This window comes from Schistocerca nitens, chromosome 2 (genome assembly GCF_023898315.1).
Source record: "Schistocerca nitens isolate TAMUIC-IGC-003100 chromosome 2, iqSchNite1.1, whole genome shotgun sequence".
Classification (NCBI taxonomy): domain Eukaryota; kingdom Metazoa; phylum Arthropoda; class Insecta; order Orthoptera; family Acrididae; genus Schistocerca; species Schistocerca nitens.
Genome location: NC_064615.1, coordinates 785,449,048 through 785,593,226, shown reverse-complemented (window position 1 = coordinate 785,593,226; position 144,179 = coordinate 785,449,048). Strand labels below are relative to the sequence as shown.

At 40.3% G+C, this 144,179-nt stretch overlaps 1 protein-coding gene across 3 annotated transcripts; it reads right to left on the bottom strand.

The window, feature by feature from the left end:
* Positions 1-34,113: 34,113 nt before the first annotated feature.
* Positions 34,114-114,152, bottom strand: LOC126237045 (sorting nexin-6). 3 transcript variants are annotated; one of them, XM_049946807.1, is made up of 13 exons: positions 113,983-114,152; positions 113,852-113,899; positions 113,414-113,458; positions 109,211-109,315; positions 106,680-106,790; positions 106,476-106,597; positions 86,495-86,826; positions 70,623-70,738; positions 65,902-66,084; positions 64,823-64,840; positions 46,838-46,901; positions 36,145-36,230; positions 34,115-36,068 (listed from the first exon to the last, which is right to left on the bottom strand). In XM_049946807.1, the coding sequence occupies exons 1-13, from the start codon at positions 113,986-113,988 to the stop codon at positions 36,018-36,020; spliced, it is 1,287 nt and encodes a 428-aa protein (XP_049802764.1). In that variant the 5' UTR covers positions 113,989-114,152; the 3' UTR covers positions 34,115-36,017. The 3 variants fall into 3 exon arrangements, with proteins under 3 accessions (XP_049802766.1, XP_049802764.1, XP_049802765.1); XM_049946809.1 differs by lacking the exon at positions 113,414-113,458 and having other exon boundaries at positions 34,114-36,068; XM_049946808.1 differs by lacking the exon at positions 64,823-64,840 and having other exon boundaries at positions 34,118-36,068.
* Positions 114,153-144,179: the final 30,027 nt, after the last annotated feature.

The following is a 144,179-nucleotide window of genomic DNA, read 5'->3' as shown; positions in this document are numbered from 1 at the left end:
TGTCATTTCCGCTCGTGTGACTCGAATGATGATGGCCGCACGACGGGAATTAACAGACTTGGACCGCAGAATGGTAGTTGGATCCAGACGCATGGGACATTCCATTTCGGAAATCGTTAGGGAATTCAATATTCCGAGACCCATGTGCAAAAGAATACCACATTTCAGGCATTACTTCTCACCGCGGACACCGCAGTGGCCGATGGCATTCACTTAGCGATCGAGAGTAGCAGCATCTGCGTAGAGTTGTCTGTGATAAAGGCCAAGCAACACTGCGTGAAATAACCGCAGAAATCAACGTCGGGCATACATCGAACGTATCCGTTAGGGCAGTGCACAGAAATGACAGAGAGTATTTATTCTTTGCAACGCTATTCTTGCGGATGCCGCGCCCCAGCAGCCAAGCCACAGAAGGCAGCAGATGACTGACGCGAGTGCCTTTGCCAACAGCACGACATCGCCTGCATCACCCCTCATGGGCATGTGACCACATCGTTTGGACCAAACACGGCCGGTAAACCGTGGCCTGGTCAGATGAGTCTTCAGATGGTAAGAGCTCATGGTAACGTTAGAGTGCGGAGCAGAGCCCTCGATGCAGTACGCCTGCTTAGCTGGGTGTCAACGTGCTCGCCTCCCATCCAACCAGGTCCGGGTTCGATTCCCGGCCGGGTTGGAGATTTTCTCCGCTCGGGGACTGGGTGTTATTTTCATCCTCTTTACCGGCGCGCAAGTGGCCCAATGTGGTGTCGACTGAAATAAGACTTGCACTTGGCGGCCGAACCTCCCCGGATGGGGCCTCCCAGCCAACGACTCCATACGCTCATTTCCATTTTTCCCTCGATGCCATGGACTCCAGAGGCCAACAAGGCACTGTGTAAGCTGGTGGTGGTTCCATAATAGCGTGGGTTGTGTTCAAATGGAATGGACTGGGTCCTCTGGCCCAACTGAAACGATCATTGACTGGAAATGAGTAAGTTCGGCTACTTGTTCTGAAACAAAGATGGAATTTTGATGGATGACAGTGCACCATGTCACCAGGGCACAATTGTTTGTGAATGGTTTGAAGGACGTTCTGGACAATTCGAACTAACGATTTGGCGACTCTGATCGCCCGACATGAATTCCATCGAACATTTATGGGACATCGTCGATAGGTCTGTTCGTGCGCAACATCCTGCTGCACCAGCAACACTTTCGCAATTATGGACGGCTGTGGAGGCAGCATGGCTCGATATTTCTCCAGAGAACTTCAGACAAATTGTTGTGTCAATGCCACATCGAATAGCTGCACTACGCTGGGCAAAAGGAGATCCAAAGCGATATTAGGAGGTATCCCATAACTATTGTCATCTCAGTTTACTTACTTGTATTGTACTGTACTGTATGGAACCGGGGATCTAGAAACGACAGAGAGGCTTCGTCCCCGCCTTAGCCCACAGTGGTACACAAGCCCACAACAGGCTACAGCAGTCCACCGTCGCCCCACATCGAACCCACTGTTATTGTGCGGTTTGGCCACCAGTGCCCCCCCCCCCAACCTCCGCCCCCGCTCCCCCCCTCCCCGCCACCCCCCGACCAGCCCCTCTCACACCCGGGGAACGTCTCACAACACATGAGTGTAATACCAATGTTTGCTTGGTGGAGTAATTATGGTGTGCACGTACTTGCAGAAAGTGTTTGCGCATCAATCGCCGACATAGTGTAAATGAAGCCGTAAAAGGGGTTCAAATGCCTCTGAGCACTATGGGACTTAACTGCTCAGGTCATCAGTCCCCTAGAACTTAGAACTACTTAAACCTAACTAACATAAGGACATCACACACATCCATGCCCGAGGCAGGATTCGAACCTGCGACCGCAGTGGTCACGTGGTTCCAGACTGAAGCGCCTAGAACCGCTCGGCCGTACTTTGTAGGGAACGGCGTCTTGGAAAAGAATGTCTTTTATCTCCGTGCGTACCTCCAGAAACATTAAACACCACGGATGCTGTAGTTCTGATAGGAGCTGATACGAAACTATGCATATTAAAAATACAGGACACTTAACTGGTAATAGCAATCGTCAAAGATGGATGCAAGAGGTAATTAGTGGTACACATGCAAGGATATATAAAAATTAAAAAGGTTAAAATTGAAATAAAATTGGAGCATGAAGTAGTCGAGGCCTAAAACACTATCGATGTGTGATGCATAAAAATACGATTAATTTCACATCAGCTGTATACATGACTTGAAATAGCTGCCATGGTTTGCTATTTAACCAATGCCTATATTTGGCAATGAAATAATAGTTCGTTACTCATAGCTAACTGACGCTTCTGTATGTTCGCATGCCCAGTACTGTTTACATAGCCTGAATATAAGCAACTAAACCTCCAACATGTTTACATGCTGACAAGTCTATCTACACCTGATGTTGTTTTGTATTCATTGGTCTATGTTGCATGCCGCAACAAAGTAATCTGTTGCTTATCTTTTTTCTTTTTGTCATAGTGTGTAATACACATTCAAGAGTCAAATAAACTGGTACACCTGACTAATATTGTGTAGGGCCCACGCGAGAAAGCAGAACTGCCGAAGCACGACGTGGCATGGACTCGACTAATTTCTGAGGTAGTGCTGGAGGGAATTGACACTATGAATACTGCAAGGCTGTCCATAAATCCGTAAGAGTACGAGGGGGTGAAGATCTCTTCTGAACAGCACGTTGCAAGACAAGTAGTGGAACAACCTTCGTGTCACCCCACTGGCGTCATCCAAGATGGTGGCCGTAACGTCACTAAAAACGCCAGTACGTGCCGTCACGTGACGTCAGCTGATGACGCGATTGACGTCATCCAAGATGGGGGCCGTGACGTCGGCTGATGACGTGAGTACAATTATCCGGCTTTTGGCCGGGAAGTGCCACGTCCCCCTGGCGGGAATTTCGAATTTTGGAGGCAAGATAGGTCAATTGGGCTACCTCTACTAACCTAAGGAAAAGGACACTTGGGCTACCTCCACTAATCTAAGTCACCCGACCGCCACGTCTTCCCATGAACTGGCGGGAAAGGACTCGGCCTGTGCTGGACATAAGTCTTTATTTTCAGTCTTTATTTAAACAATTAGAGGCAGTACCACCATCAAGTATGTTCGCCATGGGGTCCTGCCGCATCATCCTCTTGGGAAATGGGCAGGATTTCGAATTTTGGAGGGAATTTTGCTCTAACTGCTTACTCCTGCAGCTGAGAGGAGTTGGTATGGTGTTGCCCCCACTAGAGGCTGCTCATGATGTCATTCAATTCGAATATAATTTGTTTAAATTTGTTTGAATTTCTTTAAATTTGCTTAAATTTGTATAAATTTATTTAATTTTTTAAAAATTTGTTGAAATTTCTTTAAATTTATTATCTACCTACAGCAGTAGCGGCTTAGTTCGGTGTTACCACCACAAGAGGCTGAGATGTGGTGTGCTTGTTGAGTTTTCGTTGTTCAATTAGCGATATGTTGGTGCCAGACAAGAGGAGTTTTAATAGCTGTATTACATGCACTCATTCAGCTGAGGAGTGCATCCACAGATCACTGCATGAAGAATGGAAACGAGCGTTAATGCTTGAACATATGAAGAGAAAAAATACGGTCCTGCTAATAAATACTTTTCATTAAAGATGCATTACACAATGCATGGAACATCTGTCTCTGCTGGAATTGTCTGTCATTTCTAAAACCTACGTATAAGCTCCCACCACACAAGAGACAACTGCCTCCGATCCACCAGACCAAAGAACTCATCTAGTTCGCGGATTCACCACTAGAGGGCATTACGATAGATCATGTGATCGTTCAGTTAAGTCCATAGGAGCACAGCACCATGATTACATCATGTGTTTTTCTCAGCTGCACATGTGCCCCAGCCTCCTTATCCCCCCCCTCCCCCCCCCCCGGCGGTCTAGAGGGGAAAATTGGTGGGAAAAAGAATCAGCCTGTTCTGGGCGACGGATTTCACGAAGTTTATTGATTACCTCATTCAGAGGTATTGTCGTACGTCGATTTATAAAACCAGTATAACTTTTAACATGGATACTTGTATGCACCGTAGAACCAAGACTGTTTGTGATGGTAATATGGTTGTGTTTTTAACATCTGACAGTTTTTAAGACACCTCTGTTTCTAAGAGACAGGCTCGCAAGAAAAACTTATGAGACATGCCCACCAATAGTTGATTTTCGGTCAGTATTATTTAGTATCGTCAGCAATCAGTTATTGACGTTGTATTATACTTAGTAGTAGGGGATGTGTGAGGCCCTGGGAGTAGGCAACATTCCATTGGAACTACTGACGGCCTTGGGAGAGCCAGTCCTGACAAAACTACCATCTGGTGAGCAAGACGTATGAGACAGGCGAAATACCCTCAGACTTCTAGAAGAATATAGTAATGCCAGTTCCAAAGAAATCAGGTACTGACAGGTGTGAAAATTACCGAACTATCAATTTAATAAGTCACAGCTGCAAAATACTAACACGAATCGTTTACAGAGGAATAGAAAAACTGGTAGAAGACGACCTGGTGGAAGATCAATTTGGATTCCGTAGAAATGAAGGAACACGTGAGGCAATACTGACCCTACGACTTCTCATGGAAGATAGGTTAAGAAAAGGTAAACCTACGTTTCTGGCATTTATAGACTTGGAGAAAGCTTTTGATGATGATGACTGGAATATTCTCTTTCAAATTCTGAAGGTGGCAGGGGTAAAATACAGGGAGCGAAAGGCTTTTTACAATTTATACAGAAACCAGATGGTAGCTACAAGAGTCGAGGGGCATGAAAGAAAAGTAGTGGTTGAGAAGGGAGTGAGACAGCTTGCAGCCTATCCCCGACGTTATTCAATCTGTGTATTGATCAAGCAGTGAAGCACCAAAAGAAAAATTTGGAGTAGGAAAAAAGTCCAGGGAGAAGAAATGAAAACTTAGAGGTTTGCCAATGACGTTGTAATATTGTCAGAGACAGCAAAGACTTGGAAGAGCAGTTGAGCGGAATGGACAGTGTCTTGAAAGGAGGGTATAAGATGAACATCAACAAAAGCAAAACGAGAATAATGGAATGTAGTCGAATTAAGTCGGGTGATGCTGAGGGAATTAGATTAGGAAATGAGACACTTAAAGTAGTAAAGGAATTTTGCTATTTGGGGAGCAAAATAACTGATGATGATCGAAGTAGAGAGGATATAAAATGTAGACCGGCAATGGCAAGGAAAGCGTTTCTGAAGAAGAGAAATTTGTTAACATCAAGTACAGATTGCAGTGTCAGGAAGTCGTTTCTGAAAGTATTTGTATGGAGTGTACCCATGTATGGAAGTGAAACATGGACGATAAATAGTTTCGACAAGAAGAGAATAGAAGCTTTCGAAATGTGGTGCTACAGAAGAATGCTGAAGATTAGATGGGTAGATCACATAACTAATGAGGAGGTATTGAATAGAATTGGGGAGAAGAGGAGTTTGTGGCACAACTTGACAAGAAGAAGGGACCAGTTGGTAGGACACGTTCTGAGGCATCAAGGGGTTCACAAATTTAGCATTGTAGGGCAGCGTGTGGGGTAAAAATCGTAGAGGAAGACCAAGAGATGAATACACTAAGCAGATTCAGAAGGATGTAGGTTGCAGTAAGTACTGGGAGATGAAGAAGTTTGCACAGGATGGGGTAGCATGGAGAGCTGCATCAAACCAGTCTCAGGACTGAAGACCACAACAACAACAACAGAAAATGGTAGTGGCTCTGAACTTCAAGTTTGATTATTTTGGAAGCTAATTAGTTTTAGGTAATTTAAAATACATTACCAGTACTGGAAAGTGGAAAGTTTGTCTATCAAATGGTGTAGGGCATTATATGGCATTATATTGATCACAGAGTAGTAGATGTATCAAACTATAGTGCTAGCTTTAATTAATTGTAACTTTTAATTGACAATCTCCATATCCAAACTAACATTATTCCTAGAATCAGCCTAGCCGAAAGGGATATATATCCAAACTGAATTTAAATGGAGGAAGAGCCCTTAACAGGGCATACATATGTCACATATTAGTTACATAATAATATTCAAAATATAGCAGAAAATTGGAGAACAGAAAATAAATTAGTTACTTTCTGGAGTGGAAACAACATACAGTATGGAAAGAATCCACCTCACTATGTCACAAGTATAGCCTCATACAGAGGTGAAATGTGGGTAACAAATAGTTCAGACAAGACGAGAGTAGAAGCTTTTGAGATGTGACACTACAGGAAAAATGCTTAAGATTAGATGGGTAGATCAAATAACCAATGTGGAGGTACTGAATCAAACTGGGAAGAAAGGACATTTGTCACAACTTGACTAAAGGAGGGGATCGATTAACAGCACACATACTAGAGCATCAATTTAGTAATGAACAGAACTGTGTGGGGTAAAAACTGAAGAGAGAGACTGAGGATAGAGAGAGTAATCAAGTTCAAGTACATGTATGTTGCACAAGTTACACAGAGATTGTAATATTTCTGGCATTGCAGCCAACATATTCATGTACAAGAAGCTCTTCTTAGAGCAGTTGAGAATACAGCTGGGGCAAGATGACATAATATGGTGTGAGGTACCAATGACAGATGGTTTGCTCAGTATGCGATTGGCTGCTGCATTCAGTAGTTACGCACCAAAATGACAATCTTCTTTTATTAATATTAGACAAACTAAACAGCATATTTACTTGAATTTCAAATTAATGCAACTCTCAATAGCGTACTGTCATTTCATTGTTTCACAAATATTAATAAACGCAGAATAATAAACAACTGCAGAATGAAAAGGCAGACGAAGCACTTCAGTGATCTTCGGATAGTGCCTAACTTGAATGGCTGGCGAAATGGTTCGGCTGTAAGACCAGAGCTCGTTCGGCAGTCTCGGAGTATGGTCATGTTGTCTGCCGCGGTATCAGTTGAAACTTACTTAGCAATATCCAGTGTGTAAGATCAGAGCTGGTTCGGCAGTGCCAGAAGACAGACATGTAATTGAGAACATCATCATCATCATCATCAGCCAATTCAATCATTAAATGATGTGGCCTCTCTCTTCTCCAAGTGGGACGGTCTTGGGCAGTTCTCTGCCAGGTGTTACCAGCGATCTTCTTGAAGTCTTTGTCCCATCTGTCTGGTGGTCTTCCTCTAGGCCTCCAGTGCTCTCTTGGACTCCACTCCAGTACTATCTTCGTCCATCTGTTGTCTTTTCTTCTTGCGACGTGGCCAGCCCACTGCCATTTCAAGGAACCTATTGTCTCTAAGATGTCGTTAACCTTCGTCACAGACCGGTTGTCATCTGCCCTTTTCCTATCCTTTCTTGTATAGCCTAGCATTGATCTCTCCATGGCTCTCTGTGCTGTCCTAAGTTTCCCTTTTGTAAATGAGTTCAGTGTCCATGTCTCGCAGCCATACGTCATCACAAGAAGAATGCATTGATCAAATACTGCTTTCTTCAGATTTACTGGCATTTTTGATCTGAATACTGTTGAATTCTTCCCAAATGCTTGCCAGCCAAGCTTGATGCGTCGATAGATTTCTGGCCTTATGTCTCCCTTCATATTTATAATCTGGCCAAGGTAGACATATTCACTGACCTCTTCTAATAGACTGTCCTTGACTTTCACATCTCCAGCTGGGACCCATTTGTTGGACATTGCTTTTGTTTTGGAAAGGTTCATGTTCAAGCCAACTAGCTGACATTCCGATGCAAGATCTGTAACTAAGTTTTGGAGCTCTGCGACGTCTTTGGCCAGTAAAGCAATATCATCAGCAAATCTCAAGTTGGTAAGCCTTCTTCCATTAATTCTAATTCCCTTACCTTCCCAGCTCAGCTTTGACATAGCCATTTCCAACACAGCAGAGAACAGTTTTTGGGAGATGGGATCGCCTTACTTGTCACCCCCCATGATGTGGAATTCTTGAGTTGATTCTCTAATGTTAACATAAGCTGAAGAATTCTCGTAGATTTTCCTGAGCATTTCAATGTACGGTATGCTGCTCCCACTCCTTGCTCACTCAAAGCTTGGAGGGCAGCTACATGGCTAACGGAGTCAAATACCTTTTCAAAGTCAACAAAGGCAATGCAGAGAGGCAGGTGGTATTCATTCGCTCTGCTTATCACTTCACTAACGGTCAGAATGTGGCCAATAGTGCTAAAATTGCTTCGGAATCCTGCTTGTTCTATAGGTTGGGCTGAGTCTAGGGTGGAACTAATTCGGTTTAACAAGATCTTTGTGAAAATTTTGTACAAAATTGAGAGCAAGCTGATAGGACGGTAGTTTTTAATATTGTGAATACTTCCTTTCTTGTGTATCAAAATAATCTTAGCCTTGTTCCACGATAGTGGGATTGAAGCATAGTGCAGGCAGGAAGTAAATACTTTTGCTAAGTGATTTATTGTTACCTCTCCTGCCAGTTTGAGGATGTCAACACTGAGCTGATCATCACCAGGCACTGTTCCCTTCTTCACGCTATCTAGAGCACACTTGACTTCCCTTCCGATGGGAATATATCTGGAACGCTAGGTACATCATTTAATTTAGATACACTCGAATTTTCCCTTTTATTGCTATACAAAATGCTATAAAAGTCTCCAATGCACTTCAAAACCACCTCCTTTCAGTGATTCGACTGTCATTTCCATCGAGTGCGATAATCTGCTTTTTACCGATTGTGAGTTTGCGTTTGGCTGACTTTAAACTTGTCTTGTTCTCCAAGCTTGCTCGTAAGGTGTCTTCAGTGAATTTCTGTATGTCAGTTTTCATTTCTCTTCGCACTGCCTTACATAGTTCGGACTACGCTACCATCTCACGATCGGTTTGGATTTTCATTTCTCTCCTCTGTTGTAAAAGGGTTTCAGTTTTGGCACTGAATTTCTTTGGTTGTTTATTTGTTTGGCATAGGCCACCGACTTCTTGTGCACTTGAAACAATCATTTCCGCCAAATCACCATCTTTAGTTACGTGGAACTTGCTTTGGAGGACTTCATGGAATTTCGAGGAATGTTCTTCCAGGTTATTGAGGTTGATTACCCTTCTCTTCCCTTTCATAAGTTTATTCCTTTCATTTCTTACATTGAGTTCGACTCTTGCTCTCACAAGATGGTGATCACTGCCAGTGTTGAACTGATTTAGCACTGATACATCTTTTACAATCTGCGGAATGTTTGACAGAATAAAGTCTATCTAAAGCAGAGGTAGGTGTAGACAGGACACAACAAACTTTCAATAGGAAATTGAAAAAGAATGTAGGAAAGTCATCGAAAAGGAAGAAAGTTTTGTTGTTAGGCAGTTCTCATGCCAGAGGTGTAGGCCAACTTCTGCAGGAGGAATTAGGACCAGAATACCAGGTCACAAATTTTTTCAAACCAAGTGCTAGTCTGGATCAGGTGACAGAGGATTTAGGTTCACTCTGTAAAGGATTTACCAGGGAAGACACCGTGGTTATTGTGGGAGGGCCAGGGAACAGCTTCGACAGAGATCCTGGGTACAGTATAGAGTGTGACCTGGTAAAGATTGTGTCGGCATCGAGACACACCAATGTTGAGTTTGTATCTGTCCTGAGACGCCATGACTGGCCTCATTTGAACTCTTCTGTTGGGAGAGTTAATTTGGAGTTGGAACGGCTGCTTGGGTCGGGTGCGGGGGCTCATATTGGTGTGGTTCCTGTTGATTATCTCAGTAGGTGGGACTATACCAGGCACGGCCTACATCTCAACAGGAAAGGGAAGGGGAAACTGGCTGGGGTAATAGCAGGAAATTTAAGGGGGGGAGGCACTGCCATGAATGGTAAAATACCAGTGGTTACAGGTGTTGGAGCAGCACCTTTTTTAGGATAGGTAAGACAGAAAGATGTCATGTTCTACGAGGGTCAGGATTGAAACAAATCTTCAGTTTAGGAAAGAAATTAAACAGCACAATTCTAGCACATTGGATCACCAATCACAGCTATCAATTATAAATTTTCACCAATCACCAGAAATTTTATCTCCACCAAGTTGTATCTCAGTCCTAGGTAATTGCATTGATGAATTAAAGTCACCCAACCCAGTTGACATAATCTGCCTCTCTGAACACCGTGTGACCACTGGTATAGGAACTAGGCCTAAGCACAATGAGAAACTCAGACAGGAGAGTACTGCAAATGTTAGAATAAGGAAAGGTTCTCATAAAAGTATAATTAAAAATAATGTAAGTATATTTCATCAAAATATTGGGAGTTTAAAGAATAAAGTAGATGAGCTTCTGGTTTGTTTAGAAGATTTAGAAGCTGAGAATGAAATAGATATATTATGCCTGTCTGAGCATCACATTGTTACTGATATGGATAAGGTAAATGTAAGTGGATATAAGCTCTCTGCACATGTAATGAGAGAAAATATGGAGAAAGGAGGAGTTGCCATATATGTCAAAAGTTATCATTGTGCAAAAAGTATAGAAACAAAAAAGTTTTGTGTAGAGAAACATATAGAAGCATGTGCCTGTGAGCTTAAATTAAATAAAGGCACATTTATAATTGTAACTGTATATAGGTCCCCATCAGGAAATTTTCATCTATTTCTGAAAAATGTGGACTCCTTGTTGTGCTATCTGTCAGACAGGGGGAAGCAAATTATTATTTGTGGGGACTTCAATGTAGATTCTCTGAAAGAGGGTAATAGGAAAAATGACCTTGAAGTATTACTCGGTTCTTTCAATTTGACACCCGTTATTGATTTTCCTACTCGGGTGGTAAAGAATAGCAGCTCACTGATAGATAACTTCTTTATAGACCAAGATAAGTTTAACCAGATAAATGCTCAGCCTGTTGAGAATGGTCTTTCTGATCATGGTGCACAGCTAGTTACAATATATGACATAGCTCCATTCAGCAATACTAAACAGTCCTCCAAAGTAGTACGTTCAGTCAACGATTTAACAATTGCAAATTTCAGGGAAAGCCTACAGCAGTTAGACTGGGATGAGGTGTACCGTGAACCTGATGCCAATTTAAAATATAATTTATTTCATGACATTTTTGTAAATGAATTTGAAAACTGCTTCCCCCAAGAAAATAGTTAAATATACTCGTAAGAAACCTTGTAACAAACCATGGCTTACTAAGGGTATAAAAATATCTTGTAACCGGAAAAGGGAAATGTATCTGACAGCAAGAAAGAGTAGTGACGCAGAAACTATCAAAAATTATAAAAACTACTGTGTTATATTAAGAAAAGTTATTAAAAAATCCAGGAGTATGTGTATCATGTCTGAAATCATCAACTCTGATAATAAAATTAAAACAATTTGGAATATTATTAAAAGAGAAACAGGTCAACCAAGAGCAGAGGAAGACAGTATTACCATCAAATTGAATGAAAACTTTACGAACAAAAGGTCAGAAGTTGAAAATATTTTTAATAATCATTTTCTAAATGTTGTGGATATAGTAGGATCCAGGTGTTCATTAGAAGATGCTAGGCTGTTAATGGAAGAGGCCATACCTATGCAATTTGATACAATTGAAATCTCATCCACTTCTCCCTCTGAAATTAGGAAAATAATAAACTTGCTTAAAAGCAAAAACTCACATGGAATTGATGGCATTTCCAGCAAAATACTAAAAGCTTGTTCTCAACAGATAAGTAAGATTCTCAGCCACCTGTGTAATAGCTCTCTGGAACAGGGCATTTTCCCTGATAGACTGAAATATGCTATTGTTACACCTTTGCATAAAAAGGGGGATAGATCTGACGTCAACAATTACCGTCCAATCTCCCTTCTAACAGCTTTATCCAAAATTTTTGAGAAAGTAATGTATTCAAGAGTAGCTTCACATATCTGTAAAAATGAAGTACTAACAAAATGTCAGTTTGGTTTCCAGAAAGGTTTTTCAACAGAAAATGCCATATATGCTTTCACCAGTCAAATTTTGAATGATCTGAATAACCGAACACCACCCATTGGGATTTTTTGTGATCTCTCAAAGGCTTTTGATTGTGTAAATCATGAAATTCTGCTAGACAAGCTCAAGTATTGTGGCATGAGTGGGACAGTGCACAAATGGTTTAATTCGTACCTAACTGGAAGAGTGCAGAAAGTAGAAATAAGTAGTTCTCGTAACATGCAAAGATCAGCACATTCCTCAAACTGGGGAACTATCAAGAATGCGGTTCCACAAGGGTCAGTCTTGGGTCCTTTGTTGTTCTTATTATATATTAATGACTTGCCATTCTATATTCATGAAGAAGCAAAGTTAGTTCTCTTTGCTGATGATACAAGTATAGTAATCACACCTGACAAACAAGAATTAACTGATGAAATTGTCAATACTGTCTTTCAGAAAATTACTAAGTGGTTCCTTGTAAACGGACTCTCACTGAATTTTGATAAGACACAGTACATACAGTTCCGTACAGTGACTGGTATGACGCCATTAATAAATATAGACCTTAATCAGAAGCATATAGCTAAGGTAGAATATTCCAAAATTTTAGGTGTGTCCATTGATGAGAGATTAAATTGGAAGAAACACATTGATGATCTGCTGAAACGTTTGAGTTCAGCTACTTATGCAATAAGGGTCATTGCAAATTTTGGTGATAAACATCTTAGTAAATTAGCTTACTACGCCTATTTTCACTCATTGCTTTCATATGGCATCATATTTTAGGGTAATTCATCACTGAGGAATAAAGTATTTATTGCACAAAAGCGTGTAATCAGAATAATAGCTGGAGTCCACCCAAGATCATCCTGCAGACATTTATTTAAGGATCTAGGGATATTCACAGTAGCTTCTCAGTATATATACTCTCTTATGAAATTTGTTATTAACAACCAAACCCAATTCAAAAGTAATAGCAGTGTGCATAACTACAATACTAGGAGAAAGGATGATCTTCACTATTCAAGATTAAATCTAACTTTGGCACAGAAAGGGGTGAATTATACTGGCACTAAAGTCTTTGGTCACTTACCAAATAGTATCAAAAGTCTGACAGATAACCAACAAGTATTTAAGAAGAAATTAAAATAATTTCTGAATGACAACTCCTTCTACTCCATAGAGGAATTTTTAGATATAAATTAAGAAAAAAAAAAATATTTAAAAAAATTAAAAAAATAAAAAAATAAAAAAAATAAAAAATAAAGAAAAACGAAAAAACACGATAAAATAAAGTTGTTATATTAACTTAAGTATGTTGTTAAATTAACCTAATTATGTCATGTATTGGAAAATTCGACTCGTTCCACATCATTACGAAATATCGTATTCATGATCCATGGAACTAGTATTAATCTAATCTAATCTAATCTAATCTCATTTTTGACACTGAAATGTGGGCTCCTCCAAGTCCATTTTCGGTCAGTGTTCTTCTTAAAGAACGTATTCATGATGGACATATTGGTATACTCAGCAAACTGGACTAATCTCTCACCTCTGTCGTTTCGGTCGTCAATCCCATAGTTGCCTACCACTGTGTCGCCTTGTCTCTTGGTGCCAACTTTTGCACTGAAATCGCCAATGACCATCTGGAAGTGACAATCGCTACCTTTTTTACAGGTGCTATCCAGACTTTCATAGAAGGATTCAATTACTTTGTCAGGGTGTCTTGAGGTGGGAGCGTACACCTGAACAATCTGTATTTTATACCTATTCGACACCTACAGGACCATTCGAGCTGTCCTGCTGGAAGCTCCTTCTAAGACAGGTACTCTATCAGCAATATTCTTGTTGATTAAGAACCCAACTCCATTGAGTTTTCCTTCTGGGTCGCCACAAAAGTAAAACAAGTTGCCAGAGTGCAAACGGAGACAGTCTTCCCCTTTTTGGCGTACTTCGCTTAAACCAACAATACTCCAGTTGATTTCTGTAAGCTCTTTCTCGATCTTTTCTAGTCTGTCGTTGCCTATTAGAGAGCGACAGTTATATGTACAGACTTGAAGAGTCTGTATCTTCTTCTCAGCACCTCTTGGTGTTTGGGACATCAAAGTTGCTCCCACACAGAGATCCAACTGTGGGGCTATTACTCTGAAAAATTTAACATTAATGTCACACAACATAACTTGAAGGTGATAAGCATAATCGCCATGCTCGATTCAGAACGGATTGGCGATATAATTTCCAGGCCGCCCCTGACATGGGGTACAGACGCCTTTGGTAGGCCGTTCCACTAGAGTACAGACGCCACCACATTGCTAGTTTTGGTCCACCCCGGGTATTTCATTTCCCCGGTGCCATGCATATCTGAGAGGCTTTCCCCTATCGGTCACCTGGGGATGAGCCCAATGGAGGACTAGCAACCCCACACGGGCAGTGTGATACAGTTGAGAACAGTGTGATACTAATTACGGAAATGTGCAGTTCATTAATTTATTCAAGAATAGAAATAATTTGTGACTCTAAAAAGAAATGGGATTGTGCAGTTTTTTGTGTTCTGCTAATAAAAAGCGAGTTGCATCTCGTATAAACAAACTGATCGGAAATTTAATCATTTCTAAAACAACAGTTCCTTGGTAAAAGTTTCTTACACTCTCAAGATTACGGATTCACGACCTACGTGCTGTTTTCTATGCAGGGGACAACTACTATAGAAGACTGCAGGTTGGTAAACTTTTATTAAAACTTACGCATTCTATTCAGGGCAGTGGAAGCAAATAGGCACCTCGTGTGTACTGCAGTCTTAGTTCAAATGAGATCAGTGACACCCGGCGCTTCCAACGCGCCGTACCCGGCCACTCCTTGCCGCCACCGCACCTGTTTTCTGTGGCTGCCTAGCGCTGCCCTGCATGCTGCGCTGTCTCGTAGCATGAAGAATCTTGAAATGCTGGTTTACAACGTAATCCCACGGACCGTGCACAAAACTTTAACTTTTATTCTTGCTGCGCTTCCGCACTACCCTTGCTGCTTTACACCGATAGTACTTTCATTGAAGGTAAAATTTGATTTTGCGCCTTCACTTATTACAGTTCAACTGAAGTTCAAAAACAGTTCCAACATAGTTCAAAGACACAGTTCTCATGCAGTTCTCTTGCCATTTACAGTTCACACGAATCACAGTCCTTGCACAGTTCACTGGTCAGTTACAGTTCACAGTTGTCGCCAATAAAATCCAGCCTCATTATTCCCAAGCACTTTGACTTCAAAGATTTTCCCCTCAAAAGATGCCATGTACGGCAAGTGGAAAAAGAGAGAGGGTAAGAGAAAGAGGGGGATACTTACGTGCGTATGATAAATCCCTTCCCACAAAAGTATTTCTCTTCTTCATACCTCCTCTGTGTTACCATAATGTGTCACTGAACTCATTTGTACTACAACTGCAGTACACACAAGGTGCCTATCTGCTTCCACCGCCCAGAGTGGGATGCGTAAGTTCTAATAAAAGTTCACCAATCTGTAGTCTTCTATATTAGTTGTCCCCTGCGCAGAAAACAGCACGTAGGTCATGAATCCATAATCTTGAGGCTGTAAGAAACTCTTAGTGAGGAACTGTTGCTTTAGAAATGATTAAATTTCTTATCAGTTTGTTTGTACGGGATGTCACTCACTTTTTATTGGCGGAACTCGAGAAACTGCACAATTAAATTCCTCTTTAGAGTCACAAATACTTCCCATTCTTCAACAAAATAATTAACTTCACATTTCTGTAATTACAATCACACTGCTCTCAACTAGACGTTGCAAATTAAGCCTTAACTGATACCGTGGCGGACAACATGTCCATCCCCTGAGACCTGCTGAACGAGCTCTGATCTTGCAGCTGAACCACTTCGCCCGCCATCCAAGTCAGGCGCGATCCGAAGGTCACCAACGTGCCTCGTCTGCCTTTTCGTTTTGTAGTTGTTTATTATTCTGCTGTTTATTAATACTTGTGAAATAATGGAATGATAGCACGCTATTGAGAGATGCTTTAATTTGAAATTCAAGTAAATACGCTGTTTAATTTTTCAAATATTAATAATAAGATTACCATTTTGGCACACAACTAGCAAATGCAGCAGCCAATCATGGAGAAGGACCACAATTTAGGTGATCTTTCTGACTATGCCCGTACCGAACAAACCATCTGCGTCGGTACCTCACACCAAATTACGCCATCTTACCACGTCTGCATTGTCAACTGCTCTAAGAGCTTCTTGTATCCAAATATGATGGCTGCAAAGCCAGAAATATTACAAGATGAAGTGGCTTGCACAGAACAGATTAGTGGGGAGTGCTACATCAAATCAGTCTTCAGATTAAAGATCATAGCAGCAGCAGCAACAACAACAGTACCTCTTAATCAATATTTATTCCTTTTTATCTGAACAAAATGTACTTTTTTTAAATTTATTAATGATTTTTGGACATGACCCACACAGCCAGCCGTGGAATTTTGTTTTAACATTGACATGTGCAACAGCCTGAATCATTAGAACAAACAATTATCTGTTACTTTTATTTCACTGGAAATTAAGTCAATCAGCTAAGAAAATTAAGATACATTCATTAATATGAAAGGAGGATTGATAACACAAATCATACAGGAGATGGACAAAAATTGGAAACATTATAATAAGTTCATGCTTAAAATGAAGGTGGACGTTGACAAAGCCTACAAATTGGACTGTTGTACCTGACAATGAACAGCACCTGTGCAATGTTCTCAATTTGTTGTAAATGTCAGTCATGCTCAGAACAGTGTTCTGTATAATTGTGAGTGCATTATGTTGGAGCTCAGTGTATTCAGAAGTGGTCATATTGTTGATGCTCACATCATGGGTGCTTCCTTAACCAAGATAGCAAAACTGTTTGGTGTTTCAAGAGATACCCTATCAAAGATTTATACTGCATACAGGAAAATCAGATAACATCATCTGCTAAGTCACAACACAGATGAAAGTGTGAGCCGACTGATCATGACACATGGTCATTGAACAGGGATATAGTAAAAAATAAGAACAACGGCTGCAAAAGTCACAGCAAAATTGAATGTCAACACACAAACCCTGTCAGCGAAACGTGAAGGGAGCTACAGAGGCTGGGAATTGCAGGGTGAGCTGGAGTTCCAGAACTACTCATCAGTGCAGCAAATGCCCGTCGAAGGAAAGCATGGTGCCGAAGCCATCAAACTTGGGGATGGAGCAATTGAAGAATTTAATTTGGCTGGATGAGTCTTGTTTCACACTGTTTCCAATTTCTGGCCGAGTTTACATCTCAAAATTGAAACATGTCAGCTGTATCATGGTATTCCAAGGGCCCCAACATTATTCTGCAAGGTTTCTCTACTGCCACAGATTATGTGACCACTTTTGCTGATACGGTCCATCCCACAGTAAAATGTTTATTCTATCAGTGATGCCATGTTGCAAGACAACAGAGTCACTGTCCATACAACTCGCATCATCCAGAGCTGGTTCTGTGAATACAAGGGTGAATTGTCACATATCAACAATATTATGAAAAGGAAAGATAAAGATGACATATTGAGTTTCAGACAGGCACAACAAAAAGAAAGTTATGCATTAAGCTTTCAGTCAAATCCTCCTCCACAAAAGAAAGAAAACACACACACACACAAATTCACACAAGCAGATGCATCTCACACTCAAATGACTATTATCTCCAATCACTGCAGCCAGTAGCAACTTTTGCATTGAATGAAATCAGCAATCCAGAATGGGGTGGGGAACAGGGAGGGATAGCAGGACATGGACGGAGGGAAAGAAGAGCACTGTTTGGCAGAGCATGCCGGGACTAGATGGCAGCAGGACAAGGCTGCCAGCTGCAGCATTGGGAGGCTGCAATGGAGGGAAAGGGGGGGAGGGGGGGCTGACCAGAAAAGGAGAGGAGCAGAGAAAGGGAAAAGATCAGTGGATGTGTTGTTAGAAAGCTGCGCACAATGACAATTAAGGAGACGTGAAATGGGAGGAGGTAATAGGACTGTTGGGTGGAGGGTGTAGGGATAGTGAGTTACCATAGTTTGAGGCTGGGATAGTTACTGAAGCAGAGAATGTGTGTTAAGGATAACTCCCATCCGTGCAGTTTGAAAAAGCTGGTGGTGGAGGGGAGGATCCATATGGCCTGGTTTTTGAAGCATCCAGTCCCTGCAAGCTTCCCCAGACAGTGCTCTTCTCTTCCCCCACCAGTACCCTACTGTCCCTCCCCCATCCTTGCCCAATTCCAGACAGCTGCTTTCATTCAACGCAAGATTTGCTTCTGGCTGCAGCAATTGGAGATAGCGGTCATGTAAGGGTGATCTGTGCCTATGTGTATGATCGTGTGTGTGTGTTTTCATTTCTGAAGAAGGCTTTGGCCAAAAGCTCTTTGTGTAACAGTCCTTTCATTGTGCATATCTGCAACTCAATGTGCCATCTCTACATCGAGTAACAGCTTCTCCTTTTCATAATGTTGCTGATACTCCAGTCTGTACTTCCCACTGTTTAAATCTTAAAAATTCCTTTGACTATTCCACCATAAAGACATATAGGTGTTTACATATTTTTTTGTCTTCTGTAGCTAAAAGAGTTTGAATGATAGTTGGTAGAGCATTCCCAGAGGACATCAGAAACTGTGATAACATTGTAGGTCACAAACACAAAATAAATTTTCTATAGTGTCTGATTGCCTCATTTACCATTTGTTCTTCCTTTTTTGATTAAAACATTTGATTTAGAATTTATGATTCTGTGAACTTGTTCTTCTCCCTCCTTAGTGTATAGGTGTTTGGGAGAACGGAGTAGGTGAATGTTGCCTGGTGGAGGTGGGTGGAGTTGTAAACAATGAAGGCAGCCAGGTGTTGTCGAAGTCCTTTATTGTCAACTGTAAACAAACATAGTGCAGCATGCCTACAGTAAGCAGATGACAGGTGACAGGTGCTGTTGAACCGTGGACCAAAGTGCACCAGTGTGGATGTGCCACTGTAAGCACCTCTCAGAGGTAGAAGTAGCTTTGGCTCTCACCACATTCCAATGGCCAGCTGTTGCTATTTCAGGATGGAATTACAACATATTGTCTTGGCTGGCAAAAGTGAAGCAGGCCACTGGCACCTCAAGTGCAAGACAGTAGTGACCTCTGGGTACCAAACGCTGGACTAATTTGTGGCGCTAAAACTGGCAGCATCAGACACCAGTGATGTGGAGTTGAGAGGACCTCACTTCATACCCCGGACCATTAGGCAGTGGTAGGATCCTCGGCAGGCAATCTCAGGAGACAGCAGCAGAGTGAAGCCAATGTGATGACTATGACATCAGGCAGAGGTCGTTTATTCACCATCTGGCTGTGATGATGATAGCTGCATCAGAAGAGTGTCGGTGATACCCTGGCACAGACCCAACACTCAGTGGCTGCCGAAACACCATGGCAGAGACCCAACACACAATGGGTGTCAGTGCATACCCCAGCCATGTTGATGACTTGCTTGGCTGGCCCAGAGGGTATACGTATGACAAGACGGGGGCTTGTTAATACAGAAGACAAGTACTATTACATACTTCTGTGCTGTTGAAACCTCCTAATCAGGCTGATCATTGCCTGGAGAACTGAGTCACTACTGAGAAAGCTACCGGTATGGCGAAATGCTGTATCAACTGGCTGCAGCTCAATTCCTGAATATGGCACTGGACTCTCATCTAGACCCACATTGTTACATTAGCTTCATCTGGTTGATGGGGATGCTTTATTGTTACTGTTTGACCATTGAAGTAAGATAAACCTTTTATTATATAGTATCTATTTTATACAATACAATTGATTTATAAATAAATTATTACTTGAAGTGTCTTTCCATTCCAATTGTAAATGTTACTATGGGATATGAACTGAAGCTGAATATCAGTAACTCTCTGCCTTTGATCAGTACTATCTATGGTATAACAAATCAATGCCGCACCATGGGCACCATAGTTGGCAATGGAATTGTAAGTTTCCATTAGATGCCAATAGTCGTCTTGTGTGATCAGTTGGACCCAATGGAGCATGCCCAATGAGAAACGCTTCCAGCAGCTCTGGATTACAAGTGCCCTCTGCCGCTGAAATAGAGGATGGCTGGTGGCTTCATCCTTATTGACACTGGGGGCTGGACTTTATTTCTTGCTCCACAGCTTGTAATGAGTCTTCATACACTTGAAGAAATATAAGTTAAGTAAATCTTCTGTTTACTGTGTTAACATGTTCAGTAATAATTTCTGCTCCTGTCCAGCTTTCCTATGATGAGAGTTGCCGCACCACTCTGTAGCCTACCTTTCCTTAACTTTGTGTGAAGTAGCACACAAAACTATCAAGAGCTGAGATCAATATTGATATCACAATAATGGTGTAGAATCATTTCCCAGTTATTTATATTATTTTTTGTTAGTACCCTCTCCTATTGCTTAATGAAGTTTAAAACATCTGCTATTTGAGGCCTGTACAATGTCAGAACTGCTATCTTGTATATTTCCTAGACTATCACTGAAGTGCAGCTTTCCAAGAGGTGATAAATGCTACTAATTTGTCTCTATGGTCTGGAACTTAATTGCACTTTTTGTGAATATTGCCACACCCCCTTACCTCATATCATACCTACAGTAATGTGAAGTAACATGTAGCCATCTAAATGCATCTGTTCAATTTTTGTGGCTTTTAAATGTTCTGTTATGTGTAACACCCTTGTTGAAATACTTCTAGATTTTTTAATTTCCTGCTGTGATATAAGGAGTTATCAAATTTTAGTTTGTTACTTTGATAGTATTCTGCACATGAAGGAGAGATTAATGTTACAAACTTTACTCCCTGGTTCCTATTGGTTATTATAATTGAAACAATGAAACCTGTGCGATGCACAGTAATAATTTTGAATAATTAATATAGAGATGAAATCATTAATTGCACTTGGGTTTCATTTAGGTCATCAGTGGCCCACATTTCACAGTCTTTATATTATTTTCGACATTCCCACCATCACAATATGCCAGTATTTCTGTATCTGTCACCAAGTTCACTCTTCTGATCTTTCATTTACAATTATTTCTTCTTTACTAGTTCTTCTCCATTGGAATGAAAACTTCAAAAAATCATTTATCTCATTTCAGTTTACTTTCATTGTTTCATCCTGTTATTCTGTTCATATCTTGGTAAGACAAATTCTCATTTCTTAAACATTTTGGCTTCATTTTCCCACAGTTTAAGAATCTGATACTTTTTTCCTTTCATCTGATATTCTTAATAAATGCTTTTTTTCCCAACATTGTTACTACTACTTCAGACGTCTGGTAAAGTTCATTGTTAGGTCCAAGCCTATTCTCTACACCTTTCATCTTCAGGCTCAATATTTTTCAAAACAAGCCAGTTTCTCCTTGTTTTCTCATTTTCTGCAGTGTGTATGGACTCATGTTTGGCAACCAAATGTTTTAAACTAGACCTGTTACGCAAGCAATTCAATTTTCTTTACTTGCTCTTCACTTGCAATCTTCTTTGATACATCATCTTGTGTTATTCTCTTATGTCCTTATCTTTCTTAACTTACCCTTTTCCTACATCCAAAGTCCTTGGGGCAGCTTTTGATTTTAGTCTTACATCAGAACTATGACCAGTAAAAAAAATCTATTTATGAGTTTAGTATTCTAATTGCACCATTTGAGTGCATCTACCAGTCCATTAAGCTCATCACGAAAATCATTAATAATTGTTACATGAACAGTTTTATACACAATCACAGAACAAGAGCCACACTTAACTAACTATTTACCCAAGAAAAATAAAAAAACTCAAAATTTCCTACCAGGAAATTGAACTAACCAACTTTGATATCACTTTCGTTATGGAATGATGCTGACTCAGGTTTTCAGACAAACGGTGAAAATGTGAAGAGAAGGGGTTTTGTCATGTTCCAGATGTCAAGTGAGAAGTGAGTGAGTGAGTGAGAGAGAGAGAGAGAGAGAGGAAAACATTGAGAGATAGAATTTCTGGCCATTACCTTAGGAGACACAGTATTTAGTACTGGCAGTAGGCATATTAAACAGTACACAACATTGTCCTAGCTTTCAGAACTATTAATTCCTTCCTTGGGGAAGATGCCAAGGTGAAAGAGACCCACCTCCTCTAAGAACGAGTGATGGAGGGACGGAGGAGGTCAGAGGGAGGGAGAGGAGGGAAGAGAGAGAGAAAAAAAGAAAATTCAGATTCAGATTCTTTATTCACCATTGACCACCTGAGGTGGAAAAGGCAATTTGCATGGATATCATATAACATTTTCCTTGAATAGTACATTAAAGCTAAATAAGCATTGCAAATAGTGCCCATAGATGATAACATACACCATAACATAAGATAAATACATTCAACAACATCACATAATGAAATCCTTAAAAATTAACATCAATTGATTTTATATTCATAAATTCTGTTATATTGTAAAAAGGATTGATTAGTAACCAGTTTAGTAGCTCGCTCCTGAAGCTATTTATGTGAGCCGACCAAGAAGAAAATGGAAGGTTATTAAATATTTTTAGACTATTGATTAGATGGGAATTCCCTGTTCTTGTCAGCCTGTGCCTAGGTATGTCTAATTTTGTTTTGCCTCTGGTATTATGGTGGTGTATGTTTTCCCTCATTTCAAAATCTGCTTTATTGCTTTTTGCATACAATGCTGAGGCGGCTGGGGCGTATATATAAAGATTAATAACTGTTAATATTTTCAGCTGAATGAACAGTGGCCGGCAGTGCTCTGATCTACCAGAACTGCTCATTGCCAGTATCACTTTCTTCTGAATTTTCAGAACTTCAGTGATGTGAAGAGAGTGTCCCCATATCAGCAGTCCACACTCTATATGTGACTGAAAGAGTCCAAAATAAATAACTCTTAAATATTCTTTTGTCACCAGGCTTCTCAGTTTCCACATTAAGTAAGTAACTCGAGACAATTTTGAGCAGGTATGGTTGATGTATGTTTCCCACATTAACTTAGAGTCTACATGAATTCCTAGAATTTTAACTGCTTTCACCTCTATCTCTTTTGACAAGCCTAGTATAATCTGTTGGTTTTTATCAGGATTTCAAAGCAGTGTACTTGATGAGAACCAATTTAGTGCTGCTTCCAGGCCATCTTGCATCATATCTTGCAGAACTGATATGTTCTCATACTGAGCAAGCAAAGTTGTGTCATCAGCATAACAATTAGCAGTATTGGGGATGCAATGGGGTAAACCATTGACTGCAATTATAAGAAAGAAGTGCCCAAGGACAGATCCTTGTGAAAATAGATGTGTAGGAAATTAAAAGGGGGTGAAAGCAGAGAAATTCATCTATAAATATTTAAATAATTCTTGTTTCTTTCTCAAATAACTTACATATCAGAGCCATTAGATACACTTCAGTAATTCACTGTTTCCTAAATATCCTCAGACAGGTTACAGTGAAAAATAACTCCCCCACTTCTCACTGTGCGACATTCTACTACTGTGGCATCTTGATCTTTGTTAGTTTTCAGTTCTTGAATAATTCGGAGTACTTCATGTTAATGATGTGGCTTTTTTTGTGGACTGTTTCAGTTCAGTAGTGTGGCAAAACATCTGGCGAAGTTTGGACAGTTTTTCTTACTGTTAATTCCTAATTCCCAACTTATCACTGGTACTTTTTCCAATATAACACTTTTACAACAGAGCCAGGGTCTCACTAAGGCATTGGCTATGGGTCAGTGCCTGAGCAAGACTCAAGCTCAGTTGTTGAACTGTTAAATGTTTAGTAGAAATTTCTTATATTATTTTCATGGAAATTCTTAGAATTTTTTTCAGCTGGTGTGTTTCATACTGCCTTTTTGCTCAGTTGAAAGCCTGTATTGTTTATTTACTTTTATTTCTGAAAGCAAACAAGCCAGTTTCTCCTTGTTTAACACAATTACCTCCATGCCTCTACTCCACACTCAAGTGTATCTTCACTTTTTACATATTTCAGCAAGAGGATAATTTTGTTTGCAGCATCTTTAATTTTGTCTCAAATAACATCCCACTTTCCTAATTTCATTCTTCATTTCTTGGTGTTGCTCCTGTATTCCTTAAGTATCAGTCTTGTTCCACTGTGTCTTAGTGCTTTATGCCCTCATCATCTCTTATTGGCTGAGAGAAAACTAGCTTTATTTTGGTCAGGTAATATCCAGAATCTACTTGAATCCCAACTGCATGTTTTCACTTCCTGTTGTCTTACAACTTTATCTTCTGGGACAATGAACTCAAAATAAGAACTACTCGTATTAATGGAATTTCCATGACTATTATACAGTATTAATTCGGTAAAATGAGTTAGTAACAAAACAGTAATTGCATAAAGTGGGCCATTGCACATCTTGTAGAGGAATCTTTAAGGGGAGATGTATGTAAAACTGGCCAAAAATGCTGAAATTTTTGTTCCCACCTGATAGTTATGTAGTATGTTAGAAATATTGTGTCCAATTTTCAGGATTTAATTCGTGCTAAAAATTATGTAAAAGCCATCTTGTTTCAACCAGTGCACAGTGCCACACCCACTTTTGTACATTAACTGTCCTTGTTTGCAATATTTCATTGATTCCTGCCATCAGAGAAGACACCTATAGAGTACAGAAGGCTTTTGAGTCCACATACAAAGCAGTTAATTATGATTTATTAAAGGAATGCAAACATGGTAGAACACAAAACTCAAATGAAAGATGCCCAAAGACAAAGATGATAATGATGATGATGATGAAGATGAAGATTACAATTTGCGCTGAGGGGCACTCAACATCACGTCATCAATACCCTGATGAAAAGTCAGCATTTCAATCTCATGGGTGGGAATGAAGGTTGTCCCCACATGCGGAACAGTTTATAATGCATTAAAGTCTGCCTCCCTTCCCGACCAATTTAGACGTGAGGCTTCTGACAGTTCACAAAATTTCACTACTCTTGTAAAACTGGAATCAGTATCAGCGAGGATGGTAGGCAGATCTCCATTGAGACTGAGGGCTGCCCTAGTATCATTATACAGGACACATATTGCCAAAATATGCTGAACTGAAAGTGGCACACCACAAACTTCACAGAGTGGTGGATCTCCCTGCTGGAGGAGGAAGCCATGTGTTAAAGCCTGGTAATCAGAAACTCCTTCCAGCAGTGAGGCTGACATGAAGTCCGCCATACCTGTGTGGTCAATTTCAGTGACCGCAGTTTGTTTTCTGTCTCCTGCAACCATTCAGTCTCCCACCGAGGCATAACGCACCTATCAGAAAATGAGATGATGGCATGCAATGGGACATTGATGAACATCATCATCCTGACATGCTTCCTTGGCTGCTTTGTTGGCCATGTAGTTTCCTTGTATCCCAATGTGGCCAGGTACCCAGCAAAAGAGTACCTCCTTGCCATGGTGTTGGAGCTGTTGTAAGGAATCACAGATGAACTGAATCAACTTGCCTACTGGATACATTTGGTGAAGTGCTTGTAGCACACTAAGCAAGTTGGAACAGACAAGAATCCTTGTACAGTGATGTCTGTTAATCCTCTCCAGTTCCATCATGATACTGTATAACTCCACATCATAATTTGTAAATTGCTCTGGAAGACACACTTTGAAACCCCTATTGGGGAAAACAGTGGAACAACCAACAATATTCTCTTGTTGGGATCCATCTGTATAAACATCAATAAAATTGTAATATGTACTTAAAATGAAAGAAAACAAAACTGTAAAAATGTAATCTTGAGTATAAGTTTTCTTGTACTGTGTCAAGCTTAAAATCACTTTGGGCCTCTGAAGACACCAAGGCAGTAACGCATTCCATCCCTGGCTGTCTATTTGGAGGTATGATAGCTCCTGATCCTGGAGGCAGTCAGTACCACGTATACAAAATGGCTTGATCGTATGGGGCCATTTCCTGAACAGCTGTTCAAAGTTGGGTTGGACCACTGCACTAAATGCCAATGACTGAGGTGACACAGAGCCAGAAGGATACATCACTGAATCCAGAGTGGTGGTTCACCATCCTCTGCACACAGACTCTGAACAGGTCTGATCCGAAAGGCTCCAGTTGACACCCGAATGTCCTCATGGTGGACAGCACCTAACATCTTGGGGTAGGAAACATAGGCTGATCCATAGAACAAGCTGCCATAATCTAAATGTGATCAAAAACAAACACCCTATAAAACTGCAGGAGGTAGGGCCTGTCCGCTTCCCATGCTTTCCGCTAAGGCATTTCAAAATATTCAATGACTGGAAACCTTTTTTTCATACGTCTTTCAAGTGTGGGAGCCAAGTTAATTTCGAGTCAAATAATAAACCCAAAAAGCACACAGTTCTTGAAAATGTAAAATATTCTCCCACATTCTGAGCACTGGTTAGTTATAACTTCAACGAGCATTGTTAAAATTGTCACATGTGGTCTTCTCTGGTGAGAACCAAAAACCAGTTGTCCTGACCCAGGTTTCAAGCCTCCTAATGGTCAGCTGTAGTTGCCTTGTTGTTACTGTAAGACCAAAGAAAGAGTAAAAGATTGCAAAGTCACCAGTAAACAAAGAGCATTTGACAGGGCTCCTGACTGTGGATCAAATGTCATTGGTAGCAATGGCAAACAGTACGACACTGAGTACACTTTCTTGGTGAATGGCAAACAGTACGACACTGAGTACACTGTCTTGGTGGGACCCATTATCTTGAACATAGCAGTCAGTCAAGGCATGGCTAATGCAATGTCGAAAACATCGGTCCTTGACAAAGAATTGGATAAGAAGTGGCAGATGTCCACATAGTCCCCATTCATGAAGTTGGTGAAGGATGATGTACCTCCAAGTAGTGTCACACTGAGGTCAAAAAATAGACAAACCAAATGTTTTCAGCATAAGAAGGACTCCTGTATCACTGTCTCCAGTAGAATTAAGCTGTCGAGGGTGGAACAGTAGCGCCTGAAACCTCACTCGGTGCGGCTCAGGTGACCTCGGGATTCAAGCAGCACACGAGGCGGCGCTTAACTTTGCATTCAATAATCTTACCCATACAACTGGTAAGGGCTACACTCCAGTAACTGTTAGGAGCACTAGAGTCCTTGCCTGGTTTCCAGAATGGAATTAATATTGCCTCCTTCCAAGTTGTGGGGTACTGTCCATAAAACCACATCTGATTGAAACAAGAGGAGAGCTGTCCTTTCACTCCAGGCACAGATGACGAAGCATGGCATAATGGATATCATCAGGTCCTGCAGCAGTGTCACTGGCTGTAGACAGAGCTGATTCCAGTTCCCATATGGGGAAAGGAAGGTTGTAGACATCGACATTATGCAATGAGAAATGGAGCTTCCTCATGTGTGCAGTCCTACAGAACACCTGAAAAGCAGGAGCTTGCCTGGATGATGCAGTGACAGTAAAAAAGTGTTCAGCTAAAACCTGAGCCATGTCTTCTGGCGCATCCACCAAGACCCCATTTCTTGAAAAGGCCATAAGGGAATGTGTACTGCCCTTGCCTGAAATCCGCCTTATTGATTCTCAACCTTGTGCAGTGAAGTAGGCCAATTAATGGAAGTTGTGAATTCCTTCCAGGAATCCCTCTTCCATTCTTTTATCACTCATCTCATATAAGCTCTCACAGAGCTGAAGGCATGAAGGGTTTCTGTAGTTGGATGGTGTTCCAAGTTCCACAGTTCGTCTGGCTCTGGTCGTCAAGCAACAGTTGTCACTCCACCAAGGTATAGGCTGTTGTCTGAGGTGGTTACTAGACTGGGGGATAGACTCTGCATCAGCCTGTTGGATGTCACAAGTGATATGGGCCACCATCTCCTGTGCATATTACTTTTGTTAAAAAATAGCATGTTGACTGTATTGTAATCACTTTGCCTTTTGAATTATCCATTTTCATGGTCTCCTGTCTGCCACTACCCAAGCTGGCAGAAGGATCCACACTGCGAAGTGGTCACCAGAATGTAAACTGTAGTGATTTCCCAGTGGAATGAGTCTGCAATAGCTAGGAACAAAAACTAAGGTCAATGGCTGAAAATCACTCTGTGGAAATGTGTGTCATCTGACCTGAGTTCAGAAGGCAGATATTCTCAGAATGGATGAGTTGCTTTATCATTTGAATCCTGGAGCAAGTGCTAGCTGAGACCCACAGCACATTGTGTGCATTGGAGTCCCCCCACAAGGAGGAAATGGTGTGGGAGTGCCCAGAAGAGTTCTGTCAGTGCATCTGAATTCAAAGCATCATGAGGTGGAAGATATACAGAACACTCTGTGATATTAAATGGTGCAAGAACTTCCATGGAAACTGCCTGTACGGCCATGGTAAGAGAGACAGGGGAGGAGTGGCACCTGTCATCAATGAAAACAGCCACTCCACCTTTAGCCCTGTCTTCAGTAATATTGTCGTTCCTGTACAGGCAGTAACCCCTTAATGCTGGTGTATCAATGACCTTCAAATGAGTTCTTGTAAGCAGATGCAGGACAGTTTCTCCTTGACCGGGAGCTGAAATTCTTCAAAAATGTGACTGGTGTCAATTTAAACTTCATCGCAACAAGGAAGTCCCCATGGAAGCCATTGATTAGAGATGGTTGGTCCTGCCTGTCTCCCTTGAGACTGTGATTTACTGGGGAGAGCAGGGGAAGTCAAATTGGAAGTCCATATCCTCAAGAGCATAGTCCCCATCTGAGAGGGAGAGAGCTCGCTGATCCAAAGGTGGAACTGCCACTTTCTTCTACTTTGAACTACTTTTTGAAGGACTTTTTTCTTACTTATGGGAGGATTTGGTTGTTTGGGTTGAGGGGATGGATTAGTAGGCTTCTGATGGTGCGCAGTGGTATGTGGCTTAGATGGCAAGCCCATCGACGATGGCTTCTGAATGATTTCTGGTTCGAGTGTAGCATTTCCCCTGCACGTACACCAACAAATGCATATGCTCATACTCGAGTCTGTGGTCCGAGTTTGTGTGAAGGCTCCACACTCGGTGACTGGCTTCTTAAGGGCTGATGCAAAAGAAGTAGCAAAAATTGTAGATTGCATAGTTTTGAAAGCCTTTTTAGCTTTACCACAGCATATGCGTCTGGTGACTTTCAACTCTTGAATTTTACTTTCCTTGTTGTAAACTTCACACTTTTGTTGCACACTGGGTGATCCCTGGAGGAGTTTATACATTTCAGATGAACTGTACAAGAATTATCCAATTCATGAACTTGGCCTTCACAATTTCCATGCATAGCCCTCCCTTTACATCCCACAGTGGTATGACCAAATCTTTTGACATCTCAAGCATCACATTGAGTTAGAAACAAACGGACAAACCTTAAGATGGATATAGATTGCAAGGAGTACTAAACATTAGACTAAATGTTGCAGATTTTTAAATTGTGTCATTGGTCCTCCTCATATAGATCTGCACTTCCATGACCCCCAGATTCTTCCATTCTTCATGTAACTCCACAGGGCCCGTCTCCAATATATCGGAGCAGGTAACGATGCCTTTACTAAAGTTAAGAGTGTTATGCAACTTAGTCTTGAGTGGGTAGTCACTTATGGCCTTCCATCCCAAAAGCTTATGTACTTGGTTCAAATTAGCAGTTTCAACTATAAGTGTTCCATTGCAAAGTCGTTTGACACTTTTTAGCGACCCAGCAACACCCTCCCTTGTCTTGCGAACCCAGAAAGGGGAGACCTTCTCAAAGGTACCACCTGCTTTCCTGATTACAATGAAAGTTTTATGGCACACTAATGCCCTGTTCTATGATTCTGAGACTACTTCTCAGGAGGACCAACCAACTGAGCTCTCTCTGATGAGTGTGTGTAGGTACTATCTGATGGTACACCCGTCCTGCCAGGAGTAATAGTTTGATGAGACCATTCCATAGGGATCCAAAGAGATGCTAGGGTAACACATAATGATCCAGACAGAGCCTTATACAACTGGGAGGGGGGGGGGGGGGCATATGACCCAGAGGTTGCCTGCTAGAGACTCTTAGCTCAGTCATTCACTTTATCAGCACTCAGCACACTGATGTTGAGGGTCTTTTTATATATATATATATATATATATATATATATATATATATATATATATATATATATATATATATACAGGTGTATACTTTCCTTGTAATCCAGGCAGTGAAGCCAAGCGGCCCATTCTCCAAAACACACAACATTCCACAGCCACGCTGCATGGTTGTCGCTGAAGCATGCCCAGAGCTTACAGTAACAGAGGACTGGTGGCACTAATCAGGCCCCAGCTCAGGAACCCAGGGTCGCCAAGCCCATATCTAACAACCGAATGCTGAGCCCCTGGGGGCCCAAAGACACATTTTGATCATGTACTATTGTTAAAATTTCCTCATGTGATGCCTGTCTGGTGTTCAGTCATGGTAACACTGGAATAATCAGGATCCTTATAAGACTAGGATTTGATGCAGGTTGCTTCATTGCAAATCAAACAATGGAGAATCCAGGATGGAACGTACAATATTATGAGAAGGGAAGTTGCTACTCACCATATAGTGGAGATGCTGAGTTGCATCTCTGATATATGATGAGTAGCAACTTTCCTTCTCATAATACTACTCCACTGAAAACCGATTTAAGATTGATGACGTGCATATTCCTAGTTCTGAGATCTCTGAAGTATAGTGCCAGCATTAGCGTGCTTGTTTCTGGCATAAATGCTAATAAAATATATTTCTTGCAACTTTCATTTTTCATTGTATATGGGACATTTTCTATTGAATCTAAGGTGAAATTTGCTACAGACTTTGAAAGTACTATGAGGTGTGATTGGAAAGTTTTAAGAATGGGCTTGTAATTGTACAATGGTGGTACTTCCGTGCTAGTGTGATGCATCTCCTTCAAAATAGTCCCCTTCTGACTGAACACACCAACTCAAATGGTGTTTCCACTTTTGGAAACATTCCTGGAAATTTTTTTCCTGAAGTGTGTTAAGGACACACTCCATATTTTCCTGGATGTCTTCAATCAAGTCAAATCGCTTCCCTTTCAGTGAAAATTTCAGCTTACATTTAGAATTCTGCAGGGGCCAAATCGGGGGAATATGGCGATTGTGGAAGCACAGGAATCTTGAATTTGGTTGAAATTCAACGATAGAGAAGGCACGATGACTTAGAGCATTGTCACAGCGCAGCACACAACTCCTGTTTTTCCAAAATGCAGGCCTTTTCTTCCACACATTTCACGTAAACGCTCAAGGACACATTTTTAGTATTCCTGGTTAATTGTATGTCCTCCAGGGATAAATTCATGATGCACAATACCAGCAGAATCAAAACAAATCAACATTGTCTTCACCTTCGACCGACTTTGCCGTGTTTTTTTCAGTCATAGAGAAGCTGGTGTCTTCCACTGCGAAGACTGCACTTTGGTTTGAGGATCATATCCATATACCTATGATTCGTCACCTGTAATTACCCTATTTACCAAATCTGGGTCATTTTTAGTCAGATTAACCAGTTCTTGGCACACTTCAAGTCGGTATTGTCTCTGGTCACTTGACAACACTTTTGGAATGAATTCTGCTGATCCTCAATTGAAATTGACTGAACTGCATAGAAACTTAAATTAAGTTCATCAGCCATCTCCCTAATTGCAAGTCTACGATCAGAGTGCACTAGGTCGCGCACTTTCACAACATTTTTGAGGTGGAAGGACGACAGGACAGTGGTTCATCTTCAAATGATTTGTGGCCATTTTAAATCTGTAGAACCAGACAAAAACCATTTGACTGGCTCACACAATTACCTCCAAAAGCTGTTTTTAATAGTTTGTAAGTCTCAGAAGCTGATTTCCCAGTTTTAAAACAAAATTCACACATACTCGTTTCTCCATTTTTATGTCCATTTTCACTCTGACAGAATCCAGCAACAAGCCCTAACTGACCCACACTCAACCAGTTGCCACAACAAACTTAACAAAGGAAATGCAGTCTCCTGTCAGAGGGCATTCAAGGCCAAGGCCCTCCGTGTACCTGCCCGCCAAACCAGTAAGCAGTAGCGGATCCGTTCTTAAAACTTTCCAATCACACCTCGTATAACACAACTTCCTATGGTACAAAATTTTAGAAAGTGTATTATCATCAAATTAAAATTTTTATGAAACAAAAAACTGCTGTGTATCATACACACACATTTGAAAAATTGTTGCAAGTGTTCCAAGACTGATATTAAAAACCTAGTACACATTTATTTAATTACTAGAATTAACCCATCACATTTTGAAAGTTGTAAGTACAGTAACCTTTGAGAAAATGTTCATGCGATAGTGTTTGTATCCAGCTACACCCTGATCAAATTATTTGACAAAAAACTAAAAAACCCAATTATAGCCAACAACACAATGACAATAAGTGGAAAATTTGGTTCAATTATCTCTCAAACAATAAAAGTTACATTAGCTTACATGTAATCTTGTATTTTCTGGTATGTCCACCCTTAAAGATCCTGGAAGTCTTTCACTCACTTCCCAGTACACTTACAGCTTAATGGCCAATAATAAAAAGTTTCAGCTTAATAGCAATTTAGAAAATCACATTACAAGATAAATAATTTTCACTCGGCCTTCGCCTCCTTGTCAAGGGTTCAGAGTGGAGTTGTGTACCACAGAGAAAAGTATTCAACAACCTCTCGACCAACATTAAGCAAGACACTGGTGACCCCAAAATGTGAAACAAAAATAAAAATCACAATTAACCATTTCTACAAATTACCTGATGCTGTAGATTCAATGACTGAAAATTCCTGCTGCCTATTGGCTAAGTGGCAGCGTCCACTGTAAAACTGCATGACAACTTATATTGTAAATATGCCTTTAACAGAGTAAGTAACAACTTCCTTTGGCAACTGTGTCCGTCGTGGTCTAGCAATCAGAGCACAAGACTCCAGCACTGGATGTCCCAGGATCAACTCCAGTCAGGACCAGGCATTTTTCCTCATTCTAGTCTTTCAGGATGGCCTATAGTCCTCTCAGCCAACCACTAAATGAGCACCAGGGATCTTTCTCAGAGGTGAAAGGTGGCTGAGAAGATGAGCCCATCACACTTTCCCTCATGCCACAGTGAAGAAGTGCTACAACTCTACCTCGGAGTCAGGCCAACAGCTCTGTGACAGGCTTGCACCATGGACTTTACCCTTGTCTAAACAAGCATCTACTCTAGCAAATATTTAGCTACAACTAGAATATAAACAGCACCTCTCTGCAGCATATCAGTATTAATCACTGACTAAGGGGGGCAGAGATGAGATGAACCACACACATGGATGACCTGTGACATACCACTGAATGAGAAAGTATCAGGTTGCTATATCTTGTCTGCTTCAGTGCGCCAATTTATATATTTTCAAATAGTACAGGAGAAGATCACCATTCAGTTCTCAAGCTGATAACTTCATTGGTTGCGGAGCTGTATGAACTTACTAAGAAGACAAAATTTTCAGTGTCTCAAAGCATTTACAATTTTTTACCTTTTTAATTTTAGCACCATGTCACAATGACTGATTTAAGTATGCTTCTCATGGGGATGGAGATAACATGCTCCAGAGTGACATATGGTCAGGCACAGGGTTCATTACCGTGGCAACAAGCATCTAGTTGAGACAGATCTTGTGATGAAGCATTAAAAATACACCATATGAAAATTGGTGGCATGTTGAATGAAGTTAAATCTTAAAAATTAATTAGTAAAACATTGATATCATGAGCTGATCTTGCTAGAAGCTATAGTTGTACCAACATTTCATCTTCCTAATAATTTTGATAAAACACTCTAGGTAATAACATAATATTATGAGTAAAAGTAATCTGACAAATGTCGGCAGTAATACCTGACCGCTGACTATAGAGTACATGGGCCTATGCCTTTTTTTTATTAACGTAACTTTGTGATTGACATTTCAGCAAATCAAGTGGTAACAGCCAGCTGCCAGATAATCTTAGTGTTTTCAAGAGTGCCATGTGCTTGCCGATTTACTTGTTTGGTAGGTACATGCAGAACCTTTTTAAGGATGGCTGACTGCATGTCGGCAACACTGCTTCAGTCACAAAGCTATTCTACTTCAGGATGCCTCAAACTTTTAATCTGAAGTAAGACTATGTGACAACTGGTTTTGATAATGGGTTTCAAGATTCAAAGAGAAACAATTATTTGACATGTATTTGTATTGAAAATATATTTACAATCATTTATGAGAAGAATGAAGTAACAAAAGACTATATTTCATGGTACAAAACAATATATGCTCTCAACTTCAGTACAGTATCGAGGCAATACTAACAGCTAAACAATGGAAAGCTTCACAATTATACTGACAATAATCTTGAAAATCTTTCAGGACATTATTACGAAAACTTTAACATAAATGCATAACATTAGAATAATTACTCTGTGACCGTATTACTTTATAGATATTCTGAACAGAATCAACAGCCTTCACAAGTGGATGAGATTTTTTCCAATAAAATGCAAAATGCAATGCTACATGTGATACATATCTTCTCTTATAATGTAAAGACACACTGTGAACAATATATACATTTCTGGAAAGTATACTTTGATAGGTTGCTTACATAAAATATTTAACAATTTACACGTAATATACTTTCATGCAGTTAAATTGACAATATGTTGTCAGAGTACTTTTACAAGGAAACATGATATCAAATTTCTTTCACTCTGAAAAACTGAAGACCACACTATTTCTAGCCTGCTCTACACTAAATGGAAATACGTATTCTGTGAAATACAAAACCAGTACAACTGAGATCTTTTCCTACACAGGACACATTCAATATACATTTTATTATATATATTATATGCAAAATAAATTGTTCAATCTGAGACAATATTTTCTTGAAATTATCCATTCAACTTGTATATCTGATATATCAAAACAATAAAAAATTAATTACCACATTAATACATACTTAGTATGTGAACATGGGAGGCAACCACAGAATAATGTGCAGTTTTCTCCACAATGGAACAGCATCTCTTAATCTTTTTCTTAGTAGCACTGTCCATCTGCATGCAAAATATTATGCCAATTTCTACAATTAACTTCTCATTTAGCCCAAATTTAGATGTTTACTGTATATTTTTACCATAATATATAATCTGCCTAAAACCTGGGAATTAATAAATTGCACTGATCATTTTAAGAATGTATCATTGAGCAATAGAATTCCAGAAACTACACACAAAATTTTTCTACCAATTCATAAATCAGTCATTATAAAAGGATTTGAGTTAACATGTCACAATTAAAGCACTGTAGCTTCAGCATAGAATACATTCAGTTATTTTTTTTTTACAGTTTACTACAACAGAAATTAACTCCATGCACTTGCATAAAATGCCTTATTCATCTTCATAACAGTAATATGGGTAATGCAGCTATGAAAGTGAATGAGGAAGAAACATCTGAAGTGTAGGTTCCATTATATAGCTGGTTCTGCTGTGAACAATAATTCCTGCTTTTCACAGGAACAAATGAACAAAATACTCTTGTACAGACATATTTCCTGTCACCCATTCACATTTTACCACCCTCACAAGCTGCGTATATGAAAGGAGGCGAAACATTCACTCTTGCATACCACCTAATACTACCAAATTACAGTTGTTACAAACACAGTAATCTTTGACATGTCAGATAAACAGAAGATCATGCAGTTTCTTAATCAAGCTATACACATTTGACATTCAAACTAAACACTTACTTTCATGAACACTGAAAGCCCAAAGTGACCTCTTCCATCAAAGTTTGAAGTAATAACCTGTCATTGAAAAACAGCAAGCTGAGCTACCAGTCCATTTATATACATACAATACCAACACTTTGCTAATACCTTCTTCCAAAGACAGTCATAAGGTTTAGTCCATGTAAAGCACTGGTACTGCTTTACATCATAATGCTTTCTCTGAATAACCTTTTCACAACAACCAAATTCGGAAAATATTTCACATTCTTTGCACCATTAAGCTCATGTATTCAATTTCCCCACTAAAGAACAAAAGAAGATATTTCCTCTGATGAAACAGGAATGAAATCTGCCCTTGGTCACTCTTCCTTCAGTGCTGCTAAACAGTTCTTGAACAGCTGAACCTGGGCCTGAAAACAAACACTATATTATTGAAGACTGTCTAGTTACACTTTGACAATACTTCATAATTTTAATTCATTTTACCTTGGCATGTTTCAATTCGAGCTCTGCCAGTTCCATTAGATTTTTCCGGAATGCAACAACTCTTCTCGTTTTAAAATCTAGTAGTTCTGGGAACATATGAGGAATACATATATGAATACGTAACAGTCTTCTTATAGGGTTATATTATAGGATCTACATCTCATTTTGAACAGTTTACTCAAGAGACAATATAGACTAGTGATAACAGAAGTGAGATTATTTTGACTTTACAGTAAAACTAATTTTGAATTGGCTGGCATTTACTAACTAGTGAAAGGAAAGTCCAATTTAAGAATTCATTTGAGAAGATCAAGCATTGATAGTGCTACATATAAAATAGCTAATGGTTAAACATTGTTCTCCAACTCATGGGTCTCAGAATGATAAAAGTTAAACATCAAGAAACAAACTAACATCTTGTTAAACTTCTGCTTGACAAAGCTGCCACTGAGAAACAGAGCAGCAGAAACAAATATTAAAAATAGTGTAAAAGATTAAAACAATGGGAAATGTGTGGAAGCATATTTAACAATTGCAATTAGTCAATAAGGTATCCAAAAGAAATTTTGTGCATTATTGTCTACTAACAGCTGCAGCAACTAATGTAATATTCATAAAGATACTTTAACAGTCAAAAAACATTGAACACTTGCAGCACTGGTAAAAAAAAAACAAAAATGATATGGTATTAATCACTTTTAGTACACCATCCCCCCACACAATGGGTGAAGAACTGTAGACATCCAACAGAATTACCTATGTTACACCTTCTTCCAACCATTCTGAAGTTTAACAATAAATCTACACACTGTCAAATTCCTTTTAGAAACTTCTGGAAGCACTGTGTAATCTTAGTGCTTCATTAAAACAAAAGTTTCTGCAAAACAAATGGTTGCATACCGGGGATCACTGCAAACACAACCCTTCCATACCTACACTTCAAAACACCACTTTAAAAAATTGGCACCACGATGAAACATTCTCTTACAGTACATAAATTAACAACAGGAAAATGCTCTTATTGAAGAAGAAAAAACAAAAAACAAAAAACAACAAAAAAAACAAAAAAATAAAAATAAAACAAAAACAAATAAGCTACTGTTTGAAAGATGGACTGAACAGTAGGGTACCAGATGACTCATTCTACTTTCCTCAGCACCTTTAAAAATTTTCCCAAAAAATTTTGTCATGCAAACATATTCATGCTTTTTTTTATGCTGAGAGGAGTCACTGGCAGTGGGAAAGGACAGAAAAGTAATAAATATTGAAAAATAGTAGATAATGGTTGTGGTTTAGGAAGAGCGGAAGCAGAACTACAGCACGAGGTAGAAAGAGGGACACATTAGCAGTGGAATGTAGTTGACAGTGGCAATAGAGTGCTTGGAAAAGAATGAAGGACACGGTACCACTGGGAGAGGAATAAAGATAAGGTTAGAGTGGAAGCAGGTTAGTTGGGCTGAATGAGAGCATGAGAACAGGAAAGTGAGAATGGATGGATATGAGTGACTTGCAGCAATGGACTAATGGGTGTGAATGGGTTATAGTTAGGGGAGCTTGTGGGAGTGAAGTGAGTTTCATGTTAAAATGAGCATGAATATGTTCACATGCCAAAATTTTTGAGAAAATTGTTTAAAGGTGCAGAGGAAGGTAGAATGTGGCAGCTGGTATCCCACTTTTCAGTCTTTTAAACATGATCATTTTCATTGTTGTGCTCTGACAGCAGCATTTTCCACTGGTTCCCTTCTCTGACACAGCATGATTATGTCACTCATATGGAATGAACTTCAATGAGACAGTAAAATTTTGATAGTTTACAAAACTGAAATAAAGAAAAACCCATTTTACATCTCAGATCAAATTTTATGCACACAAAAATTTTGCATGTACTTCAGTACTACAACGTGAGGTCCCCAGAACCCTTCTGATGATAACGAAGACACTTTTCTGTAAATTTCTCCACATTACATGACTTAGGGAGCTATATTTTCACCTCATACTGCATTTTACTTGCATATTCTATGTGCACAGGTAGGGTAACTTTAAACCTCTGTATCTTGGAAACGGATAAAGAAACTTTTCATGGTAGTTCAAGACAGAGATCTTACAAATGTACCGTAAAAATTACAACAATTTGCTGTGCATAGCTGTCTTTGAACCAATGCTCAGTTTTGGTACAAAAGAAATGGAAAAAACTTCTTTGGGGAATTCTAAGGAACCACCCATGAACAAATGGTGCCTCTGTATGTCCCATGAAGCCAGCTGTAGATCACAACCAATACAAAAGAACTAACTGATTTGCTCCATTGGTCTAAGCAGGAGGTGGTCTGTAATATTCATACATTGACCCTTCATTGTAAGATAGTGACTCTAAGATCCTTCTGTTGTGTATATCGATGGGCCCTAGCCCAATGGCTAGCCGAAACACTTGATCTTACCTTTCTATTACCGGGGTATGAGAACTGGCAAAACCCCATATCTTTATGTGGCATTTTGGACCATACTAGATAGTGCATGTGTAATGAGTTTATTTCTGTGAGATGACTAAAACAAGCATGAGGAAATACAGGCTTCATTAGCTTCAAAGCCAATGTTCTTTCACAGTGCACAGGACATGATGGGGGGAGATGGGGGAGAGAGGGGTTGGACATGGTCCTGCCTTTTATGGGAAAGGAAATTCTGGTTGGTTGGTTGTTTGGGGAAGGAGACCAGACAGTGTGGTCATCGGTCTCATCAGATTAGGGAAGGAAGTCGGCCGTGCCCTTTCAGAGGAACCATCCCGGCATTTGCCTGGAATGATTTAGGGAAATCACGGAAAACCTAAATCAGGATGGCGGGACGCGGGATTGAACTGTCGTCCTCCCGAATGCGAGTCCAGTGTCTAACCACTGCGCCACCTCGTTCGGTGGGGAAAATTCTGTAACAGGACTGCAACAGAAGGTAGTGGATGGGTGAAGGGGAAGTCTTGCAGCTGGATTGTCCACAGAGGGGAAACAAGCCATGTGTTGGCAAACTGGGAGCAGGGTTGAAAGAGACGACTAAGAATGGTGGAGGTGACAGTGTATTACCTTAGATAATGAAGGTAGGATTTTGGGTTTGACTTTCCTTATCTCAGAGCATAGCAAGAGACCGTATTGGCCCCAACAGAAGGTGACACTGGGTGATATTAGGCATACTGGTCCGGAGCACTTTCATAACAGGGTTATGTAACAGATGAAATGGCTCCATTTCATTAAACAAATTAGGATAACCCAACTAAATAATAATATTCAAAAATCGATCTTTCTGCTGGAAATACAATTTTATGTGGGAATTCATCCCTATATCTATGCTACATATCTGACAAATTCCACTAACTAAAATTCTGTTCACCAGTAGTTCAGCTAAACAGTATAAAAATTTCTGGGTTCAAATTGCAGTGTTAACATTTCACCATTACATACTATGGAAATGCTGCCACTGATGTGAGGAGTTCTGCAGAGAACAAATCAAAGCTAAATATCAGTCACTCTAGGTGCCACGGATCATTTCTGTCCGAGGCTAAATCTCCTCATACGACTTTCAGTTTTCAACTAAATTTTTTATCTCTTACCCTTATGTTGTGTATATCAATGGGCCTAGCAATACAACAGTCATGGGGACTGAACTATGTGCAATATTTTGACAAAGAATACAGAGAGAGTTTATACACGGAACATCCCCTAATGAAAAGTTCATACTAGAGTTTGAACCCAAGAATTATTCTATTGCATTAAGTTACACTCCTGACTCTAAATATCATCAAAAAGGGGGAGGGGCAACACCTCACTGTTTTTTACATTGTGGACTTTGTACAATATGTAGATAAGAGACAGGCCTTTCTGTGATAAACTGACATGCTTCAAATGGAATAGGATTGATTTATATGATGTTAGTGTATTTATCCCACTAATTTATTGACAGGTGTAAGGGTGAAACAACAATACATTCATGGAAATGCAGAAGGTAAAAATGTTAAATACACAACTACTGATCAACATGACATCATAATAAGGTTCTTTTTCACAAGTGATAGGAAAACTTATGACTGGCTCATAAACAAACATTCACTTCATCAGCATGACACCAAACTGAGTAATTTTTGAGTTCTTAAAATGAATTTTAAAATTCTTCAATCACCAAAAAATTTGCAGGTATTATAAGACTAATAGTTAGCTAACTTATTAGTCAAACGAGCCTAATAACAATACAACAATTGAAATTTCTCCAGAGACAAATTTTTTAAACTTGAAATGAATGGGTAGGTACACTTACCAACATAATTAGGACACTCCTAAGCTGGCCTTTGCTAAAAGAAAGTCCACAATATGAGGTGCATTCATCAAGGTCGACCCCTCTAAATCTCCCTTCCAAACTCGTCTTGTATACATGTTTCATCTACCTTCCATCATGCATCCTCTATACAGTACATCCAATCTTTGACATAGCTCTCTTCTACACCATAATCCCTAATATTAACTTGAAATTTACTTGAAGTTTTAAGTCTTAGTGTAACAATTGCTATGTTGAATAAAACTTTGTAATGTATTTAATAAATAAAAAATAAATTTTTTGAATAATTATATGGGTCAGGAATACAATTTCAGGTGTTAAAGATCAACATGTCTTTCTTCTTTAAGTATTTCAAAGCAAACCATTTGTGCTATGAACTAAGTTCACATTTGTTTTTCCCCAATATTTCTTTATCAGCACAAAGACATTCAAATTTCAAGCAATTCTTTTTTAAACTCAGAAACTGCATTTCAAAGTTGCCAATATTACAGCTGCAAAATTTAATTCGGACAGTTTTTTATTGAAAGCTTATGTCCCTTTGCTGTTTCTGAAATTCTGAAAATGTTGAGAAATGCTTCCCTTATATTTAAAAGTGCTGTCTTTGAATATCAAAAGTCAATATCAGAGTTATGCCATAGCATTGTTTCAACAAGCTTTGAAGTTTATAAGTGTTTTGCTTTCATGATCTATAACAGAAAGAGAGAATTTGCTTTCAAATATAAAAAAAATGTGTTTTCTTTTCCCAGTAGTTTACGATTAACTCACCTATTCTGGATAGTGAAGACACTTTCAAAGGAGAAAAACTTTGATTTCTATTAATGAGGAAGGCAACATTTTCAAAATTCTCTCTCCCGAAAACCAACATACCAAGTCACGTAGCAGAAGACATGCATAGCCACTTACTATTTTAATCAATTTTTTAACTGTTAATCATAAAGAGCTTTAGCTATAGTGGAGTTTATAAACTTAATCTCCAATTCCATGATTTCACAAGTTTCTTCCAGAAATGTCTGCCTGCAAAGTGCTTCTTGATGAATGGTGTAAAGCTAAGAGTATCATGGTTAATTTTTTTCCTTCAAAATTGTAACAAACCCGTTTCTTAAGGTGGTCATACTTTTTTTGCCTTCTCCATAGAAACTGACAATGAGAATTTCATAGAATGAAATGTACTCAGTCACAGGTTGTCCTACTTCCTCTCCATGTGTTTGACCTTTGAGTGGAAATAATCCTGAAAGTTGTTCTGTAATACCAGCAGACAACATAAACCTTACAAAAAATTAAACTTGCATTGTATAATTTATGTCACAAGGGTTGGCAACTGTTACTGATAAAGCTGAAATCATTTGATCTTCAACTTGTTGGCTGGTTATATTCGATGACATTTTGACTGTCCTATCACTGTTTTAGCAGACAATGGCAACTTCCTTTTTTAGAATGTCTCATTTGCTCTTAAAAACCCGAAGTTTCTCTTCAGATGCGTCAATAAAGTAACTTCTAATGTATTTGTGCGCACACACACACACACACACACACACACACACACACACACACACACACACAGCAAATACATTAGAAGTTACTTTACTGTGTGTGTGTGTGTGTGTGTGTGTGTGTGTGTGTGTGTGTGTGTGTGTGTGTGTTTTTCCTCTCTTAGAGCAGCCTCTTAACAAACCATGAAACTTTTAATATTAACTTTTTGGAAGATTGTATCTAGTAATTAAATGCATAACTATTTTCCTTCACTCTTCTGATGTTTTTCTCCTTCCTCTTTTTTCCCCACTGCGTTACTGATGTGATATTTAGTACTAAATGATACACGAGACTATGAAGTGACACTCAAAATTTGATTTCTTGTTATTAGCCAGATTTCCTTTTAAATAAGGCAGGTCACAGAGCCATTTGAGTCTTTAATACATAAATGTGAATGTTCGTTCAGCTTTAAATTCAGTTTTTTTCCCTTCCATTTTTCTTTGCTTGTTCTTTGTTGCCGTGTCTAACAGGGTACCTAAGAAAATGTTTCGTTCTATAGTAATCAGGCCACCAACAGAAAAACATTGCAAACATAGCTGTAGTATTTGTTGCTGGATGGAAAAATATAGGTAACTTTATGTTTCAAGCAGGTACTTTTATTGCTCAACTGTAAAATGTGGATGAGAAGCACAATGAGGCTGTTGACCAACTGACACACGAATCAACCACACCTATCCCACACATACTCACCGACAAACTTTGTGGCCACTGAACATACAGAATGGCAACAAATGGACAGGAAAATGTCACTGGTTGGGGAATCTTGCAGGGAATGCAGATCACTTCATAGAGGCAGGCAAAATTTCCAACTGCAGGGATCTGGATTTTTAACTACAAATTCTAGTCATTCACACATGAACAATGCAGTTATGTTCAAACCAGAGGAGCCGAAGAGCTATATGTGGCTCGTGAGCCTCGGTCTGCCAACTTCTCTCTTAGACCAGTCCAGAGTCTCATACCCAGCTTGAAAAATTAGACCACGTAAGAATGACAGCAAATAAGCTGGTTATGTTCATATCTATAAAGTAGGAGCCACACACCGTATCACTCCAGTACAAGTTTGGCATTCCAAATCAAAACTAGCAGCATTTTCCATACAAGTGAATCACTATATCTGTCATTCCTCTGGACTTTAATCTGATCCTTTTAATTTTTTAAATTCATGTTTATGACATCACTAGGCACAGAAGTCCCAACATATCTGCTCTATTTGCTGTTGATCATTTAGGACTAGTTTAAACTAGCTGGGAAAGTTTAAAGTCAACAGCCAAATCCTTTGTCAAAATTTTCAGAGTTTTGTTTTTGAACCAAATAAATAGTAAAGCCAAAAAACTAAGTGTCAACTATTTCCTCCATTTACTATTTGTCCTGCAAGATTACAAAGCAAAATGTTAGGAAATTTACATGTTTCAAACCTGCACTACAGATTCAGCACGACTAAAACAGAATGTATCCATAACTCAGGCCTACAAATTTTTTTTAAAATGCTTTTTTACTTTGATAGCTGATCTTTTTAGATTTTTACGAGCTGAATGCAAATCTAGCCTTAGTTTTTTGTATCACCCAAAGTTTTCGAGCAATATGCTTTTTATTATAAAGTATAAAAGCCCTATTCTGTATGGTAAATGGGGAAATTAATGAAATGCTTTGTTACAACACAAGCATCGTTTGTATTTACAGTAAGCTACTTAAAACAATGTGTTAATAGAGGTTTCACTTGTTAGCTGAAATTGGTTTGTATTTTCTCTCTCTCTTCTTTGAAGCTTCTGTGTAGCTTTTTCAAAGATGAGTCACTCACTGAACTCAGTGAAGTGACCAGTCACCCATCATGTTGGTGTTCCAGCAGCCTTTGTATCATTTTTGCATCACTTTAATGTCCTGGTGAAAATGCTCTCCTTGTTCCTCACTAACATCTCCCATATTGCCTGGGAAGTAATCAAGGTGACTAATAAAGTCAACTGTCAGGCTCATTAAACATCCTAAAGTTTTAAACTTCTTTAACATTGTAGCTATAATAGAAACATATTCTGGGTCTTTTTCATATCCTAAGAACTTTGTAACAACTTGCTTGAATGATACCCATGCTTCCTTCTCATTTAAGGTCGTTGTGGATTCAAAGTTAACATCAAACATCAATTTTTCTAATTTCATCTCCAACAAAGATGCCTTCTTTTAGTTTAGCTTCTGAAAGGTGTGGAAACGTTTGGCAGAGATACTTAAAACATGGTCCATCTTTTGGCAAAGCCTTTACAAACTGTTTCATTAGGCCTGACTTTATATGCAGAGGTTGCAGGAGTACGCTTTTTGGATCTACAAGGTTTTTGCCTAGAATGTGCTTCCACCCGGTTTTAAAGACTCCATCACAGGCTAGTCCTTTCTGCACCAGTGCTGATCTCTAGCCCTACTGTCCCATTCACACACGAAACATGGAAATTTAGTACCAAGGAGCATCCATGTTACTTTTAGATCACCACGTATCATCCAACCATGAGCAGAATAGCCTATTTTATTTAGCACCATTTTTAGGTTTTCATAGCTTTCTTTCACATTTATAGAATGTCTAACAGGTATAGATGCATATATGTTACCATTGTGTAATAAAACCGCCTTTAAATAGTTGTGGATGAATCAATAAACAGCCTCCAGTCTTCATTTTTGTATTCAATACCAAACTCATTCATCAGACCAGGAATATCTGAGCAATACATTAAAACACCTTGTTAAAAAAACTTGGAAACTTGCTGCTCTCTCTCCCTCTCCTCTCTCTCTCTCTCTCTCTCTCTCTCTCTCTCTCTCTCTCTCTCTCTCTCTCTCTATACATGTATATGCTGGTTCCAACTGATAATTTTTTTTAATTCAGTGCCAAGCAATTCAGCTTTTTCTTTCGTTAAGCCCAGATCCCTAACCAAATCGTTAAGCTCGGTCTGAGTAAACAATTTGGGCTTTAGACTTTCTGTATTATAATGGACCTGGACCACCACCACCACCACCACGTTCATCTAAATCAGATTATACATCAGAAAATACTTCTGTTTGAATAGAATTTAAATCATCTGGTGGTTCAAGAACGGGCAAATCTACTGGTCAGATGGCAGACAGAAAGTTAGGGTAGCTTATTACCTTCTTGTTTTTCGAATTATGACCAGTAATACCAACACTGCAAAAGAAGCAATCATTGGAATGATTTCTTGGCTACCTCCATATCATAGTTACAGCAAATCCAAAGACTTTTCTCCTTTTTGGACAATTTTCTCATATCTTCAACACACAAACATACCTTATAAGGCACCCAAGATTTATCTTTATCACCAAGTTTAGATCCAAAGTATGATAGATAAACTTTTGTCAAAGTCTGTCATGTTTCTTTGGTGTTCGTTTAATCACAAATTCACCACAAATAAAACAAAAACTGATAGCAGAGTTTTTACAACCACAATTAGACATTGTACTGAGCAAGTGCACAGGAAACAGGGCAGTGAGGTAATGTTGACAGTAAACAAAACATCTGTTAACACAAAAACATAATCCACCATTTTTTCCAGCAGTGCTACCAATGTCATCACATTCATTACACCTCTTTTCTAAATTATTTTAACTACATAAAAGCTGATAAATTCTTTTAAAAATTGTTTAATATAATAAATTTAACTGTAAAATGTTAAGAAATGGTGGGTGATACAGTTTTTTAAGTATCATATTTGGATTTCCCACCGTATCATATTTGGATTTCCCATCCAGAAAAACATAAGAATAAGGTATTTTTAGCAAAAAAGTTTTTCCATCTTTGACCTGTGTAATCTATAGAAATGGCTTTTCTTGATATTAAAATCTACAACATTTAAACAGTGATGTGAGCATACAATACTCTGAGTCACTATTTTGCTATGGAAACATTTTCTTGTAAAATGCTACTCCAGCATGAATATACTTTGGAATGTCTACTTTTATTTCGTATGTGAATACTATATTTTGACTGTAAAAGGGGCAACATCCAACATATATTTAAGACAGTGTACTTTTTCAACCATTTTCTGACAAGTGTCCACTTTCAAGAGCCACAAAAGCCGTACTGTAGTAATTAAATAGCTCTTTTTATGGTTTAAATCGAAAACCGTTCTCAGGTGGTTTTTCAGAGTTTTCTAGCTGTTTGTTTCATCCCAATAACATCAAATGCAAGATTGTGCAACTGAGCCTATTATCATAGCTATTGCAGTTGAGAAAACAGATGTATAGTTTGAGCTTCTGTTACTCACATCACATAGCACTTGGATAACTGTCATGGTTATCAAGTTTGTGAAACAATCAATAAAAATAGACATTTTCACAATTCTGGGAGCTCAAACCCAGAGATAAATCACCAAGAAATGGATATTAATTATACATGTCGACTCAAATTCAGAGAGGAAACTGTGCACTAAAGATAGACAAAAGTATCCGGAAGATGAAATCCCCATAACAAATTTGAAGTTACAAAGACTTAAGTTAACAACTCCATTTCATTTCATAAATGCTTTGTTGTTTTAGTTTACCTAAATTGCAGATATTTGTATACCAAGAGTAGATAAGTCGTCAATTCATCACAGATGATCAAGTGTTTTAAAAGTAAATGAAAGGCACAACAAATGACTAATTTAGTAATGCACACTGAAATTTAAGGCCCACAAGCCTAAAAAGATGAAATTTTACTCTACTGCTAAAGACAAAGATATAAGCAAATAAGGACAGGAAAAAAGACTGAACACAAAAAATTTAAAAATGGCAACCTACATAGGTAGGTGTAATGTTATTTTCTGTAACATGAAAGTACAAATGTAATGTTATTTTATGTAACATGAGAGCGTAAATTAAGAATTACCTTCTTTTGCCTTCTCAGACATCTGCTCAAATTTTTCACATGCACGCTGTTGCACCAGTTCTGCCTAAAAACAAATGTTTTTTTCTTGAATAACTTACAATTTTAAAATTTATTTTAACAAATACAAAGAAAAAACATTACTCATTGCCAGAGTCCAGGAAACACCAGCAAATTAATGGTGAAACATTACTCCAAACCAAGGATATCATCATTTGGCACTTTGAAATCACAACTAGTGTCACTTTACAATTAATTTAACATTTGTAATCCCATTAGCAGTTTTCAAGTTTGTCAGCAAGTCTTGTATTACTTAGAGGGCACAAATAATCAGTGTGAACTGACCTGGTAGGTTAACAGAAGAGAAGGCAAAGCATACACTGCCCCTGGATGGGCACCTCGGCATAAAAGCAGAGACTATAGGAAGGTACTATTCCACATGAACATAAACTGTCAATACTTATTTACAATTTATTAGTGTATACAACACACTCAACTGTTGGTTGGTTGATTGGGGTAAGGAATGAAACAGTGAGGTCATCAGTCCCTCAGACAACGGCTCATTCATCTGGAAGTAGTGATGTCCATCAGGAATGTTGAAAGAAATAGGTAGGAGCAATGTAAATGGGGAACTAAAGGCAATAATGATGCCAGACCTGAAAAAATTATTTTTGTGGAAGTAAAAGTATACAGATTGGACGATACATACAACAGAGTGGTCGCTTAAGCTCAGTCATGGTGAGAGAAACCCCAACCGTGTCCAACCCTGTCAACTCAGTTAAGAGCAAAGACAGCTACAGAGTAAACAATGCCTTCCAGTCAAAAGATCCAGAAAAGTAAAAAGGAAAATGCTAAAAATGTAATGGACATCAATTCGAATGTTCATAATAAAACAAGACGAAATAGTTAAGGGTGCACATGGATGTCCCCTGGAACTCTGCGTGCGAAGGAGGTAGGCCATTCCACAGCTGTCCCATCCCCAGTCCATCATTGGCAAAGCATTAAAGAGGAGGCAACCTCCACTAATCAATAGTGGTAATCATAAAATTAGAAACATGGTGCAGCAGAGACAGAGCTGAATGCCTTAAAGCAGTGAAAACAAAGAGGACTGACAGAAGCAGCAGGCAAGGATGTAAGGGTGAAGATCCCTGTGGTCCAGCTTGTGGGAGTAGACACAATCATCCCCAATGACCCCCACTCCTCCAAAGGTAGTTTACAACATATCTGAGAATAAAAACAAGTCATGGAGATAAATGGAGAACTAGTTCAATTGTCAGTCAGTCATCCATCAACATGAGACAAAGAATTCAGAAGATAGTGCTTAGCATGGACAGGCAGGAAGAGGGGGCCATGATCAACTGTCAGCAAAACTCCATTACCACAATGCAGAATTGACTTGTCACATAAAATAGTGACCAATATGACTGATGCAGAGGTGAAATGCAATGAATTCCTTCCAGGAGGAACAGAAGGAAGATTGCCATACAGCAGCAATCTCCTTTATAGTATGGAGTTTATTATAGGTGGCAGCAGTCCACCCAATGCGCCAACTCGTGGTTTGCAGAGCCCTTACTTGCAGCTGGAACGTCAAAGAAAATGAAGCGAGTAATTGTGCCTCTAGCCAGACAGCCAGCCAGTTCATTCCTGGCCTGGAGACTGCTCCGAGTTGCTACATATTAAAATGCAGTCAAGGCAGGCTCGTTTGATAAAAACAGAGGGCTCTGTTAACGGCTGTCAGCTTGTCTTAAAAATGTCATGTCTCTGTAAAGAATGGTGCTCCTGACCAGTAGGAGATCTTTTCTATCCATAGCTTTAGAGCAATTAGTTGGAAAGACCATTGCACCCTGATATTCTTGCAGAACTGAAAGGAACGGACACCAAAGGACTGATTATATTCTTGAAATATAAGGGTCCTAATTTGTGGCCTAGGTATCAAGCAAAGTGGGAAAGGGGGGGATTTGAAGAGAAAACACAGAGATTACATTCTGAGGAGGACAGGCGAGGTCCCGGCAGAGGGCTGAAAGGCGCATTTCAGCTGGTAATCTCACCTGAGGGCAGGAGTCGCCGTGTTGCCCCAACCATGCAAAAAGAATAGGATAGCTTGGATGATCAGTAAACTGTTGATCAGTAAACTGTTGATCAGTAAACTGTTGATCAGTAAACTGTTGATCAGTAAACTGTTGATCAGTAAACTGTTGATCAGTAAACTGTTGATCAGTAAACTGTTGATCAGTAAACTGTTGATCAGTAAACTGTTGATCAGTAAACTGTTGATCAGTAAACTGTTGATCAGTAAACTGTTGATCAGTAAACTGTTGATCAGTAAACTGTTGATCAGTAAACTGTTGATCAGTAAACTGTTGATCAGTAAACTGTTGATCAGTAAACTGTTGATCAGTAAACTGTTGATCAGTAAACTGTTGATCAGTAAACTGTTGATCAGTAAACTGTTGATCAGTAAACTGTTGATCAGTAAACTGTTGATCAGTAAACTGTTGATCAGTAAACTGTTGATCAGTAAACTGTTGATCAGTAAACTGTTGATCAGTAAACTGTTGATCAGTAAACTGTTGATCAGTAAACTGTTGATCAGTAAACTGTTGATCAGTAAACTGTTGATCAGTAAACTGTTGATCAGTAAACTGTTGATCAGTAAACTGTTGATCAGTAAACTGTTGATCAGTAAACTGTTGATCAGTAAACTGTTGATCAGTAAACTGTTGATCAGTAAACTGTTGATCAGTAAACTGTTGATCAGTAAACTGTTGATCAGTAAACTGTTGATCAGTAAACTGTTGATCAGTAAACTGTTGATCAGTAAACTGTTGATCAGTAAACTGTTGATCAGTAAACTGTTGATCAGTAAACTGTTGATCAGTAAACTGTTGATCAGTAAACTGTTGATCAGTAAACTGTTGATCAGTAAACTGTTGATCAGTAAACTGTTGATCAGTAAACTGTTGATCAGTAAACTGTTGATCAGTAAACTGTTGATCAGTAAACTGTTGATCAGTAAACTGTTGATCAGTAAACTGTTGATCAGTAAACTGTTGATCAGTAAACTGTTGATCAGTAAACTGTTGATCAGTAAACTGTTGATCAGTAAACTGTTGATCAGTAAACTGTTTAACAGTAAACTGTTTAACAGTAAACTGTTTAACAGTAAACTGTTTAACAGTGACTGCATAGGTGAAGAGTTGGTACCATCAGATCTGAAGTAGGAAGATCCTCACTTCAGCAAGGTGACTGTTCACAGTACTTGTCCAGAAGGTGGCAGTGGCCAACCCCACAATGGCTTGGTGAAACAATTTAAGGCACCTCAAAGCCATGCACCTAGTAAGCATAGTCCAAGGGGGACAGAACCAGAGCCCAGCAGATACGACAGAAAGAAGCATGATCTGCATCCCAAGATGTGTGGGCAAGGAAGCACAGAGTGTTAAGATTTCTCCTGCTATTAGTTTATACTTAACAAATATGGGGGCCCCCCAGTCAGTTTCTTATCAATGATGAGTCTCAGAAAAATCATGACCTCAACAACACACAAGTTTTGCGTAACCAAGTGGACCATGGTACGATAAAAATGCACCACCCACATTTTTGCAACAGAGAACTGGAAAGCATGGGAAATTGTTCAAGCAGAGACCTGTCTGATGGCACCTTGGAGTTGGCACTCAATCAAGGCTCAGAGTGGAAGCTGTCTAAATGCAAAAAGCATTGACATGACAGCATGGGGGTGACAAATGGTCTGATAGAGGTCACTAGTCCATTGACAGCTGTGAGGAAGTGTAAACTCAGCCTGGATTCCTGTGGAATGCCATTCTCTTGGGCCTGTTGAGAACTGTGTAAAGCACTAACTTCATCCTGGAATAAACCATACGATAAAAATTTACAAAAATCAGCAGGGAGCCTCAAAAGCCCCAATAATGGAGGGTAAGTAGGATGTGATGGTGCCAGACAGAGTCATATGCTTTATGCAGGGCAAAAGAGATTGCAATGAGGTGTTTACATTTAAAGTCATTTTGACTAGTTTCCAACCAAAGCAGATTGTCACTTTGGAACCGTCCCTCCCAGAAACTACACACCTAAAGAACAAAAGGCCAGATGCTCTCTCGGGGCCAGTGCGGTTCTGAAAACTGCACAATAACCAGAGGCAGCTGGGAACTTATCAGTGAAGCACATTTCTTGTAGGACAAAGAAAACTGTGAAAAAGGAGGAAATAAGGTGTTACTGTTCTGACAGGTGACTAATATCCATTACAGTTCCACTGAATGATCACTTTGCAGATGTCCAGGTTAGGCTTGAAGGATCCAGGGGGCCAGGAGGACTGGTCACACCCAAAGATCTCTGCCTGTCACCAATGACGATGGAGCCACATTAATGAGAATTGGTTCAGAAACCAACGGTGCGGCAGAAGAATGGAGGGGGGGGGGGGGGGGGCGGGGGAAGACCTGATAAGTCTGGGGTCACAGAGGTAGCCTTCATCTCCCTTGCAGCCTTAGGTGGACAAGAGTCTTGCAAGGGCCTATCTGCAATGAGCATAGGGGCAGGAAGAGTGGGCTGGCATCGGGCCTCTGATCTGTGGGTTTCCAGGGAGAGAGGTCCTTAGGGGGAGCTCTGTTATCGATAGGTGCCAGAGGAAGTACTTGCTTCTGGGATGTTGGGAGAACTGGTTTGGGATATTGTGGGGGTTATGGCTGTGCGTAACTGGTCACCATAACAGGGTATATGTAGGCACTCTTATTTTTTTGTGCCTCAGTATACAACAGGCAGTCATTATATTTATATTCCTGCATCATCTTTTCTTTCTTCAAAACTGGGTAAACCAGTTAACATGGAGAATAGTGTTCCATGTAACTCTTTTTAGTTATTCACAAGGACTTTGTTCCAAGAAGGATCTTCTGCAGTTGCTCCATTTTGGGTTTGCTGTGCATTGGGACAATATGACCAAAGTACACGCATCACATCATGGGAGTTAGGACTTAAGGTTTCGGATCACATATATGCACTGTGACTGACTTTTTCCAAGAAGACATTCCCTTCAAAAGCTAAAATGAAGGAGCCTGTATCTGTTTGATTATCCTTGTGACCTTTTCAGACACAATGAACACCAATATGTCCACTACTTGAGATTAGCCCATAGTTATTCATTCGTTTGGAGTGTAGGGTCTCTGTGCAAGATCATTTCTTGAAGTGTATTCAAATTTTCGTTTACAACAATGGTCACTGGTATGCCACCCAAACTATCACATCCCTGAAGAAGATTGTGCAGCAGAGGCAGCTTTGAGTAATAGCAGTTCCTTGCACGTTTTACCAAAAGACTCAACTTCACAGTAATTTTCAGTAAGTTCCACAAAAAATAATGGCTTTGTCACAGTGAAAGTATCCCATTCAGTTCAATTACACACTAAGTATTGCATAAATTTTTTCACTACCAGACATCTGGCTTGTCTGTCTTCTCATGGGGTAGCCCGAGTACAGAAAGCGGCATCAACATTTAGATGTCTAGACCTGTCTGATGTGAGCCAGATTAGAACTGTTTTGGTGTAATTTCACATGACTGATGTGTGAAATGTCCATCATGATGCCACTTGCTCCAATCAAGGGCTCTCTCTATGGGCAGCACACAGTCACAGTGAAGGCCATCTGGCATGATCTGTTGCTTGTGGTCTTCATGTCCCATGAAGACTCATTTACTCCTTGACATGCAAGGGGAGCTAGCAGCTCAGACATCGGCAGTGTGATCCCTTCATTGACAAGGGTCAACTGAAAGAGTACAAAACAACCCAACCACATCCAATTGGCTGCCACCTTGGGTTTGAAACACACATATGCACACCATAGGTGTTACTTAAAATGTTCTTCCCCAGTTAGTCCACACTAGAGAAAAATTTGGAAAAGTTCGAACCAAGAAGGGAACCAAAACTTGCTTCAACCAAAAGGTGATGTGAAGTAAATGAATGAATATTCCAAGAAAGGAAAGTAGAGTCTAAGAAACAGCAAGGTCAATAGCAAAGGGCTGCTACCATAAGAGAGAGTAAGAGAAGGAACAATAGTCAGACAAAGTTGAAACACAGGAAAGGAAGTAGGTCTGCAATAACCTGCAGACCTATGTTTGCCATGCATGTACTCACAACAGAGTCATGAGCCTCCTGTGAGGTTGAACTGATTGGTTCTCCATCAGTGAAATCTACAACAACATTGAGAAACGTTACAGGAAAGGGTCAGGTCAGCAATATCTGCAGATATTAACTCAGTTGGTAAAAATATTCCCAAGGTATTAGACTGTAAGATGATTTTCAGTGCCCCTTTCACGTAGTTTGATTAATAAGAAGTCAGCAATGTTTTGTGACAAAAATCACCAAAATTAGACTGATTTATATAGAATATACCCAACCAAATAATCTGCCTTCCTTATTAAAGATAACTTGTCTTATCTGACGTATACTAAATTTTTATATATAAAAGTTACCACTTAACTATTTTTGAAGCTAATAGAAAATCGATTATAAAGTAAATCAGCTGAAAAAAAGCAAATGATCAGTACAGTGCAATCAAAACAGCTTGTCACTTTTGACAGTTCAGCCCATTTGAGGCAACACAATGCACTTTCCCAGGCAACACCAACGATGAGCCATCTTTCCTTTTGAGACCACCACACATCAACAGGTATAATAGTGCACTTTGTTACCACAATGGTTCAGTGTGTGTAGATTTGCGTAAGCAGTCATAACGTACTCCCTCAAATTACATTCATTTCGATCTGATTGCACACCCATTTCACTATCTAAATGGAAATATGAGTCAAGGTGGAAAGTAAGATATTAGGAAACAATAAAACGTTTCTACTTGGTGAGACTGTCAAGCTGACAATCACTTACTGCATATGTTACTCCATAACAAATGGACTTCAGTTACAGTCTTACTAAGTAGTGTTGCTGCAAGAACAGACTGAATAGATGGTCATTTTTGTCTGCTCCAGCACCAAGTCCATGCCTGAGGAAGATAACAGCCTTGATTTTACCCCTTGAGTCACTGCTTACACCATAAACCAGAGTAGTTATGAAACATTCATAGCCATAAGTCTCTTGTTTGGTTCCTTTCTATTAACGATACTTGCTTGATGGTCACTTACTGACAATTTGTCAAAAAAAGGATTGGAACATAGACAATTAATGATAGTTGTTAGTAAAGGTTACAGTACGTCTCCGTACTTCGACTCATCCCACATCCTTTAATGTTCTCCATGGTGGAATTTATAGCAAATGAGATATAGGTAAATTAAAGATTTAGAGTAACAAAATTTGTAACTTTTTTGAAATTCATAATGCAATCTAGTTGCCTTGTTACCATGCAGATTCCACAAATGAATCTCATTCATCACCAATAATGATTTTCCCTATTATTAACTGTCATACTTAAATAATTGCAGTTTAATGGCAACACTCACTAATTTTAATGTTCCTACTGTAAACTAGACTGTTGTTTCGGCTTTGAAAGTGGTATAAAATGGTCAACTGAGATTATACTGTATTTATTTTATGGACAATCACTTAACCCAGCATATTATAACTGTGGTATTCATTCAAAGAAATCACAAATATTAATTTTGGGAAAACCAAATTTTGTATGGAGTATGAGATTGGACAACATCCAACTTAATATGTAGTATCCATTTTCAACAAATTTTTAAAAATATATGGTAAGTATTAGCGGACACAGCATATTAGATTCATGCCAAGATAATAAATCATTGCCTAGAAATTACTGCTAAAAATTTATGATCAGAAGAACAAAATGGTTTAAGAAAAGCAAGCTCCTATACTAATGTTTTTGTTTTCACTGTTCAATTATAGAAAAAGGAGTCCAGTAGGGAAAAACACTTCACACTTACAGACAGAAAGCTTTTGACCATGTGGCTAGAATCTTATGGAACATATGACAAAAATGGATATTCTCAGCAAATAAAGGTGACAGAAATCCTATACAGAGGTACAAAAATAAGAATAAAGACTAACTATGCAATATTATAAGCTTCCAGAATAAATATCAAATGATATGTGGAACAATCAATAGAACATTGAGAAAAGGTGAGAAGAGACACAAATCAAGTTTTACAAGGTAATGGCTGCTAAAATCGACGATAGATCAGGCGATAGCTGTAGACGGGCGCGTAACGGATTAAAATAGGGGCATTCAATTAAAAGGTGTCTTACCGTCCACAGCTGAGAGCAGTGGGGACACAGTGGGGGAGGATCGCCGCTTAAAAGATGTCGATGGCTAAAAAGACAGTGCCCTATCCGGAGTCTAGTTAAAATTACCTCCTCCCGACGACGCGTTCGGGAGGAAGAAGTCCAAGCGCAAGGAAGAGCTTTCACTTCCCGCAATTTATTATTGGGAAGTGTTAACCAATGCGCATGCCATAAATGAGCAACTTTGCGACATAAACCGCTCCGTAGATCGGTGAAGGGAAGCGATTGAATAGCTGGCCGAGGAAGAGAGACTGCAGCCTTGGCCGCTATATCGGCCGCCTCATTCCCACGGATACCAGCGTTTCCCGGGAGCCAGAGGAACGCCACCGAGACGCCCCCCAGATGGAGCAAGCGCAGACAGTCCTGAATCCGGTGGACCAGAGGGTGCACAGGGTAAAGAGCTTGGAGACTGAGGAGAGAGCTGAGAGAATCTGAGCAGATAACTTACTGTATCCGCCGATGGCGGTGGATGTAGTGGACAGCCTGGAGAACAGCGTAAAGCTCCGCTGTATACACCGAACACTGGTCGGGAAGCCGAAATTGATTTGGGGTGTCGCCAACAATATAGGCACTCCCTACACCTAACGATGTTTTCGAGCCGTCGGTGTAAATAAATGTGGCGTCCGTCATTTGTGCACATAGAGCAGCAAATGCACTACGATAAACAAGTGTAGGGGTACCACCCTTGGGAAATCGACAAAGGTCACGTACCAGGCAGATCCGGGGACGGAGCCAAGACGGTGCCGTACCCGAAGTTGTCAAAAAGGTTTTAGGAAAGCGGAAGGAAAGAGAATGGAGCAGTTGACGGAAGCGGACTCCCGGGGGTAGTAGGGAGGAGGAGCGGCCAGCATACCCTACATCAAATGAGGCGTCGAAATAAAGGGCATGGGCTGGATTAGCAGGCATGGAAGACAGATGGCTAGCATAACGACTTAGGACCGCTCGCCGATTGGACAACGGAGGTTCAGCAGTCTCAGCATAAAGGCTTTCCACAGGGCTAGTGTAAAAAGCTCCAGACACTAAATGTAATCCACGGTGGTGGATAGAGTCGAGAAGCCGAAGAATAGACGGCCGAGCAGAGGAGTAGACTATGCTTCCATAATCCAATTTCGAGCGCACTAAGGCGCGATAGAGGCGGAGAAGGACCACTCGGTCCGCTCCCCAGGAGGTACCATTCAGGACACGGAGGGTGTTAAGCGATCGCAGACAGCGAGCTGAAAGATAGGAAACGTGGGAGGACCAGCACAGTTTTCTGTCAAACGTAAGACCCAAGAATTTAGCGACATCTGAAAATGGAAGGTTGACAGGTCCTAGATGTAAGGAGGGCGGAAGAAACTCCTTACGTCGCCAAAAATTAACACAAACGGTCTTACTGGGAGAGAAACGGAAGCCTGTTTCGATGCTCCAAGAGTGGAGGCGATCGAGACATCCTTGAAGACGTCGTTCAAGAAGGCTAGTCCGTTGAGAGCTGTAGTAGATCGCAAAATCATCCACAAAGAGGGAGCCCGAGACATCGGGAAGGAGACAATCCATAATTGGATTTATAGCGATGGCAAACAGTACAACACTCAGCACGGAGCCCTGGGGTACCCCGTTTTCTTGGGAGAAAGTGCGGGAGAGAGTAGTGTTCACCCGCACCCTAAATGTGCGCTCTGCCATAAATTCGCGAAGAAAAAGGGGCAGCCGGCCTCGAAAGCCCCAAGAGAACAGTGTGCGGAGGATGCCTGTCCTCCAACAGGTATCGTATGCTCGCTCCAGATCAAAAAATATTGCTACCGTTTGGCGTTTCCGGAGAAAATTGTTCATGATATAAGTGGAGAGAGAGCAACAAGATGGTCAACTGCAGAACGATGCTTTCGGAATCCGCATTGGGCAGGTGTTAAAAGACTGTGGGAGTCCAGCCACCACGCTAAACGGTAATTCACCATACGCTCCAAAACCTTACAGACACTACTCGTGAGAGAAATGGGGCGATAGCTACAGGGGAGATGTTTGTCCTTTCCAGGTTTCGGAACAGGAACGACGATAGCTTCCCGCCATCGTCTGGGAAAAGTACTGTCGGTCCAAATTCGATTATAAAGGCGAAGGAGGTAACGCAGACTATTGGTTGATAAATGCAGCAACATTTGGACGTGGATACCATCTGGTCCTGGGGCGGAGGAGCGAGAAGAGAGTGCATGTTGGAGTTCCCGCAAGGAGAAAACAGTATTGTAGCTTTCGCGATTTTGAGAGGAGAAAGCAAGAGGTCGCACTTCCGCTGCACGTTTCTTCGGGAGAAACGCTGGTGGGTAATTTGAAGAGCTCGAAATCTCAGCAAAGTGCTGACCCAACGAGTTAGAAATTGCGATGGGGTCCACTAATGTGTCATGCGCGACAGTGAGCCCAGAGACCGGGGAAAAACTAGGCGCGCCTGAGAACCGTTGAAGCCGACTCCAAACTTCCGAGGCGGGAGTGAAGGTGTTAAATGAGCTAATAAAGAATTTCCAGCTTGCCTTCTTGCTATCGCGGATGACACGACGGCATCGCGCTCGTAGCTGCTTATAGCGGATACAGTTGGCCAAAGTAGGATGGTGGCGGAAAACGCGGAGAGCACGTCGCCGCTCACGTAGTGCATCACGGCATGCCTCGTTCCACCAAGGAACTGGGGGGCGCCGGGGCAATTCGGAGGTGCGTGGTATTGAATGTTCCGCAGCTGTAAGAATAACGTCGGTAATATGTGTGACCTCATCGTCGATGCTGGGAAAGTGATGGTCATCGAATGTCGCTAGAGACGAAAACAGTGTCCAATCGGCTTGAGCAAACTTCCAGCGTCGCAGGCGCATATATGGCCGTTGAGGCTCCAGTCGAAGGACACATGGAAAGTGGTCACTCGAGTGTGTATCATCAAGGGCGAACCATTCGAAGCGCCGAGCTAGCGGAACAGTACCGACCGCAAGGTCCAAATGAGATAAATTTGCCGTGGAGGCAGACAAAAACGTAGGGACCCCAGTGTTGAGGCAAACTAGATCTGCTTGGTGGAAGACGTCTAGCAATAGTGAGCCACGTGGACAAGGATGTGGAGATCCCCAAAGCGGGTGGTGGGCATTGAAGTCCCCAACCAGCAAATATGGGGGTGGAAGCTGACCAAGAAGATGAAGGAGATCAGCTCGTGCCATTGGTGTGGACGATGGAATGTATACAGTACAAAAAGAGAACGTGTATCCAGAAAGGGAAAGACGGACGGCGACAGCTTGGAAGGAAGTGTTTAAATGGATTGGGTGATAATGGACAGTTTCATGGAGAAGAATCATGAGTCCTCCGTGTGCTGGAGTGCCTTCAACAGAGGGGAGATCATAGCGGACGGACTGAAAATGAGGGAGAACAAAGCGGTCATGGGGACGCAGCTTTGTTTCCTGAAGACAGAAGATGACCGGCGAGTAGGATTGTAAGAGGATCGACAATTCATCCCGATTGGCTCGAATACTGCGGATATTCCAGTGGATAATGGACATAGGGTGAACAGAAAATGGAGGAATGCGACCAAGGTCGCTGTCAACTCAACGACTGCTCTGAGCTTGCGACCGACAGCAAGGAATGGCATTCAGCCGAAGGCAGAAGATCCTGATCCATAGGTTGGTCAGGAGCAGCTCCTGCCACCAGCGACCGGCCGGTTGATCGGCCGCCAGCAGTGCGCCTCGGCGACACAGAAGACGGCCGAGGGCGACTTCCGCCAGGTGGTGCTGTAGATGGGACACGCCTTGGCGGAGAAGGAGAGGAACTGGGTTTCTTTGTAGCCTTCTTGGAAGTATGATGTTTAGAGGAAGGAGGAACCGATGGTTGGGAAGTTGCCGTACGTAAAAACTCTTCACGAGTATGCTCTTTTTTCAAAGTCTTGGTGTCTGACTTTTGGGCTCGAGATTTAGCAGAACTCGACGTAGGGTGAGCCAGAGAATGAGCAGGCGAAAGTGGTGAGGTTGAACGGGCGATCTTTGCGCTGGCCGATCTGACGACCGTGGCACTAAAGGTGAGGTCGCAAGTCTGCGTGGCCGCCTCCTTTGTTGGCCGAGGAGAAGCAAGGACAGTGCTGTAGTTTCCTTTCTGAGCCACGGTGGGCTGTCGACTGGCGAATAATTTTCGAGCAGCAAAGGTTGACACCTTTCCCTTCACCCTAATTTCCTGTATGAGTTTTTCGTCCTTAAAAACGGGGCAATCTCGAGAGGAAGCGGCGTGGTCACCCATACAGTTGATGCAGCGAGGGATGGAGGTGGACAAGCACCCTCATGGGCATCCCTGCCACACGTAACACATTTGGCCGGATTGGAACAGGACTGGCTGGTGTGATTGAACCGCTGGCACCGATAGCAACGCGTAGGGTTCGGGACGTAAGGGCGAACGGAAATTATCTCATAGCCAGCTTTGATTTTCGATGGTAGTTGAACTTTGTCAAATGTCAAGAAGACAGTGCGGGTTGGAATGATGTTCGTGTCAACCCTTTTCATAACCCTATGAACAGCCGTTACGCCCTGGTCAGACAGGTAGTGCTGAATTTCTTCGTCAGACAGTCCATCGAGGGAGCGTGTATAAACGACTCCACGCGAGGAATTTAAGGTACGGTGCGGTTCCACCCGGACAGGGAAGGTGTGTAGTAGGGACGTACGCAGCAATTTTTGTGCCTGGAGAGCACTGACTGTTTCTAACAACAGGGTGCCATTCCGTAATCTGGAACAAGACTTTACAGGACCTGCAATTGCGTCGACACCTTTCTGAATAATGAAAGGGTTGACCGTGGAGAAGTCGTGACCTTCGTCAGACCGAGAAACAACAAGGAACTGTGGCAACGATGGAAGAACTGACTGTGGTTGAGACTCAGTGAACTTACGTTTGTGAGCAGACATAGTGGAAGGTGAGGAAACCATTGCGGAAGAATCCCCCATGATTACCGGCGTCTCCGATGGCGCGCTCCTCCCTTGTGGGGGCCCTCTCTGAGGGCACTCCCGCCTTAGGTGATTGTTCACACCTCAGGTCACACCTCCCGACAAACGGACGGAGGGACCAATCGGCACTTTCGGAAGGTATCAGCTCGGGTAATCACCCCTCCCTGTGCCTGGCCGTTACCAGGGGGTACGTACATGTCCTACCTGTCTACCCGGGGCGGGGAATTACGCGTTACCCCGTCACCGGCTACGCATGGAAGTGCGTGGGTTGGCCTTCAGACACGCACACAGAGGAAGAAAGAGAAAGGGAAAGGAAAGAAGAGAGGTCTCAAACGCCGCAGCGGAGAAGGTAGAGAGAAGAGGTAAGGAAAAGAGAAGGACAAAGGAAGGATGAAGACTTACAAGCAAGGAATGAAGGCGAAGAATGTAGTATATGTACAAGCGTCCATCTCCGGACGTAGGCACAAACCATAACCCCAGAGAAAGGGAAATAAAGAGCCCAAGGTGAAAGGGGGGGGGGGGCGAAGATGGGGAATGGGGAAGGATGAAGGATGCGGAAAGGGAAGGTATGCAGCCCGGAAAGGAAGGAAGGCCACATCAGCTCGGGGTCCCGTGCTCGCTACGCACGTATCCACAAAAGAGTTGTGGATCCCCTGGGGGGGGGGGGGGGGGGGGGGGGGGGGAGTGTGTGTGTCTGTCAGTAGTGGTTTATCTTGTAGTGAAGTCGAAGTAGATACTCCGTGCGAATTGATATGGGTGGAGGTTATACTTAACAGCCGAACTAAGTTAATAATTGGCTCCTTCTACGGACCCCCAGACTCCGATGATATAGTTGCTGAACAGTTCAGAGAAAATTTGAGTCTCTTAACAAATAAATACCCCACTCATACGGTTATAGTTGGTGGGGACTTCAACCTTCCCTCGATATGTTGGCAAAAATACTTGTTCAAAACCAGTGGTAGGCAGAAAACATCTTCCGAGATTGTCCTAAATGCTTTCTCCGAAAATTATTTTGAGCAGTTAGTCCACGAACCCACGCGAATTGTAAATGGTTGCGAAAACACACTTGACCTCTTAGCCACAAACAATCCAGAGCTAATAGAGAGCATCATGACCGATACAGGGATTAGTGATCACATGGTCGCTGTAGCTAGGCTCGATAAGGTTTCTTCCAAATCCGCCAGAAACAAACACAAAATAATTTTATTTAAAAAAGTGGATAAAGTGTCACGAGAAGCCTTCCTAAGTGACAATCTCCATTCCTTCCAATCTGACTGTGCAAATGTAGACGAGATGTGGCTCAAATTCAAAGATATAGTAGCAACAGCAATTGAGAGATTCATACCTCATAAATTGGTAAGAGATGGAACTGATCCCCCATGGTACACAAAACAGGTCCGAACGCTGTTGCAGAGGCAACGGAAAAAGCATGCGAAGTTCAAAAGAACGCGAAATCCCGAAGATTGGCTAAAATTTACAGACACGCGAAATTTGGCACGGACTTCAATGCGAGATGCCTTTAATAGCTTCCACAATGAAACATTGTCTCGAAATTTGGTAGAAAATCCGAAGAAATTCTGGTTGTATGTAAAGTACACAAGCGGCAAGACGCAGTCAATACCTTCACTGCACAGTGCCGATGGTGCTGTTACCGACGACAGTGCCGCTAAAGCGGAGTTATTGAACGCAGTTTTCCGAAATTCCTTCACCAGCGAAGACGAATGGAATATTCCAGAATTTGATACACGAACAGCTGCTAGCATGAGTTTCTTAGAAGTAGATACCTTAGGGGTTGCGAAGCAACTCAAATCGCTTGATACGGGCAAGTCTTCAGATCCAGATTGTATACTGATTAGGTTCCTTTCAGATTACGCTGATACAATATCTCCCTACTTAGCAATCATATACAACCGCTCGCTCACTGACAGATCTGTACCTACAGATTGGAAAATTGCGCAGGTCGCACCAGTGTTTAAGAAGGGTATTAGGAGTAATCCATCGAACTACAGACCTGTATCATTGACGTCAGTTTGCAGTAGGGTTTTGGAGCATATACTGTATTCAAACATTATGAATCACTTCGAAGGGAACGATCTATTGATACGTAACTAGCATGGTTTCAGAAAACATCGTTCTTGTGCAACGCAACTAGCTCTTTATTCGCACGAAGTAATGGCCGCTATCGACAGGGGATTTCAAGTTCATTCCGTATTTCTAGATCTCCGGAAAGCTTTTGACACCGTTCCTCACAAGCAACTTCTAATCAAGCTGCGGGCCTATGGGGCATCGTCTCAGCTGTGCGACTGGATTCGTGATTTTCTCTCAGGAAGGTCGCAGTTCGTAGTAATAGATGGCAAATCATCGAGTAAAACTGAAGTGATATCAGGTGTTCCCCAGGGAAGCATCTTGGGACCTCTGCTGTTCCTGATCTATATAAATGACCTGGATGACAATCTGAGCAGTTCTCTTAGGTTGTTCGCAGATGATGCTGTAATTTACCGTCTAGTAAGGTCATCCAAAGACCAGTATCAGTTGCAAAGCGATTTAGAAAAGATTGCTGTATGGTGTGGCAGGTGGCAGTTGACGCTAAATAACGAAAACTGTGAGGTGATCCACATGAGTTCCAAAAGAAATCCATTAGAATTCGATTACTCGATAAATAGTACAATTCTCAAGGCTGTCAATTCAACTAAGTACCTGGGTGTTAAAATTACGAACAACTTCAGTTGGAAAGACCACATAGATAATATTGTGGGGAAGACGAGCCAAAGGTTGCGTTTAATTGGCAGGTCACTTAGAAGATGCAACAAGTCCACTAAAGAGACAGCTTACACTACACTCGTTCGTCCTCTGTTAGAATATTGCTGCACGGTGTGGGATCTTTACCAGGTGGGATTGACGGAGGACATCGAAAGGGTGCAAAAAAGGGCAGCTCGTTTTCTATTATCACGTAATATGGGAGAGAGTGTGGCAGATATGATACGCGAGTTGGGATGGAAGTCATTAAAGCAAAGACGTTTTTCGTCGCGGCGAGATCTATTTGCGAAATTTCAGTCGCCAACTTTCTCTTCCGAATGCAAAAATATTTTGTTGAGCCGAACCTACATAGGTAGGAATGATCATCAAAATAAAATAAGAGAAATCAGAGCTCGAACAGAAAGGTTTAGGTGTTAGTGTTTCCCGTGCGCTGTTCGGGAGTGGAATGGTAGAGAGAGAGTATGATTGTGGTTCGATGAACCCTCTGCCAAGCACTTAAATGTGAATTGCAGAGTAGTCATGTAGATGTAGATGTAGATGTAGATGTGGAACACCCCGGCACACACTGCCTTTGTTGCACAGCCTACCTGACTCAAATCTGTTTCACAATGTTGCTGCAGCTGCCCTGAAGTCAAGACTTGATTGTGGCGGACTGTTTCCTCAACTAAAAAGGACCTTGAAGGACAGCATCTAAAATTTGTCAACAACTCTGAAGCTACTGTGGTGGCTTACCTAAAGAGCAGGCTAACTGAGGAGCTCCAGAAAGCTTATGACGCATAGAAATCACATTAGCAAAAATGTATTCACGTAGGAAGGTTGTACTTATAAGAGTTTTCAGTTGTTGAACCTACCCAATTTATTTTGTAACGTTATGCATTCGTAAAGATTTGATATTATTAAATTTTCCTTGAGGCATGAGTCAACTTTGAAAGCTCAAGAAATGAATTAAAATTTTTGCCACTGATGGGACTAGAACAGGTCTGCTGCTTACTAGGTGGATGTGCTAGCCATTAAACCACCATAGCAGTGTATCAATGCCCTCCGTAACACAAATATCAATTAACGCCTTCAGCCTATTTTCCCTTTCTTAAATAGTCAGTATTGCAGAGGCCTTCCAGTGTTTGAATAGCACCCCAGCTTTGTACATAATGGGGAAATCCTGCTTCTACCTCAGATGTATGTGATCTATAGACATGTGATCTTTAAATATGTCTGCTAGTGTCTATATATGTGTGTGTGCGCGCGCGCGCGCGAGTATATACCCGTCCTTTTTTCCCCCCAAGGTAAGTCTTTCCGCTCCCGGGATTGGAATGACTCCTTACCCTCTCCCTTAAAACCCACATCCTTTCGTCTTTCCCTCTCCTTCCCTCTTTCCTGATGAGGCAACAGTTTGTTGCGAAAGCTTGAATTTTGTGTGTATGTTTGTGTATCTATCGACCTGCCAGCACTTTCATTTGGCAAGTCACATCATTTTTTGTTTTGTTTTTGTTTAGATATATATGATCTATAGATCTGATATAATTAAATTTTCCGTGAGCCATCATCAAGCATGGATTACTTTTAAGACAAACATTATAGTTGAATAACTACTTAAAACACTGCTGTAATTTACACAAGTTAGAAATCTTTATTCCATCGGGTAGAAGGTGACAACCATGTGAATGGAAGATTTTAAAGAAGCAGCTTAGGTTAAACTACTTTCAGAGACAACAGACTCTGTGATCCAAGACTTTGAAATATAAGCCTATTAGTGCTGATTATTGTTCTTAAGTTTTGGCATAAGCAATGTACTACTACTACTACTACTACTACTACTACTACTACGTTAATCTTTAAAGTACTTCTCTCTTGCAAATTACTTCATAATCACCTAATTTGTTCAACACACTGCCAATATACCAATGACACTGCCTTTTACATCAGTTTTTGATCAACATTTTACTTAAATTTAACACCTCAAAGAGGTGCTGAATATTCTGACATTTGCAGGAAGGAAACACAGTGAACTGAATTTCTGGAGACACATGCATGAATGTTGATGAATTATGCTTAAGTGGAGAAGTACTTACATCTGCTACTTCCAGAGCCTGAGATAGCAAAAATAATAATACCCAGGTATTAATAATAAAGTTAAAGAATTACAGCAGTAAACAGCAGTATAGAAAGAACATTCAATGCTTTGCAAGTCAGGCTATTTCCTCAGTATTTTAGAATTTTCTGTTTTGAAAGTATGACAAAAAATTGTGTTTTTGTACTTTCCTGGACAATAGTATTCTATGCATTAATAAGCAAAATCTTTATCTCTGTCTTTACTGGTGCTCAGATAACATTTTAATATACGATAATAGCATAAGTGTGCACTGAACAGATTTTTCATTCTCTTTCCATCCACCTTTAAGGGCATAATCCTGTCAAACATTGTTGTATTCTTTGTACCTTCATGTAATTCGTGTTATCACGATGTGGAGCTTTCCTGTACATGTACTACCTATTTTATTGCACTTACAAAAAGGAAAAAAAGACACACAGTATACAAATTGCATTTCACTCCCCTCTTATATATCAGCTTCCAAATTTTGTCTCTTGAATTCTAACCAGTCTTCACAAGTTTATAATTAGCTATCACTGAAGTGGCAACATTTCTCCCTAATCTGAAATACAAACATCCTGTAAAAAACTAAATAAAAGAAATGGTTGTACGTATTTATGCAACTAAATGTATGATGCACCATAAAGGAATCACTCTGCCTGTGTTCATATGCATTTTATTTAAAAAACTTAGTACTTCAGATAATTACTCCAGTATTGACTAACATTATTAAATGTTAGTAAGTTTTACACAATTCATAGCTAATAGTGTTCCACTTTTACTACAACAAGATTACACTGACTAGTATATCAACATTAAAAACAGTTACTTTGTATGACAGAATTTTTAATTAAAACATTAACGTTTTATTTAGTTCATAGAATTTCAAAACCAACAGTAAGAAATTCACTTCATGTTTTCTTCACATCATGTATGATGTACAAATGGTGGAATCGTTCTATGAAATTTCTCTGAATTTAGCACAGCTCAACATTTTATCTGCATTATACATACACAAAGAACAATTAAAATTTAAACAAATTAATATAGTATCCTCACCGCATGAATATCCTTGTTCTTTGTCCGAGCTTTCTCCAGGTTTCGGTTGGCATTCTCATAATCCGTTAAACAACGTAAACGTCTATATAAAAGCTGTTTGGCAGCAAATGTGTCTCTCATATAATACCTTAATGTATCAGATAGCTTCAGATCCTCATCAGAAGCAACTCTTCCTTCTATTTTCTGCAAAACAATGAACATACTATGTTTCAAGTTTATGAATTTGACAAACACCAAATTGTCATGACATATTTGGGAGACTTGCTATATTCTTTCTTTACTTTATTCACATCCATGACACTTGAAATAAAATGAGATATGCATTTATATATCATTAGAAGTGTGACTTGTGAACAGAGTGTGCGTCATGTTTTAAGTACTGCACTAATCATGTCAACTTTGTGGTAACTGGTCCAGTTAGGATTTACAAGTAAAGTTATGCCTAATTACTTTCTATCACTTTCACTGACTCAAAAAAGTGCTGCCAATGATCAAAATGCTTCCTTGTACTTTTATTTCTATAAGGCTGCACTGCTCCCCTCATACTAGTTTTTTTGTCACTGAACAATTTAAATTTTCCATATGATTATACCGAACTACTCAAAGCTGGAAGTTCAGAGCAGGAGTCTTAAGCTTTAAATTTTAGTATCTTCCAGTAACATCCAACAATGACAGTAACAAATCTGCTTATAATTTGCTGTTGATTCCGTTTAGCTGATATACACGGCATTTCAAAAGCATTTATTAAAACTCACAAGACTATCTTCTACATGAATTAAGATAGGAACCATGTGCAAATTTTACATGGAGTACTGAAATTTAATTTCACTTCTGTTAAATGTTTTATGTTGCTGGAACATGTGGCTGCCAGGAGAGGTTCTCCTGTTTCATAACTCTTGAGTCGAGTCTATGACAACACACCAACAAAAGGCTTTTTGGGTTGTGTGTTGATTGTTTGAACAAAGGAAATTAAGTTACAATAGTGTGATGTAATTTTCATCAAAATTGTGGCATTTCACCTCCTACAGTTGAAACTAATTATCAATGGCACCACAGCAGATTGAAGACACTGGTGATTTACATACAGCTAAACCCACATGTCAGCTCATATACTCTAACACAGAGCATATTCAACAGTGTTCTGAATGTAGTCCTTGTGCCAGCTGAGAGTTAGCCAGGTCTCTTGTGTAGAGTGCTCTACAGAGGCAGTTAATCTCAAACCATACAGGATCCAATTACTGCAAGTCCCTTGTGAATTTTGTTAATTTATTCCGAGTGTGGAGATGGATGATAATTTAGTTTCAAATCTGGCATTAAGTAACTTAGCTATACTTCATTTAAATGGGAAAGTTAAGTGCCACAATGCAAGAATATGTGGAACCACCACATACCATAATCTGTCACGAGAATCAAAAGCTTAATGTTTTTGGAAGTTTCACCAAGGAAATATTTATGACCAGCATCACTACATTCTCCTGGCTGCCACGTATATACGAGGGTTGGAACTTATAGTGGCAACAACTAATTCACTACCAATACAGAAGAGTTGCACATTTTCACCTGTTACATCCTTCAAAGTAGTCACCAGCATTGTGTAGAACCCATTGCCAGTTATGTCGAAGGTGTAGTATACCATTAGCAGCGTCTGTTCTGTTGATGGTGCAAATGGAGCGTTTTACTGCCTGTCAATCTCCGGAACAGTTTGAAGCGAATGCCACAAAGTGGTTCCTTCATCTTCGGAATCAAATCAAAGTCACAGGGACTTAAGTCCCGGGAGTATGGTGGATGGTACAGTACTTCCCAGTCCCATTGACCAAACAGAGCAGCCACAGCTTGTGCTGTATGTGCCCGCACGTTGCCTTGCAAAGTGATGGGTGGGTTGCGCAGAAAGTGTCACCGCTTTTTTTTCAAATCTGGTCGCAGGTGATGCTCCAAAAATGAACAGTAATACTGTGCATTGACAGTCTACCGTGCAGGAATGTAATCACAGTCTAACACAAGAATCATCATAACTTTCACCATACTGGGGCTCTGATGCACTTTCCACTTTCATGGCAACCCATAACACCACCATTCGTTGAATTGGCGTTTCAGTTCTGGCTCGTACAGTGTGGCCTATGTCTCATCCACTGTTACGATATGGCATAAGAAAGCCTCTCCTTCGCACTCTTAGTGCTCGAAGTGGGTCTGAGCAGCGTCTTAATGCATCCAATTCTGCATTTCCGTCAAATTATGTGTAAACTATCATGATGCAATTTTTCGCATGTCCAGGCGTTCCTTCAGGATGCAAAGCACAGTCGTATGCACTAATCTGGTTATGTGGGCAAGCTCACTAATTGTATGGTGTTGATCACTGTCCACTAACGTTGCAATGACATGCACTTCTTCAGAGATGCTAGGACAACCTGCCCGATGCATGTCTGCCACAGTTTGCTGACCTTCTCTGAAGCCTTTTACCCAACATGCCACTGTTCTGTACGGCAATGCCAATTCCCCACAGGTATCTTGAAGACCTCGATGACACTGTCTTGCTGTACGACCTCTGGCACATTCAACTTGATCCAACTCCATTGTTCCTGTTTCGAAAACATAGTGACACTGTTACTGCTCGCTCACAAGTGACTGTTTCCCTCGATTGTGCACACGTCGGAGTCCATTTGTCGGAGGTAAGGGAGGTATGTCAACAATGTGTGCTATCAGTGACAATAGTAGATTTCATTGTATACTGTCTCCACAGCAGTGTTGCCACTATTTAAGTTTCAACGTATGTATAAAAAGTCTAAGCATAAAAATTTGGAATACCATAAGCAACACATTACAGCACATATGGTATAGTCACATTTTTTTGGTGTGACTATAATTAGGAAAAGCAACATCACTAACATTGCTAAATACCTCACAATCTGGCAAATAATATCAGTGTAAACCACTGATATTTAAGCATTTTCTCATAAACATGAGCCCATAAATGATTACTGATCAAGGCATGTAATTTAATTCCTCTGCTTCTACTTGTGATTTCCCTTTGTTATGTGATGGGTTCTGTAATTGCAGACAACCCTTTTCTCCAGAGTGTTTTTCTGTATTGGCCAGTGTACCAGTGCATCAGGTGATTCAATTGACTGACAGCTGATTCTGTAACTAGCACCTCAGAACAAAGTTACCTTACAAGAGACATAACATCCTGTTTGATCCCTATTTATAACAAAATATAGCTCAGGTTTCAATTTTGAAACAGTCTCATCATTCCCACAGTTTTTGTCTTCAAGTCAGTGGAAATTTGTTCCACGAGTCCAATAAGGTGTAGTGAAAGATACTTTTAATACTGTAATATTGGATGGTTCTTTTGAAAATAAATTAGTTCAGTCCTATGCGTAAGATAAAGTTTACCTGAAGCTCTATCCTCTCTCATGAGGAAGACATTCTTGAGAATTACAGAGAGCTGTTTTGAAGCACCCTGTACATTTTTCCTCTTACAAAAAGCTTAGCAATTAATCCTTTGGAGTCTTCCCTGTTTATAGGTTACACCACTTCCCCTCCCCCCCTCTCCCTCTACCTACAGTTCTGAAATAACACTCTCAGCCAGTGGCTCCTACTGGCAGGAACACTGAAACGGAAGGAAGGGTGATGAAGGACTGGTGAGGTTCAGGAAATTGGGAGAGTTGCGGAAAGTTTGCCCCCGAACCCCGAATTGGGGGAGTCTTGCTTGATGGGACAAGAAGGAAACCCTAATTGTTGGAGACTGCATTGGATGAGATTTGAAACACTGAGAATTTAAATGTGGAAGATAGGGTAATAAGGAAAACAGCTTACTGACAAAACATCATGCAAGATTAAGAGCATAAAGGCAAGTGCATTATACGTGACAAATGTGAGGAGGGGGAAACAGACTGGTCAGAAAATGAAAGATATAAGAAACTAAAAGGGAGTGAAGAAAGGAATAGTTACTGAATGGAACGATTGAGATCAAGGACTTCACATGAACTAAGGTCAGGTGGGTGGTGAGAACCAAGGACATCTAACAACAGTTCCCACCTACAGAGTTCTGAGAAGCTGGTGTTGGGGGAGAATCCAGATGGCACTAAAATGGTGTACATACTGTCATCATTAAAACATTGATCAATAAACAGACAAATATTAAAGATGTCTAAAGTGGCACTATTTGTTATCAAAATGTGGCCCATCACTCCTAAACTGCAATTGGAAACTTACTATATCCATTGTTCTCACAATACTCCACACAAGTGCAGGAAATTAACTCTTTGGTTTTTTAAATATTTTACTGTAATCTTAAACAGAACAAAAATGTATATTGTCAAACAATAAAAATATGTCAACATATTGGGAGCTTTAATGCGCCAAGGTAGTGGCATCTCTGTCCGATACAAGCCACAGCAGAACTGAAGCCTTTAAATCTTTGCCAGAATTTCACATCTGTGGGCATATTATTCTGTCACACACATGCAACTCCAGCTTCAAATAAAATATAAGATGTATCACTTAATTGGAAACATTTTCATTACTTTAATAAAATTTTCTAACCTAGAAAAATTTCAAATGCCTTAGCCATAAAGACACTTTTTCAAATTTCAAGCAACCTTTAGAGTAACAGCAGCTACAAGAGATCTGTATGAGGTAAAAAATGATTCATAGTAAAATTCAAATCCGGTATGAATCTCTTAATGATAAAATCTTTTGTTACAACTTCAACTATTACTCACCCTTGCTTTCTCAAAAGTCTCTGCCACTTTTGTCAAAAACTTTTCCAAATCAGTATTATCAATTGTTGAAAGCTGCACAAATCCAGTTGATATTTTTATGTAACTATCAGCAACATCTGAAATTTTAGAAAATCAGCACTGGAGTACATTATGCAAAATATGTTTTTATAGCAGCCGAAACTTGGCATTTAAGAAATGTTAACTGAGATAGCTACAAGCAAACGACCACCAAATTATTTTCTGTGTTCACATATATGTCCAGAAATAAATTACAGTAATAATAATAATAATAATAAATAATTTTGGCAGAGCACATTGATACATTTTTTTTCACTGCATATTAAAGGATCCCAGTTTACACATATTTTATTTTATTTCTCAGACTAGAAGACGCCCTACATTTTTGGCAGTGCTCAGTGATCTCCAATCAGGTACTCCTATTTAAAAAAAAAAAAATCTTTAAACTGCTATCCTAAGTTGATTAATGGTGTTCCAGATAGGTTGGAAAGTGAAAAATCAGGGGCCTTATTACATTCCAGTAATGAGTTTGGTATATGTTCTTGTCAACAATCTGTTCACCAAGTTTCTGCAGTAACACAGAGTGGCCCATTAGTTATGGATCCAAGTCTAGATGATGGCATCTGATAACCATGCAGCAGACAACCTAACCAAGTGGTTTGCTTTTGCTGTCAAACTTCTGCTATGGCAAACCACCTTATATGAAGTGAAGTAATTCCTCTAATGTGAGTAAACATATTTCTGTAGGCAGTGGTCTCTAAAGAATTCCACAAAAAGTACTGTCTCACATGTAGCAACATCCACTTGTTTGGCACGGGTGGAATTTTTTCACATAGGTGTTTTGTATTCTGCAATTGATAAGCTGAGTGCAGTGGCTGATGTCAGAAAGAAGTGAAGCTGCATTCCCAATTTACTTCCTGTCAGCTTGCCCCATTATCCTCTGGCTTGGTGCAGCAACAGTGGTTCCATGTTCCAAATAAAAGAGTGTTGCAACAGGGATTGCCTTATTTGGAATACTTGACAACTTTCTTGTACTCACTTCTTGTTTAATGTCTTGGTTTCAAAGAAATTTTTATCTAGTTTTACACCAGTATACTTTGGAGTATAGTATTAAGGTGTTTCCTCCACTTTATCTGCAGTTTTCTTTAAGCTTTTGTAATGTTGTTCTTCAGATGGATGAGTTGTTATAACCAACATGTCTTTCACATAATCAAGTATGAAGCCATGTGATACCTTAAATGCCTTCACTGTGTCATCAGCTAAGGAGAATTGTTTGACTCCCATATTAATTGGTCATTGTAGCCATGTCAAGTACAATTCCTTCCAGAGTTTTTGACTTTAATGGGCTGTGTTACATTTCAGAAGGGCCAAGAGTAGTTTTCCTCCTTAACTTAAAACTGTGGAAGTAGGTGATGCAGATGTTCATAAATTTTAAGATCCATTTCACTGTCTCTGGTACAAATTGAACAATATAACCAATCCTTAAATCATACACCCCAACACTTTACGACAGGGAGAAAAATTCTCATTGCTGATGACAGCACCATTGTCAGTTATCTCTCCAGGTTTTCTCAGGTTGATTAATGTTGGGCTTCCAAATATTCAGCCAAGTTGCTGTTTCCATTTTATGCACAATATTTCAACAACCAACCCACGTATCTTCAGGTGCTGTGAGTTGGGTTGTTATGTGTACTTACTGCCTGGACTAACATCAGTATGGATGAAATCCAGCAGCAAGTACATCTAATAGCACAACTCCCAGCAATAAAGGTAACTGGGTCAGTTGTCAAAATATTGTGCATAAAATGGAAAAAACCAAGGAGCACACCATTAACAACAGTCACTGACAAAATATCAGAATTCGCTGATGAGAGGAAAAATCGAACCCTCAAGAATTTGTACAACTGGGCAGTATATAATAAATTAATACAGAGAAAACAAATGAATTCCAACTTAAAGAGGGAGAACAGGAACATGTAACAAACGATAATTCTATACACTGTGTAGCAAACACAGTTTTTAGAGGTGAATATTCACTGCCAACTGACACTGAATGAACATATTAAGACACTGGTACAGATAAAAATTACCATGATATGCCCTTAGGATCCCATCGTCAGCGTGCAACATCCAATACCTTGTTGCGACATAATATTTCGACGAACACTCAATTCCTAGCAACAGGATTTCTGTGGATCACATGCACAAAACATGGACACAATTTTTGCATATAATAAGGACCATTTTCAAACAACAGAATATGGCTCTAACATATGAGCGAAGTAGCAGTTGCACTCATTTTAAGGAATTATTTAAATGGAATATTTAAAAACATATCCAGTGAGTTTGTCTATCAATCTGTTTGCACATTAGAAAAAAATCTTAGTATGCCATGTGACATTATTCTGTTCACAATCATTTAACGTAAGCCAGTCTGGAGTACCTCTTCCTCAAAATAGATAGTCCCCCCTCATCCTGGGGGTCTGAGTTACAGTCCAACCTTTTTGATCTCCCCCAATCTCTACCTCTCTCCTTCCCAAGGAAATAACTAGTAGTTCCAAAAGCTGGTATAGCTTAATATACTTTTGTGCATGTTTTTACAATACTAAATATAATAATAATATAAAATGAGGTATGGTAGTGTACTTGTTAATACATGGAATTCAGATTTGGGAAGAGAAAGACAACCTGTCTGGCCACCCTGGTCTAGATTTTCAGTTATTTTCCTAAAACACAGAAGCACATGTGGTGCTTCGAGAATTTCGGTGTAAATTCTAGAAACACTTGGCTCTCCATCATCGAAAAGATATTGTGTTGCCATAGCAACCGAGAGTAACAAGATAAGGAAACTGTTCCGCAGAATTGGATTCTACCTAAAAGAAAAAAAAAGGGGTGAAAAGTTAATAAGCACCAAACAAAGGAAGACACAGAGAATAGTTTGACTAAGAAGATTTGGCGTGGGGAAGAAAGCTGTCCTCACACATACATTGACCCAGCCGACACCGTCGCAGTATCCTGCCAACGACGCCGACGCAGTAACCCGCCACCATTGCTGACTTCGCATCCGCTCGCTGATGCCGTAACCAACGTCTGACGCTGCCAGCATCTGTGTTATTCACCGTCTCCTGTCTTTGGGGCAATCTCCTTTCACTTCTTCGATCTTAGCAACAGTTTCAAATTTTTCCTTTCTTACTTCTCTATTGAGTACCATTATTTTTTTCCTCTTTCCACATTGCTGAAGTCCTTCTCAATTTCCATGGTTCATTATAACCTTCAACTTATTTGATACATGAACACACATCTATATACACACAAAGATATACTAGCGCAAACTAGTACAAAAGTACAAACAGAAGGATTATGAATTAGGAACCTGAAGTGATGCCAGAACTGCGAAGGGATGTAGGGGAGTATAGATATATGTACATCTGAATCGATACACACATTACATTGGTGATATGTGAATGTTCTGCACCATTGTTCTTGTCTCATGCCGTGCTAGTACTTTGAGAAAAGGTATAGTATCATCTGGGAGTTAGTAAATACAGGTAGACATAGCATCTACTATGTGTAGGCATGACGTCTGGTTATATGGTAGAAGTGAGGAAGGAAAGAGGACTCTAGTGTATTAGATGGAATATCGGAAAGTGGAGTTAACGTGAAAAGTAGAGAGTAATTTTACCAGAGAATATTTAACAATAGTATACATGAAGATGTATGCTAGGGTAATGAACCAGGATGCCCACTCAAGCAGGATATGGAGGGCGCACTCGACATTTATTGGACGAGAAAAAGGGCAGATAGGCAGAACCAAGAGAGGCTGACCTACATTGTGTGGACAGGGGCACCAAGAAAGGGGGTGACCTGAACCATAGATTAGGAAGTTAAAAGGGGGCATACCTACCAAAACGGAAGGAGAAAGGGTACTCCTACGATCAACCCATGTAAGGTACTGTTCCTAAAGGGAAAAAGGGCATTAACGTGACAGAAGTCACATGTTTAAAGGGATGAGTCTGGTAAGTTTGAATTCTATGCATAAATAGCCTTAGTTTCGGGTTTACAATTACCCAACAAGGGAACTTTTTTTTCTACAGAGTTCCTCCAGATTACAATATGTAATGAATAAGTACATATTTAGAAAAAGTAGTATGGGAAGTAAGAACGAAGCAGCAGAGTATTCATGAATTATATACACCTGTAATTTATGATTGGAAGAGGAGTAGAAAACAGAGCTAACTTGCTACATGGATTGAAAGGTTCACAGTTTGTAATTGTGGTACTGTTAAAAGATAAAGAATTATCATCTCATGTAGTATTAATGTATATGATGAATATGTAAATAATTGCGCATTTGAGCTAAGAGGAAGGATATGTAGTGCTTCGACAATTTCGGGATAAATTCTAGAAACACTTGGCTCTACACCGTCCCGAACACCCAATATTTTAATTACAAGGGTGAGAGAGCCTTTTTACTGTGCCACACACATCTGTGTGCAGGAGGGACAGCTGTTACAAGAAGCCAGGAGCTGCGTCAGACAAACAGCCCTGACAAGTGGTTACCAGCAGTGACTTGGAAAATACACTCCTGGAAATTGAAATAAGAACACCGTGAATTCATTGTCCCAGGAAGGGGAAACTTTATTGACACATTCCTGGGGTCAGATACATCACATGATCACACTGACAGAACCACAGGCACATAGACACAGGCAACAGAGCATGCACAATGTCGGCACTAGTACAGTGTATATCCACCTTTCGCAGCAATGCAGGCTGCTATTCTCCCATGGAGACGATCGTAGAGATGCTGGATGTAGTCCTGTGGAACGGCTTGCCATGCCATTTCCATCTGGCGCCTCAGTTGGACCAGCGTTCGTGCTGGACGTGCAGACCGCGTGAGACGACGCTTCATCCAGTCCCAAACATGCTCAATGGGGGACAGATCCGGAGATCTTGCTGGCCAGGGTAGTTGACTTACACCTTCTAGAGCACGTTGGGTGGCACGGGATACATGCGGACGTGCATTGTCCTGTTGGAACAGCAAGTTCCCTTGCCGGTCTAGGAATGGTAGAACGATGGGTTCGATGACGGTTTGGATGTACCGTGCACTATTCAGTGTCCCCTCGACGATCACCAGTGGTGTACGGCAAGTGTAGGAGATCGCTCCCCACACCATGATGCCGGGTGTTGGCCCTGTGTGCCTCGGTCGTATGCAGTCCTGATTGTGGCGCTCACCTGCACGGCGCCAAACACGCATACGACCATCATTGGCACCAAGGCAGAAGCGACTCATCGCTGAAGACAACACGTCTCCATTCGTCCCTCCATTCACGCCTGTCGCGACACCACTGGAGGCGGGCTGTACGATGTTGGGGCGTGAGCGGAAGACGGCCTAACGGTGTGCGGGACCGTAGCCCAGCTTCATGGAGACGGTTGCGAATGGTCCTCGCCGATACCCCAGGAGCAACAGTGTCCCTAATTTGCTGGGAAGTGGCGGTGCGGTCCCCTACGGCACTGCGTAGGATCCCACGGTCTTGGCGTGCATCCGTGCGTCGCTGCAGTCCGGTCCCAGGTCGACGGGCACGTGCACCTTCCGCCGACCACTGGCGACAACATTGATGTACTGTGGAGACCTCACGCCCCACGTGTTGAGCAATTCGGCGGTACGTCCACCCGGCCTCCCGCATGCCCACTATACGCCCTCGCTCAAAGTCCGTCAACTGCACATACGGTTCACGTCCACGCTGTCGCGGCATGTTACCCGTGTTAAAGACTGCGATGGAGCTCCGTATGCCACGGCAAACTGGCTGACACTGACGGCGGCGGTGCACAAATGCTGCGCAGCTAGCGCCACATTCGACGGCCAACACCGCGGTTCCTGGTGTGTCCGCTGTGCCGTGCATGTGATCATTGCTTGTACAGCCCTCTCGCAGTGTCCGGAGCAAGTATGGTGGGTCTGACACACCGGTGTCAATGTGTTCTTTTTTCCATTTCCAGGAGTGTATATCAAAAAGTCAAAGAGTGTTTGTATAGTGTTCCGAGGTTTGTGGTGTCATGAGGATTGTTACAGAGACAGATGAAACTTGTATTGTATAGAGACACTAACTTTATGTCTTGGCTCTGCATGAGGCAGAACGTATGTAATTGTATGAGTGTTTAGTCGATTCTGACTTATCTTGGAACCAGTTGGCTTGCTCGAGTTTGTACAGAACGATTGTTACTTTGGGATGAGAGTTGAAAATGTATCTTTGTTGAACTGACAAGCTTCTAAGAGTACATGGTTTATTTCAAGAACTTAGAGCTGGTTAACATTATTCCCCTTCAACCTGATACAGTCTTTAGAGAAGAATTCGCGCGAGTCATGCAACCCAACACCGCACTGTCTCTTGTCATTCAAGAAAGCGTCAATGTTGGGATGGTTCTTTCAACAAAGAAAAAGTCTACCACTTACCTTGCCTTGCCCTCATTAAATGCTTGTATGTATCCTAATTTTTCATCATGTGAATGGTTTTCTGGAGTTAAACCAATAAAAACTGAGCACCATGCAATTGATCCTCATTCTCAAGATACTGTGGAATTGCTTTTTTTCCATTCACACAGCCTTCCTGCCAAGTGGCAGTTGGTGGGCAATTTTGTTGGCATTGGACTGAATAGTAGTGTAATCATTATTGAGGTTCTTTAGCACCTTCCACATGTAAACTCATTTCATTTCAAGCAAATTTCTCCACCCGTCTTCTGTAAGTAGCTGAAGTACTGAGGAATTCTTTACTTTCTTTACTTTTATGTTCCTTACATACGCTATTTTCAAACATCTGCTGGTGTCTTTGAAAAACTTGTGCACCATTTTCAGAAATATTAACTGAATCAGTTTTATAAACTTTTGTATGAATTCACTTCAGCATGTGGACTGTCAATTTTCCTGCCCAAGACAAGTTAGAAATGATCTAAGTTTGTAACCTTGCAGTTTAAGGAAGTTGAAGTGAGCTTTCAGATGTACTAGGTCCACTTTAACTACAGTTCTCACAAGAGATGTGATGGTTCTGAGATGTGGTCCTACTTGGAATTTCCAATAAATTTGACAGCTAGTGCAATATGTATGTACTATATACTCTGGGTTACAGCTGCACTTCCTTCTTCTAATGTCAATGGATGGTGGCCATTTCAGAATGAGTTAAGCCATATTCTTCAGCCCGGTTTCAGTTTCTTTGTTTTTAACTGGAACAAATTTCTTACAATGAACTAGGTTACTCAGTTTTTAGAGTTTTTCAGCTCATTGAGGGTAAGACAAACATTTGGCAATTTCTATACAGAAGTAACCAGTTATGCAGGTTTGTTGTTGTAAAGTCAATACTACTATTTCAAATTGAGACAGTTGAATGAATAGCCAAAGTGCATTATATTCATCCTATTTCTCTCAATGCTCTATTTTACATTAGTTGGGTAAAGCTGCACCAATATAGAATGCAGATGATATACTAATATACAAGGACCACGAGATCTTTTAAGCAAATGGTCCCCAGCCTTCCTGGGACCACTACCCTCAAATGGGAAATTCATTTTGTTTGAGTGGATAATCTTTCGAATGGCTTGATGAAGCCTATGACAACTCCCTCTTCTGTACGAAACTATATCTGAGTAGCACTTGCAATTATTTGTTATATTCCTGTCCCTGTTTTCCCCTACAATTTTTACCCTCTATAGCACCCTGCAGTAGAACAGAAGTTATTCCCTGATGTACTTAGGCATGAATCCGTTTTTTCAGTGTTCTCCTTATGTTTCTTTCCTTGCCAGTTGTGCAGAGAAACTCTTCATTTCTGATCAGTTTATCCAATTTTCCACATCCTACAGCAGCACTGAATCTCAAATGCTTCAATTTTCTTCTTTTCCAGTTTTCCCACAGTCACTTAACTTCCGTATAATTATGTACCTTAAACACACATTTTGGAAATTTCTTCCTCAAAGACAGATAGTGTGATGTTAGCAGATTTCTGTTTGTCAACAATTCCTTTTTTGCCTACGCTAGATAGCTTTCAGTGACCTCCTTGCTCCATCTCTTGTCATTTTGTTTCCGAGGTAGCAAATTTCCTTCATTTCATCAACTACGTGGTTGTCAGTTTTTATGCTAACTTGTCACTAGTCTCGTCTCTGCTACTCCTTATTAGCTTTGTTTGTCTTCAGTTTATTTTCAATCCCTAGTATGTGCTCATTAGACAGTTCAATACATTCAACAGATTCCGCAATCTGTTCATCTAATCAACTGAATCATTTTTTCCATTACCAAAGATTTCTTTGCTTTTACCTTGCTTGCACCTATATTTGTCTGTCCGACTTCTGTACTTGCCTTTTCACAGGTGTGTATTCGTCATCAACTGAACTGCTTTCTGTGGTATTAACTATCACAATATATAGTTTAATTTTCTTATAATGACATCAATTACTATGACAGGTCAGCTATAATGTCTTTCAGCCTTGGTTGGCAACAAGATTTTCCAAGAATCAGTGTGCTGTAGAAGGAAATCTGTTATAATATGGTACCTTGGCGTTTTCTTCTCTATGCCCTTCTGTCAACAGCAGGTGTAGTATCGAATTCTCCTCTCACTGTTGCCATATCACATTCATACTACAGCAGTGGTAGAAATCACAGAACTCGTCAAACAGTACACGATGTCTGTTTCCATAACAATCTAATATGAAGTGCACATGCTCTAGAACCACATGGCCAGTGAAAGAAAAGTTTTAATGGTGGAAGAAAAATTGAAAGTGATTCATGGAATCTAGAATGGAGCTAAAAAGATTGACATGTGTCATGGATTTGGCCTTGTAAATGCCACAGTCCAAAAAATTTGGAGAACGAGGTTAAAACTTACTTCATTTGAAAAAACTGAATCTAAAATTAAGCAGTTACAAAAAGCTGCACAGAGTGACATGTATGACATAAGTGGCTGAAGCAACAGAAGCATTAATGTACTTATTAGCAGACCTCTCCTTATGGTGAAAGCAGAAGAATTTGCCGAGAAAATAAAAAATGAGCAATTTGTATGCAGCACTAGCTGGACTGACAGATTCAAGCAACATCATTGCATTACTTGTGGCAAAGTATTCAGTGAAGCTAACACTGAATACTGAAACAATCCAACAATGACTCACTACTAAGTGGCCTACAATTCGTGAAGGATACACAATCGTGACATCTTTAATTCAAATGAGATTGGCATTTTCTTTATATTGACACCTAATAGAACTCAGAAATTCAAGGGTGAGACATGGAGGGAAGTTATATACAGAACGAACAACAGTTCTGGTTTGCCCTAACACAGACAGAACTGAGAAGAAAAAACTGCTCATTATAGGCAAATTAAAAAATTCTAGGTGTTTTAAGCATGTAAAAATCTTCAAGTGCATTACAGTGCTAATAAAAAGTCCTGGACGACCTTCAAACTCTTTGAAACTGAAATAAGACAATGGGATCAGGAGCCGAGCTTTGAAGTCAGAAGACACTGGTTCTTGCCGAGATCTGTCCATCACATCCTACATTCTCTTGTATGAAGAATATTAAGCTTGTTTTCTTCCTGTAAATACAAGTTTATTGCAGCCCATGGAATAAGGAATAATTAGGAGCCTGAAATGCCACTACTGTAAGCTCATATTATTGAAAATAATACAACGCATTGAGAAAAAGCAGAATTATTCTCAAAGTGTCAAGAATTGTTTCTGTTGTGTGCAGATCACAACTTGAGGAATAAATGCTGCTGAAACTGAAGACATGTTCAATGAGACTGATTATCTGCTGCTATCTGCATCACTGCCAGAAATCAACTGTGATATCAATCAGTGTGACTATGAAATGTATGCAACAACAGATGGCCTCATTACAACCAAAGTGTAAACTGAAGCTGAAATATCAAATGAAACAAAGAATCAGGCCCACACTGACCATGAAGTGAGCGAGGAAGATGAAGATGAAGAGGAGGAGGAGGAGGAGGAGGAGGAGGAAAGAAAAAGAAAGAAAAAGTGCCTATCCCTACTTTGAGTGATGCTTCAGAAGCCATTAGAATTGTGAACATGTTCTATGAAGCTAGGGAAGGGAGCAGTGAAATTGCAAATGAAATAATGAACACAGAACAAAATTTAGAAAGTTTGTATTGGCAAAATAGATAGCCAAGTAAAATGACTGATTACTCCACTGCTAAGTGAGTACTCAACATACTGCTGTTATACTGTATTCATGTAAGCTGCAAAGTGACTATTTTTTTTATATAATATAAAACAAGGCTAAATGTATTTGTTTTTTCGATTTGCCAACGCAATAGACTGAAAATAGGAATCTCTATTGCAATGATACTCATTTATGACATTTTGAATGTTGTTATAGCCAAGGTGCTTTTGTATACAAGTCAGAGGATTTCAAACAAACATCATTTCTCAATACTTCAGTATCCCACTTCTTTCCACATTGATCCTTCCCAGCTATTCTTTTCAGCCTACTCTTCATCATTATTAAATTGTGATCAGAGTATACAGGGTGTCTTGGAAGGGAAGGGCAATGTTCAAGAATGTAACAGGAATGGTCATTCTAAGCAAGAAAGTCCAGTAAACATGGGCTCCAAAATGCAGACCATAAGAGGTATGAGTATTTGTTCAATAGAAGAAATGTGTTCCACAGGACCAAAGATGAACAAGTGCTCAGAATTGTTAAGGTATGCATTTTCGATTCCATGTTTACTAGACTTTTTTGTTCTGAAAGATCATTACTGTCGTTTGCATGAATAATGCACTTTCCTCCATGGACAATGTCACTTCGTGGGACACATTACAAGTCACGATCCGCATATATTTCTCTCTTCCACCTGGAATCTTCAGTAAAAGCCTAAAACAGGACCAGTGGTGTACTTACATATTTCATGCAAGAATGTTGTCAGCACTTGCTGTGAGGTACAGGAACAAAAGAAGGTGTGTCGGCTGTTTCTGTTGCACAACAATTGGAGAGCAGCAGACAAGTGATATTTTTTAAAATAACCCATTTGAAAGAAAGAGTAAAACACTGCTGGAAATCTTGATTCTAAATTTAACTGCTTCTTGTTTGAGTTATAGCTGTTTAAACTGTGGTAATATCTGCAAACCAAGGACAGCATCGGAACCCTTGATATATTTGAAAAAGCAGTGAAATATTTCCCTGCTCTGGGTTACTACGCAATTGATCTGTGCAAGAACGCTGGGTAATTTTTTTTTTTAATTAAATCACAGGAGGAAGTAGGGTGGGCAAATGTTTATTAATATAGCAAATATCTGAGTATTATGAATAAACATTGATCCACCTGCCTTCTCCCATGATTTAATTAGGAAACATTTATCCACTTACTCAGTGCACTCAGGCAGATCGACTGTGTATTCATTTCAACACCACACTTTATTCATTTTCGTGTCTGCATTTAATCCATGAGACATGCACTGTCAGTCTACTTTATAGCAATTGCTGCCATAATCACTACCTAGTTTTCTCAGAACTCATTAATAAACCGAAAATCAAACAAGACAATGATTTCAATACTGGCAACAGAAATACATTGCCTCTCTTCTGGCATACCACTGCTTACGTCAAAGAATCATTCCACCGGCTATGCAAAACTGACGCATTCCCAACCTATGAGCACTACCATGACTGCCCCTGGCCCTGACCTATACTTTAGCCAGACTCTTCATATCTTTAGGCCATTTCCAAGTATACCACTTCCTTTGATTTTTGAACACTGTATTCGCTATTACCAGCTGAAATTTATTGCAAAACTACATTAGACTTTCTTCTCTCTCATCCCTAATACCATGCCCATATCTTACTGTAACTACCTGCTATTTCCTACTCTACAACAGCATTCCAATCCTCCATAGTTATTAAATCTTCGTCTGCCTTAACATACCAAATGACCCATTAAATGTGCACAAATTTTCTCTACACCATCTCCTGCTTGTGATGTTGGGATGTGTACCTCAACAATTGTTAGTCCCTTGGTAGCCCCTCCCCGAGATTTGAAAGGGGGATTTATCTGTAATCTGTTGCCAATGGAGAGAGAATCTTTACACTCGCCTGCAGGTCAAAACTCCTGTGGACACATGCTATGTCACTTACTAAAGATTTTTCATTGTCATCTGCATCCTCATGCTATTTGTCATTGCTGATTCTTCCACTTCTTAAGGGCAGTTTCCCATCCCCAAGGGCAGGAGTGCATCCTGAACCTCTGTCCACTACTCCACCCTCTGAGGAGGCCACTTGCAGTACAAGGGTGACATATATATACCACAAGTTTTCAGCCGCCGTAACTAATGATTTTTATTTGAAATAAAATATCACACCACAACACTAGTGAAGTTTGATATCCAAACAGACTCTGGACCGGAAAGAAAAGGCACTCAGATTTTGAAAGTGACAAACAGTAATTCATACTTAGGTAATATTCAAACATTGGTTCTGCTTATTTCTAATAACACTGTTCTTGTATTTCGTTTGGTGGCCTCCAAAACACATTGCAATTTATGCTGTAAGATCAGTCTATTCCTAGCTGGTGGTGTTACTATTGCAGTAATCTGAAGTCTACTTTCAAACTTGTAAGCTGAGGGAAACAGAATTAAAATTCTTAGGGGTTCTTATTAACAATAAATACTAGCCCAAGGATATCCCCAAAATACTGTCAACTCTGTTTTATTCATATCTATTATTAACGTGTTGTCTTTGTCAACTCCAAGAAATTTTATGTTGGTTTATATTCCAGAAATGAAAATATTCTTTTGCACAGGATGCCTAACCAGTATGTTATTCAGAGGAATTCATTAATACTTTAATGAGAATCTAAAAGTTCTCTCTCTCATCTGAAGTTCCAACCTGCTACAGGCGTGAGTTCCCACGGTGCCTACGTGCCTGGAAGAACTTTGGCATCAGAATCACACCACCACTTACTGTACTTCGCTAAATAAACCATCTAACGTGTAGGAGATGTAAAATTGGTGTCGCATGGTGGTTGCTGTGGTGCCTTGGAGAGCAGAGGACAGTATTCACTCAGATACCAGTTTTCAGATCAAGAGTTGGATTCTTGCTGTCTGCCCCCCATATCTACTCTCCTCAACTAACATGAACCACCACCTCTCGCTCTTCCTATTCCTATTCAGTTACTCAACCATCACTCAGACTGGCTGAACCCTTATTTAACCTTGTTATTTCAGAATATAGTTGGAGTTTCATTTCACTCTTATTTTGAAGCCCACCCTTCAGATACACTCCTCTGCCATCCTGATTGGGCTATACTTCTTATACCTGAACACCTTCAAAACAAATTTTTCTTAAAACACAAGACTTGCTTGTTGGCCACCCAAATCATGATAATTGGTGTTAGAACTTTATAACGGATGACAAGTGATGACCAGCACTCAATGGACTGCAAAACAAAGTGGTAAAAATAACAATGTGCTCTTAATGAACTAAACAGAGGTTTCAAATGAAGCTTTCTGTTTGTCAAATTGAAACTGTAATGTCAGTGTGTGTTACCATTTTTAACAGACCAGTGAGACATTGACTTTAAATGTGACACCCATTCTAAAAATTAGGTTTGATCAACGACTAATAGAAAGATTCACATTGAGAATCACTAGGACAGAAATCAGACAGGGAACAGACTAGATTGAAAAGCATAATTATGACTAACAAAAATAAAATGTAAGAGGGTGATACATGTAGCCAAGGAGATCGATGATATATGGTCACATTAAGTTCTTTGCTGGATTCCAAGATGTGAGAGAGTCAACAACCTAATGTTAAGTGGATAAATCACGTCACAAAATATGCAAAAGTAGCATGGATGTTTATCACTGAAAACACCAATTCACTGAAAAGTTTAGATGAGGTCTTTATCCACCAATTTATGTCAAATGGCTGATGATTAAGTATTGGTCAACTAAAATAGTGGTAGTAGCTTTTTTCTAATAATGTTGAGTTACCATTGAACCTAAATAATTTTTATTACCGCAAGAAGATTCACTTTCTTCCAGGACTGAACACCCTCACATTGGGAATCACTCAAATAGACCCATGCAGCTGAAATGCGTTCCGTCTGAATCAATCTGCAGTTTAATATTATTACGCACGAGATATGCCTGGAACACTACCAACAACCAATATTTTTGTGATGGTTATAAGGAATAAATGTTCATGTGTTATGTACTACTGTCACATCTTTAAAAATGCAATGCCTGAAAGGCAACAGAACAAACAAGTTTTCTGGAAAGTACAAACTAGACTTCACAGGAAGGCTATTGGTTTGGGTGTTAGCAGGAAATGTTGCACGGACCCACAAGGAGTCGCATGAACTCATGTTGAGAAGCCACGAGGAGTGGCAGTGTGTTTGCAGTGACCATATATGGTCACACACAAGGTCTCACAGGGCAGTTGCTGGAAGCACAACTGTGGAAGAGACAATGTGGCCTACCCCACAGTATAAAGGCAAGGCAGTGATATCAATAAGTATGTTCAGTTTAGATAGCCATCCAGGAGAACATCTGCAGGTCAGGCCCAGGGCATGTACTTTTAGTATTCACTCTGGCTCTGCTTGCATTCACACTTATCCACATACCTCCCTAAAGGGGATTTTTGGACAATCACTAAGTGTACTTTCATTCAGGTCACTTATTCAATTTTGCTCAGACAAATATTAAATTGCAGTTATTAAAATCTTCCCTATTTCTTCTATGTTTCCTGATCAATTCCATATCTCATTTAAAATATTCAGTTCACTTTCTCCATGTTACCTGACTATGGACAATACTCAGTTTCCGATGTCATTAAGTGTCTAGACCACTCACTGGATGTGACACTGTTGAAAAGTTTTTGAAAGACCATTATGGGTGAAACAATTCTTATTTCTTGAGGAGAGGTAAGTTATTTTTAGATTATTTACAAGTGACAGTTCAACATATTGCCTTGAAAGCAAAGAAAGTGTGAAGAGTATATGGAACTGCACAGCCTGAGAACCCAGGGCAATACACCAGACAGTTACAAGTACAGAATCTATACGAAATATAGCCTTCCCTTTTAAAGTAACTACTGGCACACAATAGTAGTCAAATTTTACGTACCAATTCATATGAAGTGAGGAAAGTCAAACCAGCTTTTAACACAAAAATATGAACCCTAACCCAACAAGTACTTCACATAATTAGTTAATTTGTTGATTGTTGTCTTTGTCAGTGGAAACAAAATGAACCATACACTTCAAGCAGTCAGTCTAATATGTTTGTATTAAACATTCTCAGACACCCATGTGTAACTTAAGTGTCATGGCATTCTGGAAGCCAAAGCAATGACACAGATTGGGTCAACATTGCCAATGATATTTCATATAGATTAAATCAACTCTGAAGAATTTTTACAGAAGCTGCCTTATTTTCAGTAAGTACAAATCAAATGAAATGAAATGTGTCCCAGGAACAAAAATGGTACATAGTAAAAGTGGCTTGAGCAAGCAGTATGGTAACTGTGTTTTTGTTTGTGACTTTTTTACTTTTTCCAATGAGGATGATAATGACAAATAGGTAATATTATGTTGTTGTTGTTTTTTTTAACAGCCCATTTCGAACACTCCCATCTCTCCATCCAAAGTTTAACATGCACGGCGATTCCCTTTCTGCATGGCAAACATTGCTTAGGTGGGATATAATTTGCTAATGTTTACTTTCAAACAGATAATTGGAATGACACAATGCTGATATATATTACCCCAGCACATTCTGGCACTATTTTCTTAAATTAGAAGCAAAAAGTAGTAAAACAAGGTTATGTAAAAACATGGCAAATAGTTTTACTATATACAAACCTTTGTGACGTTTTGTCATCCTATCAGCTTTTGCTGTGGCATCTTTTAGATGGGTGTAGTAATCTATCAGAAAGTTTTTCTCTTGCTCAAAGAATTCACTTGCGTCCTTTACCCCAGTTGCAGTAAGTAACAACTCATCTGTTGTCTTTGAAAAAGATTTCATAAATCCACCAAGCACTTCCATTTTGTTCTTCCCTCTTACACACAAATCTTGATCATATTCCAGAAACACACGGAAATTGTGATCATTACGAAAGACTGGATGATTGGCGAGTCTACACAAAAATACTTCGTGCATTGCTACAGTCTTCTTGAAAGTTGCCAGATATTCTCTGTAGAGAAAAAAGTAGTTGTTATAGTTTAATGGTAGATGAAAACACATTAACAGTGTCATTAACACACATTCAAGCTTAAAAGTTTAAAAGATCTCTGAATATAAATCCTATTGACATAGCTATCTGAATTACAGACATTGTATGAAATGGTAGAAAACAAGTGATGTTCATCTATATAACAAGATTTTACAGGTGCTAGACATGAGAAACTATCACAAATAATGAGCACACCAATATAAGTGTTACAACATTTCTTTTTATTGTGTACCTATTAAGTGTGGTATTACATTGAATTTTTAAATACAATTATAAAAGCAAAATTGTTTTAATTGACAGTATGTTTACAATTTCCAAGTTCTATTTGGAGGATAGACAAATTGTTTTTACACTGTCTTTACAAAGGAAGACAGCATTTTGCATGCAAAGTGATTTATTAGCCTATTAATGTATCAAAATTATAAAAATAATTGTGAAACAATAATAACTGTCCTGCTATTCTTTTTAGAAGACTGAGAATGACAGAAACAATCCTATGAAATTGTAGAGTACATACAAATCTAACCTAAGAAAGAAACGAAATACTTAGGATTCAGCAGTATGTATGTAAATTAATCCTTTAGTAGTCACGTGGAGTGTTCACAACACCTCAGTCATTCTTATCGAAGGTTTACTACATAATGGATAGGAGTGTACCATCAAGTTCTTTGGTATCTATGTAGAAAGTTACATGCAAGCTATGGGTAAAAATAGAATCAACAATAGAAGCCAGAGTTAAAAGAAAATATGCAACAATAAGCCCTGGGGTGTTAACACCCCACATGACTATGACATTGTGCACTGAGAAGGCAACATTTTATCCCTTCGCAGTTGCTTGTCTGTTGTCACTGTGGTTAATTCAGAAATGGATCCTTACAAAGTAAAACAAGAAACTACTGTGAAGTTCTCTCTCACCACAGCCACAAGAAAACTGAGGATGAGAACAACCTCAAACCACAAATAAGTACAGCAGATAAAGAACAAATGATGTCTTTGTTGGAATGAAAAGGGTTATGAAATGGATGAAAAACTGTCCTACTCGCAACATCAGAACTTGGTATTTAGGTCTTGTAATTGACCACCCTGGTGTGAAAGCTGCCACAAAAGCTGCAAAAACTGCTATGGACCTCTTTCTCACTACTTATGAATAACATAACCATTAGACCAATTACAACATGCACCAACATTTACATACAGCACACTGCATCAAATTTCACAAGAAACACTGATGTCAGATCAACTGAAGACAAGAAAATCAAGTCTCTTCTTGGTCTATTGATATTGGCAGCATATTACCAAGCAGGACACCAAAATCTGGAAGACTTATGGGATGGTAATGGCTTCTGAATAGAAATATTTCGTGCAACTAAGAGTTTGTGGCATTTTCACTTCTTGTTAAGCTGTTTCAGATTCAATGACATTCGAGACAGGCCACAGCAAAGGGTTTGACTGTCTAACTGCAGTTACGTTACTAGTAACGTATTGGAAACACATGTGACTGCATCAGGGTTGAAGAAATACTGTAACTACAATGGTGAAAAATGCATTGACACCATAGTGGATCATCCTGGTGACATGTTCCATTCATTTGTTGATGATGTGTCATTTAAATACAACCATCTGTCTAAACAGTTTCCAGTTTGCCTTGCTGAGCACCAATCTTGGTAACTGTCTTCAGTATAATCTTCATATACGAATACAGTTTTAAATGTAGAATGTAATGTTCTACCTTGGTCTCCTTTACTGCAACACCATTCTGCTCCAACAGGGAAAGGATGGGAGGTTTTGATCCACTCATCAACTTTATACTCTCATTGAGCAGTATGAGATTTAAAATGGAATGACCATATAAAATTTATCATCAGTAAAGCAGATGCCAGACAGATTCATTGGAAGAATCCAAAGGAAATGCAGTCTGAAAACAAAGGAAGTAGGTTACAGTACACTTGTTTGCCCATTGCTTGAATACTACTCACCAGTGTGGGATCCGTACCAGATAGGGTTGATAGAAGAGAGAAGATCCAATGGAGAGCAGCGCGCTTCGTTACAGGATCATTTAGTAATCGCGAAAGTGTTACGGAGATGACAGATAAACTCCAGTGGAAGACTCTGCAAGAGAGATGCTCAGTAGCTCGGCGCGGGCTTTTGAAGTTTCAAGAACATACCTTCACCGAGGAGTCAAGCAGTATATTGCTCCCTCCTACATATACCTTGTGAAGAGACCACGAGGATAAAATCGGAGAGATTAGAGCCCACACAGAGGCATTCCGACAATCTTTCTTTCCACGAATAATACGAGACTGAATAGAAGGGAGAACCGATAGAGGTACTCAAGGTACCCTCTGCCACACACCGTAAGGTGGCTTGCGGAGTATGGATGTAGATTTAAATGGTTCTACTAAAATAAGGTTGGACCTCACTTTTCATTTTTTTTACTCCCTAGAAAAGTGATTAAAGTTTTTTTAACAGTTCACATATCATAGTTTTATTGGATATGAATAATTCTTAATTTACACAGAATCATGGAGTGTCTCACTTTCATTAAATACAAATGTTCTCAATTTTCTGAAAACACATTTCAGATTTTGTGACTGGGGCTACTAGTACCTCCTTGATGACTGTCAATAAGAGCTCGTTTTGTTGTCAGGAATGACAATATGATACTGCATTCATTATTTCCCACTGTCCTCCACTGTCAGTAATGAACAATACTTTTGCCAATCCATACTAAACTAGTTACACCTTACTGACACAATGTAATTGTTGTATATCTGCACTAATGAAATAAGGTTGTCTAAGATACTCTGAAACATGCAACCAATATCAATCAGGAAAGATATTTATTTATTCACTTTGATGAACAAAGTGGTTCTAATTTAACTTCCCTTACACGAGAGGCGCCCCTTGAACGAGGGATTGTGAGACAACGAAACTTCGTGACAACATACCACTGAAAGAAACATTTTAATTTTCACCTTAGAGGGTGACATTTGTTAACTGTTGACTACGCTTATGCTCCAGGTTACAAATGTTGCTCAATGTGACAATCTGCATCTGCAACACCATGGAACCATACTACAGATTGCTCTACTGCTGCCTGCAACATCAAGAGGGATGTTGGCTACCTCCCTCTCTATGCTCACCTTCAACCTCCAACACATGTTAGTGTCCCGTTGATAAACCCTGTCCTGATAACCCCACAGCACAGATCACATGGGTTCATAACTGGCGATCTTTGTGGCCATGCAGTTTGAAATGATTGGCGATTGATTCGACTTTCTCCAAATGAGTTACAGAGTAACCTAGTGACCTCACTAGCATTGGGGGGTGTAGTTCCATTGTGCATCAAAATAGCCTCACCCAAAGCATTTCTCTCACAGAGCAGGGATCACATGTTGGCAAAGCAAATCACAGTAACATGTGCCATTCCCACTGCATGTGTTTGGTACTTGGCCTCGAGTTCCTCAACAAAATAGACTCATCATGAACTGTGCCGTGGAGCCACACCACACAGTGATGTTTTCATTAACGTTTGTTGATGGTGACTATCCCCAGATGTGACAATTTTGAGTTTTCACTGCCCTAGTGAGCATAAAATGTTCTTCACCCCTACACAAAATGTTTCAAGGTCACATGTCATCACCTTTCAACCCTTACATGAAACTTCAAAGCAAAGTCTAATGTCCGTGTCATGTTGAAAAAGTTGGTGAGTAATGTGAAGTTTGTGTGGATACCATTTCGAAATTTTTCGCAGCACTTTCCCAATGATGGACGATTGAGTGTTCAGCTGTTGTGGCACAGCTCATGCACTGCTTGGAGATCCCACATTGTATCCACCTCTATCAGCTGTGTCCACAGTAACTCCAACAACTGCAGTGCAATTGGCCATCAGCCTCTCCAAGGAGCAATTATTAAATTACCAGTTAATTTGAATTTCCAATTCATGTTCTTCACCCACAGTGCAGAAAGAGGACATCTCCGTATTCTTTTCATGCATCAATATGAAAAGCAGCAGCACCATCGCTACTTTGATGAAACAGCTTCATGAGTAAAGCCCTGCTCACTTTGTCCAGACCCATGATGACTGTCTCCAGCAGTAATACTCTCTCACATGCTTTTGTTTCAACCCACTGCCACCGTAACAATATTGATGTCAAAAAGAAAGTCATCACACTAACACCACTGACAAATCCTGCAGCTCACAGTCTTAACGTCATTCCTATAAAGTTGGGTATCCACACGGTAAATGGTTTTCTGTCTACATTGGCTCAAGTAGTGGAAGTTGAATAATAACCACCCTGTACATTCTTTATGTTAATTAAAAATTCTACAATCTGCTTCAGGTTTGAATCAACTTTGTTCCTAGAATTATGTGGAGGTGGTTGCTTTCTTAGGAAATATGAATTCTGTAACTTTAACACAAACATTCAACTGTTAGTTACTATCATTTTAATATTCCTACTACCATATTTCACCTGAAATTCATTTCAGCTATAGGTCTCTTAGATAGGGACATATGGGAAATCTAGCCTCTAAAATCACTACATGCATTCGAGATACACATTTCCACATAAGCAGCCACTGCTGTTGTGTGTAGCACACCAAATTTACTATGTAACTTTCAAGTCCACACCCTACAGTGCAGTTTCTCTCATAGAACCGGCAAAAGCCATTCTGTTTAAGATTACAGTATCACAATTATGCAAACTGACAACTGTGCAACAATATGAAAGGGGCATGCACCATTTATTTCCAACTCCAGAAAGACCCTAGAATAACGACACAAAATAGCAGACTATAAGTGCCAATGTGAGCTACGATTTATATCTGCCTGCAGTCAGTGCAGTTCCTCCTCCTCCTCCTCCTCCTCCTCTCCCCCCCCCTTCCCCTCTCCATCAAAGACAATATCACAAGGCCCTCATGAACTTAATATTGGAAGTTTATGACCATCAACATCATGCCCACTGTGGCTGTGAAGACCTTAACAAAAGGGCCACTGCCTGAACTGGAAAGGCATGTCCTGACTCTCTCAGTGAAATGCAGCCCTCACACTAATGATAACTGTGGCCATTCGGCATGTACTATTTCTCCTACAAAACAGCTCCAGTTCTGAGTAAGACATTTTTTATTCTATCATCATTTTTTGGGCATGCATACAGAATATTTTTAATTCATTCAATATTCAATTTACCAAAAGAACTTGAAGAAATAACTGTGCCGGACCGAGACTCGAACTCGGGACCTTTGCCTTTCGTGGGCAAGTGCTCTACCAACTGAGCTACCCAAGCACGACTCACGCCCCGTCCTCACTACCACACAGGTCATCATGTGCTCTCCAGTAAACAGTTGGGAAAAGTCCAGGCCTGCAAACCGAGAGATCAATAGCCAAATATGTGCCATATGCCACACTGAAATGTGTGGTGGCACCTGTATTTAAGAGGCAGAGGTTGAGCTGTGACAGTAAATTTTTGACATCTCTGCCTCTGCCAGTAAGAACGATGCCACCCCACAAGGGGTTACGAATGTTAGAATCTTCCCCAAGTAGGAAAGGTTTAGAGAGTTGATGGATCAGTGCAGCCAATGCGTTCAGGGGTACTGCACCATCTGGAGGAAGATATGCGTTGCAGACAGTTATTTCTCGCATTGTCCTTATCCTGACAGCCACAGCTTCAAGAGGGGTTTGAAGAGGCACAGGTTCACTGCATACAGAGTTCAGGACAGAGAAACTCCACCTGACACACTATTATAGTCACTATGGTTCTTGTAATATCCCCTATACCTGCAGAGGGCAGGGACCCCACTTAAGAGTTGCTGTAGCTCAGCCAGGTGGTGGAAAAAAAAAAACGCCACAATTCCACTGAAGGATGACGTTATGTTGAGGTCGGGAAGGCATTAAGCACGCAAGGAGGCAGGGTCACCTGCTGCCACTGAGTGAGTGTTTGCAGCCATTCCTGCAGTGGATGAGGCATCAGTGAGACCCAGGTCCGCAGGGGACGGTAAGATCACCACATCCTCAGATGCAGAATTTGTAGCGAGTGGTGGTGTTTGGGCCACCTGAGGGTCCTTTTTCTCAGCAGACTTTTTTGTTTGCTTGCCCTCTCGCTTCTCTTTAGGTTCAAATGGCTCTGAGCACTATGGGACTTAACATCTGAGGTCATCAGTCCACTAGAACTTAGAACTAATTGAACCTAAGGACATCACACACATCCAATCCCGAGGCAGGATTAGAACCGCCTAGAACCGCTCAGCCATCACGGCCGGCACTTCTCTTTAGGGGCTTGCTGGAAAGATTTCTCTGAAATAGCTTCAGGCATGGAGGAAGAGCATGAAGCTCTTCATCCAGCAGCTTTTGGCTCCTTGAGCCACTGGCGAGTGTATGCCATGGCATTAGTGGAGACCTTTGGAGAGAGGGCCCCAAGGGATCCCTTCCACACGAGAGGAGCCGGAGGAGGCTGTTGCTTCTCTGGCAGGGAGTAGAGGGCCTTGTTCCAGAGGTATGTGCTTTGGGAGCAACAGAGGAAGATTTGCCCCCTACCACCAAGGGGGCAGATGTATTCTGCTGACCCTGAGGGCCCACTGTTCGTGGCATGAGGAACCACTGGCACTTGGGATGGCAATGGTGATGTAGCTGCAGCATACGTGGACGTCAACCAAATGGGGTGTAATCGTTCAAAATTACATTTAGCATCCTGGTAAGTCAACTGGGCCAGGGTCTTGTACTCCCTGATTTGCACTCCTTTTGGAGTACTGTGCAGTCTGGCGAGCAGGGGGGGGGGGGGGGGGGGGGTGCTCTCCACAGTTGATATAAGTGGGAGGAGGCACACATGAATATCTGGGTGCAGTGGACATTCACAGTCTCGACATGTGGCACTGGAAGTGCAGCAGGAAGACATGTGGCCGAACTTACAGCACTTAAAGCACCACATAGGAGGAAGGACATATGGTTTAATGTCACAGTGGTAAACCACCACCTTGACCTTTTCAGGCAATGAATCACCCTCAAAGGCCAAGATGAAGGCACTGGTAGCAAACCTGTTGTGTCTGGGTCCCTGTAGATGCGCCGGACAAAATGAACACCACGCCGTTCAAAATTGGCACAGAGCTCGTCGTCAGACTGCAAGAGGAGATCGCGATGGAAAATGATCCACTGACCATCTTGAGGCTTTTAAGGGGAGTGACGAAAACAGGAATATCATCCAGCTTGTCAAAGGTGAGTAATGCTCGGGATTGGGCTGGAGATGCTGTCTGAATCAAGACTGCGCTGTTTTGCACCTTTGACAGCACTGTCACTTCTCCAAACTTATTCTCATCATGTTCAATGAAAAAGTGAGGCTTTGTAGTAGGTAGAAAGGAGTACCCATAGTTCTGCTACAGACTAAAAACAGAGGTGAATATGGCTCTCTCCGTTCTGTAGCCCTACATTCCTCCCATGGTGTAGTGAGGAGGGAAACGATTTAGGGTCATACCTGTCGGCATCGTATTCGATCTTGCCCTTCTTAGAGACTGCTGGCGCCATATGGTCACCAGCAAGAGATGACAGTCTGCTTCATTGTGGGTCATCTGCCATGATGCCACCCACTCCGAACAGGGGCTCTCACACGGGTGCCACCCAGCCACAGCAAAGGCCAACTGGCATGACTGCCATTGTCGGTAGTCCTGATGCCCCAGGAAGACAGGCATCTACTCCTTGGCATATGTAGGGAGTTTACAGCTCAGGCATCAGCAGTGTGATCCCTGTGTTGTCAGGAGGCTACCACCAAATGGGTACATGACTGCCCCACCACAATGGACTGGCTACTGTGCTGGATATTGAGCGCAGTGAAATCCAACACTGTCATGGGAGCGAAAGAGGACAGGAGACAACAGAAGAAAATGACATACCCCAGAAAGTGTCCTCGCCCAAATAGTTGAATCGCAGGTGAACATGCAAAGCCATGACAAGGGATTCAGGAGATCGAATCTAGGGGTATCTCATGGTTGGTTGGTTGTGTGGGGTTTAAGGGACCAAACAGCACGGTCATCAGCCCCTTGTTTCAAATGTGGTCCATTCCGCTAGTGTGACATCTCAGGAAAGTCAGAACAATAAAGGGAAAAGGCTAAAAACGTAGAAGGGCAGTCATGTTGTCAATGGTAAAAACAAAATGAGGGAAGTCAGCAAGACAACGAACTCAACACTATGCTGAAGCAGCATAGGCAAGACCACCTGCAACTTAAAAGGTACAACCGCTAGAATGTGGAAGTACGTATGGGAAAAGGAGACTAACCAATCCTTAAAAAAAGGGTAAAAACAGAGTAAAAGGGGAAGAAAAGAGGATCTCGGTAAGGGAGGTGAGTCGGGAATCTCTAAACACGGCTTACAGCGGGAGACACCCAAACACTGACTGCCTTGCCCCAACACCAGAGAGAGATTAAAAACCTTAAAACTGAGAATAAAAACCACTTTCCCTGAGGAAACCTAGAACCAGAGAGACCATCCGGGAATCGTCAGCCAACATCACAGGTAAAGTGTGGGGGAGTCTGTACTTAGCACGCAGAGCCAAAAGAAGGGGGCATTCAACCAAAATGTGGGCTACTGACTGGAAGGCTCCACAACCACAAAGTGGGGGTGGCTCATCACACAAAAGAAAATCATGGGTCAGCCTGGTATATCCAATGCGGAGATGACACAGTGTGGTCGAGTCCTTTCGGGAGAGGTGAAAGGAAGAACGCCACGGGCCTGGTGTCACATTAATCACACGAAGTTTATTAGACGGGGAGTAGCCTGCCAAGAGTTGGCCCATTACTGTGCAAAGTGGGATTTGATGTGAAGCCGTAAATCCGCTGCAGGAGGGGTTACAGAAAACGGGGGGTAAGTGACTGCTCCCCCAGCCAAACTATCAGCGAGCTCATTACCCGGGATACCCACATGGCCAGGAACCCAAAGGAACAAGCAGCACGGTGAATATCAGCGAGCTGGTCATGGATGGCAGAGACCACGGAATGGCACGAAAAACAGCGGTCAATAGCAAGAAGACCACTCTGAGTCCGTACATAGCAAAACACGGTTGTGTTGGGACTGTTTAATAAAGGTCACGGCCTGGGAAATTGCCATCAATTCCACAGTAAACACCCCACATGTAGAAGGCAGCAGATGATTTTCCATTCCAACAGAGGACATGAAGGCATACCCCACATGATCAGCAGATTTAGAGCCATCAGTGTAAAAAACAACAGCATCCCAAAACTCTCATAAAATTTGGCGGAAAAAGGAACGGAACACCATCGGGGGGGGGGGGGATGGAGTCTTTCGGACCTCGGCGGAAATCCATCCGAATTCGAGGCCAAGGAACTAACCAAGGGGAGAGGGGGGGGGGGGGGGGGGAGTGAGGAAGACATGACAAAGAAGGAAGCTGAAAATCACGGCAAAGAGACACAAGGCGGAGCCCAACCGGTAATAGGAAGGATGAGTGGGAGAGGAAAAGATAGCGAGTGCATAAGACACCAGAAGCTGGGACCGCCGAACAGAAAGGGGGGGTGGGGGTGGGGGGTCCCGGCTTCAACCAGGAGACTATCAACAGGGCTAGTAGGGAAGGCACCAGTGGCCAAACGAATACCACGATGGTGGACTGGATCCAGCACGTGCAGTGTGGAAGGAGCAGCTGAACCATAAACTTGACAACCATAGTCCAAGCGAGACAGAACTAGAGCATGATAAAGACAGAAGGAGGGAACGGTCCGCACCCCAAGAGGAGTGGGCAAGGAAGCGAAGGACATTGAGTTTATGGAAACATCCTATCTTCAGATGTCTGATATGGGGCAGCCAAGTGAGCTTGTTGTCGAAAAGAAGACCCAGGAAACGAAACTGTGGGACCACAGGCAATCGTTGTGCATCCAGAGAGAGTTCTGGATCAGGGTGGATCGTAGTACGGCGACAGAAGTGGACCACCCGTGATTTTAGAGGAGAGAATTGAAACCCGTGGGAGAGGGTCCATGCAGAGGCACGCCGTATAGCTCCCTGGAGCTGCCGCTCTGCAGATGCCATCGAAGAGGAACTAACCCAAATGCAGAAATCATCCACATACAGGGCAGGGGCGACCAAAGGACTGACAGAGGCCACAAGTCCATCGATAGCAATGAGGAAAAGAAGGACACTCACTCAAGACAGAACCCTGTGGGATACCCATCTCCTGGGTCCGTGGAGAACTAAAAACAGTACTAACTCTAACCTTGAATGACCCATGGAACAGGAACTGGCGGATAAAAAATCGGGAGTGGGCCCCATTAGACCCCACTGATGAAGGGTAAGTAATATGTGATGGTGCCAGGCCGTGTAATAGGCCTTGCGAAGGTCAAAAAACACTGCAACCAAATGGCAGCACTGGGAAAAAGCCTGCCGAACTGCGGATTCCAAGCGAAGTAAATGATCGATTGGAGACCGTCCCTCTCGGAAGCCACACTGGTAAGGGGACAATAGATCCCGAGATTCGAGGACCCAATTGAGCCGACGGGCTACCATCCATTCAAGTAACTTACAAACAAAATTGGTCAAACTAATTGGCCGATAGCTGTCAACAGATAGGGGGTTCTTACCAGGCTTAAGGACAGGAACCACGATGCTATCCCTCCACTGAGAAGGGAAGTCACCCTGGAGCCAGAAACGGTTAAACACCCGAAGATGATGTTGCCGTTGTGGAGCACTGAGATGTTGAAGCAGTTGGTTATGAATGGAATCTGGGCCAGGGGCCGTATCATGAGAAGAAGATAGAGCAGAAAGAAATTCCCATTCAGTAAAAGGTTCGTTGTAAGATTCTGACTCACAAGGAGTAAAACATAAGGTGGAAGCTTCAGCCCGCTGTTTCTGGTGAAGGAAAGCAGCTGGATAGGAGGCTGATGCTGATACCACTGCAAAATGGGTCGCAATATGTTCTGCAAGAACTAATGGGTCCGTACAAAGGCCATCTGGGAGGTGAAGGCCTGGGAGGGTGGACTGCCGATGGTAACCTTGGAGAGAGCGAAATGTAGCCCATACCCGTGACAGAGGGACAGTAGAACCGAGGGAAGAAACAAATCGTTCCCAACATATCCGCTTGCTCTGTTTGATTAAATAACGGGCTTTAGTGCGGAGGCGTTTAAAGGTAGTAAGGCTGGCTACGGATGGGTGCCTCAAAGGGTTGCGAAGCTCGACGGCAATCACGGATGGCAATGGCAATGGCCGTACTCCACCACGGAACTGGCCAGCGACGAAATGGTCCAGATGAGCGCGGGACAGCATGGCTAACAGCGCGAACAATCGCATCAGACACGTCACGCAAGACGTCATCAATACAACCCGACAAAGAGGGAGAAAACACGACCTGTGCAGTGTATAGAGGCCAATTGGCGCATTCGAAAGACCAACGAGGTAACCTGTCCATTGGGGAGCAAGAGAATCAACGGGAAATGGTCACTATCACAAAGGTCGTCATGTGGCGACCAGTGTAATGAAGGGAGGAAAGAGGGAGAAGAAAGAGAAAGATCAATGGCAGAAAAGGTACCATGACCGGCACTGAAATGAGTAGGGGAGCCATCATTAAGAAGGCACAAGTCGTGGTCTGCAATAAACTGGTCCATGAGAAGACCTCGTCTAGATGGAAAGGCACTGCCCCACAAGGGATGATGAGCATTAAAATCCCCAAAGAGGAGGAAGGGAGGAGGAAGTTGCTGAAGAAGGGCAGTTAAGGCAGCAGGTGTAAGAGTCCTGTCAGGAGGGAAATAAAGATTGCAAACCGTGACCTCAGAGTCCAGGTGGACCCTAACAGCAACCGCTTCCAATGTAGTTTGAAGAGGAATCCACGTGCTAGCAATGTCTGTATGGACCAACGTACAAACGCCACCAGAAGCCCGCAGGGGTCCGACCTGATTTAGACAGAAAACACGGAACCCACGGAGGGTCGGTGAGTGAGCATCAGTAAAATGAGATTCCTGTAGAACCACACAAGCTGCAGAGTAAGACGAAAGAACGGATTTCAATTCTGGAAGGTGACGATAGTATCCATTACAATTCCATTGGAGAACCGCAGAACGATGATTTAAATGGAGACTGAACACTCTAAAGCCAGTCATACCACCGGGTCCCTACCCGTCACTGACAAGGAGGGGGCGACATCCATGAACGACAGGTCAGAATCCGGTTGTGAAGTCGGGGATGGGACCTCCGGTGACACCAGAGGCTCTTTGTCCCGGGACTTTTGTTTCTTCTTCTTTTCAGGCTGAGATTGAGGGGGGGCTGTGTGGCATAAAGGAGCCAGCTGCAGCAAGATTGGGAACAGAAAGAGACCGGGCGACCTGGGGGCCAACAGACCGCAGCTCTCGCGGTCGTCGCATGGCAGCAGACCTTTGGCCTGGAAGGTGCCGGGAAGGGGCATCCCGGGAGAGGCGCCCTTGACCGGCAGACGACGAAGGAGTGGGACACTTCTCCAGCTGGGGACGGGGAGCAGCGCCCAGAGGAGAAGGTGTGGGAGCCGCAGGGGAGGAGAGAGGTCCAGGATGGGGGTAAGGATGGGGGAGGAAGGGGTGAAGATGTAACCAAAGCGTAACTAGATGTCATGGACACAGGGTGAAGACATGTATACTTCTTACGGGCCTCTGTGTAGGTTAAACGATCGAGGGACTTATACTCCTGTATCTTCTTTTCCTTCTTATATACTGGGCAATCTGGTGAATGTGGAGAATGACTGCCATGACAATTTACACACACAGGAGGGGGAACACAGGGACTCCCCTCGTGGAGTGGACATACACAGTCACCACAGAGAAGGGCCTGTGAACAGCGGGAAGACGTGTCCGAAACGCAAGCACTTAAAACACCTCATAGGAGGTGGGATGTACGGCTTCACATCACATCGATAAACCATAATCTTAACTTTTTCAGGGAGGGTATCCCCTTCAAAGGCCAGGAGAAAGGCACCAGTATCAATGCGATTGTCCTTAGGACCCTTTTGAACACGCCGCACAAAGTGAACACCCCGCCGTCCGAGATTGTCCCGAAGTTCCTCATCAGTTTGAAGGATGAGGTCCCTGTGAAAAATCACACCTTTAACCATATTTAGAGACTGGTGGGGCGTAATGGACACAGGAATTGTGCCAAGATGGGTACAGGCACGAAGGGCCGCAGATTGGGCAGCTGAAGCAGTTTTAATCAGCAACGAACCTGACCGCATCTTGCTCAGGGAGTCCACTTCACCAAACTTGTCTTCAATGTGTTCCACAAAGAATAAAGGTTTGGTATTGGTGAAAGTATCCCCATCAGTCCTGGTGCAAACTAGATAATGGGGGAAAGATTTCGCCCCTAGCCGACGGGACTGACCCTCTTCCCAGGGGGTAGCCATGGAAGGGAAGGCCGAAGGGGCACGAGAAGCAGCACTCGAAGAATCTGTTCCACGCAGAGAGAAGGCTGCAGAAGAACAGCCCAAGTTCTGGAACCGTATGCGTTTCATTTGCATAGCGTCCGCCCTGATACCACCCACTCCGATCAAGGGCTCTCCTCATGGGCGCCACCCAGCCACACCAAGGGCCACCTGGCACGGCGGCCATTGCCGGGAGTTACGATGCTCCAGGATGACGAGCAACCACTCCAAGGCATGCATGAGGAGGTCACAGCTCAGGTATCAGAAGTGTGATCCCTGTGTGTTCAGGGGCCTCAACCAAAAGGGTACATAGCGACCCCATGACACGGGCTGGCTACCGTGCTGGCTATGCACCCTAGCATTAGACAACGACGTGAAAAAAAAGGTGGAATGTACTAGGAGGGCACACGTGGAGACAGTAGGTAAGGTGCTCTTCCCCAAATGGCTCACACTATGGAGGAGAAATTTAGGAATGGAGGTCAAATCCCAGAGGGGGACCAGGGAATGCCAAAAGGAGGAGGTGATTACGCAACAAAGCCAAATTGTAAAACCAACAGAACCAGGAGGATAGCGGGGACCAACATAAGCAAGGACACCAAGAGAGGGACAGGAGAGGGCGAGGGGAAAGGAGCAAGGAGGGGAAAGGAGGGGAGGGGGAAGGGGGAAGGAAATGCAGCCCTGGAGAGAAAGAAGGCTGCAATAGCTCGGGGCCCCCGTGCTCACCACGCACGTATCCACAAGAGTTGTGGACCCCCTGGGGGGACGGGTAACTCATGCACCACATAAGGCGTCCTTCCCCACATGGCCTGCACTTTAGTAGAATTTTGAAAGTGGCATGTCAAACTGTAGAATGGGACCTAAACTAATAGGGCCAGAAAGTGAGACTCCTTTTAGTCGCCTCTTAGGACAGGCAGGAGTAAGTCAGGCCTATTCTAACCCCCGGACCTGGAGGGGGTGGTGGCTAGGCTGTATGGAATGGACTTTTTGTATGGAATGGGTGGCAGCTGTCTAAGTGGAGGTATTGCTGGTGGTTAGTAGGTTTCATATGGAGAGAGGTACTGATTATCCATCTTTGAGGATAACATCGAGGAAGGTGGGTTGATGGGTTGAGCAGGACTAGGCAAAACAAATGGGGGAGGTGGTGTTGTCAAGGAATGTGGATAAGGTGTCCTAACCCTCAATCCAGATCACGGGAATGTCATCAATGAATCTGAACTAGGTGAGCGATTTGGGATTCTGGATGTTTAGGAAGAACTCTGGATGGCCCATGAATAAGTTGGCATAGGATAGTGCCATGCGAGTGCCCAGAGCCACATATGTAGTGACGAGTGGTCCCTCTCTAAATAAACTGAGGATCTCACTGAGGCCTTTACAAATCTTAATTACCCTCCCAACCTTGTACAAAAACACACATCACATGCCATTACCTTCCCCGTCACCCAACACCTCCCGAAGCCCCACCGTCCAGCCACAGAGCTGCATTCCCCTCTTGACTCAGAACCAAGCATGACTGGAGCAAGTTAATTACATTCTCTGTCAGGGTTTCAACCACCTCTCTTCATGTCCTGAAGCGAGGAATGTTCTACCCACCATCCTTCCCACTCCTCCCACAGTGGTATTCCACCACCCACTGAACCTACACAATATCCTCATCCATCCCTATATAACACCTGCTCCCATGACTCATATCCCTGTAATAGACCTGTCCAATACACCCTCCCACCACCTACTCCAGTCCAGTCACTAACATCACCTATCCCATCAAAGGCAGGGCTACCTGTGAAACCAGTCATGTGATCTACAAGCTAAGCTGCAACCACTGTGCTGCATTCCATGTGGGCATGAGACCAACGACTGTCTGTCCACATGAAAGGCCACAGACAAACTGTGGCCAAGAAATGGCTACAGCACTCCAACCCTGAGCACGCAGCCCAACAGCGTTCTTCGTTTCAATGATTGCTTCATAGCCGGTGTCATCTGGATAATTCCCACCAACACATGCTTTTCTGAATTGTGCAGGTGGGAACCCTCCCTGCAATATATTCTACACTCCTGTAACCCTCCTGGCCTCAACCTTCATTATTCATTGACATCCATCTATCCCCTTCCCTGTTCCCATTCCAGCACTACACTGCGCTTTATTCCAACAATGCATCTATCTGTCTTTTTACTTCTTCCCTTTTCCACTACCCCCACTCACACCCCACCCACTGTAACCTCTCCACACTGCACCTAGCTGCCCCAAACTCCACCGCATCCCTGAAAACTCCCAGCAGCATTTAACAGTCCCTACCCACCCCTGCTATCCCTCCCCTTCATCACCCCAGCCTCCTCCTTACCCCAACCATAATGCCAAGCTGCTCATAGACCGGCTTCAGCTGCCAGAGACTGGTCAGGTGTGTGCGAGTTGCATTTGCACGAGTGTGTGCTTGTGCTTATATTTAATTTTGATGAAGGCCTTGATAGCCAATAGCTAACTTTCCAATAGTCTTTTGTCATGCCTTACTGTGATTCAGGATCTCCACTATATAAAGACATTCACTATATTCACCGAACTATCATGATTTATTTCTTACTACACTTTTCTATTTATATGATCAGGCTATAAAATGCAATACCCTGTTGGAATGACATTCACAACTGGCCAATAAAATAAATTATGAAGTACTGCTTCTTAACACAGCTGGGGCAAATTTTTTTCTACTATATAACAAAGAAAATAGACGTGCAATTACTCTGAACAAATTTTCATGTGAATAAGAACAATAAAACTGTAGGGAATAAAGATGTAAAAATGCACCATAAAGGTGAATGAACAGACAACCGAATTACAAAACTGAGTAGTTATATTAATGCAGGTCACAATATGCAGGAGTAACAAGGAAATATTACCAACTTGACCTCAACAACGAGAAAAAGCAGCACACTTTCAAGGTATGAACTCCAGCAAGATATCGCACACAGGGCCGTAATTCTGAAAGCTACACAGTTATGACCTGGAAGTACAGCTTTTAAATTTGTATGTGCACTGGTTTTTCACCTGCTTTGTCCCACTGCAGCTGTTTAGTGCTCAAGCAAAAAACTGTACAGTGTAGCCGGTATGGTGTTTGTGAAATACTGTTTTTTGACTTTGGTAACATGCTTTGTGACTGCATCGAAGCACATGGTTTCTGAACTGCAGCTGGTGCCCGAGATCTTACTGCTTTGAATATTTTTTTATGTTGCGATTCAAAAATGCAGTGTAAATGAATGAGTGTGTCATTAAAGCAGTAACATAGCACTACTTGATTATTAACAAACTGTTATGAGTTTTTCTTTAGGTTTTAAAGCTGGCATTGTTAAAGTTAAGTACATCTGAACACTCATGTTGCTGAATGTCATTCACATGATTGCACTGCTGACTGAAAATCATTACATTCATTTCTTAATAGTTCAGTTGCTTGGATCAAGTCCTTTTGATTTTGAGACACATACACAGTTGCATAATAGCAATACAAGACTGTTGTTAAAACAATACTGAACAGTTTTGTGCACTAGGTTTACATATTTTGTACTCCTTACTTAAAATTCTGTTGCATATAAAAACATGGACACTCTAATCCAAAACACGTTCAGCAGAGTGCCCACCTCCCCCATTCTCTCCTCTTCCCTTGAACATCTGCGAATAGGAGGGCTATGATTGTCATTCTGCTGACCAATACTTTGTGCCTGGGGTTTAGGCAGCTGCAATGATATGGAGTGAGAAATAACCGGTGAACAAATTTAAAAACTATACTTCCATAAAACAACCTACTATCAGAATTACAGACCGAACTTTAACATGGGGTTGACTGCTAGGGCTGATATATTAGAAATGTTTTTTTTTTTTCCTCTCTTTTCTTAAAATTTTATGTCAAATTGGTGATGCGTCCTTGTGAAAATATTGAGATAAAAAAATCATGTAACAAATTTCATTGTAGCATATTCTTATTTTTGACACTTCTTTATTGTTCTACGTAACTGATCACAAATTCTGTATTTCTTGTCAGAAAATATGATAAATAAAACAAACTGAAGACATTCTGAAATGCAACTTTACTCACAAAGGTAACAAGACACATTTCGCGAAGACGAAGACCATTGCCAGGTGGAAATTCAGCCACCACTGCCACTGACACCACCTTCATTGCTTCCAACTGGTACCATCACCATATTGTGTTGGGGGGGGGGGGGGGGGGGGGTAGCTTTAGGATATTTATCATATCTTCAGCTGTCCATAACATAGTAGGGAAACTAACTGGCTGATTGCAGAGATGACTGTGTACACCAAGCACATCCTCATGTGTTAATCTTCTTCTTCATGGTGAGTTTTGGCATTTAAAAATTTACTAAAGGAATGTGCACCACACACACACACACACACACACACACACACACACACACACAAAACTGTTTGAATTCTGACAGCATTATTTTGTTTTAGGTGCCCATGATGTCTGTCTGGTTTTCCGTATTATTTACCAAGAAGTTTTAACTTTTTAAGACACTTATGTTTGGACTGCATGTATGGATGCAACTGAAGGCCGTTAAAGGAAAAAGATTCAAAAGATTTAGATATGTATAGTAAGTATTACACATTACTGTCAATTTCATTGTTCATGAATATCATCCATGAGAAACCTTTACCTAATAAAAGTCTGATACTGGCCTGTTATAGCATCATTTTAAAGATGGTTCAAATGGCTCTGAGCACTATGGGACTTAACTTCTAAGGTCATGAGTCCCCTAGAACTAAGCACTACTTAAACCTAACTAACCTAAGGACATCAAACACATCCATGCCCGAGGCAGGATTCGAACCTGCAACCGTAGTGGCCGCGCGGTTCCAGACTGTAGTGCCTAGAACCGCTCAGCCACCCCGACCGGCCATTTTAAAGAAACAAACAACATTTTATGTAAGTAGAAAAAGCTTACACGGATGTTAATAAGAAGTGGTTATTGTAAGAATATTTACTTAAGTTGAAATTGGAGTTTATATCAGAACAAATGAAATATGACTGAATATCAAGACAAGATGGAGAAAAATTAATCAAAAAGTGAAATGCAATTGAAAGTGAAGGCATGGCTGAAGAACACATATGAAAAAAGGGTATTAACATAAATTACTGTCATCACATTTACATGTGACATCTTCCAGGAAACTGGATTTCAGGAATCATTTCCCACTGCCATGTTTGTGTGTTGGACTGTAATTATTTTATTAATCTGATAAAATATCTATTTTCCATGCATCAGTTGTTTTACAGAAAACTTGCCAATACACAAACTTTCAATTTAGTTTGTAAAATGAAATTTTGTTACCAATACTTTTGCACATTTCTCATAAAGAGAGTACAGTTTGCCTATGGATGTCAGCGGCCTCAGGAGAACAAGGTATGTTCAAAAATCTTATCCCTCACATTAATGAGTTCAAAACTGTTACTAGCCCATCTACTACAAATTCAATGTGTTGGGGAGAAAAGAGTTACATGGTTCGTGCTGGAAAATTAGTATTGAGCTGCAATGTTTTGGAGACTTTAAATGTTTAGAAAACTTCCTATTAAGCAAAGATATTCACATTCTTGTGCACAGAATTAATGAATCTTTTGAGATGCCATTGTATGTGAACGAGGCCCTTTGCTGCTACCAGATAGATGGGTATAGCAATTAAAGTAGTGAACAATGCAGAATACAGGCTTGCTGCCAATCAGTTACATTTTCTAATGCAGTGGTCATATGTAATGTTTTTGTATCTGCTTCCATTTCATGAAAATAAAATGTGCTGCTTTTCAGTTAAATAAAGGAAATGAGAACTACTTTTTCAATCTTGTCCTTGACTCCACATATAATCACTTTGCCTACATTATTGCAGTTACAAATGCAAGCAGAAACCAGCCACAAACTTAGCACGTTTCAAAAATAGGGCAACATTTTTGTGGGAGGGAAGATCTATTACCAAACAGAAAACCTCGACAGTTAGAACCAAATTAATAGAACAAATTTTAAGTGTTTACGCAACCAATCAGAAGCTATATTGCATAATATGTTTAGAAAAATGAGATTTGGGTCCACTGTGTGTGTGTGTGTGTGTGTGTGTGTGTGTGTGTGTGTTATCAGGGACGATTTATACAAGTATGTAATCATTTCTTTCTTGTAAGAACTTCTTGTAAGACAACAGCCATAAAGAAATCCAGTAAACACTGAGTGAAAATTCCAAAACAAACTTACGCCTCCAACTCTTGTTTCATTTTTGTGAACTCTTCTTTCGTCATAGTACCCTCTCCTTCACCAAGTTTCTGTAACTTTTCTCTGGATGCATCAAAATCTGGTCGAGGTGGAGCTGGAGGAATCTATTTCGGAAAATTAGTATTTTTAATAAAATGAAAGTTAAATTCAATTTCAAACAATAAGCATTTTAAGCATTTAACTTACAATGTAGCCTGCATAATCTTCATTTTCTTCAAATCTGTCATGTAACCATATAAATTCTTCATGCTGTCTAACAACATAGAACTCTGATTTACGAAATTCTGGTAGAGTTGTCTGAAAACAAAATAACTGTATGTCCCAAAGGAAACACACTGGCAAGTTTATCAAATTAAAATTATCTACACTAATGCAAAGTTATGAGAGGAATACATAATGAGCAATGTAGAGGAACCAGTAAGCAGTGGGTAAACACGTTGACAGGAAATTCAACATTCTAGCTTAGTTTTCAACCTAGTTTTACCTTAATGTTATGCAAGAACCCAGTACATCCTTGGGCACAGATGTCTAGCACTATCAGCAACACAGCCAACTGTTATTGTCCATTGCTTCTTCTAAAATGAGGATTTTTTTAGCCTATTATATGTTAAACTCCATTAAGTATAATCAACAGACAAATATCAACCGAAGTCCAACTGAAATTACTTGTTTCTTGACATCTGTCACTTGACACTACTGCGTTGCCACATCGGCTGCCAATCTGTTAAAGACAACATGCAAAAACAGCGTGTCACTTCACTAGTGCTGAAGTTCTGTTAGATGTAAAGCAGAGCGATGCTGAGAGCAACTGCCATCAGGAATGACAGGATGTGAGATGCTCTGCCCACAGCCGATTTCAAATGACCAATGACTTAACTGCAGCTGACAAGTTTCGTAGCCCAGGATTTACATTTTCTACCTTAACCACAACCTCTTTATGTGGAAATGTATCTGAGAAAACTGCAGTCAACAACCTGTGGGAGAACCATTAACCACACTGGTTTTGTTCAAGGTGATTAAAGTTGACCTCTGTGAGCAAACTGAAGGCAGAAAAATTTTAGTTTCAAAACTAGCAACAAGCTGTTCCTTTTCACTTTCATTGTTTACCTGAAACTATCCTCACACAGGCTACACGAGCAGACACATTGTCAACCGGGTTGACAATGTTACAGGTAATCTAGGTAACACTGCCAGATTCCAAACAAAAACCAAATTACAGCAAAAAAATATGAGCAAATTATGTCAATACCACAAAGAAAAATAAAATTCTACATTTAAATCAATTAATTGAATAAAAATCTAACAGTCAACCTGATCAAGATAAAAAAATAAAAGCAATATACCACCTGACAAGATTTGAACCCACAACCTCCCACACTGTATCTTAATTTCTACGCAACCCCACCACTTTTTGATACAGTGTTATATTTATTCCTCTATAGAACCAGTTGGAACAATTTGCTGCCTTAACAATAGTTAGGCATCATGCAATGTCATATGAATCTTATCAACTGAAGGGCGAACTCTGTGCTGATAGGATGCGATGTAAAATCGCATCTTGTGTGGGAGGATCCAATAGTGTTGAGCTAGTGCTGTATATGAAATTTATGTATTTCATTACCTTTGTTGTGTGTGTGTGGGGGGGGGGGGGGGGTCATGTCCAATGAAATGTTAGAAGGACAAGAACCAGGACCCAAAAACATCCAAAAGGAAAGCATAAGGAATTTGAAGTGAATTGATCATCTGTAGTGGCAATTTGGCAACAGCAAACAGTTCAGCTGTGAAAGTTCCAGTTGGAGGAAACCAGCTCCAACATGCAAGGCATGAACCAGAAAGTAATTTTCACCAGATTATAGTGATAAATGAAAGTCGCTTTCACCCAATGAGGGAGAATGGGTTCTGTGTTCTAAATATCTGTGCCTGACTGGATCTCAAACTCAGAAACTAAGATTTAGCAAGCAACTTTCTTATCAACTAAGCTATCCTAGTATGGTAGCTAATCAAGCTCACAGCTTCAGTTTTGCCAGTACCCCTCTCCTACTTCCCAATGCCAAACTCTGGCATATGCTGTACTAGGAAACCTGGAAGAAAAGACATTATGAAAATATGGCTTAGCCATAACCCGAGTACGACTGATGCTATGGAAGTGGACCATGAGCTGTTCCATGACAACTCACTCAGAACACGGCTTGAAAAGGAGTGAGTCCTGAGACAGCACACAGTTTTAATCAAAATTTAAAAAATGATGCATGCTGTACTGCAGAATGAACGATTCAATTTCAACACAATTCCAGGACTGTGGCTTTACTAAGCCTATTGTGTTACACGAAGGAGCCACTAGTAGAATTCGTATACCACAGAGGGATCTAGAATCTACATACCAAGAAATTCCACGAACTCTAGTTTTACTACAAAGACACCAAAGAACTGCTCCATCCTAAAAGATGTACTCCCACTGAATAGTGCAGAAACCTGGGACATTATTAGAAACCCTAAAAAAATTTGTAGGAGGAGAAGGAGGAGGAAGAAGAATAAAAATGTAAGGAGTTTGTTAAGACAACCAAGCTGGCATTTTCAGATTACAAAGCAGCAACGTGGACAACTACATGCAGAATAAAGTAAACAACAACATATTTCAAATAAACCCAGAACCTTTTTACTGTGTGACACCCATCCACCAAGGCACTCACTAATCTAATAATACTAATAGCATTTACCTTAGTGTGAACTGTGAATTTAACTTTATCTTTTTCACTCAAAGCATCAGATATATCAACAAGCAATGAATGATCCGTTAAATCCACTGTCTCCGATCTTCCAGGCTGAAACAAAGAGTGAGCTACATCAAGCTTTCCTACAAACAGGATACAACACACACACACACACGCAAACAGGTTACAATTTGCATGCAGACTTGGCATAATTTAATATTGCTATGCTGATTTAGGATAAACTCAAAGGCAGTTTGCCTCGCATGTTCTGCATCTTTTTATTATGAAGCATTTTAACATGTCCTCAAATGAAACATCAGCAACAATGAGTTAACAGCATGGACAATTTTTTATAATAAAAACCAGTATCAAATTACATAGACTGGCCTCATTAAATCACTGCCAATCAACATTAATAATTAAAGTCCAGACAAACTGTTGTTATCAGTCTGAAAATTGGTTCAGGTGGAGTTCTCCATGCTAGTCTATCACGTCCAAGTATCTTCGTCTCTTATGATTACAGCAACCTACAATTCCAACATGTATAGTACTGAACTCAGGAATTTCTTCACTAACTTTAGCACTTATATATCCTACATGTCATACCAAAACAGTACACCCCAAGTGTAAATTCTTTAAAATAACTTTCAAATCACCTTAAATAAAAATGCAAATAAGTTATTCAAAACAATTACTTCCATTAGACAATGTTGCTGAATGACTTCAGTGATGTATGAAAAAGTAAATATCATCACACTGTCTGCACTTTATGATGCATTCATTCTATGCAAATTGAAAATAAAACATCTGACACTCCAAAAATTTCTAAGTCTACAATTTCTTGGCTTTTCCCACACTCAAATTAGTTTTTATGAACTCAGATTTTTATAAATTTCTTAAGTGTGTATTTTAGCAAAATAGGTTATTGATTTCAAAATCAGCCAGTTTTATCTTTGTAGAATACTGTTTCCTAACTTCCCATCACTAACTACTTCTATTAATTTTCCCTTTTTCTTTTTTTGGTTCATAATTTACAGTTGTACATGGCAAAGCTCACCTAAAATACGAGGCATGTTTTTTAAGTAAGTAAAGTTTTGAAATTAAAAAAAAGACGTGCTATGATCTCAATAATTTTATTTTTACATGAAAGCTTGTACCTTAATCTACTTTTCTACATAATTTCCGTCAATATTAAGGCACTTGTCATAACGTTGTACCAGTTTTTGAATACCCTCCTCATAGAAGTCTGCCGCTTGACTTGTTAACCACTGCATCACCACTGTTTTGACTTTGTCATCGTCTGGAAGACACTGACCGCCCAGGTGTTTCGTCAAGTGCAGGAACAGATGGTAGTCACTGGGCACAAGATTGGGGCTGTACGGAGGATGATCTAGAGTTTCCCATCGAAAAGATGTGATGAGATCTTTGGTCTGATTCGCCACATGCGGACAGGCATTGTCTTGCAGCAAAACAATGCCCTTGCTCAACTTTCCATGTCTTTTGTTCTGAATAGAATGGCGCAGATTGTGCAATTTCTTACAGTAAGCTGCTGCATTTTAAGAAATACCTGGACGGTCAGCGTCTTCAAGACGATGACGAAGTCAAAACAGTGGTGATGTAGTGGTTAAAAAGTCAGGCGGCAGACTTCTATGAGGAGGGTATTCAAAAACTGGTACAACGTTATGACAAGTGCCTCCTCAATATTGACGGAAATTATGTATTATTGAGATCTTAGCATGTCTTCTTTTACTTTCAAAACGGTACACCTTTTACTTCAGATGATGTTAAACTATTAAGGAATTCTCTAATTTTCTAGTTATGGGATTACAATACGGTCACAAAATTTCTTATAACTGAAATAAACTTAGCATGCACAGCAAAATCTTCATGCAGATTAAAGATTGTACTTGAAGAGGCAGTCCCAGCAGCTATAGAAGAACTAACAGAAAATTTCATGTAATTATTTCAGTGTCTTCAACTGGGCGGATTCAAACAATTATACAGCATTAGAAATAACATTGAAAGAGGGATGTGCACTATTGTCTATGAATGAAAATTGTTTCCAAAGGGGCTTTTAAGGAATTTTAAATGCAAAGTAACATAGGAGAAATGTGTCATGACTCTGGGCAGAGGGGTCACATGGCTATAGACTGTAGGAGTCTTCAGCAGAATGTGTCAATAATGCTGCAGAACAGCCGGGTCAGTTTCTTTTCCTTCACCAGATGGGGTATAGTGTGGTGAAATATCATTCAGGACTTCGTTGGAATATGATAAAACTCATCCGACTGGGTTGAGATTTTTTTGCAGGGACAACACTGTTAGCTCAGATGGAGGAGCCCCAAAAGTTGTAGGAGTAAGTTTCATTGTGCCCAGGGAAATGTGGAACATTACTGTTCATTTTTTTATGTTTATGACTTGGCAGACAATATCAACAATCTGACACTGCACATGATACAACTACACAGAATGAAATCATATCAAAAATTTTGCACAAATATTCAGTCACATCTTAATAAGATTTCAAATTGCAGAAAAATTGTCAACTTAGTTTAAAAACAAACAAACAAACAAAAAACCATAGTCTACTATGACTGCAACTAATACCCAGGTACAGCCTAAACATTTGTAGGCTTATGAAATATAATGAACACATGCAGTCAGTCAAATGTGAAGCAGTTAACACATGCCAGTTCATTGGGACTGGGAAAATGCAGTGAGCATGCAAAGGAGATCACTTACAAAATACTAGTGCAACCTATTGAACAATTTTGCTCAAGTGTGTCGGACTTGCACCAAATAAGACTAACAGGGGTTATTAAAGATATACAAAGAAGAGCAGCACAAATGGCCATACGTTTGAGCTAGGGGATAGTAGATGCTGAAGAAACTGAACTGGAAGAAATTAAGACAGGTGCAAACTATCCCGAAAAGTTTCAAGAATCAGCTTCACATGAGGAATCTTCTACTTATTCCTCCTATAAAGTCTGTAAAGATAATGAGAATAATTACAGTGTGCACAGAATCATTAAAACCTTTGCCATGCACTACAATGGTTCACATTCATAACCACTGTAAAATGTACAATACTACAATTAAACATTTCCTTACAGACATGGAATTTAATGTTCTGGGGCAAGAGGCTAACTCGTTTCCAACAGGCATTTGACAGAATTTGTAACCATTAGATACTCAAACAAACCCTCCTGATGCAGGTCTAAAAATTTCAGTTAACGCTAGCATTTACACCGCGGAAGATTTCAGTTTATGAAATATGTAGAAAGGTGAGGGTTCTCTGAAATCAGTGGTTACTTAAACACTTAGTATTAAGTAACAAATAAAAACAACTGACTGGAGGAAGATCAACACCCTTTTCTAAAATAACTGCTTTTCTACAACTGAATAAATGAAGAGGCATTTAGGACTAATATTGAACAATAAAATAATCTGGTCTAAGGATTTTAACCTAATGCAAGCCTACAGAAAGTAGATGAAACAACAGGTAGCGGTTCTAGGGGAAAGCCTCCTAGGTGTCAACAACCTATTCATACATATCCAAACATAAGAATGAAATTATGTATGATGCCATTAATACAAAAGCCAAACGTAAAGTTCAAAAAACAAGATCACATATACAGTTAATAGCATTACAACCCCCAAGAAAACATTCTTCCAGTGTTTGTTAGAACCACAGAATATTAATCACCACCCATTTTCAAAGTAGTGCATGCTAGAACCATATGAAGCTCCAAAGAACATACTGTGAGAATTTATACCAAAAAATCTGTACAATCAATGCCACTTTTGACAAAAATACAGGAAATGAATGTAAGAACTGTCTAATCACCAGTGTTAATTTACAATCTCTAATTTCTAAAATAGTTAATATGAAAGGGACTGGGGGTTCACATATTTACTGTAGGCCGATACAATTATAGCAAGAATGGGGGGAAAAGAAAGCAGCCAAAGAACTCTGACACTAAAATATGTGTAAGGACGTGGAAAGAAAGATGTACACAAAGAAACGTTTGCAAAAACATTTTTTGTATATTCTATATAGAAGAGCCCTATAGAAATTAAGATGTCATAACACAAGCTATAAATTGAATAAGCAAATACTGCCAAAACTGGGCATGCAACTGTAAAAGGCAGTATTTCAACAAAAACATGCAGTACACAACACAATTTTAATGAGTAAAGATGCTCCCTCACCTTTCTATTATCACCACTTAAAATGTCTCTATCGTCTAAACCGTCCTGGAACACAGAGTAAACACTAGAAGTCACAGACAAGCAGGATGCAACGAAGAAAGTGCTACGTGACAAGTTTTTAAAATAAACTACACTAAAAACTACTGGTGAAACTTAAAAACGGATGCGATGTAAAACGTTTTAAGTAAAACATATAAACACCTTGTTATCGACGTGTCTACATACCGTCCTCGCCCAACCTTGCACGTTAATGCTTATATTACAGAAACAACATACTAATAATATCATGTTCTGAATTTAGAAAATAGGGTTCACAAAAAAAAAAAAAAAAAAAAAAAAAAACAAAAAAACAAAAAAACAAAAAAAGCAAAAAAGAAAAGAAACTGATCGCATTGGTGAGGGGATGAAAGGTTATCTTCCACTATTACAGTTCCTCACCTTCCTATTATCGTCGTTAATTAAATCTGCGTTATCTTCCAATCCTTCCTGAAACATAAACAAAATACAGTCTTAATGAATCTGCTGAAACTTCAGGAACACCGGCTCTCAATTTCTTAAAAAAAGTTTACCATCATGTTTATCAGTCAGACGAAAATGGTACAGTAGGGAATGATCTTCCACACAGAAACGCTCTCCTAAAACTACCTTAGGTGAACTACGCACACAATTTACGAAAAGCAACCTCCACAACTCGCAGAAACTTCACATGACAGTTGTACGCCTTCCACCTCAGGTGACAATTGAGCATCGGAATGTAATGCCAACATAGTTGCCAATAAACAATAGCGTAAAATAAAGACGAGATACCAACTACGTCGTTGATAAGTTTTCAAACACATTCAAAAAGTCGTACGCGACAAGACTTCATATAATGTAATTGTTTTTCCAAATTAGAAGTACACTTTAGTCCAAACTTGTAATTTAGTGTGAAAATTGTAGCGATAATCTAATACAAGCGAAGCAGAAGATACACTGTAGAATTACCTCCTCTATGGGAAGATACTGCTACGTAAATTTTTAGGTTTCGACAGATAATTGCAACAAAAAAAACTGCCGGCATCGCTTCGAGTTTCACCATGTCGCTATTCTCATATTTTAGCCGTAAAGCTCTCTAAAACACATTCTCGGGAGCACGTAATATAGCCCTTTCGCGACATATAACTAAATTATCAAAAATCTATTGGATACACCTTATTAACGCTCAGTTTGCTACTATTTTATAGTTGAGAAAACCGTGACGAGATATAATGGCACTTTTAAACTGGGTGTTGATCATTACCTAAAGTATGAATTAATGGATCCTTCTGTGTGTCTTAAATATGTAGTTACAAAGTGTTTTTTATTCAGGAGGAAGTACAGCTCTCCAGTTCAATATTAATGTCTGATGAGAATGTGCCTGTTTTTGTAGCAAGTGTAAATATCCAGTGTATCAGAACAAAACTGCACAATTTAACCATCTTTGTGGACCAAGTCGAACCAGATGTTTTGTGAATCAGTAGTACTGTCTAGCGTAGCAGGAAGAGGATTATTATAGACACGTGGAATATCCTGAAGTGATAAGTGAAGGGAATCGTTAAACAACTACATACGGAGGGGTATCTGTCTATACAAATAGTCTTAGTGTCTCGGAAGCTGACCTAAAAAAGTCTTGTGTTGACCTGGACTTAGAATTGCGTGCATTACAACTATGTGATGTAAATATTGTTGTCACAACTTCATATAATACACCTCGTGGAGAATTCGATAATTTTCTCATAAAAATTGGCAGCAGTTTGTGCTATGTAATGCGTATTAATTAAAAAATTATGTTGTGTGGTGACTTCAGCATCCATTTTGCAGAAGGCAGCAGTAAAAAGAAAACATCAAAGTACTTATGAGCAGCTATTGATTGGATGTGTCTACTCATGAACCAATAAGAGGAGACACTTGCCTTTGTACATCATCTGCAACCTAAACGCCTATAACTACAAAGTAAGTGTCTATCTAAATAGCCAAGACAGTATGTGGTATTGTGACTATGCCTTTAGTAAAAAGAACATAACGGAGGAAGGAATAAACATCTTCAAAAATGTGATCGCCAGGATTGATTGGCAGCCTGAAGTTGTAGGACTGGGACCAAGTGATGCCTTTAAATGTATTTTCCAGCTTCTCAGAATAATTTTTAACAGCTGTTTCTCATCAGTAACCACAGAGAATCCCTTATGTAAACTAAAAAATAGAAGAAAAATAGGCAGAGACAAGGAATAGCACTGTCACAAGCTGGAAAACATAAAGTATGTTGTTTTGCTGCTAAATGACTGAATTAAAGCAGCAAAAGATGACAGAGCCAAAGATATGTTTCATTGTTATTACCTGAAGGCTAAAAGAATCTACGGGAAAGGAGTAGAGCAGCCAAAAAGGCATATAATGTTAGCTGCATTTCTGAATCCCCGAATCCAGGCAAAGAGGTCTGGGAACTAGTGTATGAACACAGAAAAAGACTTATTGCCCTGATGATTCTAACCAATATTTTATTGATGTTGTTGGGTATACTGTAGCTGAAGAACCGTATTTAGAAACTGGTGTCATAAACAACATGAGCATTAGCAATAGTTGAACCTTGACCAGGTGGAAAAAAGTGCTTCCAGGTGTGATAGGTTTTAAACACTCTGTTAGCACAGATCATGTGCAGTTCTAAAGGGTACTGTATCTGATATTGATGAATATTTAGCTCCTGCCATTAACCAATGCCTTCAGGTTGGTACTTTAACAGACTTCTTAAAACTGGCAAAGACAGTGCCAGTGTATAAAAAAAAATCCAGCTACAGACCATCTTCTATAATACCTGTACTAGAAATTGTGATTGAAATTTCAATGAAGAATCAACTATTATCTTATTCTGAACAGGATCAGTAAATAATGCCCTAGATTATCTGAAACTAGCCTTCACAAATAGCTTCAAGTACATGAATATATCACTCACTTCACCAAAAGAAATAACGTCCATAATAAAATCTTTAAAAACAAAGCATTCTAGTGGGTACGATGAAATATCAACAAAGTTAATTAAGGCATGTTCTTGTGAGTTCAGCACAATTCTAAGTTACTTGTGTAACCAGTCAATTATAACTGGGACATTTCCTAACTGGCTAAAATATGCAGATGTTAAGCCTCTATTCAAGAAAGGGGATAAAGAGATACCATCAAACTACAGACCGATTTCACTTTTGCCAACATTCTCAAAAATTTTAGAAAAAGTAATGTACAGGCAGCTGCTCAACCATCTGACCACAAATAACATATTATCAAGAACACAGTTTGGATTTCTGAAGGGTTCTGATATCAAGAAGGTTCTTTACACCTACAGTGAACATGTACTTAATTCATTAAATAACAAATTACAAGCAGCAGGTATTTTCTGTGATTTGTCAAAGGCATTTGATTGTGTGAACCACAACATTCTTTTAAGTAAATTAGACTTCTATGGTGTCACGGACAGTGCTGCAAAATGGTTCAAGTCATACCTCACTAACAGGAAACAAAGGGTGTCAGTGCAAGGGACTAGTGAATTAAGTCATCAGTCATCATCAGAATGGGAAGAAATTACATGTGGTGTCCCACAGGGATCCATCTTAGGGCCATTGCTTTTTCTTGTGTACATTAATGATCTCTCATCAGTTACACTACCAGAAGCAGAGTTCGTTTTGTTTGCAGATGACACAAGTATTGCAATAAATAGTATGTCAAGTGTAGTTCTAGAAAGATCTGCTGATGATATTTTCATGGATATTAATAAATGGTTTAAAGCCAACTCACTGACATTAAACTTCGAAAAGACTCACTATATGCAATTCAGAACCTGTAAGAGGTTTCCACCCAGCATATGCATAAAATACAAAGAAGAGCAGATAGAAGAGGTTGACAGTCTTAAATTCCTGGGATTATAACTTGATAATAAATTCAATTGGGAAGGGCACACCACAGAACTGCAGAAACGCCTTAACAAATCTGTATTTGCAATTCGAGTGTTAGCAGACATAGGCGACATAAAAATGAAAAAGCTTGCATACTTTGCCTACTTTCATTCCATAATGTCATATGGTATAATATTTTGGGGTAACTCTTCAAGACAAACAAAAGTTTTCAGAGTCCAAAAGTATATGATACGTATTATTTGTGGAGTAAATTCACGGAGGTCCTGAAGAAACCCCTTCAAATAACTGGGTATACTAACTACTGCCTCTCAGTATATTTACTCATTAATGAAATTCGTCCTAAATAATATATCTCTTTTTCCAACAAACAGCTCGGTTCCTACATACAATACCAGGAACAAAAATGATCTGCACAAGGACTTAAAAGCACTTACTTTAGTTCAAAAAGGGGTCCACTACTCAGGATCACTCATCTTCAATAATATGCCTGTAAACATAAAAAATTTAGTTACAAATAAAGATCAGTTTAAAAGGAGCCTGAAAGACTTACTAGTGGCCAACTCCTTCTACTCCATTGACGAATTTTTTAATAGAAACAAACGATGTATTGTATATATTCATACTATTAGTATTGTTATTTCAGCTTAAAAAAGAAATTGACATGTTCCACATCCACGAGGATCTCCTCAGCACGGATCTATGGAACGAAAACTAATCTAATCTAATCTAATCTACCACAACTTCTTCCTGGATAACCATCATGGATTTAGAAGAGGGATATATACATTTTCTGCATGCTTGATATAATAACAGAGATGATGGAAGCATTTGAAGAAGAGAACTCCATGGCCTTAATTCTTTGTATTCTAACCATTCGATTTCATTTCTTACAAAATACTATTGGAAAGATTAAAAACTTATGGGTGTCTTTTTGAGGCTCTGTTATCTTACCTAAGAGACAGATGATAGAGTGTTTGTCTCTAGGAAGCAATATCTTGTGAAAAGGCACTTGGTCCTCGACTCTTTTTAATATTTGTCATTGATTTAAGTTGCGATGGTGATAGCCTGCTCTTTGTTGATGATACAACATTAATGACTAAGAATAAAAATTCTGCTGAGACGCTAAAGGATGCTGATATTTTGTTTGAAGCAGTCAAAAATTGGTTCAAAGGGAACAAAATAAAATTAAATCAAGATAAAACCAGAAAACATTATGCAGCCTTGGTGACTGTGGACCATAAGTAAATGTTGATGACATCAGACGCCTGGTAATCACAATTAACAATAAGCTGATGACTGAACACATTGCACATGTGTGTTCTTAGCTCTCAAGAGTAATTTATCTCCCGAGGTCGCTCAAATGCATGATAACAGATCAGTACTTAATCACAAAATATTATGCACTGTTCCACAGCCACAGTCACATATGGATAGCTTCTGTGGTGTCACTCTACTGGAACTAAAAATATATTGCTCCTACAAAAGAAGGCTATAAGAATAATATCTTCCAGCAAGAAATTTGATCACTATAGACTCATTTCCAAGCGGTTGGCAATAATGATAATGTTTAGTCAGCTTGTTTTCAGCTCTCTTAATTATATAAATGAAAAACAATGATCTTTGTGCAAGAGACAACAGATACACAACTACAACACACGAAATAAGGACAACATTGATATTACAGGCTGTAATCTAACTAAGACACTGCACAGTTTTCCAACAGCAGCCCTGAAGATGTTCAACCACCTACCACCAGGTGTTCAAACTTGCCACTGAGGATGTTCAGATATAGACTGATGAATGTGCTCAATCAACAGCTCCTACATTCTGTAAATGAATTTTTCTCTGCAAGTGAAACTGTAGACTAGTCGACGTGATAATATCACATGGGAAGGCACAAAATGGAAACATTTAAGAGCCGAAAATTGTTGTTTATAACCATTGTTTATAACATCAAGGTTATGTAATGATTCTTGTCTGTTATCTTAGTATCTGTAATTGCTAAGATGTGACGCAATCTGTCTTGACTGACTTATTATTTTTGTTTTACAGTATCCATTTTAGTATGGTAGTTCAAACCAAAATGTTGCATTCATTTTATATATTATGTATTAAAGTAAACGTGATGCTGTCTGTCCAGCCGAGGTTGGTGAATCACGTAGAATTGGTCTTACAGATAATATTTCATAATCCGATGTAAGCATGAATGTGTGAGCTTTGTCTTCACCAAAACTTGACAGTGAACACATAATCATGCTATCATTCAACAACTAGTGATTAGCGACATAAACGTCACCTGCAAATTCCACAAACTGGACTTTCACACCATTATCAACAACCATTTTATTTCTCTCGCCGCTTTCTACGAACTAAGATTCTAACATAGGCCAAAAACATAATATAAGAGCACATTGGACAGGCAACTCAGTGTTTAAGTGAAGGTGATGATCTAATAGTCATAAAGGATTGGAATGGTGTGATAGGGGAAGGAACTGAAGATGTTGTTACAGGAGAATATGTGCTCAGCAGTATTGAATGAGAGAGAAGAAAATTAGTTGTTTTACAATAAACTTCAGCTGTAATAGCGAATACACTATTCAACAATTACAGGAGGAGGTGGACATGAGAGTACATCAGAGGGACAATAAGACAGAGATTTCAAAATCAGCTAATGGATTTTAAGGAATATGTCGAGCAGATATAGCCTCTGATAGCAATTTAGTAATGATGAAAAGCATGCTGAAATTAAAGAAAATTAGAAGAATTAACGTGGAAATAAATGGGATACTAAAGCTCTTAATAGTGACGATGTTCAGCTGAAGTTTTCTCGGGCTATATAAACTGTGATACTGAATACTACAATAGGTGCTTCAGATGAAGAGGAATGGACACATCTAATGGACATTCACAGAAGTTGGACAGACAAATATAGGTACAAGAAATATAACTGTGAAGTCATTGGGTAACAGAAGAAATACTTAAATTGATCGATGAAAGAAGAAATTATGGTACAAAAAAGCTCATGAAAAGACAGGAATTAAGCAGTTTAATTCCCTTAGGAATTAAATAAATAGGAAGTTTAGGGAGCTAAGGAGCAATGGCTCCAAGAACAATGCAAAGAAATCGAAGAAGAAACTATTGTCGGAAGGACAGATTCAGGCCAATGCACACTGGCAGTCATGTGACACCACATCATGTCACAGCACGCCAAAACATTCCACAATGCTTTCCAATGGCACCATTAAGGTCTTTCAGGAACAAAGTTTTGGTAGATGACGTCATCATCCGTTGTTGATCACTGTAAGGCTGCAAACACACATGATGGTCATTGGGAGCTGGTGATATGGATCCATACGGCTTCATTGATATTGCGAGAATAGTTATAGGTAAAAGTATATTACGTTCTATTTCGATTGTTGTGGTGATTTATGTTGGAGATGTTCTGGCGTGCCAGATGGCTGCTGGTGGCATCAGAGCAGGAAGGGGATCAGAGTCTGGTGGAAGGCAGGGTCCGCCAAAACGAGTTACAAGATCGCAGCAAAAAGGGGAGAACCCTCATATACGGCGATTTGTGAGCCTATGAACATTAACAGAGACGAAATCTAATGCGAAAAAAAGAAAAGGAAACACATGTACAACGTTTCACAGAAATAAAGAAGTAGAAATAACCAGTCAAACAATATCCGCTGACAAGAGTGTGGAAAATTCACAAAAAACCTGGGTGTGAATATGTGATACTAATCTGCAAAGTTCAATTACAGCTGCAGTGATAAAAGTGGTGTCCAATAAGGTGATACAAAGTGTACAATCACGACACAATAAACAGTAAGTATCACATTAAAGTTGCAATTATGTGTTTTATTCTTTTATACAGCAGAATATCAATATTTGCTTGTGAAAACTATAATTTTTATTATTCAAGGACAATTTAACCATAATAACAAGAATCAACAGTGTGTTGCCATTTATATGAACAACTGGTAACGAGATTATTCGTCGACAATATCACATGTTGAGGCTGGTTTGCATCTACGGATTGTTAAACACGAGCCAAGCCGTACTTCAGTATATCTCCAGTGTGCCAGTTTAAGGGTACTGTACGGAGAGTCGCTGAATATGGGTACATCAGTCATCCGCTTCAGCATGCAGCATAATGAGCACATGATAGTGGTAGTGGGCATGCATCCCAGCCTTCAATATTGAGAACTCGCAGCAGTGCAACACATCTTTTATGAGTGTACATCAACATCTACCTTCCCAGCTATAATTATCTGGTGAGTCAGAAACAAGAAATGTTTGTCTGTATATGACAAATATTTTTTACTGGACAAATTCGGTGCATAAAAAGCAATCAGGGACTAATAGATGACCTCCAATCTCAAAAGTTATTTTAAAGTCAAGGCCATACCTGTTTAATATGACAGTATAGTAATAGCGTCGATGTACTAAATAGTTAGGACATATTTAACAACTAAGGCTTTCATAAGAGATCACCAAACAGCCGAAGCATTGTTATATACATTCACGCAATAGGTCAACATACTACAGGTCAAGTTTTCACAGATGGAATCGCGATTTTCACAGGTGGAATCGCATTTTCATCAGATTTCAAAAACAATGACACCTCAGATGAATAACAATTTTACCCACTTACATTCAAGGTTAAACGAAATGGATACCAGATTACAATGGATGGAATTAAATATCAATAATCTTACATCACTGGTCAGTGGGAGAACAGATAAATTGAAAACGAGACTCAACCTAGGGTTCAAACAAATAGAAGAAATAGACATAGAGTTGGAACTATTAAACAACAAGGTAGAGGGTCAGTTGTAACACATAACATTCCATTAAGACAACCAAAGACATGATAATTACAATATTTTACAGACTGTAAGATGCTATGGACTATAATATGTACCTTCATTCTTATGTAATTTTAAAAAACTAACATTTTTACTATTTTTATTATTACATTACAAAGTCAAACTAACAAATATTCTTTGTTTATAAAACCAAACTGACCTTTAAAATCCCCGATAATCGTCATCTTCTAGTTTTGGGCATTTTACATTCAGTCCTCCATTTGCGCATTTAGCCTTCCTCATTTTTTTCAGTTCTTCTTTACTAGTCTGCCATCGCGAAAGTTTTTTTCTGTTGGTGGAGGGTTGAAATGCTGCTCAGCTGCTCTTTTTTCATGTTCTTCTGCATATGCTGTTACTCTCAATTTATAGCCTGCATCATGTGAATTCCTTTTATTTTTTTCCATTACGAAACTAGTTACTAACAAAAATATTATACTATTACTGGTAACACGAATCACTTTCCATTTACGTTCACTGACACTATAGACTGCCATGATGCATCATAGGTTATACAGTGTTCTGAGTTCGTAATGACAGGCCGGAGAGAGACAGTGTTAGTGAGCTTGTGGATCCCCACAATTCATGTTCATTGTATCAGGCCACTGGTGCTGCTAACTGATTACAGTGCTGCCAAATAGACAGGTTTCCCATGACATGGAATATATGGCAGTTTTTAATTTGAAATAGAACACTGGACATTTTGACATTGATTTCGAGTATTAGACACACCTGAATTTTAGGCACTTTTTCTAAGAAAAAAGTGTGTCTTATAGCCCGTGAAATGTGGTAAACGGCTGCAAACAGTAGAAACAGGGTTACTATAGACTAAAACGAAAGTGCAAAAATTGACAAATTGAGATATAAAAACAATATTGTTCTTAACTAATGAAACTGACATTCGTTTACAAATGGTGGAACGCAATACTGAGCACAAAGGAACTACATTACATCCACAGCCGAATAATACCCCAAACACAGAAGATGTACCGTATTCAGATATTGTATTCAGACCAGCAGATACTAAGTCGACAATTTGTAACAAGAACAACAGATTCCGACATTTCTTGCCCATTAGTGACGATACATCCACTTAATAATGCTTGCAACCAGAAAGAAAGAGTAGGGATGAGGATTGAGTTAAGAGCAAACAACACAGTAGCGTGTGTGATGATTTTGTGTCAACCCTTCATGAAGGAATCAACCATAAATTTTCTTAATTTACACCAGGTAAAGATATACATCCTATATTGTTCCTCAGGGGATTTCAAGGTATGTTACCCAGTACTTGTCCACCCCTGGTAGCTGAGTGGTCAGCAAAATGGAATGTCATACCTAAAGGCCTGGGTTCGATTCCCAGTGGGTTGGAGATTTTCTCCACTTAGGGACTGAATGTTGTGTTGTCCTTATCATCATCATTTCATCCCCATTGACACGCAAGTCGCCAAAGTGGCGAATGGTCTACCCAACAGGAGGCCCTAGCCACACGGCATTTCCATTTTTACCCAATACTTAGTCAGACCAGACCAAAATTAGATTCGTAGTCATCCAATTATCAGGAAATGTGGCACAGTGGGGTATCTGAGGATAGATGATTTCAGGTCTTTTAATGGTTTCAAAAGAGAATTCAGAGCTAAATACTGGAGTGAGGTAGCAGAAAAGGAACTTCACTTGGAATTATTGGGGTCAGAACCGTATAATAGAAATGAATGGATGTGACACAGAGATTTTGTTAAATGCAAGTGAATAATGGCAAGTAGCTTGATTCATGAGGAACACTTATTGGAGGTTATTATCAGCCACCCACCATGTAGAGTGCGAGGTAAGCTATTAGGGAAAGACTGGAAAAAAGTTAACAGCTTTTTGGGATATTTGTATCAGTTAGATACAATGGAAAGCCAGTCAGATCATTGGAACAGCAATCATACAAACAGAATTTGGGACAGCAGACAAATGCAAACTAACAGTCAATTTACAGGACAAAGAGAAACCGATATAAAAATAGATTGAGAGGTGGAAATCGACGTACTCCTGACAGAGGTAAGGAGACTCGAGAATTTCATAATAACACACAGAGGGAAAACTGATAAAATGATAAAGGCAACAAGATGATTGATTTATTTGATGAAAATCAATGTATAACTAAAACTTACATCTGACCAAAGCTACATGGCACAATAGGTGAGGTACCAGTAGATATAATTATGGATTTAGCCAGTGAAACTTCACAAAAGAAGACGAAGTAAATATTCCAGAATACTAATCGAGAACAGCTGCCAACATCAGTAATGTAGAATTAAATATCCTCAGAGTAGTGAAGCAACTTAAGTCACTCAACAAAAGAAAGTCTTCTGGCCCAGACTGTATACCAGTTAGGTTCCTTTCAGAGTATGCTGATGCAATACCTCCATACTTAACAACCATACAATCTTATACAACCGTTTACTCGACGAAAGATCCGTACCCAAATACTGGAAAGTTTCACAGGTCACACCAATATTCAAGAAAGATAGTGGGAGTAATCCACTAAATTATAGGCCCATATCGTCGATTTGTAGCAGGATTCTGGAACGTATATTGTGTTCGAACATTATGAATTACTTCGAAGAAAACAGTCTATTGACACACAGTCAACATGGATTTAGAAAACTTCGTTCTTGTGAAACACAACTAGCTCTTTACTCGCATGAAGTGTTGAGTGCTATTGACAAGATATTTCAGATAGATTCCATATTTCTGGATTTCTGGAAGGCTTTTGATACTGTACCACATAAGCGGCTCATGATGAAATTTCGTGCTTATGGAATCTCGTCTCAGTTATGTGACTGGATTTGTGATTTCCTGGCAGAAAGGTCACAGTTAGTAGTAATTGACAGAAAGTCATCGAGTAACAAAGAAGTGATTTCTGGCGTTCCCCAATGTAGTGTTACAGGCCCTTTGCTGTTCCTTATCTATATAAACGATTTGGGAGATAATCTGAGCAGTCCTCTTAGGTTGTATGCAGATGATGCTGTCAATTGTCGACTAATAAAGACATCAGAAAATCAAAACAAATTGCAAAACGATTTATAAAAGATATCTGAATGGCTCCAAAATTGTCAGTTGACCCTCAGTGACGAAAAATGTGAAGTCATCCACATGAGTGCTAAAAGGAATCCGTTAAACGTCAGTTACACGATAAATCAGTCAAATCTAAAGGCCATAAATTCAACTAAATACATAGGAATTACAATTACGAACAGCTTAAATTGGAAGGAACACACAGAAAATGTTGTGGAGAAGGCTAACCAAACACTGCGTTTTATTGGCAGGAATATTAGAAAATAACAGACCTACTAAGGAGACTGCCTACACTATGCTTGTCCATCCTCCTTTAGAATACTGCTGTGCAGTGTGGGATCTTTACAAGATACGATTAACGGAGTACATCGAAAAATTTCAAAGAAGTGCAGCACGTCTTGTATTATCACGAAATAGGGGAAAGAGTTTCACTGAAATGATACAGGATTTGGGGTGGACATCATTAAAACAATGGCGTTTTTCATTGCTTCTCACAAAATTCCAATCAACAACTTTCTCCTCCAAATGCGAAAATATCTTGTTGACACCTACCTAACTAGGGAGAAACGATCATCATGCTAAAATAAGGGAAATCAGAGCTCATACAGAAAGATATAGGTGTTCACTCTTTCCATGCACTGTACGAGATTGGAACAATAGAGAATTCTGAAGGTGGTTCGATGAACCCTCTGCCAGGCGCTTAAATGTGATTTGCAGAGTATCTATGTAGATGTAGATGCGAACCAGAATTTTATAATTACCTATAATTGTATCCATGTATTCCTGACACTGCCAGTCATGAGAGTGAAGTTGATGAGAATTACAGGAAAAAAACAGTAAATCGGCACAGGCAGAAATATTGCTTAATTTTTCTATTGGTACATGTAAGTTTCTTGTATCTGATTTAAACATACCTATCCTTCTGGGAGTGGACTGGCTATTAGATTTCAAAATTATTTTAGACTTTTGTATAGAATCTATTACTTTTCCATATGGCAACGATTAGCAGCTACTATCGTTACCATTCAAATCCACAGCAACTAGCCACACAAATGTAGTACTCATAATAGTAACTGTGGTACATCAAACAGAGATACATATGAGCCCTACATATGTAGAAATGATATCAGTGGAAGATACAGTAGCTAATATTTATAAATAATTAAGACTGAATACAAAGAAGAAAGAAGACACAATTCAGTTGCTTACCAGTCATAAGGAGATATTTTCGTAGAAATCAGAAACAATTAAAGATTTCGATTGCACACTAAAGATAAGCCTCATGATCTGTTCTATGTGAGACCATACAAGATACCAGTAGCATTAAAGGACATGGTAAGGCATGAAATTAATAGGATACTAGATTGGGATGTAAATGAAATATCTAATACTTTTTATAATAACCCACTGGTTGTCATTCAGAAACAAGTTGAAACTGTCGGGCTAGTGCTTCATACAAGAACATTAAAGAGGATAATAGAACCATAAACAGACAGACTGCCCATTATAGATGAGCTGTTGACGAGATTTGCAGAGATGAAGCACATCAGTGTTATGGACTTAATATCTGTATATTGCCAAATTAAACTACATGAGATGTCACTCAAACATACACCATTTCTGTTTGAGGATAGATCTTATAAATTCCAGGGTTCTATAGTTTGGATTGAACAACCCAGTGTTGGTCTTCATAAGAACTCTTCAAAAGGAATTGGAAATGATCTGAAACACAAGATCTTAGTAAGTTTAGACAACATAGTAATTATATCTAAAATATGGGAAGATCACATATACACATTGGATAAACTAATATCTCGATTATATTCACAGGGAATTACCATGAAACTATCTAAATCTCAATTTGATAGAGTGAAATTAAATATTTAGGACAAGTGATAAATAGGGAAAGAATAATACCAGACCCACATATGTCAGACGTGATTTGTAAATGTCGCCAACCATCAAACAAAAAACAAATGTGAGCATATTTATGGATGGCAGGATTTTACAGAAAGTTTTTGAACAAATCACTCCTAAATGCACTGCATATCAAAATTAATGGAAACAATATTCAGTGTTGTGATTGACACGAGAATGCACAGCTGAGTTCTTAGCTATCAGTGATAGTATAGTTTCAGCACCTTTACTTGTGCATCCCGATTTCAGCCAACCATTTCATCTCATAAAACAGATGCCTTGGATTATGATTATGATCTCAGGGCCCAGCTGTACCAAGCAAGACAATTGGTTGTTATAGTAGATCACAAACATACATCATTTGCAAGCAGTGTGCTCACACACACTGAAAGACATGTGGCACAACGAAAAAAAGAGACATTAGCAATAATATGGCCTTTTAAAAAATTTGTATTCCTGTTAGCAGGACACAAGACTATTGTCCACAGTGACCAGACATTATTAACAATATTCTCAAAACGTGAGTTGCTGCACACTAGGCTCACTAGGGGGGCATTGTTCTTGCAGGAATTTAGTTTTTCTATAATTTATATCAATGGCAACGAAAATATAGTACCAGATGCATTATCCCAGCTTCCACTAGATTTACAGCCACAAGAAGCTGTCAGAGAATGTAGTACTTTTGCAATATATTTTTAAAACAAAAAGTTTAGATAGGTATATTATACATTTCTGTCATAACCTGCAAACAGAACAACACGGAGATCAAGCACTACTTAAACACATCAATGGTTAGAAAATGAGGAGTGACTAGTTGAACACCAGATGGAAGCGTCACAGAGTGTACTGCTCCATAAAAGTCATGCTTCGAGTAACTGGTTGCTCTGCATTTCGTTCACTGTACTGAATTAATAATGTGGTACATATGACCTAGGGTCGCCTTGGTCCTAAGAAATGTATCACACACATTAAAAAATAATATTACTTTAAAAACATGAGCCAATGAGCTAAAAAAACAATGACAGTGTGAGATTTGTCAGAAGGTGAAAATGCAGACAACGAAACTGCACACCTTACTTCAGCCCACAATACCCAACGAGTTATGGGATTTAGTAGGAGTGGACTTCTAAGGCCCATTACCTCAGGGGTGGGTAGGTATGGCGTTCATTTTCATTATGTATCAGACTGTGCAAAGACCTAAGACTGTTTAACTGTAACATAACTTGCTCTCTCTCTGACATGCATATTTGTAACTTACAAAAGTCAGAATGACATGCCCACCTTACAAAGTTAATTTTTTTTCATTTTCAGTTGATACTTATAAGAATATTAATTTGAGACCAATTTGTGTAACTCCTCCGTGTCAATTTGTTTCTTTACCTTTCCCTTTTTTAACACATACTGGTATTTCATTGAGATTTCAACACCTACCTAACTTTAAGACCAACCTTTCATCTAAAGGAGTAGAAAAATAAGATGGTGGGCAATTAAAAAAATAAATATTGGAGATGGGAGAAACTGTGCTTCAACAAAAGTAAATGTATCATCCAGCCCAAATAATGAGAGTAAATAAATATCACAAATTGTGTTTTATGCTTGTGGTGACACATAGCAGGACACACATTTTCTAGCATTAAATTAGTATCGCCATCAGTCGTGCATGGTGGACTCCCCTGGAGCATGAAATTGTGAGAGAGCTCTCAGTCAATTTTGAAAATTCAGTATTACTCTCTCTTGGCTGTTGCTGTTCTCTCGAAGTATCTCGAACAAAATGGAGGTACCAAGACCCAGCGACTGAGACCTGTACTTCTGCCGCTCATCTTTTCCTCAAAAGCTCTCTCATATATCTAAAATCTCTACAGTAAGTACATGAGACGTTCTTTCAGTCAAAGTGCACACGAAGTGTCTATATTTAATCAAAAGCTAATGCATTAACACAAGACTGAAAACGTCATTCAGAGAGAATTTTGCCTTGACTGACAAACTTTCCTGCTGAACCCGAAAATATACTTAAACTGAGAGAAAAATTATTAACTGTTGCTTCTGCAAGTAAACATATAAGGGGTCCATTGCTGAGGATTTAACGGATTGTCTTAACAGTCCTCCAGAGAAATTGCACGAACCTGTATATGATGTTGTTCTCATGTGCGTTATATTTTTCCGTATGTAAGGCTGTCATTCGTAGCTCTCGTATGTGTTAACGAGGAAAATTTACTCTGAAAGATAGAAAATCGACTTGTCTCCTAGCTATGTCTATAAGCATTATAAGGAGCAAATGCAGACGATATTGTCTGAATTTCGAAAAGATACGACATTGATTTGCAGACACAATGAGGTGCTCTCGAGAAAAATTTACAGCACTCGAGTTATATGTGGAAGACTGTACAAGGCGAGTGCATGATGTCTTTTAAACGGCAGTCATGACAGATGCACACCTCACATCCCGCGAGATACGAATGCATTTGACTGACGTCCCGTTGCTGCAGTGAAAGAAAAATGTAAATGATTATGAGTTTATATATTTTTACCCCAAAGTACACGCTTTTTATATGCTAATGATGCCATGCTAGGTTATTAATTTTTTCTTCTAGTACAGTACATCTGACATCTGTAGCTAAGATTGTATTCTACGTGTGTGTGTGTGTGTGTCTATGTGTGTGTGTGTGTGTGTGTGTGTGTGTGTGCACATGCCGAATAGCCCAGTTTACACAACCAAGGTGAAGAAGCTTTGTCTGCAGCTCGTGGTCGTGCGGTAGCGTTCTCGCTTCCCGCACCCGGGTTCCCGGGTTCGATTCCCGGCGGGGTCAGGGATTTTCTCTGCCTCGTGATGACTGGGTGTTGTGTGATATCCTTCGGTTAGTTAGGTTTAAGTGGTTCTAAGTTCTAGGCGACTGATGACCATAGATGTTAAGTCCCATAGTGCTCAGAGCCATTTGAACCATTTTTTGAAGAAGCTTCTGTATTTTTCTCAATATGGCATCCAAAAAAGCTTCTGGTGTGTAATTAAATATAATGCAAAGAATACTGCACTGCTGTAAGCTATAAAAATGTTTAGCTGCCTTGCAGCTTTTTAAATTTGCAGCCTACTGCCTTCTGTGATATATAAGTTTACTGTTTACAGACATCTTTATTTTTTTTAAATTTATCACTAACCATCCATCCTTAACTTTTTAGATTGATTCCACTACTATATTTAATTTTTTAAATTTAGTGCCCACCGTCACTGATAATTATTTAAATTTCTCATCAGTTTTCAAATTTCCCGCCATCCACCATCGTGATGATGTCATCGAAAAAGGAACGTAGCTTTTGACGTTATCAGTTTGACGTCGTACATAATGGGGCATGGTTTAAGAAGTCATAGAAAGATCAAAGACATGGGCCATGTGACGTCACCAATGTAAACAAAATGGTTCAGAGTCGCCACAGCCACACTATTGTGGAAAACAGTGACTAGAAGAAGGGACAGGAAGAGAAAACCTCTGTTAAGGCGTCAGCGATTAACTTCCATGGTACTTAAGGGAGCTGTAGAGGGTGAAATCTGTAGAGGAAGACAGAGGCTGGAATATATCTCGCAAATCATTGAGGAAGTTGGGTGTAAGCGACACTCTGACAACGAAACGCCTGAGTGAGAGGGTGCAAGAGGCCAGTGATGTTTACGGCATTCAATGCCCCACATATTTCTTGGAGGTATCCAGTACGAGGCTACGGAGCGTAGTAGAACTGCTTAGTCGACGAGTAATTCGCAACAGTGGTACACTGCTAGTGGTGTTGACACAAAGCAGAGCACTGGTAACGATATACAGACCAAACATTGCATTGAAATTGAAAGGTCTCTGTTGGATTCCTTTCGTGTTAATTTCTTAAATATGTTGTCATTTACGGCATAAATTCCTCTCCCAAATTTACTGTGGTGTTTCTGACTATCTGGGAGGAGACTGAGCAGTGGAACGTGTTACTTTTACACATAAACAAGAACGATCTGTCACACTACTACACTTTAAAGCACAGTTTATATGTAATTCAAGTCACACAGTCTCATATGGAACCTACATCCGCTTTCTTTTATATACTGTATATGATAAGATACTGTCATCCCCCTTCCCTTCTGTGTGCGAGGATGAATGAGCAAATGTATTTCTAGTTGCATGCTTGAGGGTAGCAGACAAGCCTGTCTGCTAAAGAACAGTAGGACCAACGTCGGAACAGGTAGCTACGCTTTCTAAAAGCAGAGAGGTTTCTATGCTTAGTATGGTCCTGTCTGTCCCTTGTCATGTTGGTATAGGAAGCTGCCCCTCTGGCCACTTCCGTTAGTATTTGTGAGCCACCCTCAGGAAGGGACCAGGGCAGTCGGTCCGCGGCGAGCGTCTGAAGTGGTACGATCTCCAGCTAAGCGCATGTCTGCTAAGTCCGTAGGACAATGGATTTCTTAAGATCAGCCTAACTGAAAATTTAATCACCTTTATTTCAGCTCTAAAATATCTAATGTTATCTTAAATTGCAACGCAGTGTATTTCGAATGTGAAGTTCAGAATATCTTCCAGTAGTTGCTTTGTCACTACTTTGTGAGTAAAGTGGAACCACATGTTGATCAGTAACTCTAACTAAGATCATCAATCTTAAATGCGAATGTGCATGAGATTATAACGTCTCCTCTTGACAATATTTTTCAATATAGCAACTTTTCTTTATGTTCAACCCACGTGGGGTGTACTTTGTGAGACCAGTACCACGTGCTTATACAATTGTTTGACCCATCAGGTTAATAGTAAGACGATACTAACCAGTTCGAGGTTTTTCTTTTGTAAATTGCTTTTCGATCTAATTTATTTTAATTATCAAAATTATTGTGGAGTTACACTCCTTGTGTAAACCAAGTTGACCACGTGAAGCATGTGGTGTAATCATAAAAGTAGCCCTCAGCTATTCTTTTGGGGAAGATTTCACAGAGAGTTAGCATGAATTTAGTATACCAGTGTGTGGTAATTACATGACGGACAGGATTGCGCTACGAACGTAACTTCTTTGGGTGAAAATTGAATCGGTTGGTTGTGGTTAATTTCCTCTTGCATATGTTTCAACGTTCTTCGTGTGTTATTTTATGAATGCAGTGTTGTACGCAGTCTCCCAATCTTGACTCCATATTTAATGTGTTCCGTAAGATTACAAACTCACATTTTCACAGTCCTAAATAAGGCACCAGCTTAGTTATGATTCAAGTTTGATATGCTGAAATTTCAATGATCGATGTTAAAATAAATTTCCAAATGTAAACTGATTTATTTCTTTTTATTTAAATTCTCTTATATATATATCACCGGTTGTCGTATGACTATTAAAAGATTATAATTAATGTTAGTCTGGTTGGGAATTTGGTAAGCTAGACTGGATACTTGGTGAAACAGTTGCTCAGTAATGCAAGGTTAACTTCCCCAGACAGCTCACAGCTTTTAAACCGCTTTTATTGTTTATCAGTACCGCTTTCAGAACAAATTAAAGTATCAACATTACACATGGCGACCCTGTTCTGGAATCTCTGAAACGTTAGATTGCGAGCGTTGTATAATCTTAATTTTTTTTTCCCTGCAGCGCTCAAGCAACTTCTGCGTTGTTTCTGAGCAGACTTTCAAAAGATTCACGGCGTTGTTGAGCGGCGTTGTGTTGTTTGTCTTGTTTTGTTTTCTATATTTGTGTGTTTTACATGTCTGTGTTTTTTTTTTCTCGCTTGTAAATTGCACTGACTTCGATCAAAGATATAAATTTGTTTTGCGTGTGAAAAAGTGCGTACTAGGTTGGGTACCTTTCGTGTGACTGTCGTAATTTTTGGGGGATACATTTATTTTGATTAGTGTGTCGCGTACCGGGTATAAATTGAACTAATGCAGACATGTAACCAAGCTAAAAGTAGGCGGTCCAACAACGTAAGCAACATGGACCAAGGGGATAATTTGATTTCGAATATTAACGCGTTGGGCGGTTCCGAAAATGCATTGCGGGATACTTCAGAGGAAATGCAAAACAGGACGAACAGGATCACATCAGAGCCAGAAATTAATTTGCCTCCAACTAACCAAATTGATTTGGCAGAACTCATGAAAGCCTTATTGCAACAAAATAAAGAAAATGCAGAGAAATCTGAAAAATCGATCCGAGAGCTTGGCGAACAAATGATGCAGAAATCTGAAAAATCGATCCGCGAGCTAGGCGAACAAATGACGCAGAAATTTGAAAAATCGATCCGCGAGCTAGGCGAACAAATAGACGAAAAACTAATTCGACATCTCACAAAGAATGAACAATCTGGCAAGTGAAATAAAAAGTGATATTATGAAAGAATTAGGCCGTACATTTGAACAAATCGATGATCGTCTGCAAGCCTTAGAACAGGGCAAGCGGAGTCGCGATGCGGAATCGAAAGAGAGCGAAGAACAGCTACTTAGGAATTTCCAAGCGCTGAGAGAAGAATGCCAAAGGGAACGCCAGCAGGTACTCTTGAGGGTCCAGGAGGCGGAAACGCATTGTCACACGTCCGTTAGCAACACAGTAGTGGACAACAGTCAAGCGAATCACGCACTCGAACAGCAAGTAGAACAATTGAAGCAGACTGGGGCGGAGGACAACAGACAAATACATGATAAGATTGCGGCATTAGCGGACATCGTAAGCACGATGAAGGTGACGGAGAGCGATAACAATACTACACAGGTAGCGGTCGCAGAGACCGAAGAAGTGCGTTCGCTTCTTAGATTTTAGAAGGGACAGTTCGAAGTGAACAGGCAGCACAAAGCTGTAACAGGTGAATTACAAGAACGCTTGGCGCATCTGGAAAGCCGCATAGGGTGTGATTCCGAACTCGCCAATAGCACTAAAAATAGCTGTACGAACAGTGCAGAGTGGGACTCCGGCCACGAGGGAGATTCAAGGGCCTCACCGGGAGGAAATGCGGGGATTTGATTTCAAACATTTCCTTACGGTGAGAAAGTTTGAGATATTTCGAAATTCGCAAAAAGGAATACATCCACTAGCATGGCTCGAGCAATTTGAGTTCTGTCTCCCCCCCCCCCCCCCGACTGGGCAAGCTCACATAAGATAGAATATATGTGTGGCTATTTGGAAGGCGAACCGGAGATTCGCATGAGGTCGGCAGCGTGTCACTGTAACTCCACTCGGGAGTTTCGACAAGCCTTTCTGTCCACCTATTGGTCGGAAGCGGCACAAGATAGGGTCAAGCATGGCATAATTATGCTGCCAAATTTGAACCAGTCTGGTTTCGGCAGTCCAGCACGCCTATTCGACCACATGCTGCAGGCAAATCAATTTTTATATGACCCATACGGGTCTGCGGAGCTAATTAGGATATGCATCACCAAATTGCCGATGCACTTGCGCCACGTCATTCTTACGGGACGATGCAAAGAGGACGTGGAAACGTTTAAGACCCTTCTCCAAGAGTTGGAATACAATACAGGAGAATGCCCGCCTAATCAGGCACAAAGTTATTACGGGGCACAGCAGCGCGACCACAGTCGTGGCCGTAGTACTATCAACGGCGTAACTGGTCGTCGCGACGCGAACGGAACAATAATCGGGACCGACCGTATAGAAACTGGGGTAACAGTCGCGAACACAGGTGGAACAACGGAAATGATCGAGGACGTGGACAATATCGTGAACGCTACAGGTACGGCAACCAGAATCGATACTACGATGAATACGGTGGGAATAGGACTGTAGGCGGAGCACCTCAATAATGTTGAAATTCGGCCAGCTAACCCTAGACATAATCCAGCAAATGGAAATGAACAAAACCGCCAATGACAAACGATCAGCGCAGAAGGCGCCCAATCGGAACAAATGAGCGACACGGCAAATGAGTAGAAAGGACAGTGAGAAGTAGAGAGGATGGTGAGGAGAAAGAATTAATTAGTTTAAATTTGTGACGTATGCATTTTGAATAATATGCTGGTAAAAATAATGATAAAGATGTTTCTATGTGATTGATTAAAGTACTGTTTTTAGTTTTTTTTTTTTCGTTCCTTGTGCAATTAGGATTTAGGTTGGTTCAAATGTGAAGATAAAAGGTTTCTTTGTGAACGAGTAAAATGCTGTTTATGGTTTTTTTGTGTAAATTGAAAAGAGTCGCTCCTGAGAGAAGCAAGATCTGTGTTGAATTAATGCAAAACTCAGGGGAATATCCGATCTGTGGGTATTATGGGTCTGGCAAACCCAGGTTCCCAGCTGTTAGTAGCCTTGTTTCCGATTTTCTGCTTTCAGTGCTACTATCTATCTATTACTATTCTATATCTGTCAGTATAAATGAGGATCTCTTACTATAGTATGCGTGCTGTATGAATATTTTAAGAAAGGAGAACTCTGAGAAAGGTATGAGTAAGTTTAGAATCTTGAAAACAGGATGCGATAATACGATTGTTTAATCATTGGCTTCCCAATATGCGATGATATGTTAATATTGATGATATATGTCTTTTTTGTTCTTTATAGCTGAGTATGTAAAGTGCTATCTGTGGATTTCGTAAGTATATTGATTCCCTTCAAGGTGAAAGAAGAATTGTGGTTTGTGTAATTTACGTGGCCCTGAAATATTATTGTGGTAGTCAAATACGAGCAGTTTTTCAGCAAATGGAGAATGGAACAGAAATATGGATCCTTTCTGTAGTCTTGATTGATGTTGAGCCAAAGCCGGAAAAATTATTCTGCGTTAATACTTGTCCTAGAAAAACGACGTTTATGTGTTTTGCTGATGCTGTGAGCATTACAGCTTACTGTTTTCGCTGGTGCGGAATGCACTGCAGCCTATACGATTTGTACTGAGTAAATTTCCCTCTTGAAGGTAGAGGAAGATTAAATAATTTTGATTATGGGACCGAAGGAAAGCTTGGTTTAAGGTAATAAGGATGAAGCAAAACATTTGTCATTTAAACTACAGGAGGATTCGGATCTTTTGTGTCTGTTGTAAGTTCAATATCTTAAGGTGAAACTGTTTTACAGAATAGAGGAGACCACAATTTTGCCATTCATGAGAAATGAATCCAGAATAACCACCACAGGCGAAATAACTGATTTGGAAGCGAAAGGCAACTTAAAGAAGGAACGAAATGGGTAAGAAAATGTAGTATAACCTGTATAAGGAAAATATTTTTACCCCGCTCAGAGTCATCTATGTGATTAATTCTTGTGATAACGTAATTTTAGATGAAATTGTCTTGCTGTTTTATGTATGAACATATGAGTATGATAAATGTATAATTGCGAGTCACTTATCAGGTGTGTCAGCTGGTATAAATGTTTTGGCGTGCAAATAACCATTGTTCTTTTTACTATGTATGTTTAAGGAAAGTTTCTCCATATTTATCATGTGACAAGACATATGCCCCGAGCGTCAAGAAGAGGACGAATTAGAACAATGTTGTAGTGGTATAAACATGGTGTTTAAGTAGCATTGAAGTAGCTTGTTGGATTAACTAGTAGTGGATTGAAGTAGAATTTTGAGTAATACATGTTTATGGGTAGTTAGTTTGTAGTATAGACAACAGGTGTGCATGTGTGTGTGTATGTAAATAACATGTGAACCCTATGCTGCCCTGACCTATACTTGCACAATGCATAATCCTATTATATATATATATATATAAGAGAATTTAAATAAAAAGAAATAAATCAGTTTACATTTGGAAATTTATTTTAACATCGATCATTGAAATTTCAGCATATTAAACTTGAATCATAACTAAGCTGGTGCCTTATTTAGGACTGTGAAAATGTGAGTTTGTAATCTTACGGAACACATTAAATATGGAGTCAAGATTGGGAGACTGCATACAACACTGCATTCATAAAATAACACATGAAGAACGTTGAAACATATGCAAGAGGAAATTAACCACAACCAACCAATTAAATTTTCACCCAAAGAAGTTACGTTCGTAGCGCAATCCTGTCCGTCATGTAATTACCACACACTGGTATACTAAATTCATGCTAACTCTCTGTGAAATCTTCCCCAAAAGAATAGCTGAGGGCTACTTTTATGATTACACCACATGCTTCACGTGGTCAACTTGGTTTACACAAAGAGTGCAACACCACAATAATTTTGATAATTAAAATAAATTAGATCGAAAAGCAATTTACAAAAGAAAAACCTCGAACTGGTTAGTATCGTCTTACTATTAACCTGATGGGTCAAACAATTGTATAAGCACGTGGTACTGGTCTCACAAAGTACACCCCACGTGGGTTGAACATAAAGAAAAGTTGCTATATTGAAAAATATTGTCAAGAGGAGACGTTATAATCTCATGCACATCCGCATTTAAGATTGATGATCTTAGTTAGAGTTACTGATCAACACGTGGTTCCACTTTACTCACAAAGTAGTGACAAAGCAACTACTGGAAGATATTCTGAACTTCACAGGGAATTTTCTGGCCATGCTAGGACATTCCCAAGCAGGGTTCTCACACCCAACTTAAACCAAAAATGTAAAGAAAAGGCAAAAGGTCACCAGCTACTTGCTAAAACACAATAATTTCAACACATCTTTAGAATCTACCAATTTCAAAGAGAAAAAAACAATCTGTGACACCTATTTAGAAGATAGTGTAGACCTAATTCGGTCAGCAAGTAAAAACAATGGTCCCTGTGTCATTAATGTGAAAACAATTTCTCGTTGTTACCCTTATGGAGTTCACCAGTATTTGCTCATTGCAAGAGCCAAAATGATCACAGGAAAATTTATGAGTGTTGATTAACAAGTAAAATTTATGGAAATAGCAAAGGTGCCACAGCAATTAAAAAAAAACATGACATAACATCAGTATTATAAAGCAGAACATTACAATGCACAATCCGCAAAAGCAAAAAAATGATAAGAGAAAAAAAAACATGTTTTACAAAGTGTTGTCGTATGACTATTAAAAGATTATAATTAATGTTAGTCTGGTTGGGAATTTGGTAAGCTAGACTGGATACTTGGTGAAACAGTTGCTCAGTAATGCAAGGTTAACCTCCCCAGACAGCTCACAGCTTTTAAACCGCTTTTATTGTTTATCAGTACCGCTTTCAGAACAAATTAAAGTATCAACGTTACAAAATTTCGTCAGAAATGAAACCAAAGAATTTCGCAGAGTGAGAAAGAAGTGGCAGATGAAATATTAGCGTTTCTACGAGGTAAATCGGTGGAATGTATGGTGTCGTACACGTTCGACTGCGTGGACAATGTATATAGGGAGTACAATGATGGCGATACGTGCTTAATACGTGTAAGTGATACTGGAACAGGTTTCCAGCCATGTAGGTCGTCATCCTTGTCGGGCAGGGAGCCACAAATCCTGTCTCCAGCGAAACGCAGTGAAGGACAACCGTTGTCCAAGGACTGAATACTAAACTTATTTACGTACGTGGAGGATCATCTGCGGCATAGTAAAAGAAAACAATTATAAAAAAATTTCAAGTAAGTCACTGGCAATATGATCGTGCAGTGTACAAGAGAAACTACATATATTCAAGGAAGGACAAGTCGCAATTGTTACAAAAATTGGCGTTTGCACGTTTTAAGGATGCGCGATGCAATTTACAGGACGTGTATGATAGTGACATACAACGTTATGCACATCAAATTAGATTTCAGGGGAAGCAGTCGATGACTGCATAACATCAAGCAGTGCTACAGAATTGGAAGACGTAAGATAAAGGAATTTCAAACAAAGTGAGAATGCACAGCCAACTACGAAGTCGGTCTGAAAATTTGTAGATGAGATAAAAAAAAATCATCCCATCGTTCAGTAAGGAAACTGTTTTCAACTCCGACCTATCGGTATTTGAAGAGGAAATGCATATGAGAGGAACCCTGGAAATTCGAGGTACCAAGCGAGTTGCTTCAAGATAGAGGTACCAAGTGAGTTGCTTCAAGATAAACTGACATCTATGCCTTAACACATTCGTATACAATTATGCCGACAGTTAATAGTAAAGTGGCTGGAAAGCTTTTATTGTACCACGAGAAGTTGGAGGTGCTCTGCCCCCATGTGATTCTTTATTGTATGTGTAATCTAGCAAGGCAGTAGGGAATATTTGTCACAGCAAGCAAGAGTGGGAAACCAGGCATTAGAGAACTACAATTCTGGCCAATAGCTGGTCGAAATAGCTTGTTTTTTTTATTAATTCCTGGTATGCGAATGAAAATCATAATTCTTTAGAGCAAACTATCCCTCCTGAGAAGTGTGCGACATTGCAATTCATACCTCCTGCAACCACTGGACAAACTCAGCCTTTAGATGTTTGCTTTTTCGTGCCTAGAAAACATGTTATCAAACTAACTGCAGCTAAGCCTTTAAGGATAGCCAGTTTCAAGATAATCTCCACGACAGACTGTTTCGCATTCGGATGCATGCCATCATGTTCCATCAGTTCTCATCACCCCGTTACACTAAAATGAGTCTATATGCATTCTTTAAGAATGGATGCCTAGCTGAACGTCCTGCATTGTTTGTAACTCCCAAGGAGTTCACCTTCAGTCTTGGTGGTGCAAAATCTCTGTGATCACTGTGGTTCGGCATTTTTCATTTGGTGTTCATGGTGCAAGTTAATGGTTTGATGGCCATTTTCTGAAGTGTAATACGCACATCCCATAGAAGTTTGATCTCTGCACCTCCCGGGCTCTCATTTTCTGTCACCCTCCTGATGCACATGGTGTGTCATTAGTATCTAGTATTTTCCCGTCATAATTGTTAACGTACCACTTTAAACTGATACTTACTAAAGATTGAACTTGTGACCTATCGCTCAATGTGTTCCTGGTGAGGTTTAAAGATTGGAACAGGAAGCAAGCCGTGGTGGACTATATCAAATTAGTCAGACGACTGATGGCGTAAGAAAAAAATAAACCAGGATTCACAATCAAAATAGTTTCGCTTCTTGTGGTTTACTCTGACGAAATGTAGTGAGAAGCCACGCTTGTAAATGTAATGTGTCTTCAACTATTTACTGCTCCTTCAAGTCTGCGAAACTTTCTCACTGCTTCTGCGGAAGGTTTGCCATCATTGGTAAACGATGTGAAATGTTGTCTTAAACTCGGCAATAGACCACTTTGGAAACAATATCGCCGGCCGGGGTGGTCGAGCGGTTCTAGGCGCTACAGTCTGGAACCGCGCGACCGCTACGGTCGCAGGTTCGAATCCTGCCTCGGGCATGGATGTGTGTGATGTCCTTAGGTTAGTTAGGTTTAAGTAGTTCTAAGTTATAGGGGATTGATGACCTCAGAAGTTAAGTCCCGTAGTGCTCAAAGCCATTTGAACCATTTGAAACAATATCGAAAAGTGTTCTGATTTGTGACTCCTGAGTTCCCGTAGCTTACGAAGTGTCTGGGATGAATTCTGTGTATGTTCCATGATGAACTAAAATAATACACAAAGTATCAAAAATGTATTAAAATCTTAAAAAAGAATAAGATTTGTGTAATTATGGTGATTTCCCGCCGAACTGGTACACGTCGCAGCGACGTTGTTCGACTTTTACACCGTTGAGTCACAGTAACATCAAAATATCTCTAATTGTAAGTGGTCATCCACATTCAGCAATACCATATGATTATCGCTGTCTTCAAATTATGGCTCGTAGTAATAGCCCAAGGAGATTGCAACAGAAGTGTGGATTGCTTGTCTGAGGGCACTGGAAACGCCGTCTTGATCCAGACAGTATGCACTGGTCTCCAAACTACCATTTTGACCTCTAGGCATCCATTACGAACAACAGAACCAATTCCTCAGGGTCTTGGTGCGTCAAGAAGTTGAGCAAGAGGCCTGGATCAGTGGCATCAGGTTTCCTTCATATACGAGTGCAGGATCCATATGAGGCCTGATACTGTTGAATAGAGTGGCGGTGTTAGGTCCCTCAGGTTTAGCACGAAAGTTCGTCAGACGAGTTTTGGACTGGTACAATGCACGTATGTCAGATGGCTCTCATCGTGAAGTGTTACATGCCTCTTAGGCAAACAATATTTCACACTCCTTGTGTGGTACAAGGAAGGATAATCGTGAGTGAATAATATTAAGTGGGGAGTAAGCTGCAGAACATACACTGTGCGCAGGTGTTTGTTTTCGTATGTGCAGCATTATATCGAAGTGTGGAATACGAGAAAATGGGAAGATGTGACGACAAGTAAACGGCTTCACCTGCTGTGGGTGGGGCCTTTTACGTTTTGGCGTCGCAGCTTGGAGATGGCTTAACTGTCAAGGAGCAATCACATTCTCCAAGAAAGAAAACAAAAGACAAGATGGTTTTGTAATAATAAAATATATTGTAATCTTGGATGTCATGTTGAGCTTTCGAGGTGTATGTCGTATGAAAAGATGTGTTCTACTGTAATTGGTTCAAATGGCTCTGAGCACTATGGGACTCAACTGCTGTGGTTATCAGTCCCCTAGAACTTAGAACTACTTAAACCTAACTAACCTAAGGACATCACACACATCCATGCCCGAGGCAGGATTCGAACCTGCGACCGTAGCAGTCGCACGGTTCCGGACTGCGTGCCTAGAACCGCGAGACCACCGCGGCCGGCTCCACTGTAATTCACCAGTCACTCTAATGATCTGTACATCCATTCGCGGAAAGTAGCGGATGTGCTTTTTCGTGATATGAGTGAAAGCTATCTTCCTTTGCTCCAATAACATCTGTGGAACGTGAAGAAGTCAAGCCTTTCCTCGACTAGACGTGGTATTTCATAGGAACTGATTAGCAGGACCTCTATTTCAAAGAAATCAACCACGGAAACCGGATTCAAACAAAAAGAAAAGGTAAATACGTCAGATATTACGTCGGGTGACAGATCTGATGAAGTATTATGATTCAGCTTCAACTACAAGGAGCGATCCAGCAGCCTCATAAAACCCTAATCCAACAAGAAAAACACTTCAGTCGCTACCGTGTGGAATTTAAGGGCTGGTAAGCATCAGGACAGGATACTGTAACCTGTTGTCTAGCCCCAGAATCAATATGGGTTCGTCTTTCAAGACAATAAAGCACGAGTGACGTCACTCATCTCATGGACACCTTCCTCCAGAAGAAATGGCCTGTGACATCTCCTGAAGTGAACCAGATTCAGCATATGCATGGGAGCAACTGAAACTTCCAATCCGAGATTTAGCAGCACTCCCTGCGTACTGGATGACCTCAGATGGGCCACCGATGGAAAGTGGGACAGGGTTGAACAGCAACATCTCGACCACTTCCTGAACAGCATACCAAGGAATACTCAAGTACAGGGTGATGCATGAAATGTGTTACCATTTTGTTTTTGAATATAAACTTTATTGTCAATACAATCTGAAAGGAACAAATACTACAATGAAGAGCTCTCCATGGAGATTTGTTCTAACTCAGCACATGCTCAAAATGTCCACCATTTCGTTTCCTAACTTCCTTCAAACAAACACTGAAGTTAGTGATTACCCTACGGCACATGTCTTCCGTAATTTCACTGCATGCTTGAAGAATACGTCTTCTGAGCTCCATTAAATCACGTGGAGGTTTCGGGAAAATGTTTTCCTTTAGGTACCCCCAAAGAAAAAAGTCACATGGATTGAGGTCTGGACTATTGGGGGGCCAATTTTGTCCATCAGTGAAGCGACCTGGAAACCTGAGTGAAATGATCCGCAAGTCAAAATGCTCGTGTAAAAACTCCAACGCAGTGTTTGCAGTATGTGGCCTTCCTCCATCTTGCATGAACCACTGCGTGTTGAAGGGCAAGGCAGTAGCAAGAAGCTGTGGAATGAAGCTATTGCGAAGCATGCTCAAATAACGCTCGCTGTTCACAGTTTCTTCAAAGAAAAATGGTCCAATAAGTCCATGACTGGAAATTGCTGCCCATGCTGTAATCCTCGGAGCATAATGTTGTCATTCATGAAGCACTTGTGGGTTTTCAGTGGCCCAAACGCGTACATTTTGTTTGTTAATCACACCATCTAAATGAAAATGCGCCTCGTCTGAAAACGAAACGTTGTTGAGAGTTTCTTCCCTATCCTCCACCCACTGAGCAAACAGTAGTCTCTGCTGCTTGTGTTCTTCAGTGAGTTTCTGTGCACAGGTCATGTTGTATGGGTACATATGGAGGTCACTTTTAAGAATGCATTGAATGGAGCGTCTGGATATTCCCAGTTGCACTGCTGCCTTTCTACACGATTTCCCGGGACTTCTCTGTACAGCAACTCGTACCGCTTCAATATTCTCCAGCGAACAAACAGGCTTAGGCCGAGGTCGCTTCGCTTCCAATACTGTTCCTTCCTGTACAAATTTATCGTACAACCTATGGATGGTCTTCTTGCAAGGGACCCATCGCATGTTAAACTGTTGTCGAAAACGCCTCTGAGTCACAACAAGGCTTTTCGTTTCATGAAAAAGTAACACAATTTCCGATCGTTGCTGTGTCGTCAGTCTTCCATTGTCAGCCATTGCTGCTTACTAGTCTCCTAGCGGCAGTATCATGAATTACATGTCATTTCGTAACTCATTTGTTTTTCCAAGCTCTGTTGGTACTGCTGTAGAGATCCCAGCGGGATATCTAATGTGCTTCGTAAATTGTGAAGGAAATAGTTGGTAACACATTTCGTGCGCCACCCTGTATGTTTCAAAGCATGGGGTGGAGCATCGATTCCATACCTCAGGCGGTAAAAAACGGAACCCTGTCCGCCTGTCTGACTATCCACTGCTGAAAATCCTTTTTCTCAGGAACGGGTTGACGCATCTAGTTGAAATTTATGACAATTACTAAGGCCGATGGTCCCTTGCCGATGTAAGAAATTGAAGCTTCTAAGTCAACGAAGTCAAAAGATATGGCCATTTATATTACATTTTTGATACTCTCAAACTCACTCACTAAAACATATAGGGTGCTTCCCGTTCGCCTAGAATCATGAAATTTGGCACTGGGTACGACAAAGGGAAAAATCCAAAAACTTTAAATTTGTAATTATATCACATTAAAAATAATTT

What these genes read in the sequence shown, in the direction of transcription:
- LOC126237045 (XM_049946807.1), bottom strand. An exon ending in ATGAAACAAGAGTTGGAGGC is followed by an intron (nt 86,827 to 106,475) that starts GTAAGTTTGTTT and finishes TTTTCTCTACAG; the next exon opens with AGAATATCTGGCAACTTTCA. An exon ending in AGACTTTTGAGAAAGCAAGG is followed by an intron (nt 66,085 to 70,622) that starts GTGAGTAATAGT and finishes ATTGTTTTGCAG; the next exon opens with AAAATAGAAGGAAGAGTTGC.